General features: G+C 55.9%; 7 protein-coding genes across 16 annotated transcripts in view; 4 read left to right on the top strand and 3 right to left on the bottom strand.

Moving 5' to 3' along the window:
• The first annotated feature begins 6,301 nt into the window (after nt 1–6,301).
• Nucleotides 6,302–12,907, top strand: ADGRG1 (adhesion G protein-coupled receptor G1). 2 transcript variants are annotated; one of them, XM_009983985.2, is made up of 13 exons: nt 6,302–6,341; nt 6,844–7,269; nt 7,760–7,883; nt 7,966–8,113; nt 8,198–8,326; nt 9,096–9,212; nt 9,732–9,777; nt 10,145–10,245; nt 10,329–10,444; nt 11,039–11,313; nt 11,970–12,081; nt 12,347–12,615; nt 12,786–12,907. In XM_009983985.2, the coding sequence occupies exons 1-13, from the start codon at nt 6,302–6,304 to the stop codon at nt 12,905–12,907; spliced, it is 2,025 nt and encodes a 674-aa protein (XP_009982287.2). The 2 variants fall into 2 exon arrangements, with proteins under 2 accessions (XP_009982287.2, XP_086477135.1); XM_086621009.1 differs by having other exon boundaries at nt 9,732–9,781; nt 10,149–10,245.
• A 1,443-nt stretch (nt 12,908–14,350) lies between these two features.
• On the top strand, nt 14,351–19,730 carry ADGRG3 (adhesion G protein-coupled receptor G3). Its single transcript, XM_086621104.1, has 13 exons — nt 14,351–14,396; nt 14,873–14,902; nt 14,992–15,151; nt 15,235–15,352; nt 15,917–16,057; nt 16,143–16,265; nt 16,349–16,388; nt 16,474–16,574; nt 17,083–17,195; nt 17,348–17,631; nt 18,186–18,279; nt 18,740–19,026; nt 19,474–19,730. The coding sequence occupies exons 1-13, from the start codon at nt 14,351–14,353 to the stop codon at nt 19,587–19,589; spliced, it is 1,653 nt and encodes a 550-aa protein (XP_086477230.1). The 3' UTR covers nt 19,590–19,730.
• Nucleotides 19,731–21,468: 1,738 nt separating this feature from the next.
• On the bottom strand, nt 21,469–30,986 carry LOC104383151 (uromodulin-like). The gene is made up of 9 exons (XM_086621229.1): nt 30,948–30,986; nt 29,753–29,819; nt 26,080–26,247; nt 25,120–25,325; nt 24,373–24,533; nt 23,566–23,811; nt 22,748–22,907; nt 22,165–22,309; nt 21,469–21,569 (listed from the first exon to the last, which is right to left on the bottom strand). Exons 1-9 carry the CDS (start codon nt 30,984–30,986, stop codon nt 21,469–21,471), a joined length of 1,293 nt encoding a protein of 430 aa, XP_086477355.1.
• Nucleotides 30,987–32,741: 1,755 nt separating this feature from the next.
• On the top strand, nt 32,742–48,118 carry DRC7 (dynein regulatory complex subunit 7). Of its 3 annotated transcripts, none has more exons than XM_086621107.1 (17): nt 32,742–32,871; nt 33,299–33,480; nt 34,320–34,445; nt 35,649–35,843; nt 36,157–36,312; nt 36,619–36,828; nt 37,617–37,748; nt 39,509–39,581; nt 40,072–40,200; nt 41,057–41,185; nt 41,842–42,065; nt 42,925–43,140; nt 44,237–44,347; nt 45,465–45,551; nt 46,584–46,769; nt 47,747–47,886; nt 48,028–48,118. In XM_086621107.1, exons 1-17 carry the CDS (start codon nt 32,742–32,744, stop codon nt 48,116–48,118), a joined length of 2,517 nt encoding a protein of 838 aa, XP_086477233.1. The 3 variants fall into 3 exon arrangements, with proteins under 3 accessions (XP_086477233.1, XP_086477232.1, XP_086477231.1); XM_086621106.1 differs by having other exon boundaries at nt 32,742–32,875; nt 33,306–33,480; nt 39,506–39,581; nt 46,581–46,769; XM_086621105.1 differs by having other exon boundaries at nt 32,742–32,875; nt 33,306–33,480; nt 36,151–36,312; nt 39,506–39,581; nt 46,581–46,769.
• A 2,567-nt stretch (nt 48,119–50,685) lies between these two features.
• On the top strand, nt 50,686–70,528 carry KATNB1 (katanin regulatory subunit B1). Of its 6 annotated transcripts, none has more exons than XM_086621294.1 (19): nt 50,686–50,784; nt 53,872–54,002; nt 56,447–56,564; nt 58,325–58,425; nt 58,955–58,996; nt 59,737–59,820; nt 60,819–60,934; nt 61,447–61,518; nt 61,795–61,945; nt 62,343–62,530; nt 62,657–62,787; nt 63,585–63,635; nt 63,810–63,886; nt 64,549–64,668; nt 66,866–67,015; nt 67,500–67,576; nt 67,977–68,051; nt 68,789–68,905; nt 69,475–70,528. In XM_086621294.1, the coding sequence occupies exons 1-19, from the start codon at nt 50,745–50,747 to the stop codon at nt 69,605–69,607; spliced, it is 1,974 nt and encodes a 657-aa protein (XP_086477420.1). In that variant the 5' UTR covers nt 50,686–50,744; the 3' UTR covers nt 69,608–70,528. The 6 variants fall into 6 exon arrangements, with proteins under 6 accessions (XP_086477420.1, XP_086477421.1, XP_086477419.1 ...); XM_086621295.1 differs by having other exon boundaries at nt 63,810–63,890; nt 64,559–64,668; XM_086621293.1 differs by having other exon boundaries at nt 62,654–62,787.
• Nucleotides 70,529–72,424: 1,896 nt separating this feature from the next.
• KIFC3 (kinesin family member C3) lies at nt 72,425–94,332 on the bottom strand. Of its 2 annotated transcripts, XM_086620853.1 has the most exons (21): nt 94,096–94,332; nt 86,551–86,665; nt 84,779–84,924; nt 83,348–83,495; nt 81,092–81,288; nt 78,823–78,888; nt 78,150–78,293; nt 77,812–78,051; nt 77,405–77,578; nt 77,123–77,270; nt 76,914–77,044; nt 76,713–76,824; nt 76,268–76,449; nt 76,083–76,187; nt 75,727–75,857; nt 75,035–75,158; nt 74,459–74,588; nt 74,123–74,352; nt 73,428–73,562; nt 72,993–73,101; nt 72,425–72,450 (listed from the first exon to the last, which is right to left on the bottom strand). In XM_086620853.1, the coding sequence occupies exons 1-21, from the start codon at nt 94,330–94,332 to the stop codon at nt 72,425–72,427; spliced, it is 3,030 nt and encodes a 1,009-aa protein (XP_086476979.1). The 2 variants fall into 2 exon arrangements, with proteins under 2 accessions (XP_086476979.1, XP_086476980.1); XM_086620854.1 differs by lacking the exon at nt 94,096–94,332 and having other exon boundaries at nt 78,150–78,296; nt 86,551–86,635.
• Nucleotides 94,333–101,117: 6,785 nt separating this feature from the next.
• Nucleotides 101,118–121,451, bottom strand: part of CNGB1 (cyclic nucleotide gated channel subunit beta 1) — a 20,748-nt gene continuing 414 nt past the window's right edge. The window contains exons 2-18 of the mRNA XM_086621228.1: nt 120,148–120,286; nt 113,809–113,880; nt 112,039–112,196; nt 111,706–111,885; nt 110,778–110,986; nt 109,840–109,890; nt 109,638–109,724; nt 109,217–109,281; nt 108,621–108,743; nt 107,251–107,392; nt 106,859–107,018; nt 105,848–105,945; nt 105,679–105,762; nt 105,158–105,276; nt 104,383–104,529; nt 103,703–103,889; nt 101,118–101,402 (exon numbers count right to left, since the gene is read on the bottom strand). Coding sequence (XP_086477354.1) covers nt 101,118–101,402; nt 103,703–103,889; nt 104,383–104,529; nt 105,158–105,276; nt 105,679–105,762; nt 105,848–105,945; nt 106,859–107,018; nt 107,251–107,392; nt 108,621–108,743; nt 109,217–109,281; nt 109,638–109,724; nt 109,840–109,890; nt 110,778–110,986; nt 111,706–111,885; nt 112,039–112,196; nt 113,809–113,880; nt 120,148–120,286 — 2,306 coding nt within the window. The remainder of the gene's footprint in view (nt 101,403–103,702; nt 103,890–104,382; nt 104,530–105,157; nt 105,277–105,678; nt 105,763–105,847; nt 105,946–106,858; nt 107,019–107,250; nt 107,393–108,620; nt 108,744–109,216; nt 109,282–109,637; nt 109,725–109,839; nt 109,891–110,777; nt 110,987–111,705; nt 111,886–112,038; nt 112,197–113,808; nt 113,881–120,147; nt 120,287–121,451) is intronic.

Raw genomic sequence — 121,451 nt, 5'->3', positions numbered from 1 at the left:
GGGCCGGGGTTCACAGGGACACTCCGTCCCGGCTGCTTTCCCATTAATTGTTATTTTTTAATCCCATTCGCAGCCAGGCGTGCAGCCTGCCAGCCGCCCAGCTCTCCCTGCGCTGGCTGCCCGCCAGCCCGGAGCTGAAGGGTGGCGGGACGGGGCACCCCCGGCACCCAGCTGGCCCCAGCCCAGGTCCCCCAACCCATGCCGGTCCCGAGCCCCGTCCTGGTCCTGGTCCTGGTGCTGGCCTGGTGCCGGTGCCCGCCGGGCGCGGTGATGCAGCGCGGTGCTCCCAGGCACGGCCGAGCCGGGCTGGGCTGCGCTGGGCAGAGCCGGGCCGGGCAGCGCCGGGCAGGTGCCGCGGCTGAGGGTCGGTGGCCCCACGACGCCGGGTCTCGGAGGGGTCGGTGCGGGGGGCCCGTCCCGGCCCCGCCCCGCTGAGTCACCGCCTGCCCGGGGGGGACGGGGAGGGGCGGGGCGGCCCCGTTCGTCGCGCTGCACCGCGCCGAGCCGCGCCGCGCCGAGCGGAGCCGAGCCGAGCGGAGCCGAACCGAGCGGAGCCGAACCGAGCGGAGCCGAACCGCGCCGAGCCGAGCGGAGCCGAACCGAGCGGAGCCGAGCGAAGCCGAACCGCGCCGAGCCGAGCCGAGTGCAAGGTGCCGAACCGCGCCGAGCCGAGCCGAGCCGAGGCGGGACAGCGCTCCCAGCCCGACAGGTATCGGGGGCGGCGGGGAGCGGCTGAGCAGGGCCGGGGAGGGAGGAGGAGCGGGGGGGTTCCGATTTTTGCTTTCGCGGTCCCAAAGGCCACGGTGAGGGGAGCTGCCTGGCACGCCCTTACTGGGGATACTGGGAGGGAATGCTGCGGGGTCTTTGGTGCGGGCGAGGAGGTGGCGGGGGCAGGAGGCACCCACTGGGTGCGGGGCGGTGCCCCCAGTGTCGTGGTTTAGTGGGGACCAGGAGACCGCCACACCCCTGGGGATGTCACCCGCTGGGGCCAGCCCGGCAGGACTGGGAGGGCGCCGGGGCTGTGCGTGGCTGGGACTGGTGCCGCTGGGCAGCACCATGGGGCGCTCAGTTGGCCGGCGGGGCAGGGAGCAGAGACGGATGGATGATGGATGGATGGAGCTGAGGGGTGCTTCGTGAGGGGCTTTTAGGGTGCACTCTGCTCCCAGAGGTACAGGGACGTTTTGCCTCCCCACGCCCGAGCGGTGGCTGTGAGGCCGCTGTCTGGGCAGGGGCCGGGGGTCTCTGCTCATGGCCAAGGCGTGGGTTGTCCGGTGAAGCCCCCATCCCTGCTCCATGGAGCTCCCGCAGCCGGGCTGAATTCCCGGGCCGCAGAGCCCCGAAGGCCCATGAGCCGCCCGGCACCAGCTGCTCCGGCTGCTCTGGGTGGCACAGCTGAGCCTCAGGAAGACCCCGCCGCCGTGCCGGGCCCTGCCTGTGGCCACCACTTCCCACCCCACGGGAACCACCAGCGCGCCCCATTCCTCCTCCTCCTCCTCCCTCCTGGCGAAGGGCGCAGCATCCCTGTGGGAATGCTGGCATGTCTGGACAGGGTGATCTCCTTCCCCTGAAATGCCTGGTGAAGGCTGAGGGGATTCCTGCTGCAACATCTCAGCTCGCTGCTGCTGGTCCGGGCACGCTGCTGCGGGATGCGGGATGCTCTGGCTGTTCCCTGCCTTCAAGCTGCCCCTCCGGAGAAACTGGCAAAACCCAGGGAGACCGGCTGGAGAATCGAAATGAAGTCTCCTGGAATAACCTCCTGGCAACAGGTCCCAGTGGCTGTTGAGGAGGGAACACGGCCAAAGCTCATTTCACGGTCTGAGGGTTGCAGTAACCCCCCTCTGAGCTCCAGCGCTGAGCCAGGAGGGTTTCGGAGATGCGGCGGGGGGGCAGCAAATCCTTTAAGCTGGGGACTGCTGGGGACTGCAGCCACGGTGGGTTTTGCCGTGCCCCTCGCTGGCTTTGCAGCTCCCACGTGAATTAAGGCAAAGCCTAAAAAAGCTGCATACTTGGTTGCAGTCCAGCTCTTAATCCCGCGCCCGGGGGCTGCTATTCGCAGAACAACAGGTTCGCGAGCAACTGCGCGCTGCTGGGACGCTGCTGGGACGCTGCTGGGACGGGCACCCCCGGGGCTGGCTGTCCCCGCACCTTGTGGCGGCACCCAGGGGTGTCAGAGGGACGCGGCGCTGCTGTGGCTCCCGGTGTGCCAGCGCCTGGCGGTACCAGCTGCCTGCTGGCGCCTGTTTTTCGGGAGGGCTTCAACTCGCCAAATCCATCAGCTCGCTGACAGCTGGGGTTTGGCCAGGATCCGTGGGGGCCCCGTGGCCTCTTACCTGGCTCCTCTAGTGCCACTGCCTTTGCCCTGGCTGCCCTTGGCTTTTCTGCAGCCGGAACAGCCTGCTGGGACCAGGTTTGCCCTTGCTGGGCTCCAGGTTGGCTGTTTTCCCTGCCAGATGCCCAGGAGCCTAATTTGGGGTGGTCCAGGGCTGCTCTACCTCCCTTCCCCAGCACCTCCAAGCGACGGAGACCTTGCTCGTGCGGAGGGGGACAAGACCTGGGAGGGGATGGCATGTTCTGGAAGCCGTTTAAAACCCAGGAGGGTGGGTTGAGGGGAGCCAACCTGCCGGAGGAGGTTAAGGAGTTGCTTCCTGAAAAGGCTGAGCGGTGGGAGCGCACCGTAAGGATGGCTGGACCCCCCCAAGGCGGGCGGTGCAGCACGGGGTGCCGGGGGGAGGACAACCTGCGTCCCTGCCTTCCCGTTTCACGGCGGCCCTCAATCCACTGCGGGTGTTACCTGGTCCTTCGCGGGCTTTGCACGCCAGCGAGCCGCGTGCCATGCTGCCCTGGCACCGGGGGAAGCGCTGGTTTAGTTCGCGGCGGTATTTCTGTCCATGGTGTTTTTTAGGAGATGGAAAGTTGTTTTTTCATTTGGAACATTCAGATCCAGCTTTAAGCAAACCCTCTGGAGGCTCAGGCACCGCGCTTGGCCCGTGCCAGCCTCCCCTCGGCTCATCCCCTCGGGAAGGGATGGTTGCCAGCGGCTGGCGAAGGACGGATCTGGCAGGGAGCTGTGCCACTCCCGTGGGAATCTTTATCAGGTCTGGTTTTGTCCTGTTGGCCCGACTCAGCTTGCGGGTGCTGGCTGTTGTGTGCAACTCCACTGCCTGGGAAAAGCTGATCCTGCGGCACGGGCTTGGCATAGCCGGCACAGCGCAGCTGCCGCTCAGCTCCTCGGGCATTAACAAACGCGCCGGGTCAGACCCTGCCGCCCACCGGTGTCGGGAAAGGCTCGCGTGCCGATGCCGTGAATAATGCGCATGCACGGGCCACGGGCCAAGGACAAGGGCACTTTGGGAAGGACCCGGGTGACCGATCTTGTGGCATCCCCTCTGCGGGGGAGTCCGTGCTGGGGTGCCTGCCTCCTCGGGCAGCTCCAGTCCCAGGGCACATCGTCTGCGGTCCCTATGATGGAGACTCGTCACGCAAAGCTGCTCTGTATCTTGGGGAGCCTGTCCTGGTTGCTTCTCTGTGCCTCAGTTTCCCTATCTGGTTCCTAAGTCCTTGCCTGGGTAACAGTCTGCAGGTGATGAGCTGCAGGCTCGTTAGCATCTCGAGGAGCAGAGTGTATTTTTCTAATGGACCTGGAAGGAAAACTGAGATAAAAGCCCCTGGATCTCCCCATTTCCGGTGTTTGTTTGAGGCATCAGAGCATCTTCCTCTCTCCTGGGGAAAAACATCACCTCCAAAAGCCATGGGCCACCTCCGAAAGCTTAAATACCTGCTGCCAAGTCACCCAGAGAGCAGTATGGCCGTTGTAAACACCAAGCTTTTTTTGGGGGGAGGGTTGTTTTGGTTTTTTTCACCATTTGCCTCTAGGTTTAGAGGCCACAAGATTATTCCTTGGCTTTTTTCTCCAGAGATCAGCGTGTTCTTATAATGGGAGGATACAGTGTGATGCCCGGGGCTGAGCCTCCCTGCGTGCCAGCGGCGAGAGAGCCTGGTCTGGACCATGTGGTGTCCTGCCATCTCTTTTCACATCATCTGGCTGATTTTGGGGCCAAACCAGGAGTTTTTCTCTGCGTTGCTGTTCTTGGAGGAGTTCAGCCCCCGGGCTGGGGCAGCGGGTAAAGCCGTCCTGCCTTGGGGGTGATGGAAGGAGGTAGGGCACCGAAGGGCATCTCTGTTTTGTCACCGTGATAGCGGCTGACAGTGGGGAGACACCCCGCTGGCAGTGGGGACACACGGCATTGCCACGGATACCCAGGGAAGATGGCGGGGGCAGGATCCAGCCCCGGCATGGGCTCGGTGCATCTGGCTCCCTCCGGCAGTGCTTATCGCTGGCACGCACAGGAACCACGTTTTCCCTCTGCGAAACCATTTTCAGGGGATTTTCTCTCGCTATTGTTCGGCTCAGGAAACGGCAATTGGCGTCGGGGTGAGCGGGACCATATAGGGCTCAGAGTGGAAATACCAGTTCCCCCACCCACATCCCGCAGGGATTTCTGGTCCCAGTTGAGTAACGGCTGAAAGGGGCTGATCCCGTCCTCTGAATACTCCAGTAAAATCCCAGTGGAGCCAGTGCGGTGGGATGGGCTAAAGCCTTGTTGGGATTCTGCATTTCCCATCAGGAGGGGACGCTTTCCTGGCACGCTGGCTCTGCACCATCACACCCCGCTTGGCATTCGTGTGCCACTCCATTGCTTTGAAGCCATCCGTGTGTTTCCCATCACCACTGGCATTTTGCCACCCTGGATCCGTGCTTTTGGGATACACGTGCGTGATTCCCGGGCACGTGGTGAGGCACCAGGATGCCGGCATCATCCACATCCAGCTACTGCTGCCCAACCATGCCGGTGCCATACCCTCCCCGCCTGCGTCGTTAGCGCCACACTCCATTGTACCCATGGCAGCAGGTTAATTAACAACCCGAAGCCCCTGTCTTCAGCCATAAACTGCTGCAGGAAGCAGACGGGGAGGGACGGCGAGCAGGCTGTGCCCGCGGTGACGCGCCAACGCAGGATGTGCCAAGAATCCATGGTGGCTGGAGAAACCTCTGGGAGAAAGTCGGGCAGGTGGGAGAAACCTGCTAAGACGGACGGTGAGTTTTCAAGCAGGTGGTTTTCCCCCCGGCTTTCGTACCTGAGCACCCTTGGGTGCCTGGGTGAGCTCGCCAGCCTTTGCTGGTGGGTGCCTGCACCAAATGGAACAGGATTCGGCCACTCGGTGGGTTTCAAGGAGGATGCTTTGAGCAGGCGCAGGAGCGGGATGCGGCGGTGGTGGCAAACCGGGTGCTGGCTTCGGGCATCGGCGGGTGCTTGGCCAGTCTGGCAGCCCCCGCCAATGCCATCCTGCGCTGGGGGTGCTCCCGCTGGTTGTCGGACCCTGGCAGGATGGGTCCCAGCAGCTGTGACCTGTCACTGGGGTGACAGCAGGGTGAGGAGGAGGAGGAGGAGGAGGAAGAGGAGGAGGAGGCGGAGGAGGAGGAGGCGAAGCTTGGTGCATCTCAGCAGCGCCGGAGATGCCGTTCGTGGTGAGGCGAAGGCAGAAGGTGCGATGGGAAGGGCTGCGGGTGCGAAGGCTGCAGCTGGGTGGAATGTGTGGGTGCACCAGCACCCAAGGGTGCTTGGTGCTGGCCTGGGTGCCGGTTACAGTAGCCTGGGCTGCGTATCAGTACAAAGCAAAGGGTGATGGAGCTGAGTGCTGGATGAAGGGAGGGGGAAAGGAGGTGCAGAGGACTTTGCCCAGCGGGTCACGACGGGCAGACGGGGTTTTGGCAGCCGTGGCTGTGGTGTTGCCGGGACGAGCCTGGGAGAGCCCGTTTCTGCCGGGCTGAAATGACAGTGGTTTGCACTGTGCCCAGCTCCTCGGCTGATCTGCACGTGGTGAAAGCACCCAAGAGAAGAATTTTGGGGCTGGCGAACTGGAAACCGCAGTTTCCTTCTGTTGCTGCCGCTCGCGATAAGCCGCCAAGGCCCAAACCGAGATGTGAAGTGGGCAGCGGAAGAGGGGACCCGACCCCTCCCCTGCTGAGTCGTTGGTGATCGGTGTCTGTGCCAGGGTGGTGGGGCACCCTCCCCGTGCCGAGAGCCCTGGGGACCCGCCTGCGGCCAACCCTGTCCTTCCAGCCCCGCAGCCGGGGCGATGGCCGTGACACCGGCCGGTGTCCCACCGGCACAGCCTTTGCTCTCCATCCCCTGACCCCATGTACGGGTGGTACCCAATACTCACGTGGCCCCTTTCCTTTGTACGCCCCCAGGCTCTGCTTTCTCCTCGGAGGCCAAACCAAAGCAGAGAGCTGCCCGGGATGAAGGTCCTCCTTCTGCTCCTGCTCTCCCCTCTCCAAGGTAGGCTGTCCCAGCTGCATTCTGCCCTGGGATGGTGGGCCAGGTTTGGGCTGCTGGAAGTAGTTGGCAGCCCCCAAAAATTGGCTGGGGGACACCGAGGGGCATTTGCAGCCGTGATGTCCACAGAGGTGAAACGTCTCATGGGCTGACCTGCCAACAGTGGGGTCTCTGGGGCAGGATGGGTCCTTTTCAAAGAAAGGAGATGCTCTGCATCCGTCCCTTCTGGAGTTGGAGAGTTCCTCCGTTGGTCTCTGCAAACGCGGGTGGTGGCACCTGGAAGAGGGTAGCACCAACAGATGGGAGGTCCTGCTGCCCTGGGAGCCCTAGCGAATCCTCCCAGCCTGGCCATGGGGACATCAAGGAGGTGGCCAACGTCACACAGCCCATCCAGGCAGAGAGCCTGGTGTGCCACACACCATAGTTGCCACGGGGTTGCGGTGTTTGCTGAGGTTGGCCACCTGCTCTGACTGAACTGGCATCTCCGTGCACTTGTGCAACACAGGGGTAGGAGCCAGCAGCTACCAGGGAGAGGACTTACGCTTCTGCGGTGACCGAAACCAGACCCAGAACAGCACCATCATCTACGAGCACAGCCCTGCCAACATCTCCATCAAGAACACGGCCCAGGCCCTGATCATAAAAAGACCCTTTTTGCCAAACAGGACAAACTCTTACTTCGAGTACAGGTTGCCCCCTGCTTTGGGCAGGTACCGCTTCTGCATCTACTGGTTCAAGGCCAACAGGACCCTGAGGCTGGTGTACGGGAAGCAGAGCTTCCTCTTGGATGAGGACCAGTCCAGCAGCATCACCTCGGCGAAGGAGAGTCAGAAGACTGAAAGAACCAGCACCCCCATCTTCAACGTGTCCTGCATCTCAAAGGGTGGGAAGAACACCTCCCTTGACAGTAAAACTGAATACTTCTTTTTAGGTAAAGGCAATTCAATGTTATTTTAATGAAATAAGGGGTCCGTTTCGTCCCCAGCCCATTCTCGAGCTGTCAGCAGAGCGGTGGTGGTATCCCAGTATGTGCTGCAGCATGACGATGGGAAGACACAGCTAAAGGGTGATGGGACACATTTTCGCTCGAAGGAGCCCAGAGGCAGCTCCTGGTACCCCCGGCTCCCTAGAGATGAAGATGGAGATTTTAAAAAGGGTTTTGCCTCCTAAAATCCCGGGAAATCATGTGCTTTGCAGAGGTCTCCCATCTGCAATGCTAGGCACCTAGCTAGCCTCAGCCACCCTGGTCCCCGTGGTCTCAGTGGGAGCTGAGCTCCAGGTGGCAGAAGTCCTCTGGGTTGGGGTCACCTTGAAGCCCTCTGCCTTCTGCTCCCACCAGGGCTGTGCCTGGTCGGTTTGGGGTGCGAGGAACCTGGCTCTGCCTGTGCATTTCATGGCATTTCCTTTCGTGTGCCCATCACCCTCTCCAGAGAGCATGCCCACCTGTGAGCAAGATGTGAAGGGACAGCTCACCCCCTTGGACAGCCTCATCGCCCAGCTCCTGGTGCCAGCCGTGGGAGCCACAGAGCAGCAGGTGCTTCGGCGGTGAGTTCCTGGCACATGCCATTCCCACTGCTGCCGGCGCGGCGCCGACTGCATCCTGCTCACTGCGCCCCTTCCCTGACAGCAAACTTGAGGAGCTGGAGAAGACGCTGGCTGAGGTGGAGCTCGAAGGGCAGAACCAGACTTTTGGGAAGGCCACCGTGCAAGCGACCGTCCTGAGGGTCCAGCCCACTCTGGTTCCTCAGCATCTGGTCTTTGCTTCCCAAAGAGAGGTGGGTCCTGGGCAGATTGCCCTGGTGGTCTTGGACTACTGGGATCCTCTCCCAACCTCTTTCCTGACTAATCTCTCCTTGCAGGAGGGCGGAGAGGTCCATGGGTTCACAGTGGACCTGCCGAGCAGTCTGTTTGTGATGGCAAAGGAGAGGGAGGAGGTGGTGGAGCACAGGGTGCTCCTCATAGACATCAACAGCCAGACCATGTTCCAGGTAACGCCTATGTGCATGGCATGATGGGGTGTCCCCGCTGTGCTGGGGGCTCCAGTGGTACAGGGCAGCAGGGATGCTGCCCAGACCAGGGTGCCAGTGCTAGCTTGGAGAAGATGCTTCAAAACCCCCCCTGCAGTACTGCCTTCAGCTTTGGGGTCCCCAACACGAGAAGGACATGGAGCTGTTGGAGCAGGTCCAGAGGAGGCCAGGAAGATGATCTGATGGCTGGAGCACCTCTGCTATGGAGACAGGCTGAGAGAGTTGGGGCTGTTCAGCCTGGAGAAGAGAAGGCTCCGGGGTGATCTTATAGCAGCCTGCCAGTACCTAAAGGGGCTACAAGAAAGCTGGAGAGGGGCTTTGGACAAAGACATGGAGTGACAGGACATGGGGCAATGGCTTTAAACTGAAAGAGGGGAGATTTCGATGGGATCTAAGGAAGAAATTCTTCCCTCTGAGGGTGGTGAGGCACTGGCACAGGTTGCCCAGAGAAGCTGTGGCTGCCCCATCCGTGGAAGTGTTCAAGGCCAGGTTGGATGAGGGTTTGAGCAACCTGGTGTAGTGGAAGGTGTCCCTGCCCATGGCAGGGCGGTTGGAACTGGGTGATCTTTAAGGTCCTTTCCAACCCAAACCATTCTGTGATTCTATGATTCTGTGAGCTAGAAGCTCGATGGGGAAAGAGGCATGGCAGCTACTTCCTGGGGACTCTCACCTGCTTCACGCCCAGCAGCTCTCCTTTTCCACACTGCCACTGCATCCTTTTCTCCAACAGGATGAAAACAGCAGCCACGTCCTGGGTGACAAGGTGGTTGGCATCTCTCTGGTGGACACGATAGTGGCCAACCTCTTGGACCCAGTGGTCCTCACCTTCTTCCACGACCAGCTGCCGGTAGGTGGGGAAACAGCCTCATCAAACCTGATCCCACCAGGAATGGAGGGACAAGGAGAGCTCGGGCCCTGCCAGCTTAGAGAGTGGTCACAATCTAACAGGCCCATGCCCTTGGTCTGCCTGTACGAGGTCTGCTACTTCTTCTGGGGCTGTATCACAATCATGGCTTCACCGTGTGCGCTGGTGGTGGCACTGCCTGCGCCTGGCCAGGAGATGCTGCTTTGCAGATCTGTCCCCTCCAGCACAATCTCCAGGGCTGGGGATGCTTTAACAGTCCCTTGGCTCATTCACGGCCCTGTCAGGGTCCCTTGTTCAAAAAAGGGGACCTGGGAGGAGGCGTCTGCTCCACGAGCTGCCAAGAGAACGGTCTCTGCCTGGAGCCCGCTCTCATGATACAGGATGGTTTGTCTCCTGAGACCGTCTGACCTCCTGCCCCATGTCCACCCCTATGAGATGTGCTGGCCGGGCCACAGACCTCGAGCTGCATCCTCACCGGGGCGCGTGGTTTTGTCATTGCAGAGGAGCGTAACCCCACTGTGCGTCTTCTGGCAGGAGGACACCACCGGTGAGTGCTCCCACGCTTGGCCGTGAAGCCAGGCGCTGCCTCTGCTCCTTCCACAGGGTACCGCAGACCCGTTGGTAGAGGGAAAAGTCGCTTTGCACCTCCCTTCCTCCCTCCACCTCCATCATCCTTTCCCAAGGGATTTATTTGGGGTTTTTTTTACCTCCAGAGCTAACCGAAGAGCTTTCTCCCTCCCTGAGGCTGGGTCCTCATGCTGAGGTTGCCATCTGAGTGTGTGTGCTTGGCATGGGACAAGCTGGGCCCCCCACTTTTGTCCTTCCCCCGCCACGGACACCTTGCCCTGAAGACCCACCAAGCTGAAGCAGCTGTTCCTGCTGCTCACCGGACGCTCTCCTTTTCTCTTGCGCAGCCAGCTCTGGGAGTTGGGACAGCTATGGTTGTACAACAGTGACGGGGGACAACCAGACGGACTGCAGGTGCAACCACCTCACCTACTTTGCCGTGCTGATGGTGGGTAACACCTTCCTGCAGCTCTCTACATCATTCTCACCGGCTGTTCTTCCTCACCACCTCTCATTCCTCCTTCTCCTCAGGTATCATCCCCGGAGATCACCTACACACACAGGGATTACCTGAGTATCATAACCTACATCGGCTGCCTGATCTCAGCTTTGGCATCTATTTGCACCATCTTCTTCCTCTACTTCAGGTACAGTCTGACAGTTCACCCCATGTTCCCTGTCTGCATCCTGTTCGTTGCCACTACACCTGGGTGGGCACAGGCTCTCCAAATGCAGTCGGTGGCCTGGCTAGAAGCGTGATGAAGGAGCCGTGCTTGGAGAAAGCGGAGTTGTCCTCTCCAGAAACCACCCCCTTGGGCAGGTCTCCCACAGGGCGCTCAAAAACTCCGTCTATTTTCAATGATTTTGAAAAATCAGCTTGGTAGTAGTTATGGATCTGGCAAGTAGAAGCCTGCAAAGATCTTTTCAAGGGTCCAGTGGAGAACATGAGTGTCTTCTCCTGAGTCATGTCCTAGATGGATGATTCAGAGCTGAAATGATGCCGCTCCCTATGCCACGATGGCCTAGACCTGAAAAGCAGGGTCAGGTGCAGGGACCTGAATTTGCACATGTAACGGGTTGTCCCACCTGTGGGGTTAGGCTCTCAGCCCCTGACCCCACCAGAGGGCCTCCTTGCTCTTATGGTGGGGACGAGTTGCCCCATGCAGAGCTGTAGGGTGCTGTGGGGCACCAAGGATGCTGGCCAGGCATGGTGGTGAGGTCTCCCCACCTTGCTTCTCCAGAAGCAAGCAGCGAGACCAGATCACAAGCATGCACATCCACATGAACCTGCTGGGTGCCATCTTCCTCCTGGACATCACCTTCCTCATCTCTGAGCACTTGGCTTCCAGCAGCAGCGAGGTAGTCTGCAGAGCCGGGGGGGTAGTCCTGCACTTCTCCCTCCTGAGCTGCCTCACCTGGATGGGCATCGAGGGCTACAACCTCTACCGGCTTGTGATTGAAGTCTTCAATTCCTACCACGACCACTTCCATCTCAAGCTCTGCCTGGTGGGCTGGGGTGAGCATGGAGGAGGTGGAGATGCCTTCAGTGCTGAGGCGATGGGGTGGAGGGGCACCTGGGTAGGTCTTCCGCACCGTATATGGTGCATGGATGGGGATGAAGACATAGCTGTGGGGGAGCAGATGTCTGAAAGCAGAGGGGTTTCTCTGGCGAGAGACTCGGTGGAGGAGGAGAGTTGATGGCTGAGAGCAGAAGCTGGTGCTAGAACAAGGGTGGGTCACCCTGGGGGGTCACCCAGCAAGGGAGGCACATGAGAGCCACAGCTTGGGGTCTTTAAATGGAAATAATAGAATAGAATTGAATTTTCTTCTGAAAGAAGCACCCAGGACAGCTCAGAGAGATGGGCTTGATGCAGGAAGCACCCACACATCTCTGCTGTGCTTTGGGCAGGAGGCCACGGTAGGAAGATCTCTTGATCTTTTGTGGCCTGAAATCCCATGACCCCAGGAGACCCCTGGCTGGGGTCGGTGCAGGGCCAGGTGCTCGCTCCTGGGCTGGGGCTTATGCCGGGCGTCCTTGTTGCATCCTCCGTCCTTGGGTATCCCTCAGGAGGGAGGACGTTGGTTTATACTCTATGGGAAAAATGGGACAAAAAATCCTTCCAGAAGGTCCAGGGGCCAGGGTGGCTGCTTCACTCTGTTCTTGGCACCCAGGAATCCCCTTCCTCTGCGTGATGCTGATCCTCGTGACGAGCTGGACGAACTACGGCCCCTTCTCCATTCCCGTCTATGAATCCGTTGGTGGCAAAGCCACCAACGCAACCATGTAAGTCATGGGAAACGGGTTGCCTGGTCCCTGATCTTAGATGAAGTCAACTGGCCAAACCTTCACCGTGTCCTACAGTCTTTCCTTAGCCCTCCTGTGGCTTTTCTGGGGCTTCGTGCAGGGTGCTGGCGCGGTATCCCCGCTCTGGGTTTAATTGAGCTGGGTCCTGTGTTTGCCCCGTACCTTCATGCTTCTCCCAACCTTTCCACCTCGTGCCCCCATCGGACATTGCAGCGTCACTCTCTGCCCTTTCTCCTCCTTCCAGATGCTGGCTCACGAGCCCCCTGATCCATAATGTCGTGAACCTGGGTTTCTTCAGCCTGGTGTTCCTCTTTAACTCAGTCATGCTGGGGGCCATGCTCCGGGAGATCCTCCGGCAGAACAAGAAAGGCCACACGCTCAAGCATGTCCTTGCCCTCTTTGGGCTGAGCATCCTGCTGGGCATCCCCTGGGCGCTGGTCTTCTTCTCCTTCACCTCCGGCGTCTTCCGCCTCGTCTCCCTCTACATCTTCACCATCATCAACTCCCTCCAAGGTGAGGCTGGCATGCTGGGCTCCTCCGAAGGACACCGGGGCTTTCATGGGGCACTGGTGGGGCAGTGATGGGATATGAAAGGAGCCGTCCCTGGCAGGCTGGCTGGCTCACCCTCGGCTGCTGTTGGCCCTTAGAGGCGATTCACCCAGCCTGCCTCTCTCCCCTCCCAGGTTTCCTCATCTTCCTTTGGTACTGGACCATGGTGCTGCAAGCGAGAAGGTCCCCTGACTCACAGAGCAGCTCCGACAGCGTCAAACTGCAGCCCAACAGCAGCCAGAGCCACCTCGGCTGAGCCCCGCGATGGCCGCGCCGTGCCGGGGCTCCGCGCCTGGAGGACGGCCGTGGGAAGGACCGACGCCGTCCGCTTTGCTACCGCACCCGCCTCGTAGGGCTGCTGGGGCCCAGGGACCCGCAGCGGGGCTGGCCGTCCCGAGCTCCTCGCCTCTGCCGGCCCCCTCCACAATTTTCCCATCCCGCTGTGTCCCACCGGGCGCATCCCTTGGCTTGGCATCCGAGGGGCAGGAGGGGTGGATGCTCGCCCAGGCAGCGAGGGCTGCAGAAAGCGGAAGGGGCAGGGACAGGGTCCCACTGCCTCTGGACGTCCCCTCCCGTGCTCCAAGGCCAGGGATGATGGGTGGGAAAGGCCCCATCTTCAGCCCTTGGTGGTGCTCACCAAGAGGGTCCTTCTCCAGTGAAGACAGAATAACTGCCTCCGCAGCGCCCTCTAGCAGCTGAAATAATCTATTTTTGTTAATTTTGTTGAATGTATATTTTGGATGCTGTAGATGTTTAACGAGCGTGCCCACACACCAGCCTGTGCCCATTAAAGTCGTTCCTGCTGGGAGCGTGGCTCGCCGGGCTCTCTGTTGGGTGTGTTGGCGGGCTTTCCGATGGGATCCATCCGTCAGCCGCAGTTGTCCCATCCCCGGGGCAGGACGTGGCGTTTCACCCCGTAGGATCCTGCTGAGCTGGGACTGGTAACGGCGCTCCCAGCAGAGCACCGGTACCCTGGTGCCGTAGAGGTCGGGGTGGTGGAGGAAGATGTTGCAGCTCGGGAAGCTGCTGGTCTCCGGGGACTGTCACTACCCACCAACGAGGGAGCCTGGCGGAGGGTGGGAATCCAAAGAGGGAGACTTCACGGGACGGGAATCGCCGCCCTCGGTGGCTGCAGGGCGAGGCAGAGCGCAGCTCTCCTGGCCGTGCCACTTGCCAACGCAGCACCGTGTCTCCCATCCCACCAGTTCCCCTCCAGATGATGCCCTGCTTGTGGCTCATCTCCCTCCATCTCTCTCCCAGCTCCCGGCTGGTGCAGGGGGACCTTCCTGGGAAGGGGATGTTTCATCCCCAGCAGCTCACGGCGATGCCTGGCAGCGTGCCTGGTTTGGGAGCGGGATGCTCCAACGTATTGCCGGGCTGGCGGGGACCATTGGCCGAGGATTCGGCAGGATGGGAGGGAAAAGGGGAAAGAAAAAAGCCCCAAGTCAGCTGGGGGAAGCGGCCGAGGGGGAAATGAGGTGGCTCTGACCGTTAGTGCCGTTGCTGCGAGCTGGGGCAGGAGATCACTTGCCCACAGGAAGGCACGAGGGGTTTGCGGAAGGGAACTGAGGGCACGGCTGTTGCCTCGGGAGCAGCCGTGAGCCCCAGGGGAGCCCCGGGGAGGAGCAGAGCTGCCGGGACGAGGGGAGCAGAGCACCGGGGGATGGCCAGGAGCGGCCAGGAGACCCCACGAAGCAGCATGAACCTGCTCCTGGGCACTGTCCTGCTGCTCCTGGTGCTGCCCGGTGAGTGGCGGGTGAGGGGGGACGCGAGCACCCCTGGCTTGGGGTGTGCGTGGGCTTGGGGGGTACATTTTCCCATGGGAAAGTGTTGACCCAAAGACCGTGGTGGGGTTTCGTCCTGAAATGTGGCTGGGCCACAAGGGAAGGTCCCCCGGGACGTGCAGCGAGCTGGCAGAGGTGAGGGGAGCGGGAGGGGTTTGGTGCCGGGGGCTAAAATAAAACCTGGGACCAGCAGCCCGGGGTCTCTGCTGCGAGCCCACCCGAGGGGCTGGCCGTGGTGACGTGTCGACGCCAGCGTGGTGGCTTCGCCTTCGCCAGCCCCAACGGCTGTCCAGCTGCTTTTTGAAGCCCATGTAACTGCAGGGCTGCCCAGTTGGAACCTGGCAGCTGCCAGATTCTCCTGCTTCCCCCTTCCCTTGTGGGCACTGACCGAGATTTTGGGGTTTTCCCCCCCATTTCCCCACGTGCTCTTCTTCCAGACGCTGCTGGGGCACAGGAAAGCTGTACCGGTGAGTGGTCCCCCCCATCCCTGCCCTTGCCCCCAGTGCCCGCCCAGTGCCACGGCACCCAGTGGTCACCCTGCTCCCCTCCTGCCCAGCCCTGAGGCGGGGTGACAGGCACCACTGGTGCTGTGACATGATGGTGGAGTCAGAGGAGCAAGGCAACGGGACCCTCAGCCTCGACTTGCCCCGGCGCTGCCCGGAGCTGGGGCAATCTGGCAGCCCCGCTTGCGCCTGCCTGCGGGAGCGCTGGCTCAGGTAGCGGGCACAGGGTGGCCATTGTGGGGTTTGGGGGCTCAGCCCCCCAGGTCCCCCAGTCCCACAGCCTTCCTGCCCCGCAGGCTGGTGCAGGCGGCGGGGCCGGCACTGCGCAGCGGGCTGGCCGGGCTGAAGGTGCTGCTCCTGAACGTCAGCAGGGCTGTCACCCGTGATGTCCTCATCAGCTTTTCTCCCGCGGAGGTGAGATGTGCCCCTCTCCCTTGCTCGGAAAGCCTCGCGCCTTCCAAGCATCCCTCGGCCCCTGGCCTGGGGCTTGCCGTGCCCTGGTGTGCTCTTTCGCCACCCTGCTCCATGGTTGCGTCATGGACCCACGTCACCCTGAGCGTCTCCTGGCAAGGAGTCACGTGAAATGGTGCTTGTGGGAAGGAAGAGCCCTCCTCGAGGAGCCGTGCCAGCAGCAGACGGGTGGTCAGAGGGAGGGGGAGGAAGAGGAGGAGGAGGAATGTGTGGGACCTCGCACCTCCTGCCCACCCCCAGGCTCTCCCACTCTCTACATGTCCCAGGGGACCACGTCCCACGGGGTGATGGTGGGTTGGAACTCTCCTGGGAGCTGCTCCCAGCTCTGCCCCTCGTCTGCTGGGTGCTGGGGCTGAGGTTCTCCCCATCTGCACTCAGGGCTCCCGACGATGCTGCTGAGCAAAACCCCCCGGGCAGGGCTGACTTTGTGCATGGAGCGAGGCTGGTGGGTCCTGAGCAGAGAGGTGACTCCACCAGGAAGCAACCCCTCGCCGCTGTCTGCCGCAGGGCCCCAGGGTGTCGAACATGACTGAGCATGGGAAGGCAGGCAAAATCCAGCTCCCCATGGAGATATTCTGGTCCCTGAGCAGCCAGACAGTGCACGTGGTGGTGACGGTCCTCAACATCCAGCAGCTTGGCATGTTCGAGGTACGAGCTGGCATTGCCAGCATCCCTCTGGCTGCCGGCACTTGCTACCTGCCAGCGCAGCTCAGGCAGCATTGCCCCCACGCAGGAGGTCAACCAGACAGGGCAGGTCCTGGACCACACTGTGGTGGGCATCACTGTGGGAGAGACAAGCATCTTTGGGCTGCAGGACCCCGTGCAGCTCACCTTCGCCCATGAGGAGCTGCCCCACGTAAGTCAGCTGTGCCCTCCCTCCGTCCCTCCTCCGGTGGCCCTTGCTGCAGTGTCGACCGATGCTGCTCTCTCCCGTTGCAGGCTGTCACCCCGCAATGTGTCTTCTGGGATCTCAGCAAAGGTACGGTCCTTGGCGGGGCCGGGCGCGGGGCTGGGCACGGGTGCTGTGCCTGGCGCTCACGGCCGTCACCCTGTGCCCAGCGCAGGGCAGGCAGGAGGCTGGAGCGGCAGCGGATGTGTCACGCAGCCCGGGGACAAGCGGACAGTCTGTTCCTGTGACCATCTCACCTTCTTCACGCTCCTCCTGGTGACAACCCCATTCCCCGCAGCCCGTACTCGTACCCCAGCTGCGCTCCCTGCCCTGCCTCGGTGACCCCTCGGGTGCCACCAGGAGCTGCACAGGGACAGACATAGCCGCTCCCAGACAAGCCCAGGGCCCAAAGTCAAGGCCAGCCCCAGCTCAGGAGGGCAGCAGCAGCTCAGCAGAACGGGTACAGGCTGGAAACAGCCCCCAGCCTAGTGCAGGCTCTGGAGCAGCAGGGCTTGAGGTCCTGTCTCCTGGTGGAGGCTTCCAGCAGGGTGTTCATAGTGGTCCACCATCGCCTTCACTCATCCCTCACCCCATCTCAGGGAGCATCTCCTCCGAACCACCAGTGTCCTGCTCCCCCCAAAGACCTCAGGGGACAGACTGGGCGCTTGAGTGGGGTCCCTGCAGCAGCCCACTGGGGTGACCAGCCCCATGGTTCTGGTAGTTGCAGTCAGGTTTTCTAGGTTGGTCCAGGGCCTGTCTAACTCAATGTGCGTGTGTCTGGCAGAACCCAGCTCTGGACGCGTCCACGGCACGAGCCTTGATGGCTGTTGCCATGGCTGGCTGTGCGGTAGCCGTGGCTTTCTCCATCATCACCATCGCCTTCTGCATCTTCTTAAGGTAGGACGTGCCAGCAGCTCCCCGGGGACTCGTCAGCTGAGAGAGATGTGGGACAATGATGGTGCCTCTGCATGAACCTGCTGTGGATATCGCATGGGGCCCCACTCAGCCATGACCCCCACACCTTTTCTTCTCCCTCTGGGCACACTCAGGTGCAGGTTCAGGTCCGAGGAGACCCTCCGCATCAACCTGGGGCTGCACATGAACCTTGTGGGCAGCCTGCTGCTCCTCAACCTGGCCTTCCTGCTCAACAGTGGGCTCCCCAGTGGGACCCAGCCCGGGACCTGCAAGGCCCTGGCAGGGCTCACCCACTACTGCCTGCTCTGCTGCTTCACCTGGATGGCACTGGAGGGCTGTCACCTCTACCTCCTCTTTGTCAAGGTCCTCGGCACCTACATCCATCACTACCTGGCAAAGCTGTGCCTGGTCGGCTGGGGTGAGCACCACCAGCCTGGGCGAGAGCCAGGGGGAGAGAGGGGCAGTGGGTTACAACTGGAGTGGGAACAGGGTGACGTTGTCTGTGATGGGCAAGGAGCAAGCAAGCCCCTGTCCTGCCCTCGGGATGCCATGGTCAGGGCTGGGAAGTGTCTTATATGGGCTTGGTGCCCCAAATTCAGGGCAGCACCCACATGCACCTTCCATTCCACTGGGGACCAGCCTCCTGCTCATTGAGCAGGTGATATCCACTGGGGTCTTTGTTCTGCTGTTGTCAGCCCTCCACGGGCACCTTGGGAGGCACTGGAACAGACGATTCTGCAGAGAGGTTAGGGGACACCTTGAGCCCTGCCATCCAGTGCTGTCCTTCCCTCTCCACATCATGTCCCAGCAGCAACTGTTGTGCCCCTGGCACTTGTGCAACCTCAGTGGGTCCCTTAAGCTTCATCTTCCTGGAGGTCAGCATGTCCATGGCCATGTAGAGATCTCAAGCTGACCACTTTGCCTGCTGCTTGCCTTTTCAGCCTCCTCCACATGTCTCCCTTGTTCTTCCAGGTTTCCCCGCTCTCGTGGTGGTGGTGGCAGGAGTCATTGGCAGCTATGGAGAATACAGCATCCAGACCACGGACCACCAGGTCATAGCCCACCTGTGCGTGCGCCACCGTCCACAAGGCTTAGGCGGCCCTTTGGCACGGGGAGCAGTAACCCCCTCCTGCCGGGAGTGCGGCAGTGGGAGGTTGCGCCCATCCTGTTCGGGCTTACCCCACGCTTCCGCTTCGCTACTTGTGATTACAAAACAGCAGCTTTCTACAGCCACACTAACCACCACCACCGCCTCTTGTGCTGAGCCTCCTTGGTCATGCCCACAGGCCTCTAGGTCATGGAGGGACATCCAAGGTCCACCTGGAGCTTCCCCGGGCTCCCTCTTAGCTGAGCAACACGAGGGCAGTGGATCCGCACCACGATGTCCAGGGCTTCACCCTGGCCTGGAAAACCCCACCAGCATGAGAGTGTCCCTACATCCCCAAACACATCCCCCTGGGGAGGCTCCCATGGGTGCTGCCAAGGCTAGCAGAGCCACTGGAGGCACCACGATTGTCTCTTTTCAGGTGCTGGATCACTTCCAAACATCTCCTGGTCCACTATATCACCAACTGCGGCTACTTCGGCCTCATCTTCCTCTTCAACATGGCTGTCTTTGGGGTGGTGACCCAGAAGAGCTGCTGCCTGAAGGGCACGGGGGCGATGCAGAGGGACCGCAAGGCCTGGAAGGTGGCCCTGGTGGCAGTGGGGCTCTTCTGCCTGCTGGGAGCCACCTGGGCCCTGGCGTTCCTCACCCATGGCACCTCCTCGGCATCCATGCTCTACCTCTTCACCATCCTCAACTCTCTTCAAGGTCAGGGCCGGTTCCGGGCTGGGTTCCCTGGGCTTGGGTGGGGAAGACAGAGCAGGCAGGAGCCAGCCTGGCAGTAGGTTGACCAGGGGTCCCAAGGTGTCAGCATCTTTCCAGCACTCTCGTGCCCTTCCCTTTGGTAGGGCATGTCAAGCAGTAGGTCCCAGCCACTGGGGTGAAGCTGGTTGTGGCTCCCAACCAACTCCACTCCACCAGGGGTGGTTTTCCTACAGGGAAGCTGCTCCTTAGCAGAGGAACAGGGACATTATCCTCCCAGGGTATGTCCCAGCCAAATGGCTCACCTGAAGCATGGGAAGACCCTCCTGGAGGACCAGGGCCAGCTGGGGGAACTCCCTGGAAGCGGCAGGGAAGTGCCAGCAGCACCCTGGCAGGATGCTTCCCACCATCTCCTGCTGCTGCTGCTGAGTGTCTGCCTTCCTTTCACTGCAGGAATCTTCATATTCATCTGGCTGGTCATTCTCTACTACCCGAAGACGAAGGAGACCACTGGCTCCCTCTCCCACATCATCAGACACGACAAAACCACCACAGTCTCCCAGGACTAGCTGGGGGCTAGACCTCTCCCCGGCCTGCGTGTGCACCTGCCGCAAGCAAGCTTCGACCTCAACGGATGCAGCTTTCCCCACGGAGAATGAGGGCTCTGTTTAGTGTGCCTCAGTTTACCCTTCAGTGGGCATGCTCCATCTTAGCAGGGCTCTTTGCTTTGGCCCTTTCGTTCCCAGCGGCCTATCTTGGGCGAGGAGCTCCGGAGACGTCCCTTCTGCCCAAGTCCCTCCAGGCTCCAGCTCCTCCATGATGTAGAAGTGCCCCTGATCTCATTCCCCACGGGCTCCTGCAGGGGTGAGGAGGGAGCCCACGATCCATCTGCCCGCAGCCGGGATGGAGCCACCCCCTCTTCACTAGAGATGGCCTTCGGTGCTAGACCAGCCCGGTGACGGGTGTCCCTGCTGTTGGAGGCGGGCAGATTGACTCACTCCAGCCCAGCCTCAAGAGGTTCAAGCCTGAGAACTAGTGAAAAAAGAGAAACCCCACGAGCTTCTCCCCAGTTCCTGTCCAAACGGGTCCTCTTCGGGCAGCCATCTGCTGGACGTCGCTCCTGCAGAACACCCTCTGCGGCCACCAGCGATTGCCGCGATGACACCGCGCTGCAGCGGAACGCACGCACGCACCCGCCTCGCAGCGGGAACACCCGTCTCCTCCTCGTCTGCCTTTTCGTATTAAATCTCTGCCAGACGCTGAGCGCTCCGCGTTCCGCCTTCCCGTGTCGCTCGTCACCTGCTTCACACTGCGAGTACCGACGGGCAAAAGACTTGCTGGCAAATTTGTCACAAAGGAAAGGAGAGATCTGTCGGGAAGGAAGGAAGGAAGGAAGAAAGGAAGGAAGGAAGGAAGGAAGGAAGGAAGGAAGGAAGGAAGGAAGGAAGGAAGGAAGGAAGGAAGGAAGGAAGGAAGGAAGGAAGGAAGGAAGGAAGGAAGGAAGGAAGGAAGGAAGGAAGGAAGGAAGGAAGGAAGGAAGGAAAGAAGGAAGGAATCTGTGCGGACACGTGTGCCCGCATAGAGCAGCCCCTTCTCTGCCAATGCTGCACCCGCATCACACAGGACCACACCAAGTCCAGCTTTGGTGGGCACGTATCTAGTGTGGGTACCTAGATACCACCCACCTGGCTGGCTCCGGGGAGGAGGAAAGCAGGAGGAAGGAACCTCCCATCCCTGGGTACATGTTTTGAGTCTAGAGAGCGTGGGCCAGGAGGGGGTGAGAAGGTCCTAGGAATGCTACAGGGAACAGAAACACTCCGATGTGGCTCAGCACAAGCTGGCACCGTGTGCTGGCAGCCCAGAAAGCCAACCGTGCCCTGGGCTGCATCCAAAGCAGCGTGGGCAGCAGGGCGAGGGAGGGGATTCTGCCCCTCTGCTCTGCTCTCGTGAGACCCCCCCTGCAGTGCTGCATTCAGCTCTGGGGTCCCCAACACAAGAAGGACATGGAGCTGTTGGAGCAGGACCAGAGGAGGCCATAAAGGTGATCCGAGGGCTGGAGCACCTCTGCTATGGAGACAGGCTGGGAGAGTTGGGGCTGTTCAGCCTGGAGAAGAGAAGGCTCCGGGGAGACCTTCCAGCACCTTCCAGTGCCTAAAGGGGCTACAGAAAAGCTGGAGAGGGGCTTTGGACAAGGGTGTGTAGTGACAGGACACAGGGCAATGGCTTCAAACTGAAAGAGGGGAGATTTTGATGGCAGGGGGGTTGGAACTAGATGATCTTTGAGGTCCCTTCCAACCCAAACCATTCTGTGATTCTACGGTTCTATGACTCATCCTTCAAGTGCTGTTTGTATCCAACCATCACCTCCCTCCCAAAAACCCCCTCTAAAAGATGCAGGCAAGAGCCTTTCTGCTACTGCCACCACATTTATTTGGAAACAGCCGTTCTCTATGCCGTTCTCCGGCTCGTGCTGACGGCCGCAGCAGCCACGGTGAGCACGGCGAGCGCGCACAGCAGGAGGAGCGCCCCGGGGAGCCATGGGCTGGGGCCTGCCAAAGAGGAGAAAGGCTGGTTACGTATGTGTCTGGGTCCTCCATGCCAGCGCTGACCTCTGGCATGGCATCTCCTGGCCGGGACAGATTTGGAGGAGGTAATCTCCAGAGCTGGGGGTGCTTCGGGGCCCTGAGGCCACTAACAGGACTTGGTCACCCCACCTCTACCCACACCCACTGCCCAGGCCCCGTTTAGCTCAGCATTCCTGCCTGGTCTGAGCTATGCTGTAGGTGGGCTTGCCGCCAGCCCTGGTCCTGGACCTCCTTGGATTCCCTGGATTGACCCAGGTGCTCAAAAGGAGCTTGCCTTGCTGGGTCCAGTGTAAAATCCCAGCCTTCTGGCTCCTGCTCCCTTCCCAGCCAGCTCCTCTGCTCAGCCTGACCCGTGCCTGGTACGGAGCTGCTCACGCAGAGCCAACCTCTCTGCTGGTTTGGCTTCTGGAGTGCACCGTGTGTGGCCACGACACCTGAAAGACTCCAGGCTTCTGCGCAGGGCGGTGAGTTTAGCAGCCCTTTCTAATAAACCTGAACTGCTTAGAAAGTCGCAAGGGTCTGTGAGGTGCTCCTGTCATCCCCGGAGGGACATACATACCCTCCAGGTCCTGTTGGTCAGTCCTGGAACGGTGGGTCTCTGCTCCCAAGGAAGGAGCAGCCAGCAGATGGATGGGCCCATAGGAGACGATCTTATTGTAGTCATCCGCCAGTGCCCGTTTGCTCCTCCAGTGCCGGGGGCATTGCTGTCGACAAAGCCAAGGAAAGGGTGATGGGACCAGAGGGCAGGGGAGAAGACCACTCCCGGGGTCAAGAGCTATCCTGGTGGTCTCTCCCTGGCAGAGGCACAGTCGGGGCTGCAGCCTGGGAGCAGCCAAGACCTCAGAGCATGAGAGGAGCTGCATCCTGAAGGACCTTAGCCTGCTCCTCCTCAAGTCCTAGCATAAACCTCTCTTCCTGCAAATACCCAACAGACAGAGGGAAGAGGGAAAGCAGCTCCCTGGGTGGGTTCAAGCCCTCGTACCTTTAGTTCACGGCTCTGGGTTGAGCTCCTGCTGCTGGGAGATGTTTATTATGCTGAGGCACCCGAAACTGGAGCAGAGCCCCTTCCCAAACAGAAGGCCATGGGAAGGGAGGTCCCCCTGCCTGGCCAAGTCATGGTGCAGACCACCGGGAGAACTCACCTTGGTACAGGGCTCCAGGCTGTTGGGGAGACAGAGCCGGACACGGCAGTGCAGGAACACCTCGGGGTAACCAACAAACTGAAACATCTGGAAGCTGAACTTGGCAGCAGTGCTCTCTCCAATGGCGTTCAGGTATGTCACTGTCTCATCGTGGGGACACCTGGGACACGATGGCTCAGTCAGCAGGTGGCAAAAGATGGGGAGCATCCCAGCCTGGGACACCAGAGCACACAGGCACCAAGCGCAGCCCCAAGCTTTGCTGAACAGGACTGTTTCTGTTGCCGTGCTGGCAGGGATGCCTTTCCTTGGCACACTGCCTTGTGCCCAGCTCAGGGAGGAGCTGCCACCAGCACAGGAGCTGGCTCATGTCTTGCTCTGTGGGGCCACAGCTGCTCTGCAGGGGTCTGGTGGTGGCTCCTGCTCACTGGATGTCCATGTTTCTGGGTTTAGCTTGGCTGCAGCCACCTCTAACACGAGCTCTGCAGCCGAGATCTCTCTGCACATCCCAGCAAGGTCTCCCCTCTCCCCTCCTTGCCCTTTGCCTCCCCACCTGGCCAGGAGCACTGCTAGAGGGAAGGCAGCACTATTGGCAGCAGAGCAAGGTCAGGAGAGGGGGCTCAGTTCAGAGTGGTTAGGGGGCTCATCTATGGGGCTGTTCCACCTACTGAGTTATGGTGTCCACCACAGGTTCCATCTATGAGCAGCGATGGTGTGATTGCTCATTGCTCTCTCACAGCAACCTGTCCTTAGCACCCAGCAGAGACGTGGCTGTGCTCACGGTGCAAGGAGACCAGATGTGCTGGAGGCACTTCACTCACCCCTGCTCAATGAGCTCATGCCGCACGTCCTGGTAGGGATCAGCACTTGGCGTGGCCCAGCAGTCCTCAACGCTCAGCAGGAAGTACCTGTGCTGGTGTTGTCCTTCTATCTTCAGCAGGACAAAGAGTGTGTCTGTGATGGGGACGGCCGCCGTCGGCAGGTGATAGGGCTGGAGGTAGGAGGGAGTCTTGTACAGTCTCATGCTGACGTTGAAGTGCCCTTCTCTGACCACGAACTGCACCAGCCTGAGAGGAGAGGAGGAGAGCTCACGAGCAGAACAAGAAGGCAGGAAGGACGTAGCACCAGTCAGGCCACCGGTGCACGTGCAACGACTCCAGATGTGCCTCTGCTCCTGGCTGGAGCCTCGTGGGGGCTGGGCCCCGAGCTGCCTCCCCATTGGTACATCCGTGTGGACAGAGGCAGGGAGCTCCAGGGGTTCCCACTGATCAGCTGGTCAGCGAGGGCTGTGAGAAAGGCAACCTAGGGAGTCCTAACCTGCACCTCCACAGGGGCCTTGTGGGGGCATCTTCCAGCTCCCACCCTTTATTTTTCGGCTAGCTGGTCTCAAGCAGTGAGCGTAGGAGAAAGGTGGATTGTGCGTGCCCCTCTTTGGCCCTGCCCCAGGCCCAAACCTTGTGTTGAAAAACTACGTAGGGAAGAGAAAGGGAGGTGCCCCGATGTGGCACTGCTCTCCGAGCTCCCTAGTGGCTCCCCAGCACCTTGGCACATCACCTCACTGAAGGCACCTACTTTTCTGCAAGCTCACAGATACCACATCAACAGCAAGGTGAAGAGGAACCACTCACTTGTCAACAGCAGTGAGAGCAAAGGGCAGTTTCACCACCTGCTCGTAGGCGTAGACGCAGGAGAAACGCAGCTCCAGCTGAAAACTCCGGGAGATCACGGCCGTGCGCGCTTCCCGCTCTGACTCAATGACGTTGGAGTACGACACATGGGAGCTGTTTTGCTGGAACAACACAGAAACCAAGTCTCCAGACAATGCCTAAGCCCATACATGGAGCTCCAAGCTCCAGTTCAGATGGTGCAACTCAGTTCTAGCTGCTCCAGGCCTCCTGGATGTCTGCTGGGGTTTTTGCTCAAGCTCCGTGTCCAGGGGCTACGGGCAACCATCACCAGAGTAGGCAGGAGTCAGCAGAGTGACCACAGGTGAGGGCCCTTCTGTGCAACGCAGAGCTGGAGCTCCAGTTCCTCTGCACCCTCCCTGACCCATGAATCAGGCAGGGGGTGAGGTGCTATAGCCAGGGCTGCAGAGCTCAGAGGGTGCTGCCAGAAGGGCTGCCATCAGCTAGCAAAGGGCACAGCAAGACTTCCATCATCTGCTGAATAAGACAAGATGTGCTGCCAGCAGGGGTTTGGTGGAGGCAGGAGAGCTTTCTGACAGCCTCCAGGGAAGCCTTCCAAGGAGAACGAGAACTTTACAGCACCCAGATAGAAAAAGAAAAGCCTCTGAGGCTTCCCCTTCTTGTCCCCACTCAGTGCGTCTGCTCCTCTCACGGCTTCGGAGCTGTGCAGAGGCTCTGCTGGATCCTCACCTGAATTACTGACCCACAGGCAGTGTGGTTTTCACCTGTGAGAGTGGCTGCAAAAAACAGCTCGCCCTCTTCTTCCCTTTCTGAGACCTTGCACGCCTGGTTCTTCAAGTGGACAAGCTCCCGGTGGATTTTAAAGAGTTCAAACACCTCCTTCCTCACCATCATCTTCATGTGGTCTTCCTCGCAGGCCAGCTTCAGTACCACATCTGGGGGAAAAAGCCATCTGCAATAGCAATAAGGAAGAGGCCTGAAGGAGCCCTACCTAGGTCAGCTATGGGATGGCACAGGCCCACCGAGCTCAACAGACCCTCATCTGAGCTTTGTTGGAAGCTGCTGGTAGGGCTCCTCAGAGACAAAAGACAAACCTTTGGGAATGCGCAGAGGTTAATGGGGGTCTGTCGTTTTGTACTGGTTGCCTAAGTCCATGGCTGCCGCTGCTCTGAACAGACACAGTCCTTAAGGCTAAGACATCACAGGGAGATGCCATGGGCCTGGCCCCCTTCGAGGACTGTCTACAGAACCACTGCAGTCTGCCAAGGGCACCAGGCAGACAGCGATCCTCACTTTCAGATGAAGAAGACACAGTGTTTGGCCACTGTCTGGAAGGAGCCTTCACTGTAGCCATGCTGGAGCGTGTGTGGTTGCGCCAAGACAGCAGCTGTGCTCGGCAGCATGCCCTGCTGCCCTGGCATGGCTATACCATGGCTTCTTGACAGACGAGGTCTCCTTCTTACAGGAATTCAGACTTCTGGGAGGGAAGGAAACAGCCTGTGACTAGGTCGTGTACCAACGTGTAGTCAGGACATGTTGGGGAAGAGGGGAATGCACCTGAAACAGGAGCTGGACATGCTCCTGGAGCCTGCAGTGAAGAGCACTAGTAAGATCAGTGCACCGTGCCCACCACCCTTCCCTCTAGTCCCCATGGACAGATTGGGAAGTCACCAGCATCCCCAGCCCTACCTTGGCAGAATGCCCCTGTGAAGCCCGGTTTGCAGCTGCAAACTGGTCTGTCCTCCATCACCTGGCAGTCCCCCTGATGCTGGCATGGATTTGGCAGGCAGGTGTCCGGGCTCCTCTTGAGACGGAGAGCAACCCCTCGCCTCAACCCATGTGGGCTCGCTAGCTCACCTGCAGAACAGGAAAGGGGTGTGAGCTGGAACGCAGCAAGAACATCTCCTCTGCAAGAGATGCAACAGTGAACCCACCTCGCGGTGTGAAGCCTTGCCCAGCTCACAAGGGCTGAGGTCCTCGCTTAGAGCCAGAGCAGGCATGTCTGTGGAAGAATCTGCAACATCGGCTTGCCTGGGAGGATGTGGCAGAGCCTGGGAGTCATCCTCAGCATGGCCAGGATCTGGATCGGAGCCATGGAGCCTGCCACCAGCTAGCAAGGAGAGTGGTGGCACGTCACAGCACCTCTGCCCATCTGTGCTGGGTTTGTGTGGAGGGGTTCTGGTGGTGGGAAAGGGGACTCACCCCCTGCATCTGTCTCTTTCAATCCCAGTTCACTCTATTCCCCAACCACCATTGTGAAATACCAGCAAGGGAACTGCTTTGACTTCAGCGTGCTGCTGTGATCCATGCTCATCATGGTCAGGCATGATGCCTACTGTGTTCACGGGTATGCCACCCGTGAAATTTGCCAGCTGGACCAGACTCTGGAGCTCTGCCCGCTGCTCAAGAAGCCACAGGAGGTGAGACCTGCAGTGAACAGGCAGGGAGGAGCCCAGCATGCCTGATCTCCAGAGTTGAGCTAGGGGCAGCAACTCAACAACTTCAGGTCCACTATGCCATAAGGTACAGACCCTGCCTACAAAAGGCAGGCCATTTCCTCCTGCCTGCGGAATATGCAACGGCATCCTTGGAGCTGCAGCCCAGGCTGGTGAGCAACAGTCCACACTGGGTTTCAGTCTGTACCAAGCAGGGACCTCAACAAAGGGATCGTTTGAGTGATTTTCCAGTTCCTTAAGAGGCCTCTTTGGCTTCACTGAATTCCTGCTCACCAGGTCCAGTACTGCAAACTGCCGAGTGTTGGGAAGAGGTGGTGGATGCTCCATCCCTGGAGACGTTCAAGGCCAGGTTGGACGAGGTCCTGAGCAACCTGATCTAGTTGGAGATATCCCTGTTCCTTGCAGGGGGGTTGGACTAGATGACCTTTGAAGGTCCCTTCCAGCCCTAACCATTCTATGATTCTATGATTTCCTTCATCTCAGCTCCCTGAACTTTGGAGTGGCACTTTTGTGTGCCTTTGCTCCTGGCTCTCCTCTCTCTTACCCTGAGTCCTGGTTGCTTGCTCCCCCAACAGACAGTTGAAGAGCTGCAGAAGCAGCAGTGGTGGTTTCAGAAAAACCGGAATCGGCTGAGCAAAGAGGAGGAGGACGACTACCTCACCAGTCAGGCGGAACTCATGGACCGTATCAACGCCCTGACGCAGAGGCTCACGAGGTATTGGGAAGGACCGCCGGGGTGCAGCGCCCAGGGGGGGTCTGCAGTCAGCCTCCCCGGCGCTCGGCACTGAAGCTGCGCTGTAACACGTTGTGCTCTGTGTCCCGCTGCAGTTTCCCTCTGATATCCCCCTTGTTCTAGGGAAAAGCTGACGGCACCGGAGAAATACTTTGCTCTTGAGGAGAAGCTGCGCAAGGACCCTCGCCTAGCTGAGCACCTCCATCCCGCCTGATTCCCTCCTTCCTTCGCACCAGGCACTGGAAATCGGCGCTGAAGCCTGTTAGAAGCAGCCTGGAAACAAGGTGGAAAGGTTTTCCTGCTTCCCTGCAGTAAATCTGTCGTTATCATCAGATTCATGGAGATTTTAATAAACTTGTAGCATTCCACTGTCTTTTTATTTTCCCTCTTTTGTTTTAAGGCCCATCTGCAATTATGTCGAGAGGCCGAGATTTGATTTCTTGGCTGCTGAAGAAAATGAGGCTTCCTCTGGACACGCTCGTGTTCGCCGCAGGCACGGTGGTTGCCAACTCTGGGAACACACCATCTCTCTCTGTCCTTAGCTCACACCTATAAGTCGCTGGCAGCAGAGACTGAGCGCACGGTGGAGTTTTACAAGGGGCGAGTCGATGACCTCCGGAAACGTGTCGAAAAGGCCAACGAGATGGCCGAGTACTTCGTGAAACGGCATGACCTTCTGCACACCCTTGCTGATAGGTAGAGTTGCCAACCAAATGTAGAAATAATGTGTGTACTCTGTATTCTAATCTACCAAAAAATGCTGTGTACTTGAAGCAAAAACTGGACTCGCCCCCTGCAGCTTCCCGGGCTTCCAGACCGGGTCAGACCCGTCTCTGGCCGAGTCGGAACCCCCTTCCCCCTCGGGCCGGGCAGAGCCATCAGCGCCTCTGGGAATGGCCCTGTTCAAGTCGGCACAAAGGAGCCGGGGGGGCTTCGTGCTCCGGCCCTGCAGTGAGGAGAGGGGGGAGCGGGGGCTGCCCCTTCCCCCCCAGCTCTCCGGGCGGCGGCTGCCCGCGTCAGGCTGTCGGGCCGGTGGCACCGGCTGGAGATGGCCGCGGCGGCGCCATTCAGGGAACTCGGGAGCGCCCCGTGTCGGGTGCCGCTGGGCCGAGTGCGCCCAGGGAGGGCTGAGATCTGGGAGAAACGGCCACACCGACACCGGTCAGTGCGGATGGAGCGGGACGAGGTGCTGGAGCTGAGTTTCCCCTGCAGCCGGTGGCGAGACGGCAGCAGGTCCCTGCAGCCAGGATGGACTCGGTGGGGCAGAGACCCACTGCAGCCCCTGGAGAAGCCCATGTTGGAGAAGAGATGCCTGAGCCTGAGGGAGGTCGTGGAGAATGGGATGCACGGCAAGACAGAGACGCATCTAGAGTTCATGGGACGACCCACGCTGGAGCGAGTGGCCACAGCTCCCTAAGAATCCGTGACTGTGGTAAGAGCCCGCGCTGGAGCGATCCGATGGGTCAGGATTGCATCCCGCGGGCAGGACTCATGTTGGAGGTCTGTGGATTTTCCTTGTGAGTAGGGAATCCACCGGAGCAAGGGAAAAGGGCGAAAGGACTCCTCCTCCTCTAAGAAAAGGAGCGGCAGTAACAACATGGATGAACTGACCTGCAACCCCCATTCCCCGTCCCCCTGCGCCACTGGGGGAGAAGGTAGAGGCAGGAAGAGAGGAAAGGTGCGAAGGGGGGAGGGGTTGTTGTTGTTAAGCTCTGGCCTTGTTTTCTCTCTATCCTCTCATGAAACTGTTAATAAAATGAATTGATTTGTCCCCAAGCCGAGTCTGTGTTGCCCGGGACCATGGTCGGTGGGTGCTCCCTCTGCTCTTGTCTCGACCCTCAGCCCTTTTATTACATTTTTCTCCTCTCCACCTCACTGAGGGGAGCAGTGAGAGAGGCCTCGTGGCAGCTCGGCCGCCGGCTGGGCAGAACCATGACACCATCTCCCCGGGTTACGAACCGCACATGCCCAGCATGGACAGCCTGAGGTTTCTGCCTATTTTGCTGGCTCTTGCACACCACCAGTTCCTGCCCCTCCTGAGCCCGGCTCTGTTCTCCCCCCCTTGGCAGCCTTCAGGAGTGCCCTGAACGAGGAACCTGGCCGTGGATCAGGTGAGGGTTTGACCTCTCCTTTCCATACTGCCCCAGCAGGGCCAGTGCACAGGGAGACTCACTCTTGTTGCCTTCGCAGCCAGCCAGGGAGAGGGCAGAGACCAGCAGCAAACACCTCACAGTCCTTTCCTGTAAAAACAAGGAGGCTCTGGGTCACTCAGGTTTCTGGCACGCTCACTGGCGATGGCTGCAGTCATTCAGAAAGAGCCAAACCTCAAGCATGGATGTGATCATTTCTGTACTGTATTTCCTCAAAAACCTCCAGGTTCAATGGTACAAAGTTATTTCCTATCCCAAAGGGTCAGATCAGCAACGTCTCCCCCCCCAGGCTTACGCAAGGCTCACGGACTGTCCTCAATTTAGGCAGCTATTCCAGAAATAGGTGGGAGAACCCAGACCTCGGAGCTGCAGGGCTGTGCTGACAGCGATAAAGCCACATTTCAGTAAGAACAGGCACTTGGAGTAAAACCGCACAGCTGAGGCATCTGTCCAGGCTCTCTGAAGAGGAACAGAGTTTCCCTCTTTCCACTACAGCTCTTTTGAAGAGTTAGGATTTGCAAAAGGATCCTTGCCTTTCCAGCAACTCGTATCCATAACAAGGAGACAATGGCATAAAAAAAGCCCCAAAGCCTTGAACACGACTAAAATTAATGTCACAAAGCCACAGGTGAAGCTGATCTCGCCTGTTAGCCCAGATAAGGGGTTTCTTTAGGAAAATTAATGGCACCATGCTGGATGACCCCTGGTCGCTGGAGTCTCCTATCAGGAGCCAGTGGCTGGAGCGATGCTCTGCCACCCTTCTGCCCTGCAGGCACACTGAGAGTGGCACAGAGACAATGCCAAGAGCCCCACTCTGGTCTGGCAGCACGTCGCATACCCCCTTCACCCGACCCTGAGCGCTGTGACCATCGGACCTGTGGACGAGGAGAGTTTATCTTCTGCTCTGCTCCATGCTCACCGCAGCAGCCCCGAGAGGTCCCACCAGCGTCAAGATCTCGTCTTGGTCTCATCACACTTACCATTGCCGGGCCGCCCTGTGCTCCTCCTCCCACCACTGCCCCGCTCGCTCCCGTGCTACCCGCCGCACGCCTTATATCGCCCGCGGCTGCACAGCCTTCTCCCCCGTGCAAACACGCTGCCCCCGCGGTTGCACAAGAGCCAGCTTAGCGTCCTTTGGGGCGGCCAGGGACAGACGGACCCTGCAAAATGCCATCCTCCAGCACGGATGGCCCTTCCGATTAGCTCATGGACGCTGACCCAATTCGTGGCCCTGACGGGATCCCAAACAGGGGCCATATCTGCAAAATCCGCAGGATTTTGTGCAGCCGGCTGGTTTTGCGGCACCTGCTTGTGACGCAGCAACACCAGCAGATACCAGAGCGGCACAGGCGAAGGCCAGAGAACCGGCTGTGCTGAACGCGCACAGTTGCGCAACCGCGGCGTGCGTTTGCCTCGGCCGCTGTTCGAACGACTTCTGACATGTAAGGCCTGGTGAGAAGTGCTGGTGAGAGACGGAGGGATGGGGGCTTGGTCCTGCCACACTGTGTTTGAGAGACAGTAACCAGCTGCAAGTAGCAGAAATCACTCAAAATTATGCTGCTTGATATATATTGGCTATGCTCTGTGCATCCTCAGAGCTTTAATTGCTCGAGTTGCCGTGACACAGCAGCAAACGTGAACATTCAGCCGTCAGGGATTTTTCCGAACCACAGGAAAACTAGAACACGAAAGCGCTTAGCACCTGACTTCGCTTACGGCCTCATGAACTACCGAGTGGGAAAAAAGAAAGAAAAGACAAGGAAAGGCCTCCCGCCAGCCCTGGCGGGCAGGTTTGGGGCGGGAATCTCTGCTCTCCGTGGGGGCCGCTGCCCAGCAGGTGACCCGCGCGGGAGCCGGCGCGGCGCGGGCCGCACCCGCGCTGCAGCTGCGCGCTCAGATCGCGGCGGGGGGCGGCGGCGGGGCGCGAGGGGCTCGCTGGGGGGGCTGTGCTGAGCGAAACGCGTGAGTCTCCGCGCCGCCGGGCCGGCCGGGGGCCGCGGGCGAAGCCCCCCTGGCCAGCGGGGTCTGACCGCCCCCCCTCGTTCTGCCCCGACCCCTTGGGCACGGGGGGGCCGCCCCCCGAAAGTGCCCCCCGGCCCCCCCGGGCGGCGGCCGGGAGCTGTCGGGCCGGCGGCGGGCGGGCTGGAGGCGGCCCGGGGCGCGGGGCGGGGGGTGGGCTCGGGGGGAGGCCCGCGTTGCCGTGGCCCGTTGACCGGCGGCGGCGGCGAGAGGAGGCGGGGGGGCCGGGGGGCCGGGTGAGGGCCGGGGCGCGGCAGTGGCCGCGGCGGTGCGGGGGGGCCGGGGAAGGGGCGGTGGGGGCGGGAGCCCCGGGGGGCAGTGCCGGGACCCCCCTTCCCTGTCCCCAGCGCCCCCCGCTCGCTCCCCGCTCGGTCCTGCGGCTCCTGCCCGCTGCTCGCCGCGGCGGCCTGGCCGCGAGCGGGGCGAAGCAAACGGCCCCCGCCCCCCGAGATGGACGCGAACCCCGGGCACAGCGCCCGGCCTGGGAGGCTGCTGGCTGCTGCAGAGCGTCCCGCTCCCTTCGAGGCTCCTGAGCAGCCGGCCAGGCGCAGGGCAGCCCGCAGGCGCTGGCACGGGCCGTGGGCCGGTGCCCAGCAGGTCTCTGGGCCACCCAGCCCGGGCAGGATGCAGGATGCAGGATGCAGGATGCAGCATTTACATGGACGTGGGAAGCGGGGGACGCACCGCAGTCTGAGCCCGAGCATGGGGACGTGCTGTGCCCTGCCGAGCCAGGCTCTCCCCTTCTCCTGTCCGCCCCGCACTCGGCAGCCAGGAGCGTGCAGCCGCTTCTTTACCGAGCCCAGCCCAGACTCCCAGTCGGTGCTTGCCCTCTGCTGTCGCAGAAGTGGGAACCGCGCTTGTGGCTGCCCCAGCCACGCTCACGCAGTGAATCACTGAGGCCAGAGTGCGAGTGTTTGTGTTGCTGTGTGTCTGGGTCCCACCGCTGAACTCACCCTGCTGTGTGCGTTTCTGTAGTGCCCAGGAGGAGGCAGAATGGAGGCCCTGAAGGAGAGGGAGGAAGTGGAGCAGAGAGTAGAACAGCTGAAGGCTTTGGCCATCAGTGATGATCTTCAGGACGTGGAGGCGAAGGTGTCTGTGGAGCAAGTCTGTGTCCCGAGTGATGTACCGTAAGTCACGTGTGTCTGTCATTTACTGGGATGAGCAGGGATGGGCTCTTTGGGGTCCTGGGAGAGATTGCTCGTGTGTGGGTGGCACGTGTGGTCCCCTTGCACAGGGAGGGGAGCGAAGAAGTTTCGCATGCCCGGTGTGTTTGTGCAAGAGTGGGCACGTGTGAGAAGACAAGATAACTCACTTCATTGTACGTTCATTGGCTGCTGTATCGTGACAGTATACAAAAATCCCCTGAGCCTCTGGCTGTATGTCACCTTGTTATCACTCCAGAGAAGCCTGGCTGTGTCAAAATCATGTTCTTGGATATGATCCCCATTTTTTCCCTGGGAAACAGGGAGCCCCTGCCGTATTTTGATAGCAGATCATCTTGCCTGAATTGCTCCTGGCTTCTTACCTGTGTCTCTCTGCCTCCTCCTGCCCTGGAAGTGATTTTGACTGGAGCTCCATTGACACATCCCAGTTACCATCGTCATATAAGAGAAATTCTCGGGAGGAGAAGAAGCTGCTGAAAATCGCCGACCGCTTCCAGCAGCAGTACTCTCACCTCTGCCCTGCCCGCAAGCCGCTCTTCCTCCACCCCGTCAACGAGTGTGGCGTGAAGGTATGGGGTGACGTGGAGCTGGGCCACAGTGCCGTAGTGCCGAGTGCTGGGGAAGGACAGCAGCCCTTCCTGCCTTCGCTCCTGGCCCAAGGGAATGGGAGCTCGCTTGCTGTGCCCGCAGCACCCTGAGCAGGCACGCAGCACCCACATGCATCCAGGAACGCCTTGTTCCATGCCCATGGGTGGCGGTGCTGTGTAGGCTGCAGGCAGCTCGCAGCCCTGCAGCGCGACAGGAAACAGGAAAGGCCACAGAAACTAAAGAAGGAAAGGAAAAGAAACACATGAGAGAGATAAGGCTCAGGCTCAGTCACAGATAGGGATCTGGATCCAGAGTTAGGTCTTATTCTGAACTTCCCAGAAGTTACAGGGAAGGAAGTGAATGTGGAAGTTTGTGGTCTGGTTTTCTTTAGCACGGGCCCAAGCTGTATGACTGTTGTCTAGTTCTGGACCTGATGCTCCCCCAGGCATCTGGAGTTGCTACTTTGGACCAGCTTTCCCCAACATTTATTATACCATTAACATGCAAGGCAAAAAATGCTGGAGGACATAAAAGCTGGAAAGGGCAGTAGCTATTTGTCTTGCTTGAAAACTGAACTGGCTCACGTCTGTAACGTGTTGGAGATGAGCTTGAAGTTTCAGCCCCAGACCAGCAGACAGCCTCTCAGTCCCGCACAGTTTGCGTCTCAGAACAGGTGAGGAGGGTCACCGAGGCTGTTGGTATGCTCTAGGGAGGTCCTGAATGTGAGCTGCCACATCCAGGGGTAGTCCGAAGATGGTTTTGGACAGGAGACTCTGCCAGGCACCTGTTGGCTAACCAAAGTCCTCTTGTCGCCCTACAGAAGTTTGTGAGCACAACGCTGAGGCCGACCGTCCTGCCTTATGCAGACCTGTACCCGTGGGATGGCTGTGCCAGCTTCGTGTCTGATTTCCTGACCATGGAGCCACTCAAGTCCCCTGTCGCACCGGTAAGAAAGGGGCTGCAGTCCCATCAGCAACAGCCCCATAGTGGAGGTGAGAGAAGGGCCTCTCAGCAGGACATGATGTGGAAACCCAGTTGCTGGAGCTACAGAGGTCTTTGTCCCCTCCATCATCGCCGCATTACTTAGGCAACCCCCCAGTTCTCCCAGGCCTTGTGTGCTCTGCTTGGACCCCTAATCCCAGTACACGTACAGTGTTGAATCTGTCAAGCAATTAAGCACCATTTCTGCAAGCCTGGGCCTGGCGCTGTGCTCAGTCACCCCAGATGACCAGCTGGTCTGCTGTGGGTTGCAATGGCAGACAAAGTTCCTCTCCAAAGACCAAGATGCCGTGGAAGAAAGGAGCGTAGAAAGCCCAGGGGATGCTCTTTGACCTCAGAGACTAGTTGTTAGGGGCTTTAGACATTTCTAATTCAAATTTTTGGGATGTTTTGGTGTGGCTGAAGGGCGATTTCTAGACTGACAAGAAGGGATGATGCCAGAGTTGGGGCAAGTTCTTGGCTGGTGTGAATCAGCTAAGGCAAAGGTAACACACTTTCTGCTAGCAAGGGCTGCTGGTGCCCTGCAGAGTGCCCCAAACAATCTGTACCAGCTGCATGCTGGCCAAGTGTGTCCCAAGAGTCCCAGGGTGTCAAGAGGAACTCTGGCACTTTGCGAACACGGAGAATGTGTCTCCTTTTAGCAGACGGAGACTGGCTTGGTCAGCGAAGGTGACCGAGATCTGGGAGGAGACTCTCTGTGTAGAATCTCTCTAGATGCAGTAGGTGTGTATTGATCCCGTTGCTTGGTCACTGGTGAGGGCCAGAAGGGAGCACGTTCCTTCCTTTGAACTGTGATTCAGTTTGTGGGTCTTTTGCTCGGAAATGCTGCAGACCTGCCAGCTAGAGACGGAGGTAAGCTCCACTCCAGAGTTGTGCTTAGCATTAGATTTTCAGCAGCTGGGTAAGTTTGTCCTGCCCGTCTCTCCCTATGGTTAAATTTGTCACCAGGCTGGGGGTCAGAATTTCCCCAGATCAGTTTGAAGGGGTCTTATGGGGTCTGTGGCTTATATAGGAATTTTATAGAACAGATTCCCTATGGGTGCAAAGCCCAGGGATGTGGGCCGTGCCCTCTCTCTCTCCTGCTCTCTGCCTGATGCTTGTTTCCACTTCACAAGACAAGCACTGAGAACATGCATCTGTCTCTTTCAAGCCCAGTTCACTCTATTCCCCAACCACCATCGTGAAGTACCAGCGAGGGAACTGCTTTGACTTCAGCGTGCTGCTGTGCTCTTTGCTCCTCGGGGTCGGGCATGACGCCTACTGCGTTCACGGGTATGCCACCCGTGAAATTTGCCAGCTGGACCAGACTCTGGAGCTCTGCCCACTGCTCAAGAAGCCACAGGAGGTGAGACCTGCAGTGAACAGGCAGGGAGGAGCCCAGCATGCCTGAGCCCCAGGGTTGAGCTAGGGGCAGCAGCTTCAGGTCCACACTGGGTTTCAGTCTGTACCAAGCAGGGACCTCACCAAAGGGATCTTTTGAGTGATTTTCCACAGTTCCTTAAGAGGCCTCTTTGGCTTCACTGAATTCCTGCTCACCAGGTCCAGTGCTGCAAACTGCCGAGTGTTGGGAACTGGGAGGTACCTGTAAGCTGTACATTTTCTCCTTTCTCTTGATCTCTGCTGGGTTTCACAGCACTACCCTGCTTTTGCAGAAGCAGGTACCAAAAGAAGAGAAGGAGCAGCCCAAGAAGTACCGAGTTAAGCCCCAACCAGAGCTGTGGAGCAAGTTTCAGCGTCTTTCTGCTGCCTTGTTGAAGACAGCAGAAACTGAAACTGCTCAAAAGGACAACGAAAGAGAAGAGGAGAAGCTCATGGTGAGTTAATGGGTCCACCTTGCTGTAAACTCCAGGAGCAAGAGCTGAGACACAGGTAATGTGTCTCAAGAAAGGAGGTGCCACCCTCTGCCCTGAAGTACGACACAACCCTGACCATGGCCATGAGAGCTCGGCCTCTGGGAACACCGTGTGTGTTGGCTCCGGAATATGTACTGGGTATGAACGACATCGCTCTTCTGAAGAGTGTTAAGGGCCTGGAGATCTTTAGAAATGGGCAGAGGAGAGAATAAGATTGCTCTTGGACTGGACTACAGTGGTGGCAATAATGTGTCCTCTGTGCTGCAGGAATCGGAAAAGCCCAAGCATGACCCTCTGCATGGCTTACGGGTGCATGCCTGGGTTTTGATTCTGGCTGGGCAGAGGGAGGCCTTCTTCATCGACCCCTTCACGGGAAACAGGCACAGCACCGCGGACGAGCGCTTCCTTGGGATCGAGAGCGTGTGGAACCACAAGAACTACTGGGTGAACATGCAGGACTGCCGTAACGGCTGCAAGGTAAAGAGCCCTTACGCACCCTGTGCCTGGGAGGGGCAGCTGGGCTAAGCTGAGTCCTGGGGAAGCCTGAGATGGGTGGTGATCCCAGTTTCCAACTACCATTGCCTGTGTTGGCTCTGGTCGTGTTGCTCTGATTCCCCAGACCCTGGAACTGCTCCAGGACATCCCAAACTCTGAGCTAGCAAACAGGTGTCACACCCGTTAAACCCTACAGTGCAAGAATTATCAGCTTCTCAGGCTGGCTGGACATCCATTGTCTCAAACAACAGCTTTTAAGGTGGAGGATGTTTTGAGCCTGTCAAGCATGGCTCAAGGCAGGAAAGAATCATAGAATCATAGAATGGGTTGGACTAGATGACCTTTGAAGGTCCCTTCCAGCCCTAACCATTCTATGATTCTATGATCTTGCTTAGGTTCTTCCCACAGCTCAGCTACTCCCCAGCTGATGTCAAGTCTGGGAGGCCGATGGGAATGACGCTGGATGAGGTCGTGCATGCCCTGAGGAAGGAGGCAGAAGCATTTCCAGCAACTTCCTCTCATCTGTGGCAGAGGCACCACGAGAAAAGGGGTCTGCAGCCCTCTAGGCACAGGGACGGTCTATGGGGTCCCACCAGCCAGGCAAGGGTCTGATGAGCCCACTTTGCTGCGATCCAGAGCCTGTCTAGAGTCCTGTAATTCTCTAACACCCAGCCAGGTCCAGAGCACCGCAGCCATGCAGGAGCAGCGTTCAGTTTGGCTTAAGACCTTGAGACTGCCCTGTAGTTAAGTGGGTTTCTTCTGTGGCCTAGGATCTCAGCTTTGACTTGAGGGACGCCATCCGCTGGGAGATTGTGCTTCCAGAGAGCAGCGAGCTGCTTCAGCTGCTCCCAGATGCTGAGGAGGACAAAGAGTTATCTGAGAGGGCCATGAAGCATTATATGGTGAGTGAGCCAAGTGATGGCTCTTGGGCAGTGAGGGTGCTGTGTCAATCAGACTGGTATGTTCTTGGCCCGCACGTGTCTGCCTGCCTGCTGCCCCCTCCAGGTCAGATGGCTGCTGCTCTAGCTAGGTTTTGGTTGGCACTTCAGATTCCTTCTCAATGTGGAATAGTTCTGATGTTTTCTGAAGCAGGACCTCACGTGGTACTTCTGGTGTCCTAAGTGGTAGGGATCTCTGTAGGCTTCCAGTGCATTGACCTTTGGGATGAAATAATTTAAAAAACTAAAATCCAAACTGAAATTTTTCTGGACACTCTTTCTCTGCGGGTCAGCACCCTGCTCTCCTTGCTGATAGGTAGAGTTGCCAACCAAATGTAGAAATACTATGTGTACTCTGTATTCTAATCTACCAAAAAATGCTGTGTACTGGACACAAAAACTGGTGTGTCGTCCTGGTGGGAGAACACAGCGTGATTTGAGAGGTGGGTCCATACCAACCTTATGAAGTTAAGCAAGGCCAAGTGCAAGGTCCTGCACGTGGGTCGGGGCAATCTCAAGCAGAAGTACAGGCTGGGTGGAGAATGGATGGAGAGCAGCCCTGAGGAGAAGGATTTGAGGGTGCTGGTTGAGGAGAAGCTCAACACAAGCCAGCGCTGTGCGCTGGCAGCCCAGAAAGCCAACCGTGTCCTGGGCTGCATCCAGAGCAGCGTGGGCAGCAGGGCGAGGGAGGGGATTCTGCCCCTCTGCTCTGCTCTCCTGAGACCCCCCCCTGCAGTGCTGCGTTCAACTCTGGGGTCCTCAACATCAGAAGGACATGGAGCTGCTGGAGTGGGATCAGAGGAGGCCACAAAGATGATCTGAGGACTGGAGCACCTCTGCTCTGGAGACAGGCTGAGAGAGTTGGGGTTGTACAGTCTGGGGAGGAGTAGGTTCCGGGGAGACCTTCCAGCACCTAAAGGGGCTACAAGAAAGCTGGAGAGGGGCTTTGGACAAGGGCATGTAGTGACAGGACAAGGGGCAATGGCTTTAAACTGAAAGAGGGGAGATTTCCATGAGATAGACAGAAGAAATTCTTCACTCTGAGGGTGGTGAGGCACTGGCACAGGTCACCCAGCGAGGTTGTGGCTGCCCCATCCCTGGAAGTGCTCAAGGCCAGGTTGGATGAGGCTTTGGGCAACCTGGTGTAGTGGAGGGTGTCCCTGCCCATGGCAGGGGGGTTGGAACTGGAGGATCTTGAAGGTCCCTTCCAGCCCAAACCATTCTGTGCTTCTGTGATTCTATGATAAAGCAGGCATTGCACCAGCACAGCAGGACGGAGGAACCCTGATAAATGTATGTTCCCTCCTGTTATCTGCTCTTCTCAGCCTGTGGCCATAACGGAGCAGCAAAGTGCCTTCCAAGATCTACATAAACTCAACTGGTCGTTAGTCTGAATGACGATGGTCACATTCAACCCCTGTCCAGCAGGAGCATTAGCCAGGAGAAGATCGTTGCATTGGGCTTGAGTAGCGATGTGCCAGTGAGAGTGTGGGGATGCAGCAAAGCTCTCCTTCCACGTGAAGCGCAGTGTGCTCCTTGCTCTGTGCTCAGGCTGTGTGTGACCCACACAGCTCCCTCAAGTGTGCCACCACGTTCCCCAGGACCAGCACAGCCTTGTGCGAGCTGAGGTCTGATGGCTGCGCCGCGGTCTCTAGAACCAAAATGCCTCCTGGCATAGAAGGAGAAGCTGCCAAAAATGCAAATCTCTGCTTCTGTTCCAGCAGGAGATAGCAAAGATGGACATGAGTTTTGACATGCCACGATCGTGGGTAGCCCCAATTGAGATATCTCGCAGAGGTGTGTATTCTCCCTTTGCCTTTTGCTTGCCCCCCAGCTAAGCTTTTAGTGGATTTGGGACATTTGTTTATCTCACTGAAGAACTCTGCCCTCAGGGTGGACAAGGTACAGCAGTGAAGTGCAGTAGGTGAAGGCAGCGACAGCTATTGGTTTGAGTGCCTGCCTCAGTGCACTGTCTCATCCTGGGTGGGACCCCCCCGGCCCCCGCAGCAACGCACACCCCCCCAGACCCACATCCCATCCTGCTGGGATGGACTTTCTGTTACCACTGAGTACAGGGACTGCCCCTGCCTTATCAAATCATCTGCTTTGGGAAAGACTTACTGCACCGTTACGAGGTTCAAGCGCAACGGGCAGGGTCTGAGCAGCTTTACTGGCAGCTGGTCACCGTCAGTAAACACGTGGTTTCCCTTAGGCCATCTTGGATTCTGTTTCCTGGGGCTGAGTGCAAGGCAGTCCATTTTTCTGACACCTCTTTCGCCCCCTGCAGAGTTTGAGACCCGCTATGCCCAGGGGAGGAAGGTGAGCCTGTACAGGAAAGCCAAGCTGGAGAAATGGGCACCGCACCTGCATGGAGATGGGCTGGTGAAACGCCTCACTGTCTACGCAGACGTGGACTGTAAGAGGGATGGGTGAACACGCTCGACTCCCTGAGCAAACACAGCCTGGGGTGTGCTGGTGGGAAGGGGGAGGCGGTCCCTTTCTGCCGGGGTCTCTCTCGTGCTTTCTCATCCTCCTTTCACGTTTGGGGGGACTTACCCACCGCATCTTCAGACAGTTCGTCGCGCTCACTGTCTGTCAAGTCCCAGAACTTTCCAGCACTGCTGGGGCTCCTGTGACAGCTTGAATCTGGGTTACACTTCAGCGGTGAGGCTGCTCAGTGTCGCAAGTCAGCTGCTTGGATTGTCAGTCTTCAGAGGAATGGAAGGCTGGTTTGAGTCGATCCAGCGGGATCACTATTCTCATTGGTGTCAACAGGAGCCACAGAAAGGGGCAGCTACAGACTGAGGGTATTTTTCTACTCCAAAGCAGCATTCTTCAAGAGCTGGTGCCAGAAGGGGTGCAGATTCCTAACTGGACATACAGTGTCCTGCCCTCAGCGCTCTTGGATAGTGTAATGCTCCCATCTCGTTTCCTTCACTCCTGACACTATCATGAAACATTTGGGATGGAATTTCTCTTGCCTAAACGTAGCCGTTTGCTGTGCCACCTTCTCCCCCTGAGCCGATTACTTTAGTTCTTGTTGATGGAGAGGAATAGACCCTCTTCAGGTACAATTCATCTACTCAAACGTAGATGAGGATTCATCTACAAAACGTCCCTGTGCACAGGGCCGATTCCAGTTACCACAGGACATTTGCTTTGGCTCTACCAGGAGCACACGGTGCTTGCATGGACACTGAGAGCCCATCAGATGAATCTTAGAGCCTCCAACAGAGTGACATAAGGTTGTGAAATGGTTTGTCTCCTGGCAGGTACGGAAGTAGTGGAGGTGAGGGAGTGGTTCAAAAACCGAGAAGACAAGTTGGATATGAGAGAAGTGAATGAACAAACACAGCTGACCACAGAGTACTTCAGCCCAGGACACGTCCTCGGTCTTAAAGGTATTCCAGCTCATCTGGACAGCCACTGCAGCTGATGGGGCTTCATGTGAATCCCTTCTAGTGGTGACAAAAGCCCAGAGTTGGGGGCTGCGGGGTGGTGGGATGAATCTCCTAGAGAAACAATTCGGTCTCCAGTGGAGAGTAGAGAATTGGGTGGTTGGCTTCCAGGGCTGGACAGTGCTCACCCCCAGAATAGCAGAAGAAAAGCAAATTCATTTTGCGTACAGAGAGTGAGATAATTTACTTTTCCCAGTAGAGGTGACAGAAGTAGAAACTTTCTCCGTAGGATTAGGTTCGGTCTCTCACTGCTGTGCAGCTGGGGGAGAGAAAGTCCTGCATCAGATTTGTTGCTAAAGCAGCGTTTCACCCCAAGAGGCTCCGCCGGTTGCTGGCTTGGGAAGAGCAGGGCCCGGGCTCCGCTCACTGCTGCCTTGCTGTGTAAGGAAGGCGGTGGCCCTGCAGAGCTGTCCTGCTGTCCTTGGGCTGTGGCATATTGGTGCACAGCAGCGAGGAGATAACATGCCCTTCTTACCCTCTGACGTGCATTTGATTTCTTGGCTGCTGAAGAAAATGAGGCTTCCTCTGGGCACGCTCGTGTTCGCCGCAGGCACGGTGGTTGCCAGCTCTGGGAACACACCATCTCTCTCTGTCCTTAGCTCACACCTATAAGTCGCTGGCAGCAGAGACTGAGCGCACGGTGGAGTTTTACAAGGGGCGAGTCGATGACCTCCGGAAACGTGTCGAAAAGGCCAACGAGATGGCCGAGTACTTCGTGAAACGGCATGACCTTCTGCACACCCGGCACGTGGAGTTTGGCGACAGAGGAGAGAAAACAGCCTTGGCTGGCGCCGGAAGTGACATGAGCTCCCGGCCTGTCGTGGTATGGCCAAGGCAGGAACGGAAAAATACCTGTTTATACTATAATATCTATTTATACTATGCACAACATACTGCCTCGGGCTTTAGGTTTCATTTCAGTGGGCAGAGCCAAGGGAAGACTCCAGGTGATAGATCCAAGCCTTGTCCGGCTGCTGTGTCTCCCAGTTGCTTGCCTAACGGATTGCTGCAGTGTTTCCAGTTGTCACCAACTGCATTGAGCAGCTAGAACGAAACTGGGAAACTAAGACTTGGAAAATGTCTGTCAGAGGAAAGAAAAAAAGCTTGACTATAATTTTGGAATGAAATTTTCACAGGATTCAGAACTAGTCAAATGATTTTGTGTTCTGACCCCAAACTAATAACATTTTAGGTTCCCCATGAAGTGTCCCATCACTCTGATCTGTTCCAAGCAGGTAATCTACCTCTTCCTCTAGTCAGGTCTGATTTGGAGAACAGAGTTGAGCTAGGAAGGAAATCCAGTGTTTGGCAAAAGGCTCAAACACTTCTCCTGCCGAGACAGAGCCAGCACCAATCCTTTTTCCTTCCCTGTGTTGGGGAATGTGGGAAAGTGTTGTGCTCCAAAATGCCGTGCTTCCTGCAGTTCCCTCGGGCAGGGATGCATCCCGAACCAACTTTGAGCTCGGAGAGCATACTCAGCTCCACAAACAGGAGATTTCTGTATTGCTTTTTTTCTCAGGCACAGCAAAGAACAGTAGGACCATGGGCCAAGAGGTACCATTGTAGTCCAGGCAGAAAAGCCCAATTTTTATCTTGTTTTTTTTTCCCAGCTGTCTGCCAATCTTGCCAGTTCTCTGTGTAGTCTAACCTGCTTCCATCTCTTTCTTTTCACCCCTCATTAGCAAATCAAGGAGTGTTTCCACAGAAACCCAGACAAGCCTGCTGATGACGATGTAGCAGAACGTATCTTTCTGATCGCAGAGGGGTCGATCCATCTGACGTATCACTACAAAGATAATTACATCACTGCCTCCAAGACGGATTTTTATAAAGTGCCGGAGGACAGTAGGAAAGGAAAGGAAATTGCCAGGACACTAGAAACGTGCAGCGTCTACCAGGTATGGAGAAAAATTACTTGTATCTTGACGTTTTTCTAGACACAAGACGCGAAAGGAAGGTGAAATGTCAGTGAAAGAACTACAAGCATGACATACTCCATGCTGCCCCTCTGCTCCATCTGCACACCTCCCTCACAGCCAGCCTCCAGGCTGACGACAGGAACGCCCCTGGAGATGCACTCCCGTGCTGGTAGTGACCGGGCACGCAGGACAGGACGGCGTGTGGCGTGAAAGGCTTGCTCTAGCCATGCCTGAGGTCATGTTCCCAAACTTGGTCATCAGGCAGTGTAGACACAGGCACTGGGACCTTGCAAGATGCTGTTGGGCTCAGTCCTGCAGTTTCATGGCAGGGATGCTGAAATTTCCTCAGCTGTTCTCTCGTGAAGAAGAGAGCACAGCAGAGAGGCAGAAGCAGACACCCTGGGTTCTAGCTCCAATTTTGCCATGGACTTCTTGAGTCCCATCATTGCTTAAATCACCAAAGTTTACCCTGCAGATGCAGAGCAAGATGCTGAGGCTTAATGCATTGCTGACAGCTAGCTAGCCAGCCTTAAAGAAAAGATATTAAAAAAAGAAGTGGAGTGTTGTCCTTAAGCCAAATTCTCTCATTTTGGGAGGGGAGTGTCACTCCACTAATATCACTGATGTGAGTCTGTCATCAGGAGCAGAAGTGTGCCAGGAAATCCTGCAGTGGTACTGCACAATGACACTGAGGAAAATTAAAGCGATATTGCAAATACAGGATTTTTTTAGTGTTATGCAAGTTATTTTAAAGTTTCTGTTTCCCACTGGGGCAAAAACACAGCAGGCAGTTGCTGGAGTGCCATCCTTTCATCTCTAACCCTGCAGAACCGCTTCCAACCACACAACAGTGGCACCAGCAGAGTGCAAGCTGTGCCATCTGGCGACATTACTGACGGATTCAAAACGGAAATGAAGCCTAATGACCTGCTGACCATGGGTTAGATGGTTCAGCTGTGGAAATCAGTGTCCCTGTCTTGCCTACAGCAGAACCGTGCCAGTTTCTGCAAGCAGAGTGCCTGGTCCTGTGCACCCAGAGAGTGCTGCTGTCTCTCACGAGCTTCTCTGCTTCCAGGCGGGGTTCCCGGAGAAACGCAGGAATCTGCTCCACCTGCAGAAAGTGCTGCAGAACCTGATAGAGGAGCAGAAGCGGCTGAAGCAACAAGTGCGGCAGTCTGAAGCAGAGGTAAGAGGGAGGTGTCAGAGCTGGTCGGGCATGGAAACGCTGTCAGCTGACTGGTTTTCCAAAGCATCCTCAGCATGAGCTGTCATAAAAATACAGATGCTGTCACAAAGCTGGTCTCCATGCCGAGTTATCAAGCTTGCATCCCAGCCATTGTCCAGTAAATGTATTACGGAGTATTCAGGAATGTATTTATGGAGAGTCATGTGCTTTCCAGCTCCTGCTCTTGCTCTTAATTCTCTGGGAGGAAGATAGTTTCAGAGAGCAAATGACAGCATATGAATCAGGGCATCTAGAAACACATCTGCATTTTGCCTGGAACGAGACTAAAAAGAACGGGTGTTGTATGCAATGCTGTATCTCGTCGCTAGGCATTTCCAGGAAGCCCTGTCCAAATACCCAAGTGACTTTTTGTGGGAGCAACTGTAGAGAAATACTCCATAAAATACGTTGCTCGTCCTGCTAATCACACTGTGACTGGTGTAACGAATCCATGTTCCTGAATTCTTTGTTACTGCTTCATGATAAATAGGACCATCCTAGCAGATGGAGAGAAAGCTGTTGGATTTTATTTTTTATTCAATGTTTCTGTGAGGAAGAGGAATCCCTGAAGGAGCTGGAGAGGGAATGCTCAACTATGTTAGCACAGAATACTAGGACTAGTTAAGAACAAGATTGCAAATTTCTAATTAATTTTTTTTTCAAAAATTTGAAGCTAGTTCACTGTGACCTCATGAACTGCCTTGCCAAATTTCTCAGTCTTGGTGTCTTAACAGACAAGATATTCACATTGCTTGTGCTTTCCGTCCTGTTAAGACAAAGAAGGAAGCCAAAGCTCTCAGTGCAATTTCAAAAGTAGCAGCAGGACTATGACGCCAGAAGAGCTTTCTTAACAGATAACATTGTGTTCAGGAATTTCATATGGAGCAGCGATCCAAAAACCAGACCGCTGTCGGCTTGATCTGTCAGCAGGACATGAGCATGTTTGTGTAGATCTTCTGTGTTGAACCTGATGCTGCAGTTCTTGTCTGCAGCATCTGCTCCGATAGCAGGTCGAGCGTGTAAGCGTACTGTCAGTGTGCGGGGAAGCTGAGGGGTCTTTCTCCTGCTTTTTTGGAAGGTGTTAAATATTTTAAAGGTCCGTGAGCAGGAAGAAGCCGCCGTTACAGAGAGGAGTGAACAGAGAAGACAGCAGTACGAAGCCATGGTAGGTAGACTTTATCAATCCCAGTATTTATTACATGTACGCAAAGAAATCCAGAATAAGCTTTTCGTGTCTGAGGAATTATCTCTGAAGAGCCTTTAGTGTCACTGACATATACTGGGCCAAATGCCGAGCAGGTGTAAATCAGCACAGCTTCAATCAACTGCCCATGAAAATATAACATGATCATGCCATGACCTTCTGACTTTCTGAAAAACTCCCATCACCGAGAAAGATTATTGGTTTGTTTAGTTCCGTTAATAATAATTAACACGGATTAGTTGATAGTAGGGATTTTGGGGGAGTATGAGGGTGGATCCCAAGCTGCATCTTTCTGGCCAGGGCTCGTTTTGTGAGGCAAACATGCGCTTTGTGTGATATGAATTAGTTGTTTTCTTGGGTTTCATTATTACTTGCAAAGCCAGTTTTGTTCCAGGATCTCTGTTGAGGAGTTAATACCTTATGAATGTTCTGGACAAATACAAAAAGATTCAAGAATAATTGCTTGCAATTTTTCAAGATCTCCAAGGTGCTTCTTGTGAATGGTTTTTAGCCTGAGCTTTCCTGAACAGAGAGGTTATGAAAGGAGATGTTAGCACGTGCCAAAGTTCTGGTGTGAAACACAAGCAGGGGCAGAGGTGCAGGAAACAGCTATTTGCCAGCTTACCAGCTGGTATCACTCAAAATGCCCCGTCTCAATGTCTTTCTGCCCAGATACAAATGCATTTTGTAGAGCCCTTCTCACACCTCAGTGGATAACACATTTTGTGAGAGAGACATCTCTGCGACCGAGGAAATCAGGAGGAATGTTAAAAAGGATGATAGAAAAGAAACTACAGGGAAAAAATGCATTGGGAAAGGGTTGGTGTGCAAAGCTCATGCAAAGCAGTAGTTTTGATCAAATTAGAGAAAAAAGAAACATTCTTTCCTGCCAGGAATAGGGAGGAGTTCTGGCCTGTGTTTTGCCTTATCACAGAGCGTTTGGGAAGCAGGTAAACGGGACCATGACTCTCTCTGTCCTTTCCCCTCCAGAAGAAAAAAACAGAGAACGAGCTCCCAGGACAAGAGGATGTGGATTACCTGGCACCTTTTCTTACTGGAATTGGCCACAGAGGGAAAATGACCAAGGCGCAGGCCCTGCGTGCCATGGATGCCTGCCTGGCTGATTTCAAGCAGCAGCTCATTGACAAAGTTAACATCATCCAGGCTCGCCTTGACAAGGTATTCCCAGCCTTGCTCCAGGATGTGTTGTTACCGGAGTCTCTTCTGCACTGGCAGGAGGGTGACACACATCTCGTTGTGACAGCAGGCGAGAAACAAACCTCCTTTGATGACTTTGAGAGAGCCATAAACACGCCTGTCTTTTATTTTTGTTGTCGTTAGCATGTGAGATCAGAGAACAGGGCAGCTCCAGGGTGAAATTCGGAGCCGATTTGGTTTGCCAGTGCTTGACTATAGTGGGCCAACGCGTTGAGGGTCTGCTGCCTCTGGCTGTTCCACATGTTTCGATTCCCCTTGTTTTCTTGTTCTGTGAAACCTCATCTCAAGCTTACCGCCTCCCATGAAAATAACCAGCTCCCATTTGTGATTTCTGGAGCCCCCAACATAAGAAGGACATGGACCAGTTGGAGAGGGTCCAGAGGAGGGCCATGAAGATGATAAGAGGGCTGGAGCACCTTTCCTATGAGGACAGGCTGAAAGAGTTGGGGCTGTTCAGCATGGAGAAGAAGAGGCTCCGGGGTGACCTTATAGCGGTCTTCCAGTACCTCAAGGGGGCCTACAAGAAAGATGGGGAGAGGCTGTTCCGGAGGGCCTGTTGTGATAGGACAAGGGGTAATGGTTTTAAAATAGAGGGAGGTAGATTCAGATTGGATATTAGGAGAAATGTTTTTACCATGAGAGTTGTAGGACACTGGAACAGGTTGCCCAGAGAGGTGGTGGATGCCCCATCCCTGGAGACGTTCAAGGCCAGGTTGGACGAGGCCCTGAGCAACCTGATCTAGTTGGAGATATCCCTGTTCCTTGCAGGGGGGTTGGACTAGATGACCTTTGAAGGTCCCTTCCAGCCCTAACCAGTCTACGATTCTATGATTTCCTTCATCTCAGCTCCCTGAACTTTGGAGTGGCACTTCTGTGTGCCTTTGCTCCTGGCTCTCCTCTCTCTTACCCTGAGTCCTGGTTGCTTGCTCCCCCAACAGACAGTTGAAGAGCTGCAGAAGCAGCAGTGGTGGTTTCAGAAAAACCGGAATCGGCTGAGCAAAGAGGAGGAGGATGACTACCTCACCAGTCAGGCGGAACTCATGGACCGTATCAACGCCCTGACGCAGAGGCTCACGAGGTATTGGGAAGGACTGCCGGGGTGCAGCGCCCAGGGGGGGTCTGCAGTCAGCCTCCCCGGCGCTCGGCGCTGAAGCTGCGCTGTAACACGTTGTGCTCTGTGTCCCGCTGCAGTTTCCCTCTGATATCCCCCTTGTTCTAGGGAAAAGCTGACGGCACCGGAGAAATACTTTGCTCTTGAGGAGAAGCTGCGCAAGGACCCTCGCCTAGCTGAGCACCTCCATCCCGCCTGATTCCCTCCTTCCTTCGCACCAGGCACTGGAAATCGGCGCTGAAGCCTGTTAGAAGCAGCCTGGAAACAAGGCGGAAAGGTTTTCCTGCTTCCCTGCAGTAAATCTGTCGTTATCATCAGATTCATGGAGATTTTAATAAACTTGTAGCATTCCACTGTCTTTTTATTTTCCCTCTTCTGTTTTAAGGCCCATCTGCAATTACGTCGAGAGGCCGTGGGAAGGCAAATTGTCTTCTCATGCGATTCCGTCACGGTTGAGCCTGAAGTCTGAATGAGAACTTAGCTCAAGGTCTGCTTCAGGAGTTGCTTTAAATTCGGCACGCTGTAGTGCAGAGCTCTTCTTCCCCAATCCTGCTGACATCAGGAACAGGATTATTTGGGAATACTGGTTCTTTTCCAGTATAATAACATTTTAACAAATTTAGAATTCAGTTTTGTAAGTAGCACAAGCAAAGATTTTGAACTTGTGGGTTCACAGTACATATAAAAATTCTTTGACCTCATTTAGAGCTCTCTAATAACTACAAAACCCAGCAAAGACTAATACTCAAACTGGCAAACTTGGAATTTGAACATCTTTATTTTTCCTCTTTGAATGTCTCTACTCAGCGTTCATAAATATTGGCAGACAGCCTAAAAAGTCAAGAGAAATCCAAAAAACATTCCAAATCCCAGAAATTTTAGGTAATCAAGTATTTTGGTTAATAATCATTCCCTGAGATCGACAAATGGGAGTTAGTGCATGTGCCATGTACTGGTATTTATGGGAGTGCTTGACCCTGCTAGGAAACAACTTCTGGTGTCCTGTGTAGTGCATGAGGCACCCAGACCTGCAGTGGTTCTACCTACAGCTCCCAACAGCTGCAATCTTCAGGAAACAACCTCAAACCATGGTCTTCAACAAAGACTACACTGATGGCAGCTGGGGGAAGGCAGAAATCTATTTTGCTGCGATACAGCAGAATAAGGGACATGACACCTGAACATGGCACCCACCACAGCAATTCCCGGGGTTTTCCCAGGGCCTCCCAGCTCCCAGATTTAGAGCTCGGAGATGTTTTCTGACAGTACATCATGTTCCGAGCCATTCAACAACAGCAGCAGCCTGTTTCACATCCACCCCCCGTTTCTGACAGCTCTGCATCCCTCCGTCAGCGCTCGGCTCACGCGGGGGCCTGGCCCAGACACAAACAGGCCGGGAAAGGAGGAAGCCCAAACACGGCTCGCTCCTTGACATCGAGAGGTACTCTGGTAGGAACACACTACTCAGAAGGAACATCAGCAGTTTCAGGAACTGGCCAAAACAACTTCCAAATCCCTAGGACCATGAACTGCTGAAGGACTGAGGGACCTCAAGGGACTAGGGAGAAAGGAAACCCTACGGTCCGTAAACAGAAAGAAAAATAAAAAGGAGCAAGGCTGTGGCTGCGAGCTCATCAGTGTCAATTCAATACCAGAAAAGACACCAGAACAAATTAATTTAAACACCCTTTTCTTTGGTTTCCTCTTTTGATGGAGCAGCTGGCTCCAGAGACAGGGAGGAAAGAGGAGAAGCAGCAACTCCATCTCAGCGGGCTCTGAGAGCGCCCAGCGCGGCTCCACCGGGCGGAGGGACGGCCCGAGGCCCCGGCGGGCGGCTCGCCGGGGGCAGCGAGGGTCAGCGGAGCCGGTGCCAGCGCAGCCCGGCGAAAAGCCGCAGAACGGGGGAGCCCGGAGGCCCTCGCTCCTGCCGGGACTGCGCCCGCCACACCCGCCGAGGGCAAGCGCCTCCCGGAGACACACCGGCTGCAGCCCAGAGGCACGACCGCCGCGGTCACCGGCGGGCCCTGAAGCAGAGGCCGGGGAAGGGCCGCTCCGCCGCCCCCGGGGGAGCTCCGGCCTCAGGAGCCGCAGCAGCCCCCACACCGACCAAACCCCGGCGGCCACAAAATGGCGACCCCGGCGCTCTGGCGCGCCGCCCTCCTTAATGGCCGTGCCTGGCAGGCGCCGCCGAGAAGCTGCGCCGCGATTGGCTGGCCGCTCTGCGGTCTCTAGGGCAACTGCCCCGCCCTCCCCTCAGCTCCTATTGGCCGAGCGGAAACCGGGCGGCCGCCCGGCCCGCCGCGGCGGGGCTGAGCGCAGCCGGGGATTGGCTGGGAGGCGGCGGCTCTGATTGGCGGCAGGCGGGCGGGGGCGGGGCGCGGCCGAGGTTTGTTGTGAGCGGCCGGTTGTCAGGGGGGTCCGGGGCCGCCGGGGGGCAGGGGGTCCGCGACCGGTACCAGTAAAGGTGCAGCCGGCGGGGCCGAGCGGGCGGCCTGGCTGAGCGCCGCCGCCACCAACGCCTCAGCGCGCCCGGTAGCTCCGGGCGCTGCCCGCTGCTCCTCAGGCCCGAGGAGCGCTCCCGCCCCCTTCCCGCCGCCTCGGCGCGGCCTTCCCGCTCCTCAGCGCCGCGTAACCGGCCCGCGGTTTGCTGCCTCCAGGGCGGCGCCGCGGGTGCGGAGCGGGTCCCGGGGAAGCCCGGGCGGATGGCCCGGCGGCGGTAGGGCGCGCCGGCGGAGAGGCGGCCCAGGTGGGGCCGGGCCGCGGAGCCTCGCCGGGAGGAGGAAGGCGCTCCCGCCGTGCCCGTCCGGGAGCCGCCGCGCGGAGACATGGCCGTGGCCGTCACCACTAAGACGGCGTGGAAGCTGCGTGAGTGGGGCCGGGCCGCGCTCCCGAGGGAGGGCAGGGGAGTTTCCCCGGCTGGCAGGGGGTGGAAGGGGCGGCGAGAGATCGGCAGCGGCTGATCCCTGCCGCTGGGTGGGTGCCCCGGCCCGCCGTCCGCGTTGCCGACTGGAATTTTCAGCTCCCGGTGTCCTTTTCGAAAGCACGGCAGCACACTGGAGTAGCGTAGGACTCTATGCTATGCTATGTCTATGCATTGCTATGTTCAGGGGGTCACGGCCTGTGGTTTTTCTCACTAGTTGCTGTGATGCTATCTTGACTTTCCAGCTCACACCACACGACTCCAGTGTAGCACAGGAACAACCGAGGGATGGTTGCCTTTCTTCAGAGCCCCAGCTGCAGCGGGGAGCTCCCTCAGTGTCAGCCCATTTAGGGTCGTCCTTCATCACCGCTCACTTGTTACAGAGATGCACTGAGCCTTTGCTGCAGGAGAGATGAGGTGATCTTTGTGGGGCCTGTATTTCTCATTCTCTTGAAATTGCTTTGCAAGACACAGTAAGAATCTGCTGCTTTTACCTGTGTTATTTTTCCTCAGAAGGAGCAGTACTCGGTTACTGACTATCCGTTTGCAGCTGCCTCACTAGTCACTGATGAGTAACTTCACGGGGGCTGTTGGGGAATGCTTAGAAGCAAGGGGAAGGGATTGGTTGCTCAGAAGCGTGAGCTTTAGACCAGTGACTGGAGGTCTAGAAATTAGCTAGCAGAAATACGGTGCCCTTGGCTGGTAACATGGTAAGGCAGCTGAGATAACTGACTTAGTAATTTCATATCTTTCTGAACAGAAAGCCAGTTTGCTGTGTTATCTTCCCATCCTTGAAACTCTGCTTGAAGGAAAAGCTGGAAGTCCATCAATCTCCATTCTCTCTAAGTGGGCAGAAGTTCTCGATCTTCATTTTTGCTAGGCTCTGCCCCATCTTAGCATCCTCTTTAGAGCGAGAAGCATTCTGAGTGTTAAAAATGTTTCAGCACTGCTAATTGGGAGCTTAGTATTACTGAGCTGGTGGGCAATATCTGGTGATGAGTACTTCATTAAAAAAAAAAGTTTGTGGGTTTGAGGAAATTGGCACTTCACTGAGGGAGAGGACGATGCTCTCTGGCCAAGGCTGGCAGCAGGTTATAACCTGGCTTTTATGAACAGAGGGTTGAATGCTTCAACAAACCTTTTAAACTCACAATATGTTATTAAGAACCAAATCGAGAGGAGAGAAAGAGTGGAGCTGCTGACACACTCGTTTCAGCAGCAATATTCCACATCTGTCCTTTCAATCTGAACTAGTGAGTTGGTCCATTAATGCTAATTGTTCTGTCCATATATACATACGTACTTCAGCATTGTCCTGTGGAAGGTTGGCCTTGCAACACAACACAAGCGTATTTCAGATTTGCCCTTCTCATGTAATTTACACCTTTCGAATCTGAAAGGTGTTTCTCTCCAGCAGAAGTGAAGGTTGTGCATTTTGGCTTTCAAAAAAGCACTCTGAGAGCTTGAGATCAAAGTACCTGTAATTAGTATTGCAGCCATCTAAAACCTTTTTGGATTAACGTTGCGTGTAAAATGATCAAATTGCTCCTCCCACAGGAACAATCCCAACGGAAGCCGAATTGATGGCTACCTAGCCTTTTTGCAAACAAGTTTCATAGCTATTAGGTGTGTAAATCTCATGAACTTTCAAAGAAGAGAACTGTAAGAGGAAGAAATTGGTAAATAAATCTGCCAAAAGCCCCTGCCAAAAATTGAAAATTCCACTGTGAAAATCAGATGTCCAAGCAAAGGTGCTTGTCTGGCTTCTCGTTTGCCCCAAATGTGTTACTTGATGGTGAAGCTTCCTTTGGGTTCTGTGACCGCGAAGCCCTCTCGTAGTCAGTTTCCCCTCAGCCCCCAGTTTTTTTACAGTCTTTTGATATCACAGAATCACAGAATGGTTTGTGTTGGAAGGGACCTCAAAGATCATCTAGTTCCAGCTCCCCTGCCATGGGCAGGGACACCTTCCACTACACCAGGTTGCTCAAAGCCTTATCCAACCTGGCCTGGAACACTTCCAGGGATGGGGCAGCCACAGCTTCTCTGGGCAACCTGTGCCAGTGCCTCACCACCCTCAGAGGGACAAGTTTCTTCCTTATATCCAATCTAAATCTCCCCTCTTTCAGTTCAAAGCCATTGCCCCGTGTCCTGTCACTACACACCCTGGTCAAAAGCCCCTCTCCAGCTTTCTTGTAGCCCCTTTAGGCACTGGAAGGCTGCTGGAAGGTCTCCCCGGAGCCTTCTCTTCTCCAGGCTGAACAGCCCCAACTCTCCCAGCCTGTCTCCATAGCAGAGGTGCTCCAGCCCTTGGATCATCTTTGTGGCTTCCTCTGGACCTGCTCCAGCAGCTCCATGACCTTCTTGTGTTGGGATATCAATCGCATTTGTTCTTTGGGGTGTATATTCGTGCTTCCTTTGTCACGGTTTCAGCTTTGCTTTGCTAAGTTTCACCTTGGTAGTAGTGGGAACATAGCAAAGCCTCTGCCAAAGCTCGGAGCAGGGAGCTCCACCTAGCCCTGCTGCTGAGTCTGACTTTTTTTCTGCATAAGGTAACACACTGTACTGCTGCTCATCTGCCAGTTCCCCTCAGGTTGGGCAGTCTGCTGCTGCTTTCTAGAACAGGATTGGAGAGCCTTTCAATAGATGACTCTCATTATTGCAGCTTCTCGGTCAGCTTGGCTTGCTGACACCCACCCGGGTACCGAAGGTACTGCATTTTCTATAAGCAGGTTGCCACAGTTGAGCAGCTCTTTAAAAGCTGCATAGCTGCTGCTAGAGAGAGAAGATGTTTTTAGTGAGCCACATGTGAAGCTTGGTCAGCACATTTGTGAAGTGCAGCATGCAGAGCCAAGAAGGACTGTTTCCAGCAAGATAATAGTGTGACTTCTTATCTGAACAGTGGGCTGCTGCAGCTTGTCCAGTGGAAACTGGACACCTTTTCTGGAGGAAGAATATTTTTTTAGTCCTTTGGGAGGGATGGGATGACAATTGTTATACTAGCTTGTAATAAACGTTTGCTTTGTTTTGTGCAGAAGAGATCACGGCTCACAGCAGCAACGTGTCCTCACTAGTCCTGGGTAAAAGTTCAGGCCGGCTGCTGGCAACTGGAGGAAATGACTGTCGGGTCAACATATGGTCAGTTAACAAGCCTAACTGCATCATGGTAAGAACTGCCCTGTTTTCAACTTTCAGGGGATGGGAATGTTAGTTCTGAGGTATGCAGAGTGGGGAATGAGGGGAAAGCGTTGTAGCCTGTGGGACTTGCGAATAGAGTTTGCTGACACAAAGGCGGATGGCTGAGTTCTAGCTAAAGATTGGGACAGAATTCAGTAACTGGTGAGACCACTGCTCCAGAGAGAGTCTGGGATTGCTGGCTGCTTCATCTGCGCCAGCGCTTGCTCACGTAAGGAATATTGTGCCTTCCATTTCCAGGCTACAGATAATTAAATGCAATTTTGTAGGAGATCAGCTAGTTTTATAGTACAAGCTGCAGGGGCCAGTTTCATACTCTGGTGTTTGCCCTCATGGGAGGAAACATCCCAGCAGGATGCGTTCCCACCTGTCCCACAGTCGCTAACTGTCGGCACACAGCTGGCCAGAATAGTTTGCTAACTTGCCTGTCGCTGGGGAAGGGTGATGCTGGGCACGGCGTGTCAGAAGGAGCAGAGTTACCCCAGCAGTGATCACTACAGGGCTCCGTAAATGTGTTTACCAGGTGTCTGTCCTGCTTGTGCTTTGAGGGAGTGTTGTGGAGAACCAGCTTTAGCAAGTGTCCTTTGTCACTGGTTTAGTTAACACCACAATAACCTTGTCTCATGGAAGGCATTTCTCTAGCCAGTGTGAACCTTGTGAGGAAGAAATGGGGAAAGTTGAGTCAAAAAGGCTAAAAGGAGAATGTGTCTACTTTATTTTTCCCTTGTTTACTGAGGTCGAGTGTAAAGAGGATGTGAAAGGAGTTGCTGACCTTTGGCAGCGCTGTGCCTGTTGCGTAGTGTTGATAAGCTGGGCCTTTCCAGGCCCTTGGTGGCACAACAGTAGTTTGAGACCAGAGTATTGCCTTCCACGAGAGGGAGGGTTGAAGGACTAAATATCCCCGTACCCTTTCTGTGGGAGCAGAGTTGTACCTCTGCTGCGCTGCCCGGGAACCACAAGCGTTAGAAGCTGATGTTCCTGAGGCAGGGGCTGAGCAGGAATGCTGAGGACTTGTGCCATTCTTGTGTGTCGAGAGGATCTCGATTTTTGGGATTGTGCTGTGTATTTTATAATTCATCTTTAGTGTTTACCGTGTTAGGAGTCCCGATGTTTGTGTTGGGGAAAGGCGAGAAGAGAAACTTTTCAAGTAGCATCGTGACTTTGCTCGAAGCGTGAGCTCTGTTTCTCACTGAGCAGTGACAGCCGTGACTGTAGAGTACGTAGAGGATTCAGTTTCACATGAAATCCTGAGAAAGCCCCATGAGAACAGGCAGCTTTCAGCCGGCGTTGCCAGCCTCTGGTCGTGTGTAGGAAGCACAGAGCTAGCTTAGCTTTTTAAAAAGTCCTGTTTGAGGATGGAGCAAAGCATAGGATATTGCTTAATTGGCAAGCAAAGAGTCTACAACAGTGGTGTGTATGTGGAGTGGTTTTCTAGAAGCAGTTTCAAACATTCTTGTGTTTCAATTAAATACTGGCCTTTCAAAATACTGATGTAATTTGTAAGCTTCTTGATGCTCCAAGATGAAAGGAACTGCATATATGGGAATTACAGCCTTATGCCTCAAGTTAATGCTTCAGTAATAGCACCACGTTATCACTGCAACACATCGCTGGCAGCAACGTAGGGCTCCTTGCTTATGTGAAGGTTTCCAGGTTGCCCTGCTTTTGCTTCTGCTTTGATTTTTGTAACCAGTTCATGACACTTATGTGACCCATTTAGAGCAAACACAGTGCCATTGTGCTTGCACAGCACAATTTTGATGATGTAAGCATGTGTCAGCCTTGCCTGGGCATCTGTACCTAATGTTTAACTCCCCATGTCTCTGTTGGTGCATCCTTTAAAAATTAGTCAGTGTGCCCCAGAAAGCAGGATAACGTGGAAGACACCTTCCAGTACTTAAAGGGGGCCTACAGGAAAGCTGGAGAGGGGCTTTGGACAAGGGCGTGTAGTGACAGGACAAGGGGTGGTGGCTTTAAACTGAAAGAGGGCAAATTTAGATGAGATCTAAGGGAGAAATTTTTCACTCTGAGGGTGGTGAGGCACTGGCACAGGTTGCCCAGAGAAGCTGTGGCTGCCCCATCCCTGGCAGTGTTCAAGGCCAGGTTGGATGAGGCTTTGGGAAACCTGGTGTAGTGGAAGGTGTCCCTGCCCATGGCAGGGGGGTTGGAACTAGATGATCTTTGAGGTCCCTTCCAACCCAAACGGTTCTGTGCTTCTATGATTCTATGACATGTGCACGGTGCTGTACGCTTGAGGATGTTCTACCATACTGGTGGCTTATGAGGAGAAAGCACCACACCCAGGTGGTCCCAGCTTGTGGCTAAACACTTGGGTTACCACTGGAGTGTGAAGGATGCTGTTGGGAACAGGGCTCTCTTGGCAGCTGTTGGTCGTGACTCTGGTTTTCTTTACAGAGCTTGACAGGCCACACGACGCCCATCGAGAGCCTGCAGATCAATACCAACGAGGAGCTCATTGTTGCAGGCTCCCAGTCAGGGTCCATTCGAGTCTGGGACCTGGAAGCTGCCAAAAGTATGTTTCCGTGAGTTTGCAGTTCCATTAATGCATGCTTTCTGGAATATCCTTGTGCTCAATACACTGACCCAGAAGGTTCCTCACTTCAGAAGGAGCCTGGGATTGCTTTCATCTTAATTTCCATCCCTCTTAGAGGGCTTTTGGGCACCTCCCACTGAGACTGTGGAGCTGCGCACACATGCTTGAGCAGAAATTTGTACAGGTGTTGTGGAGGCTGATTTGAGGAACTAGTTTCTAGGTTTTGACCCGAGTTTCTTGAAATCTGTATTCCAAATAGGTTCCATGCATGTATAGAGGAACTAGGGATATAGGATTTGTATTCAGAGTCCCAGCTTAAAACTGTTAACCTTAATAAAAGGATCTAAAATCAGGCTGGAAGTTTCAAGTATGTTAGGTTCTGCACGAGTCCAGGAATCCCCTGCTTGCTGACCTCTTGTTCTCGTTCTTTGGTTCTAACTTTACTTTTTTTTTTTTCCTAAAGTGATTTCCCTCCACTTCTGCTCTTGCATGGCCATATAATAGACAAAGACTTAATTTTTAATAAAGCGTAAAAGCTGTGAACTCATTGAGCTCTGATCTTTTAAAGGCCAACTGTCGAGCCATGTTTTATTTATTGCGTTTTTCTCAAATCCGAGACCAAGTTTGCAGAGGTGTCACCAACCCCTTGAGTGCATTCCCGCAGGAACACCGTAAAATGACTGAATGTTTCTGAGAAGTTGCTACTGGCTGAGCTAAGGTGGCACACAGCAGGTGGCATAAATATTGACAGGCACTTTTGTCATTCAGACTGTTAGAATCAGTTCAGTTGTAAACCAGTTGGGCTGTACCAGTGGAGAGTGACTGGTCTGGCTGAATTGATTAGGAGACCTGCGGGCCGGTGTCTGTGCAAATGCCCACTCCAGGTCTGGCTCAAGAGCTGATTTCTGCCAGAGGACTCATCAGACTGTCCCAAATGATGGATGATGGGGAGAGATTGCCCGTATTATTACCTGAGCAATTTTTCTTCCTCGAAGTTGAGTCCTGCGTTTGTCTCTGCTTCCAGAGATATGGTGTACCGGTTCTACTGGTCCTTTCTTGCTTCCAGAATTACAAGGGGTGTTCCTTGGTTGATGACTTGCTGAAACACTGTGATCATTTGCTTTGTCTCATGCTTCCAAAGTGTCCCTTCCTGATCTTTGGGATGCTTTTTGCAAGGGGCCATTGAAGGAGTCCAGTGTGAATACTGGAATGTTGGGAGCTGGAAGTCAGGCTTGTGTCTGGATGGGGTGCAGAGTCGCAGGAAAGGGCCTGCCTAACAGCTGCCAGGTGAACGACGCAGGCAATCAAATGTCCCTTTCGCTTCCTGGCTAGAACTGTGTTTCTCCCTCCCCACATTTTATTCTCTTTCTAACAAGTGGAAAGATAACACTGCCTGACAGCTGCTTCAACGCGTGCTGCCTTAGTTTTACTTTCAGAATGGAGACCCTTGGGTTTTATTCATAGTTTCCACATCTAAAGACAGGACTTTCGTTAGGAGCGTTGAACATGGGCCCTCTGTTGCTGTTTCTTTGCATTGCAAGGGTGAAGTCAGAAAGGTTCCCATAAAAGAATGCGTTCAGATGAATAAACAACGTGTAGCATATCTAGTAGATGTTGTATTGGCATGTGCTTAATGGGGAGGATGGTGTGGCTGAACTTCAGCATGGTCTATGGGGGAAATGAACTACTAAATATCTGCTCCCTGTTCCTTCTCCCTGCTCTGCTTCTCCTTTTCCCAGTCCTTCGTACCTTACTCGGTCATAAAGCGAATATCTGCAGCCTTGATTTCCATCCTTTTGGAAACCTCGTGGCATCTGGCTCTTTGGACACAAACATTAAGGTAACACCCAGCTTCCCCTAGAGATTGCCCTCTTTACTTGCGGTCTCTTTGCTTTGAAGAGTGCCAGAACCTGTTCTGTGCCAAGCTCTTGGTAGATGCTGTACGTTTCGCGTGTGGGCAGGTGTACTTGCGAGTGCTCGTGAAAGGTATGCGTGTGTTTTCAGTGGTGGCTCATGGATGTGACTCCTCTGTTGTGGAATGTGGCTCCGAGTTAGGTGCCAGCCGAGCCCCGGTGTCAGCAAGCGCGGATGTCCTGATTGCTGTGGATTGCAGCTGCTTCATCGGGCTGCTATTCGACTGTAGGAACTGTGCTTCTGTAGTAAGAAATGCCTTGCAGAAGTGATTCTTGCTGGGGAAACTGGGTTGGGAAATACACCTGAAGCAAGCAGGGGTTCAACAGCCCCTTCAGTGTTTTCCTTCTGCAGTGTGTATCAGCTTGGTGACAGGGAGAGCTCCTGTTTCACTGGGACTCTCGGGCTCCCCACATACTGCTCTAAGCATATCTTGTGTTTGCTTTTCTTCCCCGTAGCTCTGGGATGTGAGAAGAAAAGGCTGTGTCTTCAGGTACAAGGTAAAATACTTGGTTAGTTTTTGGGAGAAGAGGGGAGAAAGATTTCAGTCTCGTGAGGACTTGTGAGCAAACCTTAAAGTGATTATGTACAATTAACTTCCTAGTTTTTCCAGTATAAAAGGAAGATCTGCATGATTTGTGAATTGCCTTGGCAAACCTCTGCAGGCCTCTGTGACCTGTATGGGAACAGGAAATGGGTATCACAGGAGTTAGTGTGCTGTAGTCTGGTTGAGGGGGTGGAGAGCATCCACGAGTGTTTCACAGAATCACAGAATGTCAGGGATTGGAAGGGACCTCAAAGGATCATCTAGTCCAATCGCCCTGCCTGGTCCTTACACTGTGACTGATGTTACCATCAAGTCCCCACTGCACTGAGATGGTTCTGTTCTCCGGGCCTTTTTCTACCCAAAGAACTTGTTGTGTATTAATTTCATTTAGAAACTAGCTTAATGGCACAGCACTGCTATCTGACCACCCATAGAGCTGTTAATTAGATGCTTATTAATTAAGTCAGATCTGTGTTTGCCATGGTTACGCTGATGCCAGAAGTGTCTGGATGAGAGAGATGACACCCATTTAGTGTGGATGGGTATAGCTTGAGTGCGTGGCGTTCTGCGAGCTGTGGACTCTAAAACAGTTACTTGATTTTGTTGTATTATATTGTATAGAATTGAAAGACAAAAGGCAGAATTCCCTCTAAAGGAATAAAAAGAAAATACTATTTGGTTTCCTCGTTTCAGGGTCACACAGAAGCAGTTCGATGTCTCCGCTTTAGTCCTGATGGGAAATGGTTAGCCTCTGCTGCTGATGATCACACTGTGAAGGTAATTTCTTGTGACATTCTCCTGACGTGCTCATGGCACAGAGGAATGCTGGGATTGTCTTTTTACCTGGTATTACCAGCACTCATGCGTAAACACCGTTAGTTCATTAGGCAGCCGACTGAGCCCCGTGGCTTTGCAGGGACCAGTCTGTTTCTGAGGGTCATGTCCAGTGGCCCACACCATCCAGAAACGAGCTGCATGTGTTGAAATCCGCGTGTCCAACAGACACGTTGGCACAACGCATGTGAGGGCTCAAGTTTTGGAGGTGATAGAGTTGTGATACCTGAACGCTGGCCCCTGTCGTCTCAGTGAACGTTGCAGAATGGATCGCCCGCAGCACGCGGCTTCCCCGTATCAGTGTCTGGCTCTGCTGAGTTAATTCAGTAGGGGGGTGACGTCATACACAGTGCACGTGATGGGCAGTCTGGAAATTGCTGTCCGGACTGAGCGGAGCAAGAGAAGGAATTCAGAAAAGTATAGGCTGAGGCAGCGGCCTCGGTAGTTTCTGATACAATAGGGAGGAATGTGGGCAGAGGACTGCTTTTTGTTTTCAACTTCATGTGAAATAAACTGGTGAGTCATTTCACTCTGGAGTTTTCAACAGACACTATGCGACGGGAAGAAAGAATTGCTAAAGGATTCAGAGGTTTTGTTTCCTTTAGAAATGTAATCTGCAGGGACAGGTGAAATGGCTGTATTTTATCCTAGTCTCTAAATATAAACCAAAAGCTTCCAGGGAACAAATTAGGAATTAATATTAAGTAGACAATTTAAGAGAATGCCAAAAAAAAAGAAAAAGCAAGAAAAAGACGAAAAAAAATGCAGCCTTAAATAACTGGGACAGTACTCCTTCCCTGATCAGCGCTTTGACAATCTTGAGTCTGTTCTTAGAGGGGAAGAAGCATTAGAAGGTTACCAGTACAGGGAGATCCAAAGTGTGTTGGAATTCTCTAACATTAAATCTTTTCAATAATGTCTGTCTTCTTTCTTTCTTCCAGCTGTGGGATCTGGCTGCTGGGAAGATAATGTTTGAGTTTACAGGACATACTGGCGCAGTAAATGTTGTTGAATTCCATCCCAATGAATACCTTTTGGCTTCTGGCAGCTCTGACAGGTAGGTGAGGGGCGGGAGGAAGAAGGGAATGGTGTATGTTGGTTCCCTTTCCCGATACCCTTCCTTTGAGGAATGTGAAAAATAGCACTGTCATACAACTCAAACCCGCCATCGCAAGAGCCTGCCATCGAGCCAGCAGCGTGTCACACCTGTGTTGTGCAGAACACGGAGATCTTGCCTTCTCGTCCCAAATGGATGCCACCTTCTGCTGCGCTGGAAAACAACGCGCTAGCCTCCAGCGTCTCACTAGTCCAGCTGACGTCCTGAACAGCAAGCGGGCCTGCTCAGCCAGCACGGTGTCCTTAGCTCTGGGGCAGCTCCACCCGTGTGCAGAGCCGCTGACACCTGCGGCTGGGTTCACAGATCTTAGCTAGACTCGCCTTCCGCGTAGGTTCATCATACGTGCACAAAAGTGAAAGTCACTCTAGTTACTAGCATATTATTTCAATACTGGATCCTACAGCAGATTTCTAGAGGGACAAGCGATGATTTTTGTTCTGTTGTGTGTGCAGGACTGTTCGGTTCTGGGACTTGGAGAAGTTTCAGGTTGTGAGCTGTATTGAAGAGGAAGCTACTCCTGTCAGGTATGTTGAATTCCTGCTGCAGTGTGCTAGGGAGAGACTAAAGTGGGGGCGAAGGGAGGATTTCCTGAAAGAGAGACTTTACTGAGGGGAAGTTTGGGCTGCTGGAGATGTTGCACAGACCCACCAGGTTGCGCAGGTGAACACCAGATTGGTAGTTTCATTGTTAGAAACAGGGCTGGAGGTGTTCAGTGAAGTCAGATATACAGCTCTGGGGTCCTTGTGGGACTGAGCAAGGCCGGAAAGCTGTGCCTAATTCTCCATCTGCCTTCCTCCCAGGTGCGTGCTCTTCAACCCAGATGGCTGCTGCTTGTATAGTGGCTTCCAGGATTCGCTGCGGGTATACGGCTGGGAGCCAGAGCGCTGTTTCGATGTGGTCTTGGTGAACTGGGGAAAAGTAGCTGACTTATCTATCTGCAACAACCAGCTGGTAAGCCACTGCTCCTGAGGACATGAGATACAGTGCTCCTGCCTCCTTGCAGGCCTCCTGGCCTTTAAGCTTGGCTTAAAGGGCTTGCGGTGTGCCCAACACTTAGAGCTTGGGTGCTTTTCCTTTTGGCAGCCTTGTGCTCCACTTCTTCTCTCTTAGGCTTCTGGAGGAAAGAACTGGGTTTTGGTTTGACTAGTGTTTAGAAACTATGCTCGGTAAAAGGTTTTTATTATAGCCTTTCGTAAAACATTGGCAGCTTTGGATTGAAAATACCAAAGCACTGAACCAAGAAATCCTCAAGCACGGTTGCTCAGGGTCACTCCATCGTGCCTGTTCTCCAAAAGGCCGGCATGCACCCTGCTCCCTGGTGAATTACCTTGATCTTTCGCCCCTGCAGATAGGAGTTTCCTTTGCGCAAAGCACAGTCTCCTCCTTCGTTGTGGATCTCAGCAGAGTCACAAAGTCGGGTTCCATTCTTCACGGGCTGATCAGGAACGACGAGCCTCTTGTGCCGCCTACCCCCACGGGGTCCTCCCTTCGCCGCATCTATGACAGGCCCTCAACTAGCTGCAGCAAGCCACAAAGGTAAGGGAGTCTGCTGGCTTGTTGAATTTCAAGGCTTTAAGGAAATGTGCAAGGAGCTTGGTGGTCTTGCTGTCTCTGATGGAGTCCACGTGACTTGCCCTGACGGCGTCTCTCTTTCCACAGCAGAGTGAAGCACAACTCGGAGAGCGAGAGGCGCAGTCCCAGCAGTGAAGATGACCGGGATGAGAAGGAATCAAAGGCCGAGATCCAGAACGCAGAGGATTATAAAGAGATCTTCCAGCCCAAGAACGCCATCTGTCAGTACCAGGGTTTATTGTGCTTTTGAGGGTTGTTTAGAGCTGTAGGCGCTAAGCTGGTTCAGCACAAGTGAGCTTTGGCTTCACCTGTGACTGGGAGAGTTTAGAAAACTTTCATATTCTGTGCTTGGACACTGAACCACAGATCATGTTGGTGAACTGCTGGAAGGTGACACTTTTACTAGGATGCAGTGATGTCTGGTCGAAGCCTGGCTCAGAATGCAGAGCTCCATTGCAAGCAGTGCTGCCTTCCTGTCCTGATTAGGAAGGACTACTGTGTTGCGGGATCTTTATTAGCTTAGAATTTGGGTATGTGCAAAATCGGCAGCCTCCATTAAAGGAGAAAAGGCAACATGTTTTGTTAAAGTAGAGGTTGCTGTCTAGGAGGCATGGTGCAATGGCTGTGTCTCATTTTTATGTAAGTGAAAAAAATGAGGTGCTCTTTATAAGCAATTAACAGTCATTATTTTGCTTTACTTATGGGAATCGATTTAGCGGGAGGTGAATATTTTGGGATACAATTTGTTGTGACAGTGCCTTTTATTATGCTTCACGCCTCTACAGCACTAACGAACTACATGGGTCAGTTTTGTCCCTTCCCTCCATGAAGGCTGAAAGCCGTTGGCCAAACTCAGCAGTAGTGTCAAGGACTGAAGGAGATAGCTCTGCTTGCCGTGTCACTGATTGCCCTAATCGGTGGAGTTGTTGCACATCTCCCAGCTCCAAGGTTGACTTACCGCTATTCTGCAGCCTTGGATGCTCCTTCATTTGTTTATTTTTTTCCTCTCTTTCTGTAGGTCGAACTCCTCCTCGAAGCAATGAGCCCTTTCCTGCCCCTCCTGAGGATGGTGAGTATGAGAATGACCCCTCGGTGGGAATGGGGTTAATGGCTCTCAAAACAGGGGGAGCTGCGTGTCTGCAGAAATGACTACTCGTAGTCTAGCTGTACAGAACCTTTGCTCTCACCTTCTCTTGAAAGGATCAATCAGTTTCTGCTTTCCCACTTGTTTCCATCTTGGTAGAGCCCACAACTGCAAAGGAAGCAGTGAAGCCCAGCCAGGCTGCGGATGTCCAGACCCCGTTGCCAAAGCAGGAACTCGTACGTACCGTATGATCTGTTCATAGCTGTTAATGCCCCCGCTCTGGAAGATAGGTGAGTGCTGGAGACTTTACCATGTCTGATGAAGCAGATTTTGCTGAAGAGCAGTAGAAGTGCAGCTCCAGTCTTTGTCCTGCCGTGCGTCTTGCCTGAGCAGTAGACTCGAAGGCCAAGCCTCCGTCAGGCGATGGCTGTGCTGCTGTTCGCTGCTCGCACTTGCAGGGGTGTCTCTCCTTGCATCTCAAAATTGAGGCACTCCAAAGAGAACCAAGTGCCAGATTTCTGCAAGTGCTTGAACTGAGGCTGTTTTGTAGCCAAAATCACAAGTGGCCAATGGGCCAGGATACGTGATACGTGGCTTCTTTAAAATTCTCTCTTTGCCTTCAGGCTGGCCGCGGCCCATTGCCCGAATTTTAGGTGCTGATAACAGCGACAGCACTTGGCCCTTCTGCTGGGGCACCTCCATGTTCTTTGCAAGCTTTAATTACATCTTGGTGTGTACCTGAGAGATGCTTTACTGCCACTTTAACCCTGCTAGCTAATTGGAGACTGCTTCTGCGTTAGGACCCTGCTGTGAGAGAAGAGCGGGTCTGGAAAAAAAGGACGTCAGACCAGGGCCAGATTGTTGCTGCTAGAGATTTTTATCCCAATTTCTCCTGCAGCCTGATCCAGTTCAGAGGCCACCGATTGCTTCGTCAACTCCTTTGACCAGAACGGAGCTGTCGGTGATTCCTGCAGCCAGGAATGAGCCCATTGGCCTAAAGGCCTCTGACTTTCTACCAGTAAGTGTCTCTGGACAAAAGTTTCCAGCCGGTGTCTTGTGTTGGGTGGCATCAGAAAGGGGGTTCTCTGAGGTGCAGAAGTGTCTTAGGTGCTTTCTGCAGCCCGCAGTCCTCAATCCTGAATGAGAACATGTTACGTCCTGCTCTCCCCGTGCTCGCTTGGTGCTTCCCTGCCAGCTTCCTCTCCTGCCTCCCAACTGCTTCGACTCGCAGTTCCTGTGGAATTAGCACCAGAGTTGCTGGACCCAGCCCCTGTTGCAATCGACAGCAGGCTGATGTGAATGCTGCAGCGTCGATCCACGCTCAGGAAAAGTGCGTGATCAAAGCAGAGAACAAGGGAGAGACAAAACCACTGAACAATTCCACATGCCGGACAGTGATTCCTTTAGAAAATTGGTGTCTGCCGTGACACACATGTAATTATTTCAAGAGTCTTTCCCTCTTGTGTCTCAGAGGCCTCTTGGCGTCGCTCAGGATGGTAGTCCCTGTCCCACAAGGGAGAAGGACCAGGGCATCCTCATGATCCCAAGCTCTAAATGTGAGCAGAGGAAAAGAGGTTCCATGGTGTGGGCAGGAATCAAATTGAGAGTTATTTAATCAATTGTGCAAGATCTGTGCTTTGTAATAAAATGTGTTGATTTCAGATGAACATTTCACAAAAACCAGGGTTTGCATGAAAATGCTTTTTTACCAAAACATACTGCTTTTGAAAGCTTACTTTTAATTCACTTTTTTCAATTTTGAGTTTTTCCAAAGCTTTAAGTGTGTTCGAGATTGACACAGTAGAAGAGGCAAAAGAGAAGTAGCTGAAATTGGAACAAACTGAGCATTTCCATTTCAAAATGTTTATAAAACAGTCTGCAAGGCAGTCACTATTTACTGGCACTCCGTTGTCGTGGTTTTAGGCTGATCCAGCAACTAAAACTCACACAGTCTCTCCTTCTCCAATAAAGTAGAGAGGAGAGGGAAAAAAACCCAAAAGGACTGAGGGTTGAGGCAAGAACAGAGGGAGCACCCACCAACCATGGTCCTGGGCAAAACAGGCAGCGCTTTTCTCAAAGCAAAACAGTTTATTAATGATTACTTAGAAGGACAAAGGGAAATAAAAACCGATTACTTGAGAGGACAGAAAGAAACAAAACCAGATCTTAAAACCGACACCTTCCCCCCCCCCACCTTCCTTTTCCTCCCGGCTCTACCTCCTCCCCCCAGCAGCACAGGGGGCAGGGACTGGGGGAGTGCAGGTCAGTTCATTCCGTGCTGTTACTGCTGCTTCTTTCTTAAAGGAGAAGGAGTCCTTACACCCTTTTCCCCTGCTCCAATGGATCCCCTACCCACGAGGAAAAATCCACAGATTTCTCCAACGTGAGTCCGGCCCACTGGAAACAATCCTTCCCCACAGATTGCTCCGGTGTGGGCTTTACCACAGTCTCGGGTACTTAGGGAGCTGTAGCCACTCGCTCCGGCGTGGGTCGTCACGAAGACTCCAGATGCCTTTCTGCCTTGCCGTGCCCCCAACACGACCATCCTCGGGCTCAGGCATCTTCTCCCCACGGGCTGCGAGTGGGTCTCTGCTCCACCGAGGCCGTCCTGGTTGCAGGGGGGCCGCCTGCTGTCTCACCACCAGCCGCAGGGGAAACTCGGCTCCGGCACCTCCTCCCGCTCCATCCTCACTGACCTGCTGTCGATGCGGCTGTTTCTCTCAGATCTCAGTCCTCTCCAGGTGAACTCAGCCCAGTGGGCACCCCGGGAGTGGGGTGCCCCCGAGTTCCCCAGCTGGCTCCGCCGCCGCCATTCTCCGTGGGCGGCGCCGGCCCGACGCAGGCAGCCGCCCGGCCGGGAGCCAGGGAGCGGGGGCAGTGCCCTCCTCCCTTCTCTGGTCGATCCTGGGCGAAGCACCTTTTCCGGTTCCCTTGTCCTGACTTAAATAGGGCAATTCGCAGAGGCGCCCTATGGCTCAACCCCGAGGGGGATGGCAGTCTGATCTGGTGGCCAGAACTAAGCCTAACCCGGATCCAAAACCGGGGAGGTCGCAGGGAGCAAAATCCCTCTCCTGCCACCAGAACCACCCCCCCCTCCACATCAAACCATGACATCCGTACACCAAAATCAGCTCTTGCCTAGGCTAGAGAAAGCTCCTACCCCTCCGTGCCACCCTGCTCCGTTACTGCTGCTCCGTTGCTGTCTGTACTTTCAGGCTGTGAAAAACCAAAGCCAGACTGAGCTCGTGGATGAGGAAGCCATGTCGCAGATCAGGAAAGGCCATGAGACCATGTGTGTGGTGCTCACCAGCCGCCACAAGAATCTGGACACCGTGCGGGCTGTGTGGAGCACCGGTGACATCAAGGCAAGGATGTGGAGGTGCCCGGGGCTCGTGATGGGAGCAGCTCAGCAGCTCTTTTGGCTTGTCTGGGGCTGATTCTGCCTCTTACACAAGATGCAGGGTCTCACAGCTTTTGTCCCCAAGGGAGCACGACAGAGCACTCCTGTGTCCCACCTGCAGTTGAATGGTCACAAAGAAACGTGGAGAAAACTTTCTCATAGAATCATGGAACGGTTTGGGTTGGAAGGGACCTCAAAGATCATCCAGTTCCAACCCCCCTGCCATGGGCAGGGACACCTTCCACTACACCAGGCTGCTCAAAGCCTCATCCAACCTGGCCTTGAGCACCTCCAGGGATGGGGCATCTCATGTGAGAGTTATCCTTTCTTCCCCATCCAGCTCCACGTTTCCTCTACCATTTTTGAAAAGTGACACTTGATGTTAATTGCATTAATCTATCGGGTTTAAGCTTTGCAACAGACAACTTCTTCTTCTCCTTCTCTCTCAGAACTCTGTGGACTCTGCAGTGGCGATCAACGATCTGTCTGTTGTCGTGGACCTCTTGAATATTGTCAACCAAAAAGCGTGAGTCCTGGACGGGGTCACCCCCTGGGATACCCGAGGGCCGCCTGGCCGCATGTCAGGAGCGCTGCGTGTCCAGTGGGCCAAACACGTGTGCTTGTGGTCAGATCTTCGGGTCTGCAGTGCCAGCAACTGCTGGAGTTGTGTGGGGCCTTTTCTGTAGGCAAATGATATCTCACAAGGCAAATCCAAGTCTTGGGGCTTCATAAAGGGATTCTGCTGAGTCAGTAAAATATGTCAGGAGGACCTGCCGCTTCCTATCACAAGGGGGAGTCGGTGAACTTACTCCATAAACTTCAGCGTTGCTGCCTGGGCTTTTTTTGCCAGAAAGCGTTATTTGTGTCGACTCAATCTTGTGAAGCCTCAGTCTCCAGTCTCAGAATCTGTGTCCTTTTCTTTTCAGGTCTCTCTGGAAGCTGGATTTGTGTACTATCATCCTGCCGCAGATAGAGAAGCTGCTCCAGAGTAAATATGAAAGGTGAGGCCCCAAGAACGTGGTGTGCTTGGGGGACGAGGTGCATGGATGTTCATAGGAGAGCTCCACCAGGTATTTTGTAGCTGAAGGAAAAGCCTGAAGAATCACAGCAAGTACAGTACAACATCGATACGATGCCTGGAAAAGAGCAGTGGAGTTGCCAAGTGTGTGGGGGGAAAAGATACGGAAAGAATGCTCGGGCAAGAGGAGTGGGATATTGGGATTTGGCGTGGGCGTGTTGGATCAGAGGCAGCTCTGGCAGCCAGGAGGGCTCACATGGATGCAGAACCGGTGGGCTCTACAGACTGATGGGAATGAAGCTGTTGGCTTGGGACAAGGGCCACAAAGTCCCACAACAGCCTTGGGCTCACTTGGAGGGTTGCTTTCAGCCTCCTTGTTAGGTGGCCAAAGATGCAGCCTCTGTCTTCAGCTGGAGTTTCTGCCCTTCCTTCCTGCTGGGAGAGAGGCTCCTGCCACGTCCCCTCGGCAGGACAGCTCTGCTCTTGAGCGGAAAGGTCCCACCTAGCAGTGTGCCAGGGCCTTTGGAAAGGGCACGCTTTGTCAGTCTTGACTCGAACCGAGACGTGTTGGTACTTGGCTGGAGCTCTCGTTACCAGGTTACGGGTGGTGGAGGGTGGATCGTTTGAGTAGGTTATTCCCAGTGACTGGATGTGAATGAGGGCTGTGTGCTGGGAGGACAGGAATGAAATTCCAGTGGGATCCAATTGTTTGTCTTTCAGTTACGTGCAGACTGGCTGCACCACCCTGAAACTCATTCTCCAGCGATTCCTGCCACTGATCACAGACATCCTCGCTGCTCCGCCTTCTGTCGGAGTGGACATCACCAGAGAGGAAAGGTGAGGCACGCACTTACCTCCACTTGCTCCCATTTTGAACCAGCCCTTCTCTTGGGTGAGCTTTGCTCCTCGCCATCAAGGCTTTCACACTAGGTTGAGCGTGACTTCCCTTTTGTCTGCAAACACCCAACCCTCCTGCTCTGAGAAAAAGACCCAGGGCTGCTTTTCTCTGTGTCACCACGTCTTGAGTCATACCTCTACAACGTGTGAGTATGCAAGGAGTAAAACCACCCTGTGGCTTCACGAGTTGTCTGCTGGGCCCTGGATTTCCTGCTCTGCTCTGAGAATTGGCCCTCCGGATACAAGACCTCCTTCCTCCCTGGGCTCTACTGCCCGAGGGGAGAAGAGGAGTGAAGGAGCCCTTCCATGGATGCTGTCCTGTGTCACCGGATGTGGGCTGAACACACGGTGTTCCGGCAGAGCCGTGCTCACGGTTCGGCCTCTCCCGGGCCGTTCGCAGGGCTTGAGTTTTCTCCCAGGCTTGAGTTGCACCTTCGGCGCTGCAGAACAAGCACATCTCTTAAGCAGCTGAGCATTCATGCTGTCTACTTTTTGGGTTTTTTTTGCAGGCTCCATAAATGCAAGCTGTGCTACAAGCAGCTGAAGAACATCAGCAACATTGTCAAGAACAAGTCTGGGCTCAGCGGCCGCCACGGTAGTGCCTTTCGGGAGCTGCATCTCCTCATGGCTGTCCTGGAGTGACGGCCGCCACCTTCTCACGTGCAAACACCGGTGGCCAGGCTCCCCTCCGCTCTTGGTCCGGCTGGATTTCACCTCTCCGTGAGTCCGTTTTCCCCCCGGACTTCTTCAGTTGCCATGTGGGACCAGCCCCTTCGGTTTTCTTCATCAGCCGTGAGCCAGGACACCGTGACGCTGGGCCTGGTGCAGTCTCGAGGACCTATATCCAGAGGAGGTTGTCTCTTGGCTTCTCAAAGATCTCTGCTGGCACCCGGGGCCGCAGAAGAGGAATATCTTCAGACTGTTGCTGGGAACTACCTGGATCTGTTAAAATATGTGACTTAAAGAGGACTTGCTGTATGTGTTTGCCTTTGGGGGTGAGGATTTGGGAGGGTGGAGGGCAGAGAGGGACAAGGACTAATGTCTTTCTACACCCACTGGACCACTCTTAGAGATTTTTTTGTTGTCGTTGTTGTTTTTTTCCCCAATAAATGTCTGTCAGAACCTTTCTGTCCCTCTTTCTTCGTTCCTGTGGGGAAAGAGGTTCCTGTTGGTGCTTCCCCTGCTCTTCCCAGCCTGTCCCCTATTTTATACGCTGGAGCCTGTTCTCCGGGAAACTGTAACTTATAAGGAATTTTATTAAAAGATTTGTACCTTTTTAAAAAAAAAAATTGTGTTAAATCCCTGAATGCCTTGAAGTACTGTTCACCTTGGCCCAGCTCCTGGCTGGGAGTGCCCAGGGAAAGCAGGGCTCTGTTCCCTGTGTGTCCCACGGGAAGCTGGCCATTCCCACCCTTCCTGCTGCGAGCCTGCGGTGAGCAAATGGATGCGGTGAGCAAGTCGGAGAGTCGGCACTTGCCTGGTGGCTTGCTGAAACCCTGGGGGAGGTTTCACTCTGCTGGGTAGTTCCCAGCCCAAAGAGCAACGTCATCGCTTGTGGCGTGTCCCTTCCCTGGCCCGATGCGGATCTCCCCACGGGATCTCCAGCAGATCTCGATGGAGTGGCACACGGGTGGGCAGTGCTCTGTCCGTGGGCTTTTCCGTGAGCTCTTGAGCCAGGCGCTGGTGTTTGGGGGTAGGAAGCTGTGTCAGGCGTGGGGCCAGCCAGGAAGCTAAAGCCAGTCCCTGTCTCGCTGATATTTCATCCCCCCACAAGTTTTAGGAACAACGGAGAGCGTCCAGCTCTGCTCCACGGCTCTGGAGAAGGCTCCGACGGTGGCCCAGGCTCACGTGCCGTCGCAGGGCAGCGTGACCGGGGCTGAAGCCGCTGCCTGCATCGAGGACCGGGGAGCTCAGCGCGTGTCCTGCCCACGCTCCAGCTGCTCGCTGCCTCACCCGGGGGCTCTCTGGAGCTAATCCCGTGCCTGGATCCCACCGAGGTGTGAAAAGCCTCCACCAGCCTCCTGCCTCCAGCCCGGAGAGCGGGGAGGAGCACGAGACGGAGCAAACCACTGCGGCGCTGGGCCGTACTTACGGTTTAACAACTCCATCTCCTGCCAGTTAAGAGAGCCTGATAGCTGCAGTCTGCGGGGGCTGCCCTGCCAGGGCCCCCAGACAGCTGCCAAAGGAGGGATCCAATGGGCTTTTCCAGGAGAACATCAAAGGAGCTGGGGAGGGGAGATGCTCTGTGAGGAAGCCCCTGCCCCGCACGGGGCTTGAACCCGCTGCAGGGAAACAACAGCAGCGTAGGAGGCCTGGCTTTAACAGTTTATTTAAAATAAGTTTTGTTACAAAACAGGAATATTTTTTTTAATTATTAAAATACATAGAAACATCTACTCTTACAAAAGGCTAAATTTGTTTTTTCCCTTTTTTTTTTTCTCCTTAAATAGAAGATGCTGTGGAAGAGCGCGAGGAGAGGGCTGCGGTGGGAAGGAGCCATCAGTGCACCCAGACGGTTATTTGCAGCAGGAGGACGCGCACCCACGGGTGGGTGCTCAGAGGGGCCGGGGCCATGCTGTCTCCTCTGGCCCCCACCAGCCGCTCTCTCCACATACAAGCCAACAGGCTTTTAGGCTGGAGGTTGGGGTGTTTTTTTTGTTTTCCACTTGTTTTCCATTCCAAGACCATGTAAACAGAGTATAAACATTTCAAACACTTCCATCTCGACCACACTGTGATCTCTCTTGACAAGACAACTGGTAAATAACTTTACAACAGCTTCATTCGAGACTGCTCAATCCATCCTGGTGCTGGGTAACACGGGCAGCCCCACGGCCGCTCTCCCTCTGTGCTGGGCGGCCGGGGCAGCATCCTGCCAGCACCAGCACCACCATGAACGGCAGCTCGGCTCATGCACAGCACCGCGGTGCCTTCATGCAACAACAGGGCTGGAGAAACCTATGGGGAAAGGAACTGCTGGGATTTTTTTCTGGCCTAAAACGGAGGAAGGGCTGCTCTGAAAGACCTGGGGGAGCTCCCTGGATGCGGCTGCGGAGCTGTGGCCAGACGGGCAGCAGAGACGTGTCCCAGGGCTCAGCTGGCTCTGAGCCCCCTTTCCAACCAGATACTGTTGTAAAAACAAAGCTGGAGAGACAGAGGGAGCACCCAGCAGCTCCTTCCTCTGGCTAAAACATCCATCCAGCAAAAACAAAAAGTCACAGAGCTGAGCGTGCGAGGGGCCAGGTCCCTGCCCAGCACTGCTGCCCCCACCCTGCCACGGGGGTCCGGCTGCTGGGAGACCCCGGCTGTTCGTGGTGAGAGGTGCTGTCACCCTCTGCTTGTGGGTCTCAGTGGGTGAGGGGACGGCGCTGATGCCTTCGTGTCTTCCAGCAGCCGGCTCGCTGCAGCACCGTGAGCGGCCGGGTCCTGCAGACGGTTTGGGGCCTGGGCCGGCACGTGTCACACGGGGACCGGCCTCAGTTTCCCTGGGGGGAGACACGTGGGGTCACACTGGGCAGGGGGCACGGCCGTCGCTGCCCCAGCCCCATCCAGCGGCGTTCCAGCGGGTGCTACATTGAGCTGATACCATGAGCATCCCCGAGCACCCCTGCGAGCGGCACAGCCTGGCACCCCGCCCTGCCCAGGAAGCGGGGTGGAAGCGGAGCCCTCCACCAGCCCCCGGCCGCAGGCACTCACCTGGCAGCCACGGCTGCCCCTAATTCAGGCTGAAATCGAAGGGGAGAGAGGTTCAGCCCTGGGACACTGCCACTGCCCTGCAGCATCGCTCCCCCGTGCGCCCGGAGCCACCAGCAGTGGCTTCGCACCAAGGCGCTCTTGGGGAAGTGCCAACCAGGCTCCCGATGGCTAATAAGTCATTAGTTAATGAGCTGATTACAAATCAGCTTGTTCCCCCGCCCAGGCTTTGCCTGCCAGTGTCTGGCTGGGATGACGCTGGTGGCGGGAGCCTCCTCCCGACAGAGGGACCCCGGCCGGGCACCAGGGTGCTGAGCGGGGCCCCACCACCCACCTGAGGTCTGGAGCTTCCTGCGGATGGAGGCGGCGCGGCCAGAGAGCTGCCCCGGGCTGGGGGCCGCGTGGCCCCGGCCAGAGGATGCTGCGGTCCCTTGTGAGTCGCCCTGGGGAGAGATGGGGCACGGCCGCAGGGTCAGCCCGCGCCAGGCCCCAGAGGGAAGGAACAGGGACGGGCTTGTGGGCAGGTGGTGCCTGCCTGGGTACCGGTGCCCGAATATGCTCCGGGGGCACCGCAAACAGGGCTTGGAAGAGCCAAAGCCACAGCGTCGGCTTGATGCCGCTGTCTGGGGACAGCCCGTGTCCCGCTGGATGACGGTGGCTCCAGAGAACACCCGACAGCAAACAGCCCTGGGACCAGGCGTGGGAGCGAAACGGGGGAACCCTCTGGGATGATGGGGAAGAGGACGGGCACCGGTGGCCCCTCGGTTACCTCCAGCTGCTCCTGGCTGGGCCAGGAGGCCAGCTCAGCCTTGCGGGAGACGGGACCCAGCTCCACGGAGCGAACCCTCTCGGCAAACTTCAGGGAGCACAGCGTCTCGCTGGTGTTCTTTTCGGCGGGGGAGACCTGCGGGCAGGCAGCAGCAGGCAGACAGTCACCCTGCCAGCTGCCTGCACCCCCCCAGGCCTGCCCTGCCCCACAAACATGCTGGTGTCGGGCCGGCGAGATGCTATTATTAACCTGCTGCTCCCAGGTCAGCCCCATCCCCTGTCACCGACGGCCCCGGCGCGAAGGACAGCCAGGAAAAGCTGCAGCAGGTGGCAGGGGCTCGGGTATCCCCAAGGGGGGCTCAGTGTGGGCGCAGCTGGCTGTGGGGGGTCACAGGGCAGGAATGGAGGAGCTGCCAGAGCATAAAATCCTCCCAGCAAGAGAGGGGATGGGGAGATGCCAACGGGCAAGGACCCTGCACCTGTGGGGACAGCACCCATGGACCTCCGCCTTCATACCTCATCCCTTGTCTTCATCTACGCTGCCCCTGGCACAGAGTTGGGGACCGGAGGATGTCCCCAGCCCTGCTCCTGCCTCCACCTTCCCCAGCACTGGGGCGAGCAGGGACTAAACCCATCCCAAAACCCACACGGAGCGGCCGTGGGAATGCTGGTGGGCACTGTGTGCCCAGCCCCTACCTGCACCATCATGAGGGTTTTGCTGTCGCCACTGAGCGAGTCCTGCAGCAGGTAGGTCAGCTTGGAGTTGCGGAAGGGCACGTGGCCCTGGCGGGAGCGCAGGGCATAAATGACGTCGCCCAGCGCCGAGAGGGACTTGTTGATGTGCTGCGCCTCGCGGAGCCGGCTGCCCTCCGCGCCCGACCGGCCGACCCGCTCCGATCCCGCCAGGTCCACTAGGTTCAGCTTCCCTGGGGACACACAGCCAAACCGCCCGCCCCGGCTGGCGTCAGCACCCGGCCCCCCGCACCCCGGGGCCCAGACGCCCCAGTGAGGGGCTTCCCACGTGGCACTCACCAGTGGTGCGGAGCCCCGTGCTGCGGTCGAGGCCGCGGACAGTGACGATGAGGAGGGCGTGGGAGCGGGAGCTGTGCTCGTTCAGGTTGGTGCACTCCGTTGCCCGGTTGACGTGGCCAAACTCGAAGACCTGGAGGGCAGCCCGGGGAGGTGGGGGGTGAGGCTGGCGTGTCCCAAACCCACCATGACCCCACCCCAGGGATGTAACCCAAGCCACAGCCCCCCCGAGGTGCCTGCTCCATCAGGGTGATGACCGCTGTCAGGTCTCAGCCCGGGCGATGCGCCGAAGGCTGCGGGTGACGGGCAGGGCGCTGCGGTGACAGCCGGCATTCCCTAATCCCCCGGGAGCCCCTCGGGCCCTACACTTTTATTTTTAGTTCCCTGTAGCTTTTCCCGCGAGACGGCGACTGTCATGTTGCACCTGGGGACCTATTTCGGTCTCTGTTGCGCCCCGGTGCTCCAGAAACACTCCTGGATCCGGGCGTCACGCACCGGCGACACCCCCCCACCCCGTCAAAATCTGCCATGTCCCCGGTGCCACCCTCCTCCTCCCGCTGTCCCCCTGTCTCCCTGCACCTTGTTGATGTCCTCCACGCTCTGCACCCTGAACTCGGTCAGCCCGGGCACGTAGAGCTGCCCACTGCCGTCGGGGCACAGCTTGATCTCCAGCTTCTCCTGCGGCTCCTTCCCCAGCAGGTCCCTGCCCAATGGGGTACCCGTCACCATCCCCACCCCACGGGGACGACGGGCGCCAGCTCGTGCTCGCTCCCCCCCGAGCCAGACCACACTCCCATCCCTGCCCTTTAGTGCCAGTCCTGGTCCCCGTTATCCACCCGGATGCGTTCCCAGCCTCCACCAGCGCCTGGGCTGGGGAGGAAAATATTTCTCATTCCCTCAGCTCCCAGTTAGTAACTTCTAAATATAAGGTCCAGGGTGGGGGAATGGGGGCAGGGAGGAGAGGGGGACGCCCCAGCCGCTGCGCCAGGGAGTGGGAGCGAGGGCAGGGCTGCGAGCCTGTACAAGGAATGGAGCGGGAGGGAGAGGATCGCTCCGGAAGGGCGGCAGGCACCAAAATGAAAGAAACTACAAACGAATCCTTGCACGGCCAAATCCAGCGCCCGAGGGCGCGGGATGGCACCGCGTGGCCAAGGGAGGGCTGGTGGGACAGGGAGGAACGTGGTGCCGGGGGGTGCCTGGCCATGGCACCTCCCCAGTGGCTCTGCTCGCCCCCCCGGGAAGCCTTCCTCCCCCCACGCCCCTCTCCGTACCGGAGCGCCTCGTTGTAAATCTCGGCGGCGCTGACGCTGATGGTGTAGTCCCAGTCGGCCGCCTTGCCCCGCACCTCGGAGAAGAGCAGCTGCAGGGCCCGCTGGTTGATCCCTGGGTTTGCTGCTGTTCCCTGATGGAGTGGGGTGAGAAATGGGGGAAAAACACTCTCTGGCATTTATTCTGCTTTTTTTTTTTTTCTGGGGGCCGCACAAACCCCTCGGCGGCAGCAGTGACCATCACTGGTGCAGCCCGGGTCCGAGCCGGCTGCCAGGCTGGGTTTGGGAGGGGGCCCAGACTAGGCACCACAGCCCGGGAAGCCAAGGAAGAAGAGGGAAGTGAAGGCAGGGAAATTCACCTCCATCGTGTAGGTTTTCCCTGCCCCTGTCTGCCCATAGGCAAAGATGCAGACGTTGTAGCCGTCGATGCAGGAGGTGACCAGGGCTTGAACCTCCTGGAACACCTGGCGGGGACAGGGCAGCGTCAGGAGAAGGTGGCTGCATCCCCCCCCACCCCACCAGCAGTGTCTCCAGCAGCACCCACCTCCTCCTGGGACGCTTGTGGGGGGAAGACCTTGTCCAGCTCGAAGGACACCTGCTTCCCCTTGTGCAGGAGGTGCAGGACGGCGTCATCATCAGCGTCGAAGGTCACCGCGTTGGTCGCCTCCGGGCCCTCGCCGTCCTCCTTCATGACGGGGCGGACCCGCCCGAAAACGCGGATGTTTCCTTAGGGGGCGGGATGCAGAGATGGTGTCAACCCCAGCACATCCCACTGCCACCCCTGGTCACCACCAAACACCTGGCAGGCCGAGCATGGCACCCACTGCCACCTGGCACGAGCCAACCATCGCCAACCTGAGCATGCTGCGGGGACGCGGAGCACCCGAGCCACAGTGCTGGGGTGCACTGGGGCGCCGCTGCCCAGCACTCCTGCCCCCGCCCTTAGGGACACGCTCCGGGGCGATGGGACCCGCCGCCCCCCCGCGCACCTTTCAGCCGCACCAGCTCGTTGTGGCACTTCTTGCGGAGCTGCAGCTCCCGCCGGTACTTGCGCAGCAGCTCCCGGTTGGTGCTGTGCACCTCCTCGATGGCCTGGCCGATCTGGGGGGGGCGGGGAGTGGGCGCTAAGTGACACCCCCTGGCATCCCCACCCTGCCCGCGGCGGGGGCGGCGGTGCCGGGGGGTCTCACCTCAGCCCTGGCGCTCCGCAGGGTCTCCTGGAGGAGCAGGGGGAAGTCGCGGACCTGGCGCTTCAGGCTGTTGTAGTCGTGGGTGAGGGTGCGCAGCGCCGGCTGCAGTGTCAGCAGGTTGGTCCGGACGCCTGCGGGCCCGAGGCAGGGTGAGGGGCAGGCGGCACGACCCCCCCCAGCACAACCCCTCCACCCCGCGCCCTCCTCACCCGCCAGGTTTTCATGCACCGCCTTCATCTCCACTTGGGCGCGGGAAAAGGCCTCTTCGATGGCGCGGTCCTTCTCCTCCTCCATGGCCTGCATCTCCTCCAGCATCTGCCCGTGCGCTCGCTCCAGCTCGGCCTCGTACGTCATGATCTGGGAAGGGAGGACGGCAGGGGGGTGACGCTGAGCCGGTGACCACCCGCTGCTGCGCTGCAAGCGCCACGTGGGCACGAACCGCGGCGGAGCCAGACAGGGAGATTCCTGATTTACGTCTGTCGCGCTCGGACCTGAGCTCGGAGCTGAGCCGCTGTCTTCTGGGAGCTCTGCAGCTGCTGCTCCATCTCCTTCAGCACCTGCCTCTGCATCCCCACCTGCTCCTGCAGGTACTGGTTTCGGGACTGGCTCTCGCACAGGGCTTGTTTCGCCTTGGCTGACTCCACCTCCACCGTCTTGATGATGTACTGGGGGGAAAAGCACCCAGAGATGGGGGGTACTGGGGAAGTGGCACCCGAGGGGACCCGGATGGAGCCAGCGTTGGCGCGGCGGGGCTCTTTTACAGAACCACAGTGCTGCGCAGATGTGCTGTGGGCAGAGGGATGGGTGGCACTTGCCGGGCACCCACCGGGCACCACCAGACACCCAGCCTGGCACCCCTTGCTCGGCCAGGAGAGATGGAGAGCCCGGTGGTGCTCACCTTTATCTGCTGGGGCTGGGACTTGAGGCTGGCAATAGTCTCCTGGCTGTCCCGCAGCCGCCGGCTGAGCCGCTCCTCCTCCTCGGCTCTCTCAGCCAGGGAGTCCTTGAGCCGCAGCTCCACCTCGGCCAAGCGGTTCGTCTTCTGCTGCACCTCCAGGTCCAGCTCCGCCAGCTTGGCCCGCGTCTCCTCCGCCTCCCGCTGCAGCTGGGACAGCCGCTCCCGCAGCTCGGCGTTCTCCTGGCCCCCGAACGGCACAGCCAAGGGCACATCACCCATGGGTGCCCGTCACCCTGCCACTGGCACCGCCGCCGCTGCTACCGCCACGGCCGCCTCACCTGGAGGTGGGCGCAGTCCCGGCACGGCGCCTGCTGCTGCCGCCGCAGCTCCCGCAGCTCCCCCTCGCACACCTTCATCTCCTGCCGCAAGCGCTCGTTCTCGGCCGCCAGCAGGTCCCGGTGCTTCTCCGTGTCAGTGCCACCCTGCTGACGGGAGGGGATGGGAGCCTGCGGCACCCAGAGACCCCCCACCCTGCTGTGTTGGGGACCCCCAGCCTGCTGCACACCAGCGACCCCCCCAGCTCACCCTATCAGGGAGCCCCCAGCCTGTGGCACTCCAGGAATCCCAGCCTGCCACATTGGGGACCCCCACTGTGCCTTGGGACCTCCTCAATCTGTCGCACTGGGGAGCCCCCACTGTGCCCAGGCACCCCCCCAGCCTGATGTATTGGGGAGCCCCCACTCTGCCCAGGGACCCCCCTAATCTGCCATACTGAGGACCCCCCACTGTGCCCACGGAGCCTCAGCCCCTAGAGGGGCTTTCTTTTCCCACCGCAGAGCGACGGTGCCAGGAAGCCTTTGCCCCAGGGCCACTGGATAGAAGATCCCACAAACTCAGCTCGCAGTGTCCAACCTGTGACCCTGCCGAGGTTCTCATCCTCCTCCGCCCTCCCCACATGTCCCTCTGCTCCTCGGGGGCCCCGCGGCTCCCGCGCCCCTCGGGACAGCTCACCAGCTCCGAGCGCAGCCGGCCGATCTCCTGCGCCTGCTCCAGGAGCTTCGCCTTCAGAGTTTCAACCTGTCAACACAGGTGAGGTTAAAGCAGGAGGCATCTCAGCAGCTTTCGGAGGAGACCTCGCGGTGCCACTGACGTCCAGTCTGGCTCGCACCTTCCGGACGCCTTAATTTACCCCCTCGCTCTGAGCAGCCTGATTCACGCCAGCTGATTAAAACGAGCCTTAATGAAAAGCTTGCTCCGAGCTCGCTCGACCACGGCTGTAATTTGTCCATGTTGAGAGTTACCAGAAACCATCATTAAAAAAAGAAACAAAATAAAAAGAGCGCCGTCTTTGGAGAAGGGAGAAAACCAAACCCATCCAGAATTGTGTTTAACGCCAGAAGCGCCCTGTCCTGCCCTCGCAGGCTTTGCCTTCTCTATTTTTCTTTCTAGGAAAGTTATCTCGGGAGAAAGAGGGAGCAGGAATTCTTCCAGATGTCCATATGTCCGAGTCCCAGGGCGGGGATCGTCCCCAGCTGCCCGCTCCGGGCACCCGCCCGTCCCACGGGGACCCGGCTGCCCTCCCTGCGAGACCGGGCGCATTCCATAAATCCTCCGATTTTTCCGTGCAGGGCCCAGCGCCGCTCCCCTCCGAACCCACGCAGTGAAACGGCGGCAGCGGGCGCGCGGCACAGCCAGCGGCGGCGTGGGCCGTGGTTATGGGCTTTGCCCCCAAACTGACGGCTGCCGGGTGGGCATCGCCGCCCCCCAGCACTCACCCCAGAGGGAGCTGCGCCTGGCTGCGCGCTCCACCGCCGGCCCCCGGCTCCCAGCCCGGCTCCCGCTTTCCCGGTGCCAGGAAGCCACCGCAGCGCCGAGCCCCTCGCCCGGACGCGGCAGGCTGTCGCCCCAGCCCGACAACCGGCTTGTTCCAAGCAACTGGGCCTCCGCGGTCCATAATTTAGGAACTGCTGATTAATAACAAACGCAGCTGTGCTGACACGGTGCCCTAATTAACGATGATAAGTTATTAAGCCACACCCTCGCGGAGCCGGCAGCGCGGCGGGCGAGCGCCGGGGGCTCGGTGGGCGAGCTCCGCGTGCTTACGGCCACGAGCCAGGGAAGGCGGCCGCTCCGTGCCGCAGCCGGGACCCCCCTTCCCTTCTCCGCCCCGGCTGCGGGGCCGAGCGTGCGCCGGGTGGGAAAATCCCGCTTCCATATTCAGTAAGGTAGATTGTGAAGATATTTTTTAAAGTATTTTTAAAGCGAGGAGGGACCGAGAAGACAGAGCCACGACTCGTTACAGGCCAGCCAATGTGCACGGAGCCTGCCCACCGCGCCTGGTGCGGGCAGCACCCGAAAATGCCGATGCCCCTCCATCCCCTACCTGCTCGGGCATCTCTGGCCGCATCCTGCTCTCCAGAGGCCTCAGGGACTCCTTGGCAGCTGGATCTGGCTTGAGCCGTGGCCCGGCCATCCCTGAGCTTTGGAAGTTCAGGTGGGTGCTTGGCTGTGGCCGGCACCGGCCGTGCTCACTGCTGAACCGGCTGGCGCGGGGCCGGATCCTGCCAGCGCTCACGCTTGTGTCATGCAGACTATGCCAACCAAATGCAGGACAATTACCTCCACCTTTTTGACACCCGTGGAACAAGCCGAACCTGACTGTAACAGCTTCCACAACAGCCACATGCAAATCCCTTTACGAGCAGCCGGAATTTCAATCTCCCTGGAACGACCCAGGTCCTCGCACCAAGGACGTGGCCGCACTGGTGCAGCAGATGGTTTTTGGGGGGTGTCTGGTCATGGCAACCAAAATGCTCTCCCCCTTCAGTGGGCAACTCCATGCCTTCACGTTCGCTTCCCACCTCCCGACTATAGCAAGTCGCTAAAATTAATCTGCTGGGTTGGTCTAACGAGCTTATCCTGCCGCGGCGGCCCCGCGCTGGGGGCACGGACGATCGCTGCAGGGCTGCCACCCTGATGCCCAAAGCCCTCCGAGTCCAAGGAGCCGCGTGCCCCCGCCAGCATTCCTGCGGTGTCACTGCAGCGTCAATCAGGGGGCTGCCAGCATCCCCAGGGAGGCGCAGCCGAAGGCGGCGAGATGGCCGCGGTGCTCAGGAGCACCCGGATCAGCCCTACACACCCGAGCGCAGGAGATGCTCCACGATGGAGGTCCTACGCTCCTTCCAAGCGCGCCCCTCGCTCCCTGCAAGCCATGGTGCTCTGGCCAAGCCACAGCCTGAAGCTGGAGATCCCGACGGACCCCCTTGTGTCCCCGTCATACCTGGCCTTGCAGCTGGAGCGAGCGGGAGAGCTCGTCATTCTCCCGGGCAGCGAGTTTCTCCTGCAGCCCCAGCAGCTCCTCCTGCAGCCGCAGTTTCTCCTCCTGCAGATGGGCCATGGAGGCCATCACCTTCTGGATCACCGGGAAGGGCCGGGCCGCCGGCAGGCTGGCGCGTTTCCCACCGCAGAGCCTCCCTCCTGCAGCGGGAGCAAAGATGAAGTGGGTCGGGATCTGGCCGCCTTGCCGAGGAACAGGATGTCGGCTACGGGGCGGAGGTGGAGATGGGACAGTGGGAAGCGGGATTTGCAGAAGTCCCACGGAGAGCAGTGACGTGCCAGGAGGTGCATCCCAAGTGCCAGGGTGCTGGCCACGGCTGGCCGGGCTACCGGCGGGGGTCCAGCCGGGTGAGCCCCTGTGGGCGGCCGGGAGCCGAAGGGATCTGCCCGTGCCAGCAGAGCATCCCAGGCCGTAACCCAGAGCGCCGGCCCACGCCGCCGCGCCGCGCCCCAGCCCCATCGCACGCCGAGATGGTGCCGCCTCCCGCAGATAACAACCGCCTTCACCACGGCGCTGATTCATCCCGGCAGCCTTTTTTCTGAATGAGCAGGTGCCGGTGGAAACCAGCATGTGATGATGTTATTAAAGACTGCATCGTTACACACAAATATAATAGAAGCCAAATTAAAATTATACGGATACCCTCAACAGCCGGATTGCCCAATCCTTGCCTGTTCGGCTTCCTGACCTCCACAGTATTTATTATTTTAAATATCGTTTTCTGCGCGTTAATAGAGCCGTCGGTGCTGACAGAAGCCGACCTGGCCGTACATCAGAGCCTACCGGATGAATCTCTAAATGACTTGGTAGTTCCCAAGAACTGAGCTGCCCTGACTCATTCCCAGCGTGAGGATGAGGCACTGCGGCGAGCGAACCGGTGGCCAGGAGCCCAGCTGCCCGGCGCCCTGCCCTGCCTGCCGTGGGTTCCATCTGCTGCCACCAGAGACCTGAGGTTTCGAAGGCAGGGGGGGACGGTGGGAGCTGTTCCGCAGGATGCTGCCTGCTTTTATGGGAAACCTCCTGAACACAAGGACCAAGACATTTTTTTGCCTGTGAATCAGACTTTCTACCTGTAAGAGGAGTTTAAGAGCTCGCAGAGCAGGCAAAAAAAATGAAACACTGGGACCAAACCACAACTGTGTGCCGTGGGACGTCTCCGGCAGCATCTGCAGAAGCAATCACCGGATTTTGCCTTCCCACCTTGGGCTGGATACCCTGAAAGAGTGCCGACAGGCGCCGGCTTTTCTTTCTCTCCGTGCCAAAGGCTCAGCTCAGCTCAGGCTCCCTAAAACTCCTAAAGTTAAGAGGAACGCCAGCTCTCGCCCCTTGGGGATAAGGGATAAGACAGGATTCCAGGAGGCACCAGGGCTTCCACGGAAACGCTGCATGTCTGCGCACATCACCCGTGCTAATCCCGGGCTGGCAGCGACGGCAGAGCCAGGTTCAAAGCCACAGCACCCGGCTGCAAGTCAAACTGCGGGGCAGGGGGGATCCCGCACGGATAACGCACTCCTCCCTGCCCCAACACCTGCTCCTGCCAGAGCATCCCTGGGAGAGGAGATGCCAGCCAGACCTGCGTTACCTCTACCACCAGCCAGGCACGCTGGTGGCAGCGCGGCGCGGTAGCAGGCGTGGCACGCTGACCCTCCTGTTTTCCAAAATGCTTCGGAATCCCTTTGGAAAGGTGCCCGTTCCCACGGCTCTGCCCCGTTACCATGGCCGTGAGGACTCTCTTCCTCCTGCCCCCTTGCCCCTTCCCACCAGCCGCCCCACACCAGGAGCTGCCCAGGGATGCAGCCGAGGACCACGCTGGGAGCAGCTCCCAGGCTGCGCCCCGACAAGCCTGGATAATTCCGTCCTGATGGAGAAAGAGGGGAAACGATGGGGACTGACCCGCCCCGCGCAGCCAGGCGCGCTGCAAGCGTTTGCACAAGCGTTACATGTGCCTTAAGAGGGAGGAGAGGGTTACACGCTCTGTTCTCCCAGTTAAATAATTCACCAGTCACTTGGCATCGCCCAGCAGCTGGCTGGTGTCTGATCTCTACCAAGACCCGATCCCTCTCAGGGAGCGCAGCCACGCATCTGCGTGCCCCCCGAAAGGGGAGAGGTCCCTGCGGTACCCACTGGCAGGTACCGGGTGCTGATCCCATCGCATCTCCCTTCCTGAGCACCCACCGCCGCATCCTGGCTTCCCCTTACCAGCTTTCTCCAGGTTCATGGCGGGGGCCACCTGCACCAGTGTGGCAGCTGCTGGCTCGTGGGGGAATGTCGGTGGCTCCTCCGTGGCCAGTGCCGGGGTCCAGTGCCGGTTCTCCTCCTGCCGCTCGCCCGCTGTCTCCTGCAGGGCCTGTGCCCACAAGAAGAAACAGGACGGAGAGCTGAGATGCGGTGACCACGCGCACGGTGGCGGACACAGTGCCGGCAGCGGCATTTCACCGGGCTGGGCAGGAGCGAGTAGGGAAGGGTGGCGGAGGACGGGAGAGCGGGACCTGGGGAAACCCTCCCTCCGAGGGATTTCGGTGTCGGGAACCTGCTGCAATGAACTTATCGTGTTGCTTTTAGTCCTCCCCATCAACAGCTCCTTCCCTCTGCATGGTCATGCAGTTGTACTGAATATTATCTATTTTTTTCTCTTTATAGCCTTAAAAAAAAACCCTGCCTTGCAGGCAGGGTTGGATGTGAAGCTGCTTGCTGGCAAGCCGCGGCTCAGGTAACGCCGTACCCATGAGCACAGCTCCGATAAAAACAGAGATCTGGAAGGAGGAAAGGAATATAGAGAAGCTCCCAAATTTCTGTATCTATCATATCTATCTCTGGCTTGCAGGGGGAAAAAAAATAAATCTGTTTTTTAATCACCATTTTAAAAAGTGCTATGGCATGGATGCTTTCGGAAAACCGAGCTGTCGAGCTCACGGAATTGCTCCCTGCCTGGCTCAAAAGTGCCTTTTCTTACTTATATATTATCCTAGAGCCCGTGGCATCGCCCGCGGGCCAGCGATGCCGGGGAAACATGTCCCAGCCCCGGAGAGGGGTGAGTACTGGGTACATGCCACATATTTCTGAGAGTAATTGGGAAGGAGGCGGCGGCAGCATCCTCCTGGAGAAGCCGCGTGTCTGCGGTGCCTCCACGTTTGAGGCTCCGGGAGGGTTTTGCCAGAGGGAATTCATCAAGGCTGGTGTGAGATAAGAAGGTGTTTTGCTTCTTTCAAAGAAGGGGAATTTAAATTATTTGCCCGAAGCCCAGAATGAACTGGTGGCAGCAGCACCAGTTCACACTGTCCTGAAACCATCCCCGGCCATGGTAGCCTTCCTCCTTCTCCTCCTCCTCCATCCTGCTGGCAAGCACCATCTCACGGCACTGCATTTTCTTGTCACCCTCCTGCCTTGAGCTCTCCTGCCCCCCTGACCCAGAAGACATTATTCCGGGCTGTTCCCCAGCATTTTCGGATGCCTTCCAACTTTCTGGAGATGCTCTTCCCTCCCCACCCAGGCAGCAGCTCTGGTGGGGGTGACGGTGGGGGGACCAGCCAGCTCCCAGTGAGGGATGGCCCAGCAGGGTGCAGGGCACCCTTCCCACCACACCAAAAACGCCCTCCCAACCCGAGCCGCGGCCAGCTCGGCGCTCCTCACCTGGAGAGCCCGGCAGAGCCCGCCGGGGTGTGCGGCGTCCGGCCAGCTCACGCTGAGGATTTTACGGTGAACCAGCGCAGGCAGCAAAGGAACCAGGGGAGAGGCGCCCGCTCCGCTCCCGGCGACCAGCGTGTCCTGCCCAAGTCCTGAGACGGAGTCAAAAGCATCACTGGATCAACCCGAGAGCCCAGGACGGACACAGCCTTCAGCCTCGCTCAGCAAACCCACCTCCTCCTCCCCGCTGCCGTCACCGCGCCAGTGTGGCGGAGACAGCGCATGAGTTTTATTAAAAATGTTAATGACATTAATTAGAAAAACTAGCCCTCCGGGGGGCGGAGACCTGTTGCCAATGACTAGTAATGAGAATTCTGGGTGTAGCTTCCGTCCGTCCTCTGCAGGACCAGATCCATCCCCACACTGGGGACATCTCACCCCTGCCCCCTCACCAAGCCACTCCGCTTCCCGCGATCCTATCTCGGAAAAGCTGCCAAAGCCAGCTTGCATCACCAAAACCGGACGGACGGACCCGGCTGGCGTCACCTCTCTCCACTGCCCCCAAATATTTCCTTTATTTGTCACGCAGCCAAACCCAAAAGCAGACAGGGCAGCACTTCTCTGCCCTTCTGAGCTGCATAGAAGGAAAACAGCATCTCAAAGAGCTTTTTCCCATGGCTGTGTCCTCCTTTCTATGGAAAAAGTGGCTACCGAGGGCTACATCCCAATGGGATCAGCCTGGGGACCCTGTGCCCCTTCCCATCCACCTGCCACAAGCACTGCCACCACCAAATGGCTTCTCTGGCAGGCAGGAAAAAAAAAATAAATCAAAAACCCACAAACAAAACTCCTACTAATGCAGGTTTTTCCCCCTAAAATCACCCAGAGGTGCTTCTGAGGTGGAAGCAGTATCTGGAGGGCGATGTCCCCCGGTGAAGTCAGTCCATCGCTCTGGACTTCTTCCAGCCTGTAATTAGCCGTAACATTTTGCACGCGTCGTGAAAATGGAGCGTTTCCAAAGCTCTGGCAGATGCCCGGATAAAAGGCAATGAGTTCCCCATCCTGGCATGGGCAGCGGCAGCCGCTGGGCAGAGGAAATGCTGAAAAACCCAGTTTTCAGAAGCTTCGATGGCGACCAGTGTCTGGCTGCGCTGGCCCACATGCCAGGGAAGAAGCAACGCCCAGATAAGCGGCTGCCAGCACATTGGGATGGCGAATGCTGAAGCCAACAGCAAAAAAAGCCCAAAGAGGGGGGGTTGAGCCTCCCCCTTTGCTGAAACCCATCCAGCACCACCGGGAAGGCGGGAAGGGCTGTTTCCCAACAAGCAGCTGCAGGCTGGGGCAAGCAGTTGCCCGCCCGCCTGCAAAACAGCTCAGCCGCCGCGGAGAGAAGCCCTCGACTAAACTCACCTACGGGGTCTGTGCAGCGGGGAGAGACCAGGAGCCTCTCCAAGGAGCCGAGGCCGGGGAGAAGCGAGGGCCCTGCGCCTTCCCTGCCATGCGCATCGCTCCGTTTTCTTGCTTACATGTTAAATTTTAACCTTTCTCCTTCAGCTTCCCGCTCGGAAGGGTCAGGCGGGAGATGGAGGCAGCGCTCTCTGTTCTCCCTCGGCCTCCCCTACCGCTCCGTGCCTGCTTCCGAGTCTCCGTTTCTCAAATCCCAAGCTTCATCCGGAAAGAAATGTGAAAAATGCAGGCTGGCCTGTTCCCGGCCTCTCCTTCCCCAAGCCCGAGCGAGGGCGTGAGCGCGGCAGGCTGAGCCACTGCGCTGTACTCACCGTCCGGGAAAACGTCCCTCGTCTTCCAAGCGGCTCTCGCGGAGGACACGGATCCCAGATCCCAGGTTTTGTGGGACGTGATCATGGCACGGGGGTCCCGAGCCCAGCGACACCTCTGCGGATAAGCGCAAGGGAAACCGTCGCGACCTGCCCCTGTTCCCAGCCGTGAGAGCCCGGGGCAGCGGCATGGGGCAAACCGCGACGGTAACACCGCCCCCGGCTCCCGGATCCCACGGAAAGTTCCATCGAGCCCGATTTCACAGCCGGGGCCGGGACACCGAAAGCCCCGGGCTCCCTCCGGGCTGCCGGCGGATGTGACATACACCGCGGCTGTAATTAATTTACTCATTCCTGAAGCCTTTCCAGGCTCCTCCTAACCGCGAGTTGGGGTTCGGGAGTTACGGGCTCCGCGGCAGAGCGGCCCTCGCCGCCCCCCGCCCTCCGCCCGCTGCCCGGGGCCGGGCGGGCACCGCAGGGCAGGGCCGGGACCGGGGGCGCCTCGGCGGGGGAAGGGGGAGCGGAGCCCCGGGTGCCGCCCCGCCCGCCGCGGGGGTCCGTTGTTCTCCCAGCCGGCGGCCGCGGGGAAGCCGGTGTCGCCGGGAGGAGGGCGGCTGCGGGCGGGGCGGTCCCGGTCCCATGTCCCGGTGCCGGTTCCATGTGCCGGTCCCGGTTCCGGTCCCACATTCCGGTCCCGGTCCCGGTCCTGGCGCGCCCAGGAGGCGCAGCCCCTCCCCTCCCCGCGCCCCCCCGAGGCCGGTGCCGGTGACCGGTACCGGTGCGCAGAGGCCCGGGAAGGCCCCGCTCCGCCCCGCTCCGCTGGTCCCGGTGCCGATCGCGATCGCGGAGCCGGTGCCGGTGCCGGTCCCGGCGGCGCCGCCCGCTGCAGGCTGTCGCCGCCGCCCCGAGTGCTGCAGCCCCCTCAGACAAAGGCAGCCCCGGCCCGGCCCGGCGCAGCCCGGCTCGCCCCCCCTCCTCCCGGCGGTGCCGGTGCCGGTGCCGCCCCCGCGGGGCCACTCACCGGGCGCAGGGCAGCGGCAACGGCGGGGCAGCCGGCGCCAGCACCGGCCGCATCCCGGTCGCCGTCCCCGCCTCCCGGGCACTTCGCTAACGGAAACGCCGAGCTCCGCCCCGCTCTCGTTGCTATGGAAACCCTCGAGACCCCCCGACGGGTGGCGGAGGCGGGGCTCCCCTTCCCGCCCCCCCCCGCACCGCGCGGTGACGGGTCCGGGGCTCCGCTGCACCCCCAGCCCCTCCTGCCGCAGCCCTGCGGAGCTCAAGGGAGTCCCGGTGTCCCCCGGCCCATCCCGGGTGTCCCGGTGTCTCCGTGCTCCCCTGACCCCCCCATGTCAGAGCCCCGAGGGGGCTCCCGCTGTGTCCCTGGTGCCCCCGGTGTGTCCTCAGCCCTTCTCACTCCAGTCCCGGTGCTTTCTGGGGAGCCCCGGTGTGCCCCCATCCTGCCCGCGCACCCCTCCTGGCATAGCTCACTGGGGGGGCTCCTGCCCCCCCCACCTGCCAGCACCAGACACGGGCACGGCTGCGGCTGCAGCACTCATCCCCGAGGGACTATGGGGATGGAGCCACCGGCACCACCAAGAAGGTGGCCGCGGTGCCAGCGACCCACGCGCAGAGGACCAGAGGCGACAAACTGTGCCCTCACCCTCCTCCACGTCCCCAGCGCTCCCCAACTCTGGCACATCAGCTGGTACCGACGCCAACCAGCTCGCCAGGCTCACCGGGGCCTGGGGAACCCAGATTTGACTGGGAAAACAACCTGGTTCTAACCCGCGGGTGTGAAGAAAACCAGCGCAACGTGCCCCGAGACGTCTCCAAAGGCCCTGGTGTCAGAAAGGCAATAAAAAGTTCTGCTTTAAATATAATTTATACGCATTTTTAGGGTGTGATTTGTACCTGCCTGTCTGTACTGCACATACAATCGTTATGGTAATGGCTGGTTTGGGTGACACAAGTTACTCACGGCTTGTTCACGGTAATTAACCGGCAGTACCAGATATTTCCCACAACAAAACATAACGCGGCATGCGCGGCAGCGGTGGCGGGTGCCCCGTGCTGATGGCTCATGTCCGTGCATCTGATGTCGGGCTGACCCGTGGGCTCCCTTGGGAGATGCAGGTTTGGTGCCAGTGCCGTGGGACTGGGAAGAAGGCGGCTGTGCCCACCGGTGCCATGTGCTCCCCTCAGGCCAGGGGTCCGTCACCTGCCCCCTGCCACACTCACTCCCGGCCGGGTGTGGAGAAGGATACGGCCTTGTTCTTTCATCCTGCCATCTCCCTCTTGGGCATCCTCAGGGAACACTACCGTGTTTCCCCGCCATGGGTTGGAGGTGGTGGAGAGTCACTGGGAGGGGCACAAGCCATTCACCCCATGGAAAGGGGGCTGGGAAGGGTCACCTCCATGTCCCTGTGCCATCTGCCCCAGTGCCTGTCCCTGAGGAGCAAACGCCACCCTGGCCGGGCGGCTGCCTCCACCCCTGCGCTGCGGCTGCCTCCCCCGCTGCAGCCAGCGCAGCAGAAAAAAAACCAGCAAAAACCTCCCAGCCTCTGCAAAGCAGCACCTCCCCTTCGCTCCAGCTGCAATTTATCGCGTTCCCAGCGCAGAGCCCTCGGCGTGGATGGAGGTATGTGTGTGTGCCTAGACACACATGTATATATGTACATATACGTACTGGTAGAGGCCCTAAGCACTTGTGCTGGTTTGCATAAATATCTTGTTATCTGGGCAGCACCTTCGGCTGCTTTGCTGATAATATTGGCACACAGAAAGTTCCTTTCAGCTTTCCGATAGCAACTGGGATGCCATATCATCACCGGCTGCACTTACGAGCCGTAAGGGTAAAATAAATGTTTATGTAAATGACTTTTAACTGGTAAGTAATTTCCTGCCTTTTGAACGCTTCAGGTTTTTAATGGCGTTTTAATTATGCAACACACCTAAGTTGTATCAATTACATCAAATAAGTCTAAATTAACCAGGCACACGCGTGAATTCCCCAGTTTAGAAAAATAACTTCATGAATAAGCACAGAGCGAAATTTGAGATGCCGAAAGGGTTTTGTGCCAACAGCCATATTCAGAGAGTCATCTGTGAGCATTAAAAACCCCACACCCCCCTGCCGAACCACCGGGCTGATTTTTGGCAGCCCCAGCACGCCAGGGACAGGATCCCCAGGGATCCAGAAGCAGGGCTTTTAGGGTTGGATGCACGCTGGTGCCCAGCTCCGATTTCCTCGGCCGTGATGCTCAAGGGAGTGCTGTAAATCCCAGTGGATGCTGTCGGATGGGCCAGGGGGCTGCAGGCAGCAGGCACTCTGCTCATACCCTCTTCCTCTCTGCTGGGGTTCGCCTACGCTGGCTGGGATAACCTCAGCCTGGTTGCCCCCCCAAGCCCAGCGATGCTCTGGGCTCCTTTTCTTGGATGTCACATCTCGGTGCCCTGAGCGAGCACCGGCTGACGCCATCGCTGAAGGTATTTTTAGAAACGCCGCTTTGCAGGCGGCAGAGCGGCAGGACCGGCCGCCAGCGGCTCCCTCCTGCCAGCACCCAGCAGGTAGCGGGAGGGCTCGATCCATCCACAACCGTCCGCGCCAAAGCACGGCCGCTCTCCGTCGACAGCGCCGACAGCGCCGGCCTGCCGCGGGGCACGGTGGCCCTGGCACAGGTTTAGCTCTTTGCTTCGAGCCCAGCTGTTTGCGCAGCCGAAGAGCGTGGCTGCTGCGCCGCTGCTACGTCAGGCAGGTTGATGGGCTGTTTCCTTGGATTGAGGGAGGCTCCAGCGATCGAAACGCAGCGCTTGCACTAGGCGTTTGTTCTGCCCCAGGCAAATATTTAACCTACATCTGTAAAACGGCTAAAAAATCCCCCAAACCCAGCAAAAAATTTACCTCCTCCTCCCCTCCCTTCAAGCAACCCACTAAGCCAGTCCCAGGAATGCAGGCAGGAGCGGACCTAAAGCCTCTCGTATATTGGGATGCTCCCTGTAGAAAATTCCCACCAGCAGCGGCAGACGTCGTGAGAACGTGTCCCCAGAGCACGACTAACTATAACCCAGCTCGTTATTCTACTTTTGCTCCTCCTCGAGTAGGTGAGGGGATTTCTCGGCACTGCCGAGGCACGGTTTGCCAAGCCAACACGAAACGCTTACCAAAGCAGGAGTGACCCCCCTGCATTCCTACGTTGCCGTTTCGCACAAAGATAGGAGTTTTAATTAAGTCTTAGCACGCTCCTGAGAAATTTAATACTCATTTTAAAGTTCACCGGCTGAATTAATTCAACCCCGAGGCTCCGATCCTTGGGATAGGGTTGTGCTGAGCTGGGTGGAGAGCGGGAGCTGGGAGGGGTGTTGCGAGGATCACTGCCTAAATCCAACACGTCGGGATGCTGCCGACCTCGGCAGCAGCTTCGGATGGTGGCGGGGGGCTCAGCACCCCCAGCCAAACACCGTGAGCCGGTCAGGGTTTGGGCTGCCGGCGTGGTGGCAGCAGCCCAAGGCAGCGTGGAGCTGGTCCAGAGCCGAGGAGCCAGCTGCTCCGGCTGGGAGCTGCCGCACGCTGTGGCTCGGTGCTGCCCGTGTCCCCTCATGTCAATCTCCTTTACAACAAGCAAAGGACAAAACCACCACCTTTTTCAGCCTGCTGCATTCAGGTGGAGAGAAACTCTGCACGCGGCCAGGGGAGCTGTAGCAGCCGTGAGATGGGCGGCTCTTCCGCCCCTCCGAATTCCCAAGCTCCGACTGCGTTGCAGAGCCGTCTAACCACAGCCTCGGCCTCCGCGTCTGCCTCTCACCTACCTTTTCTCTCGGTCATGCTTTTCAGCCGGCTTCAGGTACGACTTGGGGTCGGCTTTAACGCTCGTGCCTCCCCTGAGCAAAGCGCCGCCGGGCTCATCCTGCGCCGCGGCGGCCGGGGAGCCGGGAGCTGCTCTGCGGGAGGACCGCGGCTCACCTGCTAAGTCATTAATGTTTCATGGCATTAACCAATACGGGCTCCTGCTTGTAAAGCACTTCTTAGAAACGAGGCTAAGAATAAGCACGAGGTGTCCTGGACGAGACTGAAAATGCCCTTGATGCCCCACGGGCTGGGGGATGCCCATGGCAGTTTGAGCGGACCCAGCAAGGAGTAAAATAAATTCGGTCCAGGACTTTTTCTCCAGCAAATAAAAATTAAGACTGTACTGGAAAGATCACCACATCCCAAGCAGGAGGTCCTGGAGCTCCTGGTCTAGCAGGAGCCCACCAACAGTCCCCCGGCCAGCGCTAATGGGGCATCCTTGGGACCCTCCACTCGGGATCTCGAGTGCTTTTTGCAATTCTTTTTAATTTAAAAAAAAAAAGTATGAAGATAGAAGCTGCAGGTGGGTAACTGAGATTTTTTTTTTAGAGTTTTATTACTTCTGCCACACATTTTCTCCTTGAGGCCAAGCCCCCACGATGCCACCGAGCCTGTTTACTGTGGCTGGGTGATGCTGGTAACAGGGTGTGCAAAGACAGAGTTGGGCTTTCCTCTGCACAGGCAAACGTGACAGGAGTGCTCTCGTTCAAAAAATACATTCTAGTATCAGCAAAAACATCTATTTTCAGTGCCCTCTAAAGCATGTTCGACTTTGGAGAAGAAATGAAGCAAAAGCAGCAATTCTGAATAATTTAGGGGATAGTTTTGGGGCTGATGTCAGTGGCTGTGCCACGCTGGCGGGGCTGGAGGAATGCAGAGCTCGATAATAACGTCCAGCACGGGCACAGGTAAGTCAGTAAGAGCCTCTACAGGGGAAAGGGAAATGCCTCTGTGGTCACAAAGTAAATGCACCACATAAAGGCAAACACCGTAACGGCGGGTAATCCATGAGATGGGCTTAGCTGCATCCCAACCGCGACGCAAGAGTTGCACCCGCCAAAGAGATGAATATGCAAATGAGGTGGGATATTCTCCGATGGAATTAAATAGCCTTCCCGCTAACTAGCTTTGACTGCTCGATATCAAGCCGTTTGCAAAATCCTGCTCTGAGTTCATCCCAGCACGGACACAGCCGCGCTGGTGCTGCTGCCGCCGGGTCCTCAGCGCGCTCTGTGCAACCTACAGATTTTAACGTGCCCTGGGGGCGTTCAGCGGGCACGGTCCAGCCCCTCTGCTCGTCCTGCCGTGCCTCAGCGCCAGCGCGCACGGGACACTCTGCTACTGCCACTCTGCAGCTTCGACACCAAAAGTCCTCCAGCAGGACAGAAACATTACCCTCCCATGCATTATTGACATCCATTATATATAATGGATGTCCCTACGTTTGCACGGGTGACACGGCTCGGAGCCCCGCAGCAGTGGTGCCTGTGCCAGCTCTCCCATTAGGATTTTGTTATTGTGGACCTAACTGGGACCATATTCTCATTTTTTTTTCTTCTAACATGTAACTGACGGTGAAGAAAACTGCACTCAATTAATAGGAAGAAGAGTTGCCAAAGAGATCCGTGTATGCATCTGCCAAAAGTTTACAGGGAAAACTATTTTTTTTGTCCTCTTAAAACTTAACACACAAATAAGTGCCCAACTACCACAGAAACTTATCCTGGCTCAAGACAAAAGCAAAATGTCTCCTTCCCGTGTTGGTGCTTCGAGGACATCATTCTGTCGCAGCAGCCTACAGAACTGAAAACTGCAAACAAAGGGCCAGGATCTGTCCTCAAAGCAGTTTTACACCCAACAAGGGTCTTCTGCTCCTCTGCTAAGCCGGTGGAAGTTGGGGAGATCATCAAAGGAAACATCATGTTCCAGCCTCCCGCTAAGGTTTAGGGAAAATGGAGCGGCACGGCGCTGTGCACGGCTATTTTAGAAAAGAAAACTTCTGCGTCTACGCCCGATGAATATTAAACACCCGCACGCTCCAGCTCTGCCGCCTGCGCCCGGCGCTGCGTGAGCAGATTTAATCTGGCTTTGCGAAGAGGAGTGGGCTCACACGTGTATTTTCATGCGTGTGCCTTAGAGACGAGCGGGATGTGAAGGGTGAACCCGAGTCCTCTGCGCCAGGAGATCCCTTGAGCAATCACTCCTAACCGGAAAAACGAGGAGGCATTAAGGAAAATTTGGCAGCGCGGGCAGGAGGGTTCATGCAGCCAGCCACGCAATAACTGACAGCTCGCTGCTTTTTTTCATGACAACCTTACTGGGCTTTCAGGTCCGTTTGGGGATCCTAGAGAGGTGGCGAGTGAAAAATTCAGGATGAGATGGAGAAAGAAATGATAGATGAGGCGGGACTGAGGCACGGCTGGGGCGCTCAGCATCCCAGGTGAGCTGGGACCAGGGTTCTCCAAGGCTCACGTGTATCTATTCAGCTCTCTTAATCCTCATCCCACCAGATGAAAAGTGCTCCTTAATTAACCCCTGGGGAAACAGCGGCAGAAGACAGACAGAGCCTGTGTGCAAACATCCGGGCACGTTTCATAAAGCCAACTCCAATCCGGAGGCATTTTGCTGGTTTTCATCCCCAGCCTTTGCTTTTGATGCAGACTCTGCCTCACTTGCCCCCAGCCCCACCCCACTGCTCTCACCTGCAGGCCTGTCCAGGCCAACCCTGGTCCCGGGCACATTTTTTGGAAGCATCCTCCTCCTTGGGCCAGTCTCTGCACGACACCCGCGGGGCGGCAGAAACACCCGCGGAGGCTGCGGCACTCGCCCCCCTTGCTGTGGGCAGGGATGCTCTCCGCAGCCTGCATCCTGCTTCTCTCGCCGCTCCGCCGGCTCCAGCCCTGCAGCGACAGTCCTGCCAGCGCACACAGCGCGTGCATGGCTGGGCACAGCCCGGGAAGGGGTGCTGAGCGTGCCGAGCTCCGGATACGGCCCCTGTGGGCTCTGGGTGCAAGCAGGGCTGGCGCAGCTGTGCTGGTGTGGCCGACGCTGGCAGCAGCTCTCTGGGGCGGGATGCTTCACTGTGCTCTTCCACACATGGTGCCACGCAGCTGGCACGTTGGCACTGAGAAATTGTTGCCTTTTCGGCAGGGGCTTTGTCAGCTCTGTCCCAATCTCGAGGGTCGCCAGGTGAAGCTCCCCAGCAGTTCTCCTCTTCCCTCATTAAGGATCAGTAAATGCTTTTGTAAAGATGGTCCATAATGGTGTGTGGTCCCAGAAGGTCCCAGAGGCTGATGCAGGACCCCCCGGAGATGCTCCGCTCGCTGCCAGCCTCCCCAGTGCACGAAGACAGAGGATGGTTTCACACACCCAGCGTCACCTTCACAACAAAACTTCTCAGCCCGCACAAACCTCTGGTAGCTCTGCCCCATCCATGACTGGAGACAGAGAAAGCAACATCCCCTCCACTCCCATCTGCCAGTGCATTAAGGAAATGAGAGCAGATTAAAGTCGGTCCCATCCTGAGCACCATTGGTCCCGGGCAAATTGCTGACACAACTTATTTAGTCTCCTGGGCAGACAGGTGGACTTTCCTCCCTCCGCAGACATCCAGATTTAGATGGGTTTTGGGTTGTTCAGGTCTGCTGCTCTGAGCATTGACTATAGCCAAAAGAAGTGGTTTAATTGCACAGAATGAGTGTGTTAATTGGACTTTCAATTTTATTTTCCCCCATCACCTATGAAAAGGTTGGCTCAGGCAGTGCCTTTGCTTGCAGAGCGGGTCCTCCACCGCACAAGGGTGCTGAGATGGGAAGGAGCTCAGAGGAAAGCGCTCCTGTGCACCCACACCACCCCATCAACCCACATCGGCCCCCATAGCACCAAAAACCCTCTGGGTTCTTGAGGAAGGCAAGCTGGAAAGCCCCATTTCCCTCCAGTTAACCTCCACCTGCGAGTGCTTTCTAGAAGGCAGCCAAGAACAGTAAAAGCGGGGAGATTTGCAAAATAAACAGCGATCAAACGCAAAGACCTCGGTTCCGCTCCGGAGGGCGCCTGCCAAGACACACAGATCCTATCAGGCTAATTTACAAAAGGAAAACCGCCCTAATTAGTGTTCAGGAAAGCACTTTAATGAGAAGCGCGTTAGTGTAAAAAGCGAGAGCGCCAAGAGGTCAAGTTGCTCCTAAACGCCAGAAAAACAGGAAACGGGGCAGAGCTGATCTCTGCCCGCCGAGGCCACAGCACCGTTTTCTCACTTTTTTAGCCATATTTCAGGTTATTAGGGAGGAATTTCTAACACGCAGAGCCCAACGCCCCGTGACAGGGCAGACACGCTGTACACAACGAGCTCCCAGCACGGTAACGCCAGACGCGGCCGGCTGTCCCTGGGGAGGGTCGCAGCCCTCGCAGACATCTCCCCTCCTTTTCGGGGCACAGGGTAGGTTTTACGGCTGGAGTTTCCCCTTGCGAAGAGGAGACCAGAAGCCCTGTCAATGCTACGAGTCCCGTCTCGCCGGCGGCTGTGACGGCGGCTAGTAACCATGGCAGTGGAGAGATTTTTCCACGTGATATTGGTATTTCTGCAGCACAAAAGAGCCTCTTATCTAGAATGAGTAACTAGTCTCGTTGATCTTCATTCCTCTGGTTATTGCCAGCACAGAGTGGCATGGCACGGACCACGTGACGGTCACCCTGGGGTGAATTTGGACCATCCACTGGGAAACCCTTGGGTCAGGACATAGGGCAGGTTCCAGGATGCAAAAGGATGCTCACATGGGTGCTGGGGCAGCAGTCCTGCTGCATGGAGGTGGACCCAGCCACCACGGCCGAACAGTGACAGCTGGGAAGGCAGCAACAGCTGTCCCGGTGTGCTCTAGCTTGCAAAGTGAGCACCTGCAAAAAATGTGAGGCAATGCTGGGTCATGCTGTCCCCTGGACATCACAGCCCCGAGCTGGCAGGGATGTCCCCTGATCACCCCATAGCATCCCCACAGCCTGATCTATCTCACTTCCCCAGTTGTCTACGTTTCCCCCCAAATTCCTTCCAATGTATCCAATAAAACAGTTTTTAGACTGGAAATGTTTGACTTCCAGTTCTCCTCATGCATCAAGTGACTTCTAAAACCAGAAAAAAAAAAGCATGAAACAACATAGGCTTTACTTCTTCAGATGACTCAAACCGAACTCACCAGGTATGGCTCATATCTCCCTACGACATTCACCCTATGGCATGAACAAAAGTTGGAAAGTTCCATCTGAAAATAAGAATGGATAAACGAGGCAAAGATGAGAAAAAAGGAAAAATGTCATCCAGCCCGAGCTAAGCCTAAGTTGTGGTTAATAAACACTGGCGTGGGCACCCATCGGCTTGCGTAGCTCCGTGGGACCCCTTCCCAAACGGTGGTCTGGCTTTGTTTTCAGGGCGTTAATTCCGGTGGGACCATTATCGTGCTTAAAATGAGCTGTGTGCTCAGGGCAGAGGAAACCAGACTGGTATTAGCTCCATTTTAGAGGAAGGTAAGAGAGACTCAGGGGGATTTAATTGCAACTGTGACTCAAAGCAGATGTACACAGCAGAAAAAATATATATAGGCAGAAAAAGTGGTTTATGGACTGTTCTCAGAATTAGGAGCATGTCCTGCTGGTTAAGGCCTCCTGCTTCAAGGTTAAAGTGCTTAATTTTATTTCAAGCTTCCTAATTAAACGCCATTTAACCGGGCTTTCCATTTATCCTGCAATTTCTTTCTCGACCCGAGTCTAATCCCCAAACCTGCTTATTTGTTTTTACTTTCATTATAACCTTATCAGTGATTAACCTGCAATTGCACTTAATCTTTTTAAAAGATTGCTCTGGCTATAAATACAGAGAAGATACCTGCCCTGTTTCTGTCCAGAGGAAAACAACTCCCTCCACAGTCAGATGTCTATAGTCAGTTATATCACTCCTTTTGCGAGCTGATTTTTTTTTTTTCATCAGAGACTTTTGCCTTCTCTAATTTCATACAAAGCATCAAATCAGTATCAGCTTTCCTGAAAGACATAACAGCACAGGCCACAAGCAATATGAATATGCCTCCAGTATAAACAGTGTGCATATAGATATATTAAAAAGTATCCATCTGTGTATAAAAGTATTTTTATATATATTAAAACAGTATATATATATATAAAACAGTATATGTAAATATATATATATTTATATATATATATAAATATGCTACTTGTGAGGGCGAGGTAAAACCTAACACATTAGTACGGAGCCAGCGATGGCAAGCTCTCTGCTTCTTCCTTCTGCAGTTGTCTCTTCCACTTATTTCACTCAAAAGCAGCAACGGCTAAAATATCGTCACCCAAAAACCTGGTTTCTATGACTATGGACCTCTGAGAAATCCGTTACTGGGAAATACAAGTCAGGAGGAAGACTGCAATGCACAATTTCCAGGGTGCTGGACCGGCAATAGGCAACTGCACGGCAAGATCCCCCAAATACTGCATTAATATTATGAGAAGATATCATATCAGATCGATCCCATACTTAAGGACATTGAAGTGGAATGAGCAAAAGTTAATAAGAAATGCAGTAAAAGTACATGGAGCGTTACCAAATCCATTGGGAATGTTACAAGGGCAGCGGAAGGAGCAGACGCGTGACAAGTGCATGTGGCAAGGTGTCGAATCGGAACCACTGCAAAGGGAGCCCGTTGCAAATACAGCAAAACTGGTAAAGGAATGAAATTACAGAATTCAGCAGAAAGCAGATTTATGGCAATCCCCCAAAGACGAGGCGCTCGATGAGCTGCCCACCTCCTCAGCCCACCCATCATTTCTAAATAGTCCTGCACAGCCAACAGATCTGAGCTCACGTCTTCAACCCAGTCTGTAAGCCCAACCCTACCTTGACCTTAATTCTTACGTGGAGAATAATCTCCCTAAAGAACTCGCTTTGAGAGAGATATTGAGCTCCTGGAGCGGGTCCAGAGAAGGGCGACTAAACTGGTCAAGGGGCTGGAAAATAAAACTTATGGGGAGCGGCTGAGGGAGTTGGGGCTGTTTAGCCTGGAGAAGAGGAGGCTGAGGGGAGACCTGATTACAGCCTACAAATACTTGAGAAGGGATGGTGGGGAGGCGGGGGAAGGGCTCTTTACATTAGTGATGGGTGATAGAACAAGAGGAAATGGGTATAAGCTTAGTCAGGGGAGATTCAGGTTGGATGTTAGGAAGTATTTCTTCTCTGAAAGGGTTGTCAGCCACTGGAATAGGCTGCCCAGGGAGGTGGTTGAGTCCCCATCCCTGGATGTGTTTAAGAATAGGGTGGATGATCTACTTGAGGATATGGTTTAATGGGGATTAGGGATGGTTGGACTCGATGATCTCTAAGGTCTTTTCCAACCTAGAAATCTATGAATCTATGAATCTATGAAACTAATGCCAAGACAGATTGCAGAGGAGAACTTCAGATCTCCCCACAGTTCCAGAATTACCAGTTATGTATCCATCACCATCCAATGCTGCATGTTGAAAACTAAGATATTCACGCAAGTATTTGCCATTTAAGAAAGCTTTTTTCCTTCCTTCTGGTGATTAAAAATATAGAACCAGAATTCTACTACCAGAATTATGTGACCTCTGAGTCTCTGAAAAGTTTATTGGAAAATGTTTGAACCACGTGTGGGGTCTTTTCCTGGCTCCGCCGGTGCGTCAGTGAGCAAGAAGAGGGAAAACAACTGGAATTTTGAAATAAACCCACAGTAAATGAAGGGTAATCTACACGGTGTTTATTGCAGATACAGTGATTTAGGAAAGCCATACAGCCCGCTATTTATTGAAACGCTTTTTCTAAACCTTATCAAATCACACCAGCAAATGAGAACCCCAGTTTGACTTTTGCACGTTTCCTGGTTTGATTACATAAATATTTATAGAGCGGAAAAAAAAATAATACTACTTTGCACTCCCCACCGAAACCTTCTACCCAGCAGGAAACTGCTTGCAAATGACTGAGGACAAGAAATATTTCGGGAGGTTTGGGTGAGTCCAGGTTTTCCCCTGCAGTGTCAAGGGCAGTGGGAGCGTCAGACCCTCCCGCAGTACGTTGGAGCTCGTTAAATTTTCCTAAAAGTGAGCGGAGCAAGCCGTCGGTAATTAACGCCAACACAGATTCTTTTTCCGCCACAGAAACCCATCCATTTTGCAAGAGAGGGAAAATCCACAACAAAACGAGAAGACTTGGTAGGAGGTGAAGCTCAGCCCCAGGCTGCTGATGGGATGAGGGATCAGCCACACACGGGGTGACGCCGGCGCTGACGCCCTTCGCGCACAGCCGGGCCGTCCCGCGGCCAGACCTGCGAAACCTGCAGCGCGGCTCACGGTGTTTGCTGAACACCTGAGAAGTCCCTCGGCTGCGGCTGCTCCCCGCGGCAAAACCCGCCCCAGCTTTTCCTCCAGAGGATGGAAACCAGCTCCTCTCGATGGAGCCAGCAGTGCTGGGGAGACCTGGCCAGCCGAAACCCTGGGGAGGATCTGCATGGTCTCACCTAGCACCGTCTCGCCCATCGCTTCTCGTCACCTCTCAGCTGACCAGCAGCTTGCTCTGGTTGCCGCTGGGTTTGAGGAAAACAAAGAACTGGTGGTGCTGGAGGAAGATTGGACACCTTGAGCCGGCAGCCAGACATGCTGGCTGCTGACCGGGTGTTCGCCTTCCCATCCAGCACCTGGTCCCAGCACGGTTGGGACAGTGCCTTCACAAGCACCCTGTTGCAACCATGAGCAAGACCAGAGTGGCTTCTCCATGGGAAACGTGGCCAAGAGCCAAAAAAGGGGCTGAAAGGGGCTGGAAGTTGGCTGCTGTGGCAGGTCGCTGAGGTCCAGCAATGAGCTACAGGCTCTGGCCTGACTCTGAAACGCTGTCTGGGAGAGGAGAGCACTTACTGCACTTCTCCTTCCTGTCCCAGCTGGAAACCAACATGGTTTCTGTCTTCCCACACTCAGTTTATCCCTCCAGCAGTGGAGGAAACCAAGGGCTGGAAGGGATTTCTAGGAACATCTCTGCATCCAGCATTGCGCTTCTCCACCCCCGAAAGATGCTCATCAAATCTCTCCATAAGAGCCACCAGTGATGAAGAGCCCACCGCCTCCCCGGGGCAGATGGTTGGCAGGAACTCCTCTTCCCAGCAGCAAACCCAAGGTGGTCCTGGCACCAAGCAAGGACCCCCAAGCATCTTGCATTCTATGCGCACCGGGACGGACCTCAGACTTGTCGTGACACTGTGATTTGGTCTGTGGTCAGCTCATGAGCAGAGTCCACGTCTTTTTTGGATGAATCACTCTCCAGCTGCTGCTGACAACCTTGAGCCCAACGGAGAAACCTTGGGTTTTTTTTTTCCGTGGTTGTTTCTGGCCAAGTGGTGACTCAGCTGTCAGAGGTGAACAACTCTTCACGCTTTATCTGAACACTCATTAACCACCCAGAGCCATAAAAAGCAATCTCTTCAGAGCTTCCTCTCTGTAAGGCTGGATTTCGAAGCGAGAAGGCTGGATGGAGATTTAGTGGGAACATTCGTAGAGACACTCAATAAAAATAGATCTCGAGAGCATGGAAACCTTGCATGGTTCTGGGTCATATGGCAGAGGGTTTGATCAACGGTGGGTGAAGGTCTAGGCAGAGAAGAAAGGCAGATCCTACCTGCAGCACTTAGCGAAGACTACAGCTGCTGCGTGGAGATCGTTAACGACAAAAAGCTTCTACCACAGGCATTTGCCTGACTCCTACTCCCGGCCCAGGACCTGCTTGGTTTTCATTCCTCTTTTTTTCTTCTTCTTCTTTCTCCGAAATCTCAGCAGCAAGGATTTCTTCATCTTCTCGTGCCGTAGCAATCACACGAATGGTGACTAAACTATCAGAAGATTTTGAGAATATTTCTTCTCCCAAGTGGGTGCTTGCTTTGCGGGAGGTGATGGGTGATCTCTGGTGCACTGGTGACTTCGGTGGGATGGGACTGGAGCTAGAATCCTGTGATTCAAAAAAAAAACAACCCCAAAAAAAAAGGCAAAATCAACCTTAGCAGACCCTTGTCCACTACCCCCAACCATGGCATCTGCGCTGTGCAAGCCAGGCAGGCATTTCGTGGAGTTTCACCGCACCGGACCTCATCATCGGGATGTCGGCTTGCTGCCGAGGGCGACTCCTGCGGGAGGGGCAGCTGGGTTGTGTCCCGCACGTCTTGAGAGACGTGCACGGAGATGAGCACAACGAAGCGTTCTCACACCTCCGGCACTCGCTCTCAGTTTGCTCCTGAAGCATCTGGAGGGGTTTATCTTGGCAAAAGCTTGGCAGAAGGGTTGTTGTGAGGGAGCAGCCCCAGACTGCCTCGTCCTAAAGCTTCCTGTGGAGAGGAGCCTCAGAAACCTCATCTACAGATGTGCCATGGAGAGGGGTCAGCTCCTAATACGTGCACCCTCCAACACGGGGTCTGGTTGCCATCGGAGAACACGGTGCCACAGCTCACTGCTGCCTTTAACTGGTTATTAATTAGCGTTAAGCACCGCGTGGCGTGAAGCCACGTCGTGCTTCTGTGAAGGACCGCAGAGACGTGGTTGTGCTCAGCGTCTCGCTGGGTGTTTACCCAGCCCCAAGGCCACGGCGCGCTCCCTATCAGCTGCTCTTTCACCTCCCTTTGCACGTCGGGCTGCGATAGTCCGCATAACTCCACGGTGGGAAGAGTGACAAGGTCTGCATGGAGATACGACCTTTTTTACGAGTTCAGCAGAGACATTTGGAAGGGGAAAAAAAAAAAACACAACAAAGAAGAAGACAGGGTCACTTTGCTTTTCAGTTGCTCATGACAAAAAAGCAAAGGTGACTTCACTGCGGCTCACGCCGAGCTGGCAGGATGGCTGCCTGCTGCCGGGGCCTCGGACAGCCACGCGGTGAAAGCTTTGCAAATATTGACCAGGCTGTGGGTGCTGGGTGCCAGCATCAGCCTGCGTCCCACCGGCACATTGGTTAATTACAAGCGGGTCTGTCTCCATGGCACGGAAGAGCTGTGTGTTGGTGGCTATAGCCCATCTAGAAACTAGACTCAGGCTTAGCTCAGCTTTAGCTGGGTGAAAAGTCAATGTATTTCCCTTTTGTGTTGCAAAACACACCCTGCGGGACAGTGACATTCTCCCAAGGCCACATGTAAGGTGGTGGACTATCCCTTATTTGTGCACGGTCCTGAGCTCACGCCTTCACCAGTGACAAGTGGTGTTCCTCAGGGGTCAGTACTGGGGCTGGTGCTGTTTGACATCATTGTCAGCAACATGGACAGTGGGATCGAGTGCAGCCTCAGCAAGTTTGCTGACAACACCAAGCTGTGTGGTGTGGTGGACACGCTGGAGGGAAGGGATGCCATCCAGAGGGATCTGGACAGGCTGGAGAGGTGGGCCTGTGAGAACCTCATGAAGTTCAACAAGGCCAAGTGCAAGGTCCTGCACGTGGGTCGGGGCAATCTCAAGCACAAGTACAGGCTGGGTGGAGAATGGATCGAGAGCAGCCCTGAGGACTTGGTGGTGCTGGTTGAGGAGAAGCTCAACATGAGCCGGCACTGTGAGCTGGCAGCCCAGAGAGCCAACCGTGTCCTGGGCTGCATCCAAAGCAGCGTAGGCAGCAGGTCAAGAGAGGGGATTCTGCCCCTCTGCTCTGCTCTCCTGAGACCCCCCCTGCAGTGCTGCGTTCAGCTCTGGGGTCCTCAACATCAGAAGGACACGGAGCTGTTAGGGTGGGTCCAAAGGAGGCCATAAAGGTGATCTGAGGGCTGGAGCACCTCTGCTATGGAGACAGGCTGAGAGAGTTGGGGCTGTTCAGCCTGGAGAAGAGAAGGCTCTGGGGAGACCTTCCAGCACCTTCCAGTACCTAAAGGGGCTACAAGAAAGTTGGAGAGGGGCGTTGGACAAGGACATGCAGTGATAGAACAAGGGGCTTTAAACTGAAAGAGGAGAGATTTAGATGAGATAGAAGGAAGAAATTCTTCCCTCTGAGGGTGGTGAGGCACTGGCACAGGTTGCCCAGAGAAGCTGTGGCTGCCCCATCCATGGAGGTGTTGAAGGCCAGGTTGGATGAGGCTTTGAGCAACCTGGTGTAGTGGAAGATGTTCCTGCCCATGGCAGGGACTAGATGATCTCTGAGGTCCTTTCCAACCCAAACCATTCTGATTCTATGATTCAAGGCACCTTAACAACAGTCTCTGAAGTCAGTCGAGGAGAGCAGCGACTCGGCATCTAACAAAGCCAAGCCCAATTACCATCCTCCCTCACACTCACCTGCCTTGCCTGCAACGCCTTCAGCTCCTTCAGCCTCCAGCGGAGCTGTGCCAGTGGCCCTTTGCCCCCCATCCTCCCCGTGGCGGCCAGGGCAGCCTGGAAGAGCTTCGGGGTGTCAGCTTTCGGGGGGATGATCAGAGGGTCTCTGGGTGCTCCTTTCTCATCTTTGGGTTTATTGTTGTTTTTCAGCATTTTCCTACAGCAAGGAAAAAGAGAGATGATTTCAGTCCGGAGATATGTCATATTAGCTGGATTTTACAACGCAGAAAACTCAGGATTTAAATCAGGGATTTTTTTTTTACACCTTGGGAAGGATGGGATAACGAATCTAAGTCCTGCTAAAAAGTGAGTATTTTACCAGATTTTTAAGTGAATGCATTTGGGCCATGTTTGCTCCCCAGTTGCCCCAGCGCTGCGCGGGGAAGCTTTGCAGCAGGGCTGGGCTGGCCCTGGGCACTCCGGCCTCCCCGGCGCGGTGCCGAGGGACGGGTGCCCTCTGCTGAAGCACAGCAGCTCCAGCCCGGCTCTTCTCCTGGGATGGGTGCCCAACTCCTGCTCCTGCAGCAGGAGTTTTCTCGGTGCTTGGCAGAGATAGAAAAATCTCCCCTGTGATCTGGAAACACATATTCTGATTTTTTTTTTTTTTTAAACCCCCCCCTGGGCTAGAAAGCATCAGCCCCCACACGCACTTGGCCTTCTTACGCAGCAGCTTCTGAGACTCCGGATAATGCACCAAAATCTCATTCAGGTCCTTCTTATCCAAGATGAAAAGGTTGGCGAAGCCGTGCGCTACGACGTTCGCCGTTCGGCGGTTCCCCCCTCCTGCCGCCAGCAAGCTGCGAGACACGGCGAGACATTGGCACTGTTACTCACGGGCTGGGCACAGCCTTTGTGACCCGAAAGCTCCCGTTTCCCACCGTGACCCCCCATCTCTCTCTGAAAGAGAGTCACCCAGAGTTTAGTTTTCACCCCCGATGAAATTTCCCCAAGCCCAATTTTTAAAGGATGCTGGGAAACGTTGGCACGGAGCGCTACCCAGAAAAAAAAAAATGAATCCCCCGTTTGGAGGTTTAAATATTGGCATTTCACAGCAGTCTAGTGTCTGCAAACTCCGTCACCGCGTTCCAGGTCGGCACAGGACTTTACATGCCCGTGAAATGGGCAGATTAACAGCTGGGAGGTTGCTTTAGTGAAACACCCTTTCTTGCTCATTTTCCCATCCCTCCATCCACCTCTGCTCACTGTCACTAGCTCCCAGGCAGAACGCAGCACGATGACAAAAACAGCAGAAAAGCTCCAAGAAAAAAAAAAAAAAGCTGTAATTTGTGTAGCAGCCGCTGCTGTTCGTGGCTCTGGATCACAAGGATCAAGGAGGGTGTTGCCCACCTGGCACCCTCCCTGCCCAGCACCCCGGAGCTGTGTCTGAGCCGTGTTTCCCCGGCTCCCTGCCCACGCTGCGCTCACCTTATTTCTCCGAACACGGATCCAGCTTTCAGCGTCACCAGCACAGCTTTGCCGTCGGGTCCCCCCAGCACCTGCACCTGCCCCGCCTGGATGATGTACATCTCGCGGCCGATTTCCCCCTGCAGTGAAGGCGGGTGCTGCGTGGGGTGCCCAGAAACAGGAAAACCCTATGGATGCCCTAACCTGCACCCTGCTGGGCCCTGCCCCCACCACACTGCCCTCTCCGAGCTCTCAAAACGCTTTGTCCTTATGGTGCTCGCTCCGAGCATCCTCATCTAAGCGTCCCAAAGTCTCCTCCAGCTCGGCAGGCTCTTCCCATCTCTCCTGCCACCCATGGCTGCAGCAGAAGAGATCAGTCTTTGCACAAGACCAGCTGCAACCGAGGATGGTTTTGCTCTGAGTTCCCTGCCAGTGAAGCGGCTCAATGCCACGGTGATGGGCCAGGCCTGGCTTTCCTCACTCTGCCCTGCACAGCCCAGCTGTGACACTGGGGACGGAAGGGCCCCCGAGCATCTCATTACCTTCTTACACACGAAGTCATTAGGCAGGTAGACCACCGATCTGAGCCGCTTCAGCATGTCGAAGATCATCTGCCTGTCGCAGCCCTGACCCAAAACAGAGCCAACAGTGCCATTAGTCTGTGCCAGCATGCCAGGCTCCACTGGGTAGGAGCAGCGCCACAGAGGGTACCTGGAAGAGGGCCACTTTGCTCACGATGTTGTAGTTCACGTCGATGGCGATGTCCAGCCTCATCTTGTCTGGCAGCTGCACCAGCAGCTCTGACTCATCTGTGAGATAAAGCAGAACACTGGCCGTTTCCAGCACTCAATCCAAAAGTGTGTCCTTGGCGTGGCAGTGCAAAAGCAGCCCACATTTTGGTGGCAGAGGGCAGGAGCCGGCTCGCCCAGGAGGGTCTCCTCCAGCCTCTGCCCACCCACCAACTCACAGGTCTAAAGCCAACGAGTGGCAGAGAGTTGCCCTTTGCATTATCCCTGCCCTGATGGCTCTCAGAGACAGACCGGTGAGCCCAACCAGCATCTTTCTTGGCCAGGAGAGCAGGCACGGAGGTGCTGCCCAATGATTCTTGCCTACAGGAAAGCTGGAGAGGGGCTTTTTACAAGGACATGCAGTGATAGGACAAGGGGCAATGGCTTTAAACTGAAAGAGGGGAGATTTCCATTAGATCTAAGGAAGAAATTCTTCCCTCTGAGGGTGGTGAGGCACTGGCACAGGTTGCCCAGAGAAGCTGTGGCTGCCCCATCCCTGGAAGTGTTCAAGGCCAGGTTGGATGAGGCTTTGGGCAACCTGGTGTAGTGGAGGGTGTCCCTGCCCATGGCAGGTGGTTGGAACTGGATGGTCATTAAAGTCCCTTCCAACCCAAACCATTCTGTGATTCTATGATTTACTGGTAGGGTGAGCTAGTGGGTTTGCTGTCAGACACGCTCTGGCCAGGGATTGCCAGTCACTGCCCCCTCCCCAGGGACCAGCAGGTGGGATGCTGGACTCAGCATGCTGTGAGCGATGCTGGGTCACTGTGGTGCTGCAACCAGGCGACAACATATATACTCTATAGGTGGGCAAACAAGCCCATACAGCAGAGTAAAATAAGCCACCCCCCGCCCTGAAACTGTAGTGCTATTTGACAGTAACGTTTCAGTTCTGCAAAGCCAAGTGTCGACCCTCGGAGTGGTTGGATCTCACCTAGCATGCCTTGCGAATGCCATGTGTACTCGTACCACGTCTTCACCCGGTTCTGAACAGTTTTGGGGATTCTGTAGAAGTTCATGTATTTAATGGTACTGTCCATGCAGCTCCGATAGTAAGTTTGCCCTGCAGTAGCGGCGCCGACCACGTCTCTCATCTGCATGGGAGGAAGAGGTGGAAGAGGTGTTTTAATTGCTGTCGCTTACCCATCACATAGGTCTAGAGTACCTATGCTGAGTCCTAACAGCATCTGCCAAATCTTTTGTCTTCCACTGGTGACAAGCAGGTCCTCACATGGGGAAAACAGACCTGGAGATATAAACCTGTAGACCAACCCCACCGAAACCTTCCCCACCTGAGGCTGGGAACCCCCCGTGACTCCCGCTCACCTGCCCTATCATGACGGAGAAAGCAAAGACACCCGTGAAGTAGTTCAGCAGCTGGAAGACGATCTCGAACAGCGTCTTGGGGTCTGGCAGGCCCCCGATGGTGATGAGGGTTTTGACTGCCCAGTAGTAGCAGCGGATGTAGCTGGGGAGGAGAAGAGGAGACAGCTTGGAAGGCATTTCTGGCGTGAAGGCCAGCTTCATCCCTCAGCACTGAGCTTACATCCTCTGGCCACGGCACGCCAGAGCCTGCTGAGAGTAGTTATGAGTGATGAAGGGAAAATTAAGGGGCTGCAGACTCCCCACCACGCCTGCAGGTGCTTCTGGAGATGTTACAGCAGCAAGGGGACATAGGGACCCTCCAGAAGCCTTGGTGCGAGAGGCTCAGCTGCTCTGGCTACTCTCATTTTCTGCTTCTTTCAGCCCCGTTACTATAGTCAAATGAATTCTTGATTCCCTGTTCTTGGGCACTCCCTTGGATGTTATATTTACACCTAGAGATACGTACAGATATGTATATCACACAAAATAACTAAACAGCAGCAACACCAGCATGGGAAGTTGAGCACTCGAAGGGCGGGCAACACCGGCACTAAGGCTGCCTGGGTGACCGTCACTTGTCCCCACCTACACCCTCACCTCACTGTAAGTCTTTAATGCACTTGCTCATCCCTTTTTTTGCAGGAAACTAATTTACTGCATAGTGCTAAATTAATTACACGCTACTCGGTGGTTTATTTTGCCCATGTTGTACATCAGGCAGGTGTGGGCATCCACTGTGAGGCAGCGTCCGGCTCATGAGCCGAGTGCTCCCCCTGTGGCATCTATCACCAACGGTGCAACAAACACATAACACGTGTCTTGGAAATGCCATGGCGAGGGGATGCGGTGGCCAGTCCCTGTCTCACACTCTGGGAATGAGGGTGCTGGTCTGGTCTGCCTGACACATGGCACCTAGAACACACGGCTTCCAGCCTCCATCCTGACCTGGCAGCAGGTCAACATGAACAGAAGCAGGGCTCACACCGCCATCCTGCTCAGCCAGGGCAAGTTTCCTTGTTTCCCAGCACCAGGTTCCCAGTTTTTCAGCCTCTTTGACCTGCTGTTGCCTTCCATCTGAGTCCAGCTGCAGCCTCCTCATCTTGCAGCACTGCATGTTACTCCACATCCCATCTTGTCCTGTGCCATGCCATGCCATGCCATGCCATCCCTCCTTTCCCTGTCATTCTCTCTGCCTCCACATCTTCTCCTGGCACCTCCAACCCTTTGCTTCAGGATTTTTTATGAACCCAGCTGTGTCCTAATAACTTCCTTCTTGCTCCAGCTCATCACAGCAAGCTGTGCTACATGAGGACCCAAGCCCTGGCTTGTACCTGTTTCCTTCCCCATCGTAGACCCAGGTGGTAGAGCCCAGTCCTTCGTAGGCTGATGCCCAGTAGTAGAGGCAGGAGTTCACGTGCAAGCTGTACAGTAAATAGGCAGTGGTCCGGATCACTCTGCAAGACAAAGGAGAGAGCAGGAGGGGAGATGATATGGTGTCTGCTGGGAGAAACACATCAGATCCCTGTCCCCGGCATCAAAACGAGCTTTGAAGCGACGAGCTGAGTGGTGGCCATGCAGGTCCTGACAAGGCAGGAACCACAGAGCACCCAAACACGCGGCCCCACTGCTCCCTCCTGCAGCCCTGCAGCTTCAGAAGTGTCAGAAAAAGCAGCGTATCCACTGGTGGCTCCTCTTGACAGCCGGCACCCCGTCCCCATCGGGTTAGGCAGAGGTGATCCTATCCACATGGGCTCCAGGACCCCCACATCCCTCCTGCATCAGCCAACGTCCATGTCAGCTGGTCCAGGGACAGTGGGAAAATAAATCAGAAACCCAGAAGGGATGCACACCAAAGTCAACCTTCTTCCCCAGCGGCACACAGCAACTCCGCGCGCTCGCCCGCCCGCCCTCCCTCTCTCCCTCTCACCTGTAGATGTACGCCTTGCTCAGGATGGCCTCCAGGCGGTTGTTGAACTCGAAGAAGGCCATGTACTGGGGGGAGAAGGAAAGCAGAGTGCTCCAGCTCCCCCCGGCCCCCGCTGGGAGAGTTACATCCCCACAAAACCCCGCTCCCCCTCTGGTTCCCTCCTGCAGCGTCACCTGCCGTGGCCAGATCTGGCTCCATCTGTAAGTGCCCTTCTATTCAAATGTGAGCGTGTTTTAGGATTGAAATGAAGTTTTTGCCCAACAGCCCCGCAAAGCCTTCGGGACAAGACTTCCTGTCCATTCCACAATCCTCTTGTCATCGTCGATGAGCCCAGCAAGCCAGAGCTCACCCAAACCAGTGTGGGACTCCTTCACATCCACTGAAACTGGTGTCCTGCCTGATTCCATAAGCTCCGACTCACCTTCAGACAGCGAGGGAAGCGCAGGAGCGGGTTGACACCGACTTTGAAGTAGAAGAAATCCAGGGGCAGGAGGCACACCACATCCATCTGAAAGCCACACAGAGAGAGAAACCTCTGCGGGGATCTGCAGGCACGGTGGGGTGGAGCCGCAAGCTGCGGTTCAGATGAAAGATTCAGCTTAATAAATAAAATTACATCAAACCTTAAAGCGTTGTGATCGCAGGTAGTTCTCTTTCATGGCCTTTTTATCGGTCTGGTTGGGAATAGGAGGGGGAGAGAGAGAGAAAGGTCAGTCATTGCTTGCAGAAAGGAAAGTCATGGCCAACACGGTCATGCCTGGCTTTCCTCTTCTGCACCACACACTGCCCTCATGCCTGGGAAGGGGAGCAGAGCAAGAGGAGCAGAGGACCTGGCCGTGTGCCATCTTCCCTTCCCATCTCAGGACATTCCATGCTCCTTTTGTATCCCAGAGAACACACACCGCAGTGCCAGCACCACAAAAATCAGCGTTTGCAGGCGGAACCTCCCCTGTCTGAGCATTTGCATGGACAAGGGGAAGGCTGTACCCTCCAGGTTTTACTTTTCACAGCTTATTTAACTCTATATGGAAAAGCGACGGAGGGCTGGCGCTTATCTCAGATGCGCGATCTCTGCGCTCCGAGCGCAATGGCTTTTGTCGCATGGCTAACGCGGTCTGTGCTCCTGAAAATCAAGCCCAGGGATTATCATGCCGTCTGATCTCAATCAGCGGTGTGCGGCTGCGCTGGGGCCGGCGGCGTGCTCCTCACCGCACCGCTGGCAGGGCCGCCCTGCGGGACCCTGAGCATCCCTGAACGTCCTTGCCCAGGAACGGGGCCACCACGGATCACACGCTTTCTAGATGGGCTGGAAAAAATGAACTTTAGGGAAAAAGCACATATGTTTGGTGGATAAGATGGCTGCCAGCTTATCCACTACATGGCAGGAGAGATGCTTGCAGTCCTCCAAGAGTGGACACAGCCCTGATGGCCACAGCCATGGTGGGAGAGCTTGGAGAGCTCAGAGCCTGTGACCAGCACCATCCACGCCACTGGGGGTGATGGGGACGGGAGGTCCCCGCAGCCAGCCCCCCGCAGTGGGACGCAGCGCGTTGCCACTCACTATTATGTCCCCTCCCCGGACAAACTGCAGCCGGGTTTGAAAGACGAGGATGTCCAGCAGATAGACGAGGTCGCAGAGGTAGTCCACGAGCAGCCAGCAGTGGATGTTTGCCGGCGTCTGGTAGGGGAAAGCCCAGCGGACAGGGATCAGCCAGCAGTTCCAGTTCCAGGCCATGACAACGAAGAACAGCCACAGCACGTACATCAGATCTGCACACAGGGCATCGCGCCGCCGTTAGCTGAGCACACGTCCCTTGTCCGTGCCAACCCACTGGGCACAGGGGTTCCATCCCTGCCCTGCGAGCAGGACGGCTCTTACCGACGGCGTTTGACTGCAAGCGAGCCCAGCTCTAGATGTAAAGCGAAGAGCACGGGTCGCAGAGCACGTGGCTTTTTTATCAGAAAGCCTCTTCTAACTTTGCCAATCGAACCCAGTTCGCTTTTGCTTTGCCCCCACCACACCGACTCCCCTGCTTCGCTTCGCTCTCCTGCAGGCTGTGCTGAGCCAAGCGCGGCAGCCCGAGCCTGGCGGCTCCGGAACGGCTCCGGAAGAGCAAAGACTAAGGAAGGAGCTGGGCTCCTGCGGGGTGCCCACTGCACAGCTGTTTTTTCTTTTGTGATTTTTATTTTTATTTGGGGTGCCCAAGGCATGGGGACAGTGTTTGCACACTAAAAACCCTGAGAAGCAGAAGGCGGCTGCCCCTTCCCTGCCCGGTCACGCTCCCAACACCCACAGCCACTGCGAAGCTTTGAAGAAAGCCTGTGCCTTGAGGGGGATTGAAACCTCTGGTGCTCAGCAGATAGGTGTTAGGTTGCTCCTTGCTTAGTCATCCTCCCTTCTCTACCAGGTCTCAGCTTTTACGCCTCCTCCCCTCCTCTCCCACCAGCTTGCCCCCAGCCCGGGCGCGCGGCCGTGCCCCATCACTCACTGGTGAGCGGGTCGATGCTGCTGGGGAGCTGGCAGTTTTTCAGGCGGTCCAGCCAGGGCCGGTACTTGAAGGTGCAGCACAGCATCTCGCAGTAGTGCTCGTCCCCCACCGGCTCGTCCCCCTGCGGCTGCCCTCCTGGGGGAGGCACCGGTGCTGCCACAGGCACCGGCTTGGCAGGGGCTGGGAGAGGCCACACACAGTTATTTTAAAGAGCAGAAAGATCTTCTTGCTGCAGTTTGGTTTAAGGTCTCTACATTGTTAACAAAGCAGCTGTCTCCGTGAAAAGACAGCGCATGTGGGGACCCGTCAGCTCCCAGCCCCGCTCAGACTCACATGCCGCAGGGCTCTCCTCCTCTGAGGTGACATCAGGGTCGGTCAGCTTCTCCTTCACCTTCTCGGTCCTCTCTTTGAAGAGCTTCACCAGCTCCTGGAGCCGGTTGTTGATGATGGTGCTGCTCAGGCTCGTGGCTGAACCGATGCGCTCGGGCAGGCTGTGAGGAGACCATCAGGTGCTTCATGTAGGAAAACCCAAGGGCACATTCATGACCCATTTTTTAACCTACAGGATCCTGAATTGGGATTTACCCATATCTCTTTGGCTATTGGTTGAGGAGAAGCTCAACATGAGCTGGCACCATGCGCTGGCAGCCCAGAAAGCCAACCGTGTCCTGGGCTGCATCCAAAGCAGCGTGGGCAGCAGGGCGAGGGAGGGGATTCTGCCCCTCTGCTCTGCTCTCCTGAGACCCCCCCTGCAGTGCTGCGTTCAACTCTGGGGTCCCCAACATCAGAAGGACATGGAGCTGCTGGAGCGGGTCCAGAGGAGGCTACAAAGATGATCTGAGGGCTGGAGCACCTCTGCTATGGAGACAGGCTGAGAGAGTTGGGGCTGTTCAGCCTGGAGAAGAGAAGGCTCCAGGGAGACCTTCCAGCACTTAAAGGGGCTACAAGAAAGCTGGAGAGGGACTTTTTCCAAGGGCATGTAGTGACAGGACAAGGGGCAATGGCTTTAAACTGAAAGAGGGGAGATTTAGATGAGATAGAAGGAAGAAATTCTCCACTCTGAGGGTGCTGAGGCACTGGCACAGGTTGCCCAGAGAAGCTGTGGCTGCCCCATACCTGGAAGTGTTCTAAGCCAGGTTGGACGAGGCTTTGGGCAACCTGGTGTAGTGGAAGGTGTCCCTGCCCATGGCAGGGGGGTTGGAACTGGGTGATCTTTGAGGTCCCTTCCAACCCAAACCATTCTGTGATTCTGTGATTCCGTAATCAGAAGAGCACAAGTTAAGGTGGTTTCAGTAAAACACCATCAAGCAGCACCAGCCTGAGCCTCACCCTTGCCCTGGGGTGTGACATGCCCTCAGAGAGACTTGGGACACATCAAGATCCAAGGCTGGATTGCGTGTGCTTGGGAGAAGATAAAGCCCTTGAATTTATAAACTATATTGTCTCTTTTCAGCCTCTATCAAAACTAGGTTGGATTCAAACTGGGATGCTTTACCCATCATGACTGAGAAGCATCACTATGCGAGAGGACAAAAGCTACAGCTTGTTTGCTGTAGCTTCAGGCTGGTGATAATCGGAACAACAATTTCTGCCTAGGAAGAAGGTCAAATCCTGCACCATGAAGAGATGCAGACCCTACCCATGTCTTTGCTTCCCATAGAGGCCATCTCCCTCCCAGGCTGTCCCCTGGGGCTGCAGGGAAGCCAGGACCTGGGGTGCGGGGTGCACAGCAGGTGCTCATTTCCTACATGGAAGAAAGAGGTAATTTCTCCACAATCAGTGAAAACAAGATGCCTTCATAGTGCCATAGCCTGTGTAGATCGAAGGTGCATCTTCTCTGTGGTTAAACCTAGTTGTAAGGAAAACACTTCTACCTGGATACAGGAAAAACAAGGGAGCAGATTCTGCTCCAGGGAGCATGGTGATCGTTATTTTTGGAGAGGGGATGCATTGGTCATCACACAGTGCTAGCCCTGCTGCGGGCACAGCTCTCCCTCTGGTATCCCAGCATTTCTAGGATCTTTGCTATTTCCACCCAGGCCCCAGGATTTGAGCCCCTGGGATCTCGGCTGATTTGGAGACCCTCGGGGTCCCACCACGAACCTTTCCCTCTGCTCCTCGTCCCAGCCCAGCAGCGCTCGGTCCAGACCATCCTTCGGGGTGACCAGGTTCCTCCTGTGGACACAAACACAGCGACTGAGACTCGGCTTGTCCCCCATCCTCAGCCAGCTCCTCTCCCTCTCTCCCTTCTCCTCCTCCCAGGTCTCATTTGTTTCCACTTCCCCTTCTCCTATCAGGGTCAGTTTTCTCCTAATTTTTGGCATTGCCTGAAGTCTATGAGACCAGAGCACCCTGCTCCTTTGCTGCTAAAGCCCTGTTCCTTCCTGGGCACCACCGAGCCCACGGCTGCATGGGCGTGCAGCCACTTGACCCATTTTGCAACCTGTTTTGGGCACCTGGCAAGATGCACGGAGGGTGGGCCCCGCTCCGTGCCCGTCCCCGGCGCCGCACCGTCGCGCTGCAGCACTTTGAGAGGCAGGCAAGGAGAATGCAATACCAGTAAGGCGCAGCAAGAAAGTGAAATCTGGAAAGAAGGGAGGGTAGCGGGGACACCGCCCGGCTCAGAGCTGGCTCCATTGCACCTTAAACCCTCGAGACTAAAAGTGAATTGCAGAGCTGCGAGTACGTAACATGGACCCTCTAATGGCTGCTGATACCTGCAAAGCCCAAGTGCAAAGTGCAACAGCCAAGGACTGCTCTGGGTTCAAGAAAGGCCCTATAAACGCTGTCCTGGAGATGCTGCGCCATGGGCAGCTGATGTCTTCCTAGAAAAAGTGTCCTGATGGCTCCCTTTGGCACAGACACGTTTCTGGGACAACTCCCTTATATGTGGGCAAGTAAAGTGGCAGAAGGAGATCTGCATACAAAGGCGACAATCACAGCAAAAATCTGGACTGCTTTGCAAACCTGCAGTCAAGCCCAGAGTTCCAACTGCGACCAAGGAATTGTCTTCTGCCACCACAGCTCTTGCTCTAAACTAAATTTGCATTGACCCTGGTGCAAAACGGCTCATTGCCGTGTGTAGAGCATGGAGGGAAGTTGCAAGTCTCCTGAAGAAAGCCAAATGCAGTGAACCCACCCACCCACCAGCCTTGCTGGCTCTCGGGCATATCCTGCTGGGAAGGAGAGCAGATGAACAAAACCAACAAAACCTTCATTCCCCAAGAGCACAGCACAGGGGCAGAGGAAGACTGCCCACTGTACTTGAAGACCACCGCCCACTGTACTTGAAGACCAGGTTCGAGAACATCTGAGGAACTTGAAGGTGCACAAGTCCATGGGACCTGATGAGATCCATCCGCGGGTCCTGAAGGAACTGGCGGATGAAGTTGCCAAGCCACTGGCTATTGTATTCGAGAAGTCGTGGCGGTCTGGCGAGGTCCCCGATGACTGGAAGAGAGGGAACATAACCCCCATTTTTAAAAAGGGGAACAAGGAGGACCCGGGCAACTACAGACCGGTCAGCCTCACCTCTGTGCCTGGCAAGGTCATGGAGCAGATTCTCCTGGGAACCATGCTAAGGCACATGGAGAGCAAGGAGGTGGTGGGTGACAGCCAACATGGCTTCACCAAAGGCAGATCGTGCCTGACCAACTTGGTGGCCTTTTACGATGGGGTGACAGCATCGGTGGACAAGGGTCGACCAATGGATGTCATCTACCTGGACTTGTGCAAAGCTTTTGACACTGTCCCGCACGACATTCTTCTCTCTAAACTAGAGAGGCATGGGTTCGATGGATGGACCACTCGGTGGATAAGGAATTGGCTCAATGGCCGCACTCAGAGAGTAGTGGTCAACGGCTCAATGTCCAAGTGGAGACCGGTCACAAGTGGCGTCCCTCAGGGGTCCGTGTTGGGCCCGGCCCTCTTCAACATCTTTGTCGGTGACGTGGACAGTGGCATGGAGTGCACCCTCAGCAAGTTCGCCGATGACACCAAGCTGTGTGGTGCCGTCGACACGCTGGAAGGGAGGGATGCCATCCAGAGGGACCTTGACAGGCTGGAGAGGTGGGCCCGTACCAACCTCATGAAGTTTAACCAGGCCAAATGCAAGGTCCTACATCTGGGTCGTGGCAATCCCAGGCACAAATACAGACTGGGCGGAGAATGGATCGAGAGCAGCCCTGAGGAGAAGGACTTGGGAGTACTGGTGGACGAGAAGCTCAATATGAGCCGGCAATGTGCTCTTGTGGCCCAGAAGGCCAACCGCGTCCTGGGCTGCATCAAGAGGAGCGTGGCCAGCAGGTCGAGGGAGGTGATTCTCCCCCTCTACTCTGCCCTCGTGAGACCTCACTTGGAGTACTGCGTCCAGTTCTGGAGTCCCCAACATAAGAAGGACATGGACCAGTTGGAGAGGGTCCAGAGGAGGGCCACGAAGATGATAAGAGGGCTGGAGCACCTTTCCTATGAGGACAGGCTGAAAGAGTTGGGGCTGTTCAGCCTGGAGAAGAGGAGGCTCCGGGGTGACCTTATAGCGGTCTTCCAGTACCTCAAGGGGGCCTACAGGAAAGATGGGGAGAGGCTGTTCAGGAGGGCCAGTTATGATAGGACAAGGGGTAATGGTTTTAAAATAGAGGGAGGTAGGTTCAGGTTGGATATTAGGAAAAAATTTTTTACTATGAGAGTGGTAGAACACTGGAACAGGTTGCCCAGAGAGGTGGTGGATGCTCCATCCCTGGAGACGTTCAAGGCCAGGTTGGACAAGGCCCTGAGCAACCTGATCTAGTTGGAGATATCCCTGTTCCTTGCAGGGGGGTTGGACTAGATGACCTTTGAAGGTCCCTTCCAGCCCTAACCATTCTATGATTCTATGATTCTAAGACCACCAATGCCCCTGTTAAAGTACCCTCAGATGTGGATGGAGACATTCCCAAAATCACATCAGTTTGGAGAAATAGTCCCACCAAGGTCTGTGGTGTTGTCAGGACAACATCCACCACCTCTCCTTCATCTGCAGTCCTTCCCCTGCCTCTGTCCCCTTGGGGTATCGTGCTGCCCCACTGCCCACCCTCATCCATGAGCAAGCCCAAGATGTCCATGTCTACAGCCCAATGGCCTCTTGCTCTGTAAGGTGGACCCTGCAGACACGGTATTGTCATCCCATCTCTTTGCCCGTGGCATGGCTCCCCACGGGCCACAGCGCTCGTGTGGTCACCCTCCAAGTACATGCAGAGCTTTGTGTGTCAGTGTCCATCTGGAAAAAAATGCCTCATTTTGCTTCAGATTAATGGATGCCCTCGGAAAGATGTAAAAGGAGAGAAATGTCCCCAGGAAGGCTGTAAATCCAAAGGCATAAGAAACATCCCTTGATGCTCTGCGGTGCCTGTGGCTCACCTGTGTTCCCCGTAGATGCAGATGTGAGAAGGAGCAACAGGTACCCGAAAAGTAGATTTTGGAAAATAGTGGGTGAAGGACTCAGAGGGAACCTGGGATGTTATGTTAAGTCCCATGGAGAAGCTCAAGTACGTGCAACCCTAAGTCCAAAACCCTGTCAAGTCTAGAAATTTCTCACTCATCCGTGGAAAAAAGGGAACCTGCGTGATAATTCCCTGGAAAACATTCAGTCCTTTGATACAGTCCAGCTGCAGAGGATGTTTTTTCAGACAGGACCTCTGGATCACTGGTCAGAATGGCACTAAACCCCACATTTTTTTCCATTGATGTATAAAGACTTCAAACTGCATCTCCTACGATACGAAGCAACCCAAGAGAAGCACAGCCAGTGAAGGGGAGGAGTGAGTGTAGACCAAGTAAAGATGAAAGATCAAATAAATAATTAAATAACTAATAAATTAACAGTAAAGGAATTACGACGGTGAAACGTGCAGCACGGGTACAAAGAGCTGCACGAATCCCCTTGCACAAATGCAGGAAGCCAAGTAGGAAAGAATCTGAATACAAGCAATAAAACCAGAAATTGCCACCCCAAGAGACCCGGCAGAGAGCGCGACTGCCTGAGCAGAGCGACAGAGCCAGCGACACGAGGCCAGCAGCCGCTGCCGGGGCTTGGCCATTGCTGTGGACCACGGGTGGCTGCTCTGATGCTGCCCAGAAGTGAAGCCTCCAGCTGTGCTCCAGTAGCCCTGCGGCACTGGCCACCACGCAGCCACCCACTGAACGGCCAGCTGTGATGGAAGACCCCCGTACAGCCCAAACATTGCTCCATTTGCAATGCCCTTGGAAGGCTGCGGCCATGAGCACCGGGCTGCCCGCCAGCTGCCCAGAGCAACGTGGGGCGCACAGGGGCCCTGCCCATGTGGCATTGTCCGATGTATCCTGGTATTCATCACCTGCAAGAGCCCGTTTCCAGGCACCGGTTAGACAACACGTGGCTCGTTTGCAGCGAGTCTTTTGTGACACTGTCTAAACAACGTTCACCCTAATCCTTCACAGCCCCATGTGGGGAAAAAACCTCAAGGCTGTGGCCAACAGAAGTGACTTAGGAGAAATGGATGATTGCTCAATGCAGAGTTGATGTCCTCTTCCTCTGAAAACACCGCCCGGAGTGAGGGATTTTCCTTCTGGTTCAGACTGATGAAATTTTATTTCTTTATGCAGCGAAACAGGAGTTGCTTGCTTTTAAAAATCTGCAGCTCTACCAAGGGGTCTCCAGTGTTGTCTTGAGAGACACTACCTGGAGACAAGGCAGAAACGTTCATATGATCTCATGCAGAACTGCAAACGTACAACCTGCTTCAAGAAATTGATAGAAAAGAGCATGAGAAAACAGGTGCTCCAAAAAATAGCTCTTCTGGGGAACCATAGGATCACAGAATGGTTTGGGTCCGAAGGGACCTTTGAAGATCATCTTGTCCAAGTCCTCTGCCAAGGGCACGGACATCAGGTTGCTCAAAGCCCTGTCCAGCCTGGCCTTGAACGCTTCCAGGGATGGGGCATCCACAATATCTGTGGGCAACCTCTTCCAGTGTCTCACCCTCATACAACATTTCTTCCTTACGTCCAATCTAAACCTCCCCTCTTTCAGTTTAAAACTGTTGCCCCTTGTCCTGTCACTACAGGCCCTGACAAAAAGTCTTTCTCCACGTCTCTTGTAAGTATTCAATAATACGTACTGAAAAGCCACGATAAGGTCCTGATAAAAGACAAAGAATGATGGTGGGGACAGAATGGTCCATAGATCAGTGGATCTAAGTAAATCAAGGCCGTGCCTGCGGGTTGCTGGACCCTGGGCTCCAAAGATGCCCAAGATGTGCTGGGACACATGATGTGGGTGTTCATGTGAATTGTTGCCCATTTTCTATGTCGGTTGAAGACGCAAGAGAAAGCCCATCACCTTGGCCCCGGTTCTGAGCGAGAGCTGCTGCACCTGCTGATGGGACTGGAAAACGTGGACATTTCTGTCCCAGACAAATAGCCTGGCCTGTTCATTAACCCCGGAGAGGAAAACACATCCCGAGCAGCGGCTGCCAAAGGTGTTTCCCCAGACTGGCCCTGAGCACGCCGTGGCTGAGGCCGTGAGCCTCGGCTGCTCGCCAGCCATGAGCTTGTTGTCGCAGGAAAATTTTCGGCGCTGGGCTAACACAAAAAAGGCAGCGAGATTCAGTGGGATTCAAATAATTGGCCTCTTAACGCTGTCAGTATTTGCACTGCAGGTATTTCACATGACTCCTTGGCCTCCGCTTTCCCAGTTTACAAAGCTGTTCAACAGACTGGATTATGGACATTTTTACCATCATAGTTTCAATTCCTCCAGGTGCTTGTTTACTAAAAGATCCAAACTATTAAGTGAGGATGAATACAACACCTGCCTTTCAGCACAGAAAAAAACACTTGTTTTTTTATTTTTAATCCCCTTCAACAACGAGCTTCAAAAAAACCCCAGCAACCAAAAACCCATCAGCTTCTTCCAGCCTCAATTTTAAAGCTCAGTTTTAATCCTCCCCCTCTCTGAGCATCCTTGATCCAAAGGCACAAAGCTGGGGGGAAAATGCTGCAAACCCTTCCAGCAAGAAGAAAATTGTTGGTTTTTACAATGAAGATCCATATCCAGCACACAGCCCCTGCCATACTCTAAATTTGCGAGCATGGACACGTGGGACAACTGACAAGTGGGATCTGACCACAGCCTAGAGATCAAGCCCACCTCCAGAGGACACATAGACAGGGCTGGCCCTGGCCACCCAAAAGTTTTAAACAAAATTTAACCTTTTAATTAAAAAACACAAACAAGAGGCAAGGCTTTTGCTGTCTGCCCTGCTTTGCACGGCGTGACACCCGCCATGCGCACGTCACTCCGGCTCCGCTGTCCAAACCTGCCAGAAACTGGTTGCTCCATATGGTTGTATAAATTTTCCCATACCAGCACCATCGGGAGGGGTGGGACACATGGAAGCCAGGGACCACGCCTGGGTAGAGCCGTACCTGGGGGATGCTGGTGCCATGCCGGGCACCTCCAGCATGTTGGGAGCATCGGCAGTGGGCACCGGTAAGTGGGTACGGTGGTTCTCCGCAGCTTCACCTCCACTGTCCACATCCTTGATGTCCACGGTGGGGTAGTCGCCTGGCCCGTAGAGAAGACAAGAATTGCAGGTGAGTGGTGTAGGGCCAGCCTGCCGGCGGGGTGAACCCCCGATCCCCATCGCCTCGGCGGAGCTGCCCCCAGGCCCCACGGTGTGCCGGATGGACTCTCCTTTTCCCTCCATTCCCTTCTTGCCCAACACTCCGTTCTCGTAACACTTTGGAGCATTCTTTCTCTTTTTTGCCCAGTTTTTAACACCACAAGAAGTGCCACCTGCTTCCCTTCTGCTTTCCCACTGCTCTGCAGTGATCACACCTACTTCATGCAAGCGTTGGGTCCCTGCGATGGGACAACACTGTTGCTGTTCCCACCCCAAGGATGGGAAAAACGATGGCGATGAGGATGACCAGCGGCAGGTGCTATGCAGGAACCCAGCATTTCCAGCTGCAAACCTGCCTCCCAGGGCTTAGAGAAATCTCCTGGGTCTTCCAAACATAAACATACGGATCGTGCAAGCTCCCAGTTGCACAAGCGTTTGCTTGTCCTGCAGAATAAGGCACTATTTAAACTGTTGCAACTATCTGTTGCAGAGGTGGTGACTGCTTCCTGCCATAAGCAAGGTCAGAAGCAGGAAGGTTGGATGTTTATAGTGGGTAAGGAGAGATGCCAATTGCCCCGGGGGGGAAATGGCACCCGGGGGTATCTTGGCTAGACCCCGCAGCCAGTCGGGCTGTGAAGCATCATCCCTTTTCTGAGCTATAGAACAAAATGCAATGAGTCCCTGTGGGTTTTCTTCTGAGGGGTTGTCACATGCCTGGAAGACCCCATGTGTCCCCTCCTGTCCCACGCTGATGTGGGACCCGTGGCTCAGAGCGCGGCTCGATCAAAACACCGCGAAAAGGCCTGGTTTGGGTTGCAAAGGTTAAGGAAAAGCAGCAGAATTTGGCTCGTCGGTTAAAAACAAAGCAAAGCGAAGCTACAGAAACATAATTGGTACTTTTGGGTGAAAAGGCAGAAATGGCAAACCTCCGTCTTACCGTCCTCTTTGCACGAGTGGGTTGCATGAATGCTAAGGAGAAAGCTGCGTGGGCAGCAGATGTTTAACCCTCTGCCTGCAGCTCCTTAGGGAGAGTTTTGGCCAAGCAGGTCTAAACATACAGCATATCACTGACAGGTATCGGCCAACACTTTCTAGGGGTGAGCTAGC

This window comes from Tauraco erythrolophus, chromosome 15 (genome assembly GCF_009769465.1).
Source record: "Tauraco erythrolophus isolate bTauEry1 chromosome 15, bTauEry1.pri, whole genome shotgun sequence".
In the NCBI taxonomy this organism is placed as follows: Eukaryota; Metazoa; Chordata; class Aves; order Musophagiformes; family Musophagidae; genus Tauraco; species Tauraco erythrolophus.
This window is presented reverse-complemented; position numbering and strand designations above follow the sequence as displayed.

Excerpts from the sequence above, each read along its gene's own strand:
- LOC104383151 (XM_086621229.1), bottom strand. The coding sequence starts at position 30,986 with ATGGCCCCTGTTTGGGATCCCGTCAGGGCCACGAATTGG. Across the intron at positions 29,820-30,947 it reads CCGTCAGGGCCACGAATTGG|GAAAGGACTGTGAGGTGTTT; the intron begins GTCAGCGTCCAT and ends TTGTTTTTACAG. Across the intron at positions 22,310-22,747 it reads GCCTGGAGCCCTGTACCAAG|CAATGCCCCCGGCACTGGAG; the intron begins GTGAGTTCTCCC and ends CTTTGTCGACAG.
- KATNB1 (XM_086621292.1), top strand. The coding sequence starts at position 50,745 with ATGGCCGTGGCCGTCACCACTAAGACGGCGTGGAAGCTGC. Across the intron at positions 54,003-56,446 it reads ACAAGCCTAACTGCATCATG|AGCTTGACAGGCCACACGAC; the intron begins GTAAGAACTGCC and ends TTTTCTTTACAG. Across the intron at positions 63,887-64,521 it reads CGTTGCCAAAGCAGGAACTC|AGATTTTTATCCCAATTTCT; the intron begins GTACGTACCGTA and ends TGTTGCTGCTAG.
- DRC7 (XM_086621105.1), top strand. The coding sequence starts at position 32,742 with ATGGAGGCCCTGAAGGAGAGGGAGGAAGTGGAGCAGAGAGTAGAACAG. Across the intron at positions 33,481-34,319 it reads TCAACGAGTGTGGCGTGAAG|AAGTTTGTGAGCACAACGCT; the intron begins GTATGGGGTGAC and ends GTCGCCCTACAG. Across the intron at positions 36,313-36,618 it reads GAGAAGAGGAGAAGCTCATG|GAATCGGAAAAGCCCAAGCA; the intron begins GTGAGTTAATGG and ends TCTGTGCTGCAG.
- ADGRG1 (XM_009983985.2), top strand. The coding sequence starts at position 6,302 with ATGAAGGTCCTCCTTCTGCTCCTGCTCTCCCCTCTCCAAG. Across the intron at positions 7,270-7,759 it reads AACTGAATACTTCTTTTTAG|CCTCTCCAGAGAGCATGCCC; the intron begins GTAAAGGCAATT and ends TGTGCCCATCAC. Across the intron at positions 10,246-10,328 it reads CCTACTTTGCCGTGCTGATG|GTATCATCCCCGGAGATCAC; the intron begins GTGGGTAACACC and ends CCTTCTCCTCAG.
- ADGRG3 (XM_086621104.1), top strand. The coding sequence starts at position 14,351 with ATGAACCTGCTCCTGGGCACTGTCCTGCTGCTCCTGGTGCTGCCCG. Across the intron at positions 16,266-16,348 it reads CCCATGAGGAGCTGCCCCAC|GCTGTCACCCCGCAATGTGT; the intron begins GTAAGTCAGCTG and ends CTCCCGTTGCAG. Across the intron at positions 16,389-16,473 it reads CTTCTGGGATCTCAGCAAAG|GGCAGGCAGGAGGCTGGAGC; the intron begins GTACGGTCCTTG and ends TGCCCAGCGCAG.
- KIFC3 (XM_086620853.1), bottom strand. The coding sequence starts at position 94,332 with ATGCACGCGCTGTGTGCGCTGGCAGGACTGTCGCTGCAGGGCTGGAGC. Across the intron at positions 81,289-83,347 it reads CATGAACCTGGAGAAAGCTG|GAGGGAGGCTCTGCGGTGGG; the intron begins GTAAGGGGAAGC and ends CTCCCGCTGCAG. Across the intron at positions 78,294-78,822 it reads GCCGGCTGCGCTCGGAGCTG|GGTGGCACTGACACGGAGAA; the intron begins GTGAGCTGTCCC and ends TCCCGTCAGCAG.